General features: G+C 36.5%; 11 protein-coding genes and 1 pseudogene across 12 annotated transcripts in view; 3 read left to right on the top strand and 9 right to left on the bottom strand.

Moving 5' to 3' along the window:
- Positions 1 to 10,832: 10,832 nt before the first annotated feature.
- Positions 10,833 to 11,784, bottom strand: LOC102963499 (olfactory receptor 5D18-like). Its single transcript, XM_015540528.2, is given in 2 exon segments — positions 10,833 to 11,477; positions 11,479 to 11,784. Coding segments are annotated over 2 exon segments (951 nt in total).
- An 8,083-nt stretch (positions 11,785 to 19,867) lies between these two features.
- On the bottom strand, positions 19,868 to 21,218 carry LOC102973043 (olfactory receptor 5D13-like). Its single transcript, XM_042958819.1, has 2 exons — positions 21,199 to 21,218; positions 19,868 to 20,792 (listed from the first exon to the last, which is right to left on the bottom strand). The coding sequence occupies exon 2, from the start codon at positions 20,738 to 20,740 to the stop codon at positions 19,868 to 19,870; it is 873 nt and encodes a 290-aa protein (XP_042814753.1). The 5' UTR covers positions 20,741 to 20,792; positions 21,199 to 21,218.
- Positions 21,219 to 32,504: 11,286 nt separating this feature from the next.
- Positions 32,505 to 33,437, bottom strand: LOC102972768 (olfactory receptor 5D13-like). The gene has a single exon (XM_007088795.2). The coding sequence runs from the start codon at positions 33,363 to 33,365 to the stop codon at positions 32,505 to 32,507; it is 861 nt and encodes a 286-aa protein (XP_007088857.2). The 5' UTR covers positions 33,366 to 33,437.
- A 21,979-nt stretch (positions 33,438 to 55,416) lies between these two features.
- On the top strand, positions 55,417 to 56,355 carry LOC102972496 (olfactory receptor 4P4-like). The gene has a single exon (XM_007088794.2). It carries the CDS (start codon positions 55,417 to 55,419, stop codon positions 56,353 to 56,355), a length of 939 nt encoding a protein of 312 aa, XP_007088856.2.
- A 4,770-nt stretch (positions 56,356 to 61,125) lies between these two features.
- LOC102972204 (olfactory receptor 4P4-like) lies at positions 61,126 to 62,064 on the bottom strand. The gene has a single exon (XM_007088793.1). It carries the CDS (start codon positions 62,062 to 62,064, stop codon positions 61,126 to 61,128), a length of 939 nt encoding a protein of 312 aa, XP_007088855.1.
- A 10,883-nt stretch (positions 62,065 to 72,947) lies between these two features.
- LOC102971907 (olfactory receptor 4P4-like) lies at positions 72,948 to 73,877 on the bottom strand. Its single transcript, XM_007088792.2, has one exon. It carries the CDS (start codon positions 73,875 to 73,877, stop codon positions 72,948 to 72,950), a length of 930 nt encoding a protein of 309 aa, XP_007088854.2.
- Positions 73,878 to 85,548: 11,671 nt separating this feature from the next.
- Positions 85,549 to 86,531, bottom strand: LOC102971623 (olfactory receptor 4P4-like). The gene has a single exon (XM_015540526.2). The coding sequence runs from the start codon at positions 86,529 to 86,531 to the stop codon at positions 85,596 to 85,598; it is 936 nt and encodes a 311-aa protein (XP_015396012.1). The 3' UTR covers positions 85,549 to 85,595.
- Positions 86,532 to 97,355: 10,824 nt separating this feature from the next.
- Positions 97,356 to 98,285, bottom strand: LOC102971328 (olfactory receptor 4P4). Its single transcript, XM_007088790.1, has one exon. The coding sequence runs from the start codon at positions 98,283 to 98,285 to the stop codon at positions 97,356 to 97,358; it is 930 nt and encodes a 309-aa protein (XP_007088852.1).
- An 11,864-nt stretch (positions 98,286 to 110,149) lies between these two features.
- On the top strand, positions 110,150 to 111,323 carry LOC102971031 (annotated as a pseudogene).
- Positions 111,324 to 117,334: 6,011 nt separating this feature from the next.
- On the bottom strand, positions 117,335 to 118,270 carry LOC102970731 (olfactory receptor 4P4-like). The gene has a single exon (XM_007088789.1). The coding sequence runs from the start codon at positions 118,268 to 118,270 to the stop codon at positions 117,335 to 117,337; it is 936 nt and encodes a 311-aa protein (XP_007088851.1).
- A 13,572-nt stretch (positions 118,271 to 131,842) lies between these two features.
- LOC122231099 (olfactory receptor 4P4-like) lies at positions 131,843 to 140,644 on the bottom strand. The gene is made up of 4 exons (XM_042958199.1): positions 140,541 to 140,644; positions 139,177 to 139,375; positions 133,424 to 133,530; positions 131,843 to 132,815 (listed from the first exon to the last, which is right to left on the bottom strand). The coding sequence occupies exon 4, from the start codon at positions 132,770 to 132,772 to the stop codon at positions 131,843 to 131,845; it is 930 nt and encodes a 309-aa protein (XP_042814133.1). The 5' UTR covers positions 132,773 to 132,815; positions 133,424 to 133,530; positions 139,177 to 139,375; positions 140,541 to 140,644.
- The window catches only part of LOC102963214 (olfactory receptor 4C46-like), a 6,166-nt gene continuing 501 nt past the window's right edge, over positions 138,515 to 144,179 (top strand). Inside the window, exons 1-2 of one of the 2 annotated variants that reach the window (XM_015540516.2) lie at positions 138,515 to 138,526; positions 143,763 to 144,179. The exon at positions 143,763 to 144,179 is cut by the window's right edge and continues 501 nt beyond it. In XM_015540516.2, coding sequence (XP_015396002.2) covers positions 138,515 to 138,526; positions 143,763 to 144,179 — 429 coding nt within the window. Of the gene's footprint in view, positions 138,527 to 143,753 lie in introns of those variants that run through there. The other variant, XM_007088768.2, reaches the window with a different exon arrangement.

Here is a 144,179-nt window from a genome sequence, read left to right as displayed (position 1 = left end):
GGCAGATACACTGGAAACATCCACTGTTGTTCAGGCTATTTTAATAAATGAGTTCCCTTCAACATGTGAAACTATTTGCAAATCCCTGGCTTATTAGGGACATTGTTGCTACTACTGTTCTGGCCTTTTGGCACGCTTCTTAGGTCAATACCAAAAAGTTATTCAGAAAAAGACTTGGTATCCCAGCCCTAGCAATTTCAAAGGTTTTGGTGAAAACCAATGGGACCGGATTAGGTTTGTATCCAAACAGAGAACAGGCCTATGGAAATACAAAATCAACAAATACCCCATGATTTTCTGTGTCTTTCCCATTGCTCACTGTTGCTAGTTTCTGTCATACGAAATTTAATTCTCAAAAGCATTCATGCCTCGTGAATGAAAATTAAAAGGTCTCTGACCAGAGAAAGGGGTCCACGTATAATTTTTGGAATAATCTATATGAGCTGGAGCTCCATGTTTTCTTCCTAAATTGAAAGCTACTGAAAAAGAAATGAACTGACCTGACACCAGAAGCTCTTGATTATTTTACTGAGAATTTTTTTTTATGATTAGTGAATCTCAGGCATTTTTCTTCTTAGTAATAAAACATTCTTTACAGTAGCAACAGGCTTGAGGTTTGAAAAAAATGGTAGTATATTTCAATAAGTATAACCAGTCAAAAGGCATTTTATTTCCAGGACCAAAGAAATCTTTGGGAATTCAAAGAAAAAACCAAAAGCTGAATCCACAATCTAAACTCTGCCAAACTCTGGGTCTTATATCTGCCTCCATAACTCTGAAGATATAGATTACAGAGAATTACAATTGGAGTGTTCCTCAGTGCACCACAAATCTTACAGTTAGTTGAAACACCGTCCCTTGGGTCATCGTGGTATATGCATTTTCTCTTAAATCATTAAGGATAATTACATCACCACATCTATTCCACTAATTGCTTTTAAATTTTGAATTATTGAAGTAATATGTATTAACTGAAGAAAACGTCAACTGTTGAGTTTGAAATAAGTAAGGGGAAAAAAGAACAATTGAGAAACAGCTGTTAGGAACTCAACTGCATTTTAAATTCCACAGTAAGTTTGGAGTGGAATACTGCCCCAACGCTACCTTAAGGAAAAAGAAGGTGACCATTATCAGTGAAACAATGCGGATATCATTTACCCCTTTATATGATGTGATGAGAAAGGGTTCACCTTTCTGACACTCTTAATTCCATAATTCCAGCTTAATATGAAAAGAACCATTATGCAAACTCTTATTTGGAAGCATTCTATGGGATACCTAACCAGTATTCCTTAGGGCTGTCAAAGTCAAGAAAAAAAAAAAAAGAGTAAAAAAACTGTCACAGACCTAAGTAGACTGGGGACACACAGCAGCTGCATGCAGTGTGGTATCCTGGATTGGACCTCAGAAAACGAAGAAGGCATTAACGGGAAAAATAAGGAACATATATAAAGTTTAGATTTTAGTGATCATAACATACTAATACTTCTTTTTAAAATTTTCATTTTATTGTGGTAAGAACACTTAATGTGAGATCTACCTTCTTAAGAGGTTTTTAAGTGTGCAACACAGTATCATTGACTACAAATACAATTTTGTACCGCAAATCTCTAGAACGTACTCATCTTTCTTAACTGAAACTTTATAATCACTGATTGGTAACTCCTCTTTTTCCCTTCCCCCAGTCCCCAGCAGCTATCATTCCACTCTTTTATTCTATGAGTTTGATTATTTTAGATAACCTCATATAAGCGGAATTTATTTTTTCTGACTAGCTTATTTCACTTACATAATGTCCTCAAGGTTTATCCAGGTGGTCACATATTGTGGAATTCCCTTTATTTTTAGGGCTGAATTGTCTTCCGTTGTATATTCATACCACATTGTCTTTATCCATTTATCTGTCCATGGACATTTAGGTTGTTTCTGCATCTTGACTATTGCTAATGGTTCTGCAATAGAACACAGAAATGGTAGTAACTCTTTGAAATCTTGATTTCAATTCTTTAGGATAAATAGGATTACTGGATCACACGGTAGTTAAATTTTTAATTTCATGAAGAATCTCTGTAACTATATCCATAGCAGCTGCACCATACTGCATTCCCATCAACAGTGCATATGGGTTCCAATTTCTTCATTATCTTCACCAACACTTGTATACACACACACACACACACACACACACACACACACAGATGTGAGGTGAGTCTTATCATTTTAATTTGTATTTCCCTGATGACTAAGTGACATCGATAATTTTTTTTCATATACCTATTGGCTATTTTTAATACCTATTTTCAATATTTATGAAAAGAAGAAACTCAAGACTTTATAATATAGATTTAGCCATTTATATTTGCAAATTACAACTATAATTTACAAAGCATCTCTGCATATCATCTCAGTTGTTTCTTGAATAAAAATGGGATTGTCATGAGATTCTAATGTCTACCTTGTCAGAGAATGTACTTTCATAAAGATAATTGCATTCTGGATATTAATGATCTGGGAGTTATTGTAAGTACTCCAAGCATGTGTTGCTAATTAGAAATAGAAATTGGACCATTCCCCAGATCATTAACTCTCTGTAGTATTTGAAACTCCCTGTACACAATACATCGCAATGGAAAATTTCTGGAAGTCTAAGCTAATTATAAGTAACAGAACAATCAAAATCTGAAAATAGATTGAAAGTTTATAATTTCATGAAACAAGCTAAGGGTATAAAACATGAACATTGTCAGAAATGGTTGAAGTAATTATTGAAGCAGAAGTGATGTATCATATTACAATTCAAAGAAGGCAATAGCAAGTCCTCTAAAATTATGGAATAAAAGAGTGGGATGAATCTCAATGAAATTTTAGTTCATTTTTTATAGGTTCAGTATAATCTGTATAATCTGTCTCTCAATGCAGCATACTGATATTTGTAATATATTTACAACCTGAAATACATAGATCAAATATGTAAATATTGAAATGAACTAAATACAAATATACTAATATATATTTGTATCTGTATGTCTCTCAATGTGGCATACTGATATTTGTATAATCTGTCTCTCAATGTGGCATACTGATATTTGTAATATAATATATTTACAACCTGAAATACATAGATCAAATATGTAAATATTGAAATGAACTAAATACAAATATACTAATATATATTTGTATCTGTATGTTATCTGTATATGTGGGTATTCATATCTCTGTATATAGGCATCTATCAATTAATCTACAAAAAGAGAAAGATAGAAGCAGATACCTTGGTGATTATAACATTGAGAGACCATGCCAACGTTTTTTTAATCATCAATTTCTGCATTAAAGATATTTATGATAAATTACATGAAATGGTCTTCCTTTAGATAATGCATTTTCCTAATGTGATTCCAAAGATAAGTTTAAAAAAAATCTCCCACATGCTTCTGCCTGTCAACCCATTAGTTTTTCTACCTGAGGTAAACAGTGTTACCTGTTTCTGTTTATTTGTTTGTTTTGAATCATCAAGAAACTGCAGTGCATTTAATATGTTCATATGTACAGAGAAACGTATATGCACTCCTAACATAAATGATGCTGAATTAAGACTACTGTGTGGTTCTTGCTCAGTTTTTCTGGAACATTTTATTTTGGTGATGTAGGTATATATAAAAATGAGCTAACATTTTGAATGGCTACATGGTATGTTCTTTAAAAAAAAAAACACTATCGATGGATAAAGAAGATGTGGTATGTATATACAATGGAGTATTATGTGGCAATCAAAAAGAATCAAATCTTGCCATTTGTAACTATGTGGATGGAACTAGAGGGTATGATGCAAAATGAAATTAGTCAGTCAGAGAAAGAGAAATATCATATGACTTCACTCATATGAGAAATTTAAGATACAAAACAGATGAACATAAGGGAAGGGAAGCAAAAATAATATAAAAACAGGGAGGCGGACAAAGCATAAGAGACTTTTAAATATAGAGAACAAACAGAGGGTTACTGGAAGGCTTGTGGGAGGGGAGATGGGATAAATGGGTAAGGGGCATTAAGGAATCTACTCCTAAAATCACTGTTGCATTATGCTAACTAACTTGGATGTAAATTTTTAAAAATTTAATTAATTAAAAAAAGAATAAAAAAAGAAATGTAAAAAAAAAATATTTGAGGTAATGAGTTTAAATAGAGAAAAAAAAAACTTATCATTTTAGCGGGGTGCCTGGATGGCTCAGTTGGTTGAGCTTCTGACTTTAGCTGAGGTCATAATCTCATGATTCGTGAGTTTGAGCCCAGCAAGGGGCTTGCTTCTGTCAGCTCAGAGCCCGCTTCAGATCTTCTGTCCCCCTTTCTGTCTGCCCCTCCTCCGTTTGCACTCTTTCTCTGGAAAATAAATAAACATTAAAAAAAATACTATCACTTATAAGCCAAACACATATTAATGGGCATTTCAGGTTTTCTAGTCTTTTGCTGTTCTAAATAATACTTTAAAAATATCCGAATGTATACCTCTACTTTGTTTTTCAAAGTATCTCTAGTATAAATTCTCAGAAGCAGTACTGCTGTGTATATTTTCTTAGGATAGCTATTACCAAATTGCTCTCTACCATTTTTCATGCTCACCAGCAATGTGAGAGTCCTTGACTCCCCACACCTTGGTGTGGTGGGACAAAGATGCACAGTACAGATAGATCCCTCTTCAAGGAAAGATATGTTCTCCCAGCTGTGAATTCCAAGATTGACTTCAGCTCTACAGAGCCATCATGCCCATATGACAGATTATGCATGGGTAGGGGACCCCACCCAGTGGATTGACTCTGATATATGATATGTGTGCCAAAACTCCCCATAGGGTAGGCAGGACTTTGGTGGCTGTATCACAATCTAAGTTGTCCCTGAATTCCATTCCGCCTCCTTCCCTTTCCTTCTATTGCTATGTATCCCATGAAAATTGCATGCCAAATTCCGTCGCGACATCTATGTCCGGAGAATTCAGCTACAACTTTGCCAACTCTACATTTTTTTCCCCAAATTCTTTGAGAACATTTTTATTGAAGTAGAACTGTTACAGGTGGGTGGGAGAGACACTGGTCTTTGTCTCATGGAGTCAAGGAATGAATCTCGTGGAAGTGGATAGTGAGCAAAACGATAGAGTTTATGGAGTGAAAGTACAAAGCTCTCAAGAGTGAGAGCGTCTCTACTGGATTGTTGCCAAGGAATCTTCTCTGACTTTTTATTGGGACCTTATCAGGAACAGTTTGTGAGACTCCATTCATGGTGCTTAGCACCTGGCAGGTCTAGAATGCATTTATCCTTTATTTATTTATTTATTTATTTATTTATTTTCAATAAATTTATTTATTTAAATTCAAGTTAGCTAACATACAGTGTAGTATTGGTTTCAGGAGTAGAACCTAGTGATTCATCACTTACACAGAACACCCAGTGCTCATCCCAACAAGTGTCCTCCTTAATGCCTGTTACCCATTTAGCCCATCCTCCCACCCACCTCTCCACCAGCAGCCCCCACTTTGTTCTCTGTATTTAAGAGTCTCTTATGTATTGCCTCCCTCTCTGTTTTTATCTTATTTTTACCTCCTTTCCCCTATGTTCACCTGTTGTGTTTCTTAAATTCCACATGTGAGTGAAATCATATGATATTTGTCTTTCTCTGCCTGACTTATTTCCCTTAGCATAATACACTCTAGTTCCAACCACGTTGTTGCAAATGGCAAGATATCTTTTTTTTTTTTTTTTACCAAACCCAGCTGCAGCTGCAGACAGCCTCCCCAAGGATCCCTTATCTATCCCTGCCCACTGTTAACCCTTTCCCTACTCAGAACTTAAATCCAATGACGTGAAAAATTAAGAGTTCAACTCAATGAATTGTTTAATTAAAAAAACCTTGCATACCTACCAACAAAATCATGATATCAGTTATTATCAAAATATCACTTAGAAGCATCTGCTATGCCTTCCCAGTGAGTAGCCCAAGAGAGCAACTATAGTGACACATTACTGTAAACTAATTTGACTATTCATGAATTTTGTTAATAAAATAATATGATTTATACACTCTGATGTTTGCATTCTTCTTACTTAACATCATGACTGTGAAATCCATAATGTTGTCCTGAGTATCGGTAGGTTTTTTTTTTCATTTCTATACAGTATCCAATTGAATAAACGCAACCAAAAATTATTTATCTTTTTTAAGGATATATAAATCATTTTCACTTGGGGGCAATTGGAAATAGTGTAGTTGTGAACATTCTTGTCCCTGTCTTTGGTGCAAATATATATGCATTTCTGTTGGTTAATACCAAGGACTGGAATTATGGGTTCATACTTCCAAACAGTTTTCAAAAAACCTTTGTTCAACTTTGCAATCAGACTCAGCATTTATGAAAGTTTTATTTAATCCATATTCTTGCTATTTGTTTTAATTTATTTTTAATGTGTGTTTATGAGATTGTTTGCAAATGTTTATTGGGGTTTTTGTACTTTACTGTAAGTAGGAGCTTTTTCTATACAGTTATTACATATATCTCTTACAGATGTTCCGAAGATTTTTTCCATTCTATCCAAGATTGATTTCCTCAGTAGCAGACCTTGAAACAAGATTTGGAAGCAAGTAGTTTGTTTGGAAGATGATCTTAGGAAGCAACAGTAACTAAGTAAGGAAGAGAGACAACCCAAAAATGAACAGGTTATTTGTGTGGATAATTGGGTGTCAGTTCCACTGAGGGCCCCTAGAAGACTGTGTAAAACCTAATTTAGACTTGTTCCCCCCTCAAGGAATGAAGAAGATGGGATCTTTATGTTCTCACTACCATATACTACCACTGGTTGAAAGCTATTCCTGTAGATGTTCACTGTTTGGCACTTTCACACTGGCCTATGTATGGACTGAGGGCACTCCCAGAAACAGGAGAAAAAGAGCCTTCAGATAGAGTCACAGGTATTTTCAGCAGGAAAGCATCTGAAGAAAGAAAAAAGAATTAAAAGGCAAAGACAGAAGAATTTAATAAATAGCAAATATAAAATAGAAGCAATCAACAAATCCAAAATTGGAGAAACCTGATAATATTAAACTCTCATACATCTAAACAAGCAAAAGAGAGAGACAGGGAGAGAAGGCACTAATAACTAATGTCAGTAATGAAAACTGAGCATAACTATAGACCATTTCAACTTTATAAAAAACTTTTATGAAAAAAGTTGTGCCACCAACTTTGAAAACTTGGCGATGATGAGTGGGTGAGCTCCAAGAAAAAGAAAACAATATATGGTTTAAGAAAGTGGTCCAGGTTCATTCCTCCGCATGTTGCTGTCCAGTTTTCCCAGCACCACTTGCTGAAGAGACTGTCTTTTTTCCATTGGATATTCTTTCCTGCTTTGTCAAAGATTAGTTGGCCATACATTTGTGGGTCCATTTCTGGGTCTTCTATTCTGTTCCATTGATCTATGTGTCTGATTTTGTGCCAGTACCATACTGTCTTGATGATTATAGCTTTGCAATACATCCTAAAGTCTGAAATTGAGAGGCCTCCAGCTTTGGTTTTCTTTCTCAACATTACTTTGCTATTTGAGATATTTTCTGGTTTCATACAAATTTTAGGATTATTTGTTCTAGCTCTGTGAAGAATGCTGGTGTTATTTAGATAGGGATTGCATTGAATGTGTAGATTATTTTGGGTAGTAGTATCAACATCTTAACAATATTTGTTCCTCCTATCCATGAGCGTGGAATGTCTTTCCATTTCTTTGTGTCTTCTTCAATTTCTTTGATAAACTTTCTAGAGTTTTCAGGGTACAGATATTCTACCTATTTGGTTAGGTTTATTCCTAGGTATCTTATGGGCACCTGTCGGGATGAGCACTGGGTGTTATATATAAGTGATGAATCACTACATTCTTCTCCTGAAGTCAATTCTACACTGTATGTTAACCAGCTTGAATTTAAATTAAAAACTTAGAAAAAGGAAAAAGAAAACAATGAAACTGACTCAAGAAGCAATTGAGATTATAATTTTCTTATTTTAAAAAGTGCATTAGTAATTAAAACTTTACTATGCAGTTAAAAATTCTCTTATTTTTCAGTGAATTCTATTAAGGAACATTTTTCACTGAATTGAATAAGGAGAAATTCCTACCATTTCATCTAGAGAGGCCAATACAACTTTGATGTACAAAACTGACAAGGACAATGCAATAAAAGAAAATTGCAGAGCAATTATGAACACAGAATTTTAAATTACAGATAAACTATTGACACAAACTGATCCGCTAATAGAAAAAAAATATTCTATTCTATAACTTTTAAATTCATGTTCTCGGGAAAAGATCACTTGAGTTGATATTAGAAAATTCAAAAAATGTAAGTTACCATATGAAAATATTAAAGAAACTCAGATGAAGAAAAAATAGCTTAATGAAATTCCACATCCACTCACAAAAACCCAAAATACACACAAAAACACAGACAAATGAAGCAGATAACTTTGTTAATCTGGAAGCAGGAGGAATATACAAAAAACCTATAGAAAGCGAGATTTTAGGGAAGCCTGGGTGTCTCAGTTGCTTGAGTGTTTGCCTCTTGATTTCAGCTCAGGTCATGATCCCAGGATCTAGGCCTCCATTGGGCTCTGTGGTGAGTGTAGAGCCTGCTTAAGATTCTCTCCTTCTTTCCCTCTCCCTCTCTCCCCTGAGACTCTCTCTTAAATAAATAAATAAATAAATAATAAATAAATAAATAAATCTCATTTAACCTGTAAGAAAAAAAACTAAATTTTCAGGAATGGCTTTACTGGATACCATATCTTATTAGTTATGGATGGTTGTAACTATAAAGCAGAGAAGCATGTAGAAAATTTATATACTGTACATATAGGGACATTTACTTTATGAAAAACCTGGCACTATCGATCAGTGCTAATGGAGTGGTTTTCAATAAATATTGCTGGGAAAATATGCATCCACAAGTTAAAATACAAAATCAGCTGATTCTCATATCACACCAAAATTTAATTCCAGTTTTATCTTAGAAATACATTGAAAAGTCAGTGTAAAAGGAAAATTAAAGTCTACAATCCAAGAGTAAATAGAATATAATATAAAAGACATAATAATGTACTAAATTTAGGACAACTTAACCCATAAAATACGGGAATATCTTCATTATTTTAGAGGAAATAAATATATCTTGAATAGGACCTTGGAAGCACAGTTTGATAAACCCTGTTTGATTAAACATAAGGAAATCTGTGTCCCTCAATACATCGTCGAGAGAGTGGATAGAGAGTGCAGTTTAGGAGAAAATAGTCATGGCAATTTTACCAAAAAAAAGGACTTTTATTTAAAATGCATAATGAACTACATATTTATAATAAAATACAACCCAATAGGAAAATGGACAAAAAAACGAAATAGGCATCTCACAAAGAAAAAAGAACCAAAGGGCTACTAATAACCCTATTAAAAGAAATTCAACCACATTGAAACTATGAGGAACTTAAATTATAACCAAAATGACATACCAATACTCACCTATGAACTTTGAAGACATTAACATGTCTAGTGTGACCATATTAAATGTTGGCAAGAATGGGCAATAATTAGAATCACAAGCGATATAGGAGGAATGTAAATTAGTACACTGACTTTGGAAAATTGATTGGATCTAGTAAAAGAGAAGAAACCAGCTCTCTGTGATCCAGAACTTTCACACATAGGCACATCCCACAGAGTAAGTGTTTGCTTATGTGCAAATGCCTGTGCAAGAACATTCATGGCAGTGTTTCCATAAAAGCCAAGAAGAGGAAATAACTAAAGGCCATTAATAGTATAGATACACCAATGATGGCATATTTATTTTATGGGACATTCTTCAACAAGAAAAAATGAACTACGGTTACAGCTAATAAATTGAAACATTCACTTAAAACAAATGTTGATCCAAAGCAGCCAGACATAATGGAATATATACTCTAAGATTTCATTTATGTGAATTTCAAAAGGAGGGAAAGCTAGCACTTATACTCTCAGACTTATTCTTAGGAGTTGTAGCTAAACTAAAAAGAAGAAGCTTTGAAGACCACAAATTCCACAAAGGAGTTTCCTCCTAGAGGTGTTGGAGAGGCAGTGATGAGAAAGTGCTTATGGAAATTTTGAAAAATGCTGATAATGCTCTGCCTTTACTTTCTTACAGAAAGTAACACATGGGATAATTATTCAGAATTACTTCTCTATGTGTTTGTCATATTTCATGATTCAAGAGGAAGGATGAGAAGGGAAGAATAAGGTGAGAAGGAACAAAGGGAGCAGGGAAGGGCAACATCTTTGCAGGTTCTGAGAGTTAGGATGAAAACCTCTTTGGAGGACCATTATTTGGCACACTACCCTCTGGGGTTGGAACTTGAGAAGAATTTTCATTCTTTCTTTTCTTTTAACCTGTAAACAATTTTTTAAAGCACAGTGAGATTTAATGTCACAGATGTATATGAATGAACTAATTATCTGAATACATTTTCTCCAGTTATTTGAAGAAAAATTAGTAACCCTTAGTGCAACATATAAAAAGTATTTAAAAGTAATTGTGTATGTGTATGTGTATAAAAATCAAAATTAAGGGCGCTTGGGTGGCTCACTCGGTTGAGTGTCCAACTCTTGGTTTTGGCTTAGGTCATGATCCCAGGGTTGTGGGATCGAGTCCCACTTCAGACTCCATGCTAAGCATGGAACTTGCTTAAGATTCTCTCTTTGTCTCCCTCTGCCCCTTTCCACAACTCTCTTTGTCTCTAAAATAAAAAAAAAAGAAAAGAAAAGAATCCAAATTACATTGAGTGAGAAAGCAGTTTGGTATGAATTAACTTTCTGGCTGTGTCTTTCACATCTTTGTTCCTAAGACTGTAAATAAGAGGGTTCAACATGGGGATCATGACAGTAAAAAACACAGTGGCCACTTTGACCAGGAGCCACGAGCTTTTGGAGTTGGGCACACAGTAGAGAAGAAGGATGATCCCATGGAAGATGGTGATGGTGGTCAGGTGGGAGGCACAGGTGGAGAAGGCTTTCTGGAGTCCTCCAGTAGACGGCATCTTGACTATGGTGACAACTATAAAAATATAGGAGGCGAGGATAATCAGGAGGCTACACGCCTCATTGAACGTGGAAATGACTAAACACATCCGCTGACTAAAGGAGGGGTCAGAGCAGGATAAAGAAAGGATGGCAGAATACTCACAGCCAAAGTGATGTATAATGTTGGGACCACAGAAGGACAGTTCCAAAAGAGAGTATGTGAGTGTCAGGGAACATATTCCACCCCATGCATAGGTTCCAGCCACCAAGAGGGCACAGAGTTTCCGAGACATAGCCACTGTGTAGAGCAAGGGGTTGCAAACAGCCACAAACCGGTCATAGGCCATAACCGCTAACATGAACATTTCTGTAATCACAAACGCACAAACAAAAAAAAAATTGCACCATGCATGCTTTGAAGGAGATACTTCTGTCTTCCATGACCAAGATCTCTAGCAGTTTGGGTGTAAATACACTGGAATAACAAATATCCAAAAAGGATAGATGACTGAGGAAAAAGTACATGGGTGTGTGGAGTTTGGGGTTGATCCTTACAACCGCAATGATGCCCAAGTTTCCCACCAGAGTGACTGTGTAGATGGTCAAGAACATGAGGAAGAGGGGTGCCTGGAGGTATGGGTACTCCGAGAAACCCAGGAGGATAAATATAGTCACAGAGCTCTGATTTCCCTCATCCAGTGCCATGGTTCTTGATTTTAAAAAATAAAGGAGAAGAAAAGAGAATTGAGCAGCGGAACTTGAGAAGGAAGAGTAAAAGGAAGTCAGGACAGGTCAATGCGAGCCAGTGAAGGCAATGGGGTCAGTGCGTACACGAGTGCTCTGTTTCACTTTGGAGTCTTACTTGACTTTTTAATTATGTGCAATTAGCTGTATCCTTCAGTACTTTAGTTTCCTCATCTGGAAAATAAGAAAAAAAAATGGGACTAATCAGTAGTATTAAGTTATATAAATAACCTGTAGATGTATATGATCCTTACAACGTTGAATATCCCAGGATAAAATATAATTATATGAGCACAAAGGAGACATATAACAAAATTAAAAAAAAACAAACAAAAAAACCTCTGAGCACATCATAGTACTCATATGATCATGTCAGAAGCCACGTTGGGAAAATTAAACACTTTTAATACATAAAGAAAAACATAACTGTAAATATCTTTGGGGGAAAATGTATCATCAGACCTTCACAATTTTTTTATTGCTATATTGAGTATTTCCCTATTCTAGATATAGCCCATTATCAAGGACTTAAGAGTTTCTTTAAGTGGTCTGGTCAAAAATTCCATGGATGACTATATTCTGTCAATTACATACCCACCATGTGGTCATTTTGAAGGCCCAAACTACTCAATGATTTATAACTGTTTTCTAAGGGAGTATTTTGCATATAGTCTTGAAAATTTCACATCAACCCTCTTCTGTTGGCTATACAGTTTGTAGTGCTTATTGTATTAAAATGAAAAAAATATGCTTATTTATTAGTGATTATAACACACACACACACACACACACACACACACACAAAATACGGTACTGAGAAAGAAGTATCACTTACAACAACAACCAAAAACTTTGTTCTAATGTGGCAAGTCTATCTGTAGTGGTCAATGAAGAATAAAAAAAAATGTGTTAGATTAAGAAATATAAACATTTGGTTTCTGTAAAACAGCAGGAGTTTAAATATTACCAATTCCACAAGGTCAAATCCTAAAGAACGGATTCTAGAAGTGGATGTGGAGAGATAATGAACATGATCCTGCCATCTTGGACACATCTGTGAACCTGCACAACTTTAGCTTTGTCTATAACACACAACAGCTTATCATTAAATCTACCACTAATCCAGGAACAGAGCATTAGCTATGCAGTCACATTCTCCATCACATAGAAGATTGGGTCTACCTGTTGTGAACTTCATATATGTAGTTACGTGTATTGATTTAAACAAAAATCCTCTCTAAATTCAGGAACTTAGATTGCTTTTATTGGGTCACATTCATGCAAGTGAAGAATTCTGAGATACAATCTGCTATTATTGCCAGAAGGCTAGATAAACCCAATACATCATGGTTTAGTTGTAGAGCTTGGTCTAGTTCAAGTGAAAGACTCCCTAAATTGTTAGTCATAGTCTACCTACTAAAGAATAAGTGATCTTTGTGAGGACTTTAAACCAAGATAAGACAAGACTTAGTACAGTTGAAAAGCAAAGAATTTCTGAGTATTTTCATATGTCTTGTGTTCAGACTTCTTTAGTAACACTTCCACTGCCCTTTCCTTACATTAAAGCTCCTGTCCTCACACCTAATGATCTCTCTTCAAACTCGTCAGCGAAACTACCAAAGCAGTAACCGTCATACTCAATTCTATGTTTATCCTAAGTAGTATTCTCCTATCGTATTTTCTAGTGCTTTCAGAGTCCAAATGGATCTTTCTCTCTCTCTGGAGTTCACAGGATTTGAAGCTAATCCTCTCTATAAAGAGACTTTCAAATGTTTGAAGACATTAAGGTAGATCTCTTGCTCTTTTCTTCTCTAGGTAAACAATGTTAGTGTTGGTTTATTGTTTGTGCTTTGTTTTTCCATTTTCTTCCTCACATGGGTTTCTAAATATTTCAGACAACCTAGTCAATATTCTAGGTATAGCATGGACCCCTTTGAGCTGATATTGACACTAAGAACTAAACTAATCTTTTCAGAGATATCATGGAGTGCCAAAAGGCAATGGACTCTGCAATCTGCACTTGCTATATATGTATACATATGTGTATGTGTATATATATGTATGTATATGTATGAGTTCCAAGTTTTTAAATATATAGATATAGATAGATATAGATATAGATATAGATATAGATATAGATATATAGATAGATAGGTATAGATATAGATAGATATAGATATAGATAGATAGATGATAGATAGATAGATAGATAGATAGAGCCTGGGTATTTGTACTCAAATATTTGAACTGTGTTAGGTCAATTTACTGCCCTGCCAAGCTTTGTCCAGGATTTACCAGTAAGCAACAAATCTCAGACGTGTACTTGAAACATTTGTACAAATTTGAGGATTGTGCATTTATTACTAAATTTCATGCACTGTTGACTCCTTACTTCTCTCTTCACCCCTGGTGTGGCCTTTTAGTCTAACTGAATTGTTGCTAATCTCACTACTTCTTGCCTTTACTCGAGCCACTCTGTCCACCCAGAAGGTCTTCAGGTTCCATTCATATCACCAATCACCAGTGCCCACTCCATTCTCATTACTACTTGGGCTATTTGTTAAATTGTTGGTAAATATGCTTTCTCCGCCACTTCTCAAGAGTGCACATGTTGTGTTCAATATGTGTCCCACGTAAACTTTAAGTGAGAGAATTCCAGGATGCCTTAACGACCTAGAGGAGTTCAAGGTCAGGAAAGAATGCCAGGAAGTCTTAAGGAGTTCAAGAGTTAAGAGTTCCAGGTTACTCATAATGAATGTGAGACTTCCTTGCCCATTCCACACCCCTTGTGAGGAACATGCTCCCATTGTAGATTTATTAGTTCACCAATTCTACAGGTACAAAAAAAATGCATAAAGGCAATAATTGTTAAGGTAATGTTGTGGTGATAAGCTTGTCAAACTAAGTAGGGTATTGTTTTTAACTAACTCAGCTTGGTACTGGGAGTATGACTGGGATTGAATAAAGAAGCTATATCTTTGTTCACAGTGCAGAAAAAGGAAAATAAAATATCTCACTTACCTTTTCATATCAGAAACTTTTCTTATAAAATTCTACTATCAACTTTTTTTGAAAATTAGCCCCATTCAGAGAAGGGGCTAATTTGAGTGGGTGGAGAAAAGACAGCCTTACATCATGTTATTTTATAGAGAACGTGAATTTAGGAAACAGATGTTAGTTCAGTTTCAGCCTATGTTGTATATTACATAAGCAACTTTAACAAATTCTTTAATCATATGAGCCTCAATACTCTCATCTACAAAATGTGGATGGTAACACCACGCTAGCTCATTTAATGTTGAGCGCGAACATATTAAATGACGTATGACCTTAAAATATCCAACAAATCCTACACTTGGTTAAGATCTCCACAGATATCGGCTTCCTTCCATGTTAATTTTCTACTGCCATTAATCTCTATGAAAATAGTACGAGTTCCAAGTTTTTAAACGTTCTTGCGGTGCATATTCGGAAAGCTATTTTAAAAAGAATTGTATCTCCTGGACTCTTTTTAATTTGAGATGTTTCACTGAGTCTTGGATTCACAGTCATATCCATTTCTAATCCAGCAACGCAGAATCTTCATTTTCCTTTGCTTTCCTAACCCTGCCTGGTTCTTTCTGTCTCTTCTGCCGTGTCGTATGTGTGACTGTGGGAAAGGCAATCAGGGAAAGGTGAAAAGAGAGAAATAGTCTAAGTGCACCCTCCCTCTTCATTTTTCCTATCACCAACTATCCTCTCACCTGTATATAAGATTTCCAACTGGAGTCCAGTCTGTGAGATTAATTTTTGTTGACTCACACTTAGCCTGGAATGCAATGGTGTAAGCATTTTTGAGAGCATTTTATACTAAGTGAATCAAATCGAAACTTCTGCCCAGATGTCTTTTATATCTCCAGGCACTATATGACCACATCGTCTGCCATGACCATAGTGCTTCATTCACAGTGGGGCCTTAAATCCTTATTGTACAAAAACAAGCATTTGTAACTCTTAATCTTCCACCATTCATCCCTCTGAAATGGCACCTCTACCCTTGTTGTTGTACGTTGTGCCACCATTTCCTGAAGTACCACATAGCCCCTCCAAAAAAACTGCTGGTTAATAGAAATGCCTTTTCTCTTCTTCTATGTTCTTTCCACGTCTATTACCACAATGTATGTGTAGTGCCTGGCACGTTTGCTACATTTATGGGCATGTGTGTGTATGTGCATGTTTGCATGTGCGCCTTAGCTTTTTCCGTGAAGAGTATCACTTCTTTAGGAGAAGACTTGCATTTAACATTTCTTGTCAAACCACACAATGTGTTTAGCTTAGCAATTGGAGACGAACTTTCCAGCTCAGAACAACGGTTCTGGGAATAATGCAAGTAGAATGCAGCCAGTTGAATATACACACAAACCAAGTCGAAATTGCTGTTAGTCAGCTCACATAGGTGGCTCCGGCCAACGACGTGCTGGGTTCCAATGTCCCTCACATCAGAATGAAAAGATAATCCTAGGTTGAATCAACTCACCAAAAGCCAGATTTTCCCGATGCATTTTTATTGACTTCCTTGCTACTATTAATAAGCTGCCTATACTTTCTGTCTCAAAACTGAAAGTTTTGTTTAAATGTTTCAGTTCTTTGATCAGAGTTGATGTTTCTTGCAAAATTTTATTCAATAAAGATCCCAAGAAATGCCACTTTTGCAATTGTCAAGAAATTTTGGAGGGAACATAGAGATGTCCTTCAGGAGTAGATAGACCTGGAAACTATACTCCATGATGGTGTTTGTTTTATTCTAAGTGCCTAACCTTGGGGGCACAGACCTCAGGGAATCCTGACAGTGTGTGCTATGATGAGCTACAAACAAAATAATTAGAGGGAACTTCCTCTTCCTCAGCTTAGACTATAATTTCCTTTAAATCACTGACATGCTGATCTTTACATCTTAAAAAATAATGTGCCTCTGTATAGAGGTTATACTTATTAAAATCATGAAAAATTATAGTCCTATCTATCCCATTGACTCCAGCATACTTATAGCTGCTATGATATGCTTTTTTAGTCTCTTAATTTTGCTTATCTGTTCCTACATGAATTTATATAGAAACACACTTAATATTATACTATGTATATATGTATATACATATACATATATATAATATATATAACACTTAATATTATACTATATATGTATATATACTATGTATATATGCATATACATATGTATATGTATATACATATGTATATGCATGTATATATATATACATGTATATATATGTATATGTGTGTATATATATATATACATATATATATATACACACACACACACATGTATATATATTTTACATTCAACTATTAAGGCTTATTGTTTCTTATATGCTGAACATGCTTGCCTTCAGCTGGGGGCTAGGATATGTTAGTTAATCATCATCTTGGCTATAAAGCCAGCTGTATTCTTTAGTTCAGCCAGAAAGGTCATAGTGCTAATATTTTAAGTCCACCTATGTTATTCCTGTACCTCTAGGAATATTTTCTAGGCCACATATTAGGAAAGAAAGAAAATTTTGTTCAATATGGACCTGTTACGTCACAGGCCTTGGACAGAAAGAAAGTCACATTTATGCCTACTACATCTAAAATTTTAAAGGAAGAGTAGCATATAAATCCATGGGTAGAAAAAAAAAATAGCCCATAGCCATCACGTAACACAACCACTAGTGAATTAATATATTATCTAATGTGTTTAGCTTCACTGTTAGAACGTCTACTTTCAGGTTGAACGTACAACATGAGGCTTTTTGAAAATCACTTTACATTACATTTGTGTAAATAAGCTGCATATGTAAGAGCATTTACCAACATAAAAGAATATCATGTTCTAAAAGGATTTTTCAGCTCTTCACTTTTTCTTGTTTTTATTTTGTTTTCCACTGAGAAACACAAAACTAATTAAATTACCAAACCCCAAGTTACATAACTTCAAAATCAATATTTTAAAATTATATATTCTAGTTTTTAACCTTAGAAACCTTACTGAATATACCATATATTCCATGATAACACGCTCAAGCTTCCTAACTTATTTTTGTGTTCCTAAAAGATCACACACACGCAGAGGCATGCACACAGTGAAAGAACCTGATGGAACATTTACTTAGGGCCCTTGGTTGACAAACAATTAAAAATTAAAGTAAATCCTTTGTTATTGCTATGATAAACAATGAGTGATTATAATTTTGTTATATATCCCTAATTGACACAAGATACCTGATTCCACGTAAAGCATTATGGTAAAGAGCATTTAATTTCCATATGAAAATAAGACTCTAAATAATGGAGAGAAACAAGTAATGTTTAAGTGGTTGAATTAGAGCAACCACACATGAATGTCTCTCTAGTCTTTGCTTATAAACTTTAGTCATGATTAAGACAACAAAGAAAACGTGAGTTATTATATTTAATCCCAGGCATTTGCTTAAAGCAATACAATAACCAGTCAATTATTAGAAAACTTGGCTGAAACCTACCACAGTCGTGGGTTATCTGTTATCTGCCATAAAGTTATCTGGCATTATCAAAGAATACGTTCAATGAGGCAAATGCTTTGGTCAGTCTTCAGTAGATTTTGAGACAGATTCTTTACTTCTCCCTATATATACCCTGTTGACTTATAACTTAACAGTTCCACAAGATGTAGATACTGTTCTCACCCCTTGGCCTTGGGCTTAGCCATGTGATTTGCTTTAACTCCTAACATGTTAACAGGTGAGACCCAAACAGGCACTTATAATATACCTTTGCTTTATGCATACTTTATTGTGACTCAGCTTACAACGTAGACCATTAACCGAATAGTCCAATAAAGATGACCTACCTACAGGCCTGTAGATTGAGGTTAGCTGATCTGGTTAGCTCAGTATTGATGCTCAAGTGACCCAGCTGCTATCAGCCGAGGTACCTTCGTCAATTCACTGGTTCTAAAGGATTGCTATTGTTGCATCCTTCTGGAATTTATGATTGTTTTTCATCAATAAATAATTGATGCCTGAGTAAGATCTGTACATTGTGTCATTATTAATATCCTGATTGTTGTATTATATGATCATAGGGGAAAATCGGTAAAAACTACTTGGGATCTCTCTAAATTATTTCTTACAAACTAAAATGTACCTAGTACTATTACAATAAAATTTTGAATAAATGAAAAAAGTACAACTACATTGACACAAAGAGAAAAACTACAGTGATGGGCATGTATCTCCAAAATGCATATTGGTTTCTTGTGCTACGACATACATAGAAAATATTTTATATTTGCTCATACTGCCAGTTATAATTTACATTGTATTCTGGACCTTTTAAGGGAGATATACTTTTATTTATTTTTATTTTTCAGGGAATTTTCCAGTACCAAGATGATTCTTGTGGAATTAAATATAATTTTTGTTTTTAGAAGCTTAGAGTTTTATGTTGAAAAGCTTTTTAAATGTTTATTTAACTTAAGAGAGAGAGAGACAGCATGAGCAAGGGAGGGGCAGAGAGAGAGGGAGAGAGAGAGAATCCCAAGCAGGTTCCATGATGTCAGCGTAGAGCCTGACATGGGCCTCCATCCCAGGAACCATGAGAACATGACCTGAACTGAAATCAAGAGTCAGATGCTTCACTGACAGAGCCACCCGGGAGCTCCTATGTTGAAGAGCTTTTAAGGTACTGTTTTTATATTAAGAAGTAAACTACCTTGTAATAAGCCATAACTCTTCAGACCATCTCAAAAATCCCACACTTCCATGACTTAAACTGAACTGAAATTTGTCTGAGCAATTACATGATCATGTACACTGACACAGACACTTTTGTATTTCAATTTATGAATCAAACACTTGGTTTAATCTTTTATCCCTAACATCATATGTAATTTTAAAGTTATTTCACTAAACTTTAGAGTGAACAGATTATGGACTGTCAATTACAAGTGTATCATACCCTTATGGACTGATTTTCTATTGGACAAGTCTTACCAGTACTCTAAAAAAAGGACTAATTCATATTTCTGGCTTTACATTTTATCAAAGAATAATTTAACATTAATTAACGTCTTGACTGCCTCTTTCACATCTTTGTTCCTGAGGCTGTAGATCAGTGGGTTCAGCATGGGAATGACCACAGTGTAAAAGACAGAAGCTACTTTGACCATGAGCCATGAACTTTTGGAGTTGGGAACACAATACAGAAACAGTATGGTCCCATGGAAAATTGTAACAGCGGTCAGGTGAGAAGCACACGTGGAGAAGGCCTTGTGGCGCCCCCCAGTGGAAGGCATCTTCATGAAGGTGATAAAAATGGAAACATAGGAGGGAAGAATGATCACCAGGCTGCTTATTTCGTTGAATGTGGCAGAGACTAAAATGACCCTCTGGCTAATGTAAGGATCAGAGCAGGACACAGAGACAATGGCAGCATGCTCACAGACAAAGTTGTTTATGAAGTTAGTTCCACAAAAGGATAAAGTCAACAAAAAGTATGTGTATGTTAAGGAGCAGGCTATACTCCAAGAATACGATGCTCCCACCAACAAGGAACAAAGCTTCTGAGACATGACAACTGTGTACAGAAGAGGGTTACAAACTGCCACAAATCGGTCATATGCCATCACGGCCAACATGAAGGTTTCTGTCACCACGAATATGCACGCAAAGAAAAATTGCATGATGCAGCCTGTGAAGGAGATGGTTCTGTCTTCCACAACCAAGTTTTCTAATAGTTTGGGTGTGACTACTGTAGAGTAACAGAAATCAACCAAAGATAAATGGCTGAGAAAAAAGTACATGGGGGTGTGGAGTTTGGGATTGATCTTGATGATCATGATCATACCCAGATTCCCAAGAACAGTGACTGTGTAGATGGTCAGGAATACCAGGAAAAGTGGCATCTGGAGTTCTGGATATTCTGAGAAGCCCAACAGAATGAAGGTGACTCTACTACTCTGGTTTCTTGATTCCTGTGGACAAAATATAAAAGTTTATCCAGAAAGTAAGTTCCAGAATCTGAAATACATAAGAGAAGAAAAGACAAGTTTAGAGGCTCAATGGGTCTCTTACGAGTGTTGCTGAAAATAGTAGACTTCCTTCCACTGTTACGTTTAAAAAGTGAGTATTGACTTATGTAACAATTACACAGTGAGTAAAAACTTTGTGTGACTGGAATCATCAAAACCAAGGTTAAAACAGGAACATAAAGCACAGACTAGACTTTGCTCTATTTCAGATAATAAAATCAGTATTATCATAGGCAGCTGACTTCATAAGCCACTCTCTTTGCATGAATTTGAGCTTAGTAAAAATACAGTTGAGCTTTGAACAAGGGTTCGAACTGTGCAAGCCCACTTACGTGCTATTTTTTTCCAATAAATATAGTATAGTACTGTAAAAGTACTTTATCTTTCTTACAACTTGTCTTAATAATTCTTTTCTCTAGCTTACCTTATGGAAAGAATACAATATTTAATGCAAAACACACATACATATATACAAGCATAAACCAGGCAACATACAAAATACGTGCTAATCGACTGTGTATGTTATCAGGAAGGCTTCCAGTCAACACTAGGCTATTAATAGTTAAATTTTGGGAAGTCAAGAGGTATATGTAGGTTTTTGATCGCATGGAGGTTGGTGCCTGTCACTTCCATCTTGTTCAAGGGTCATCAGTAGAAGCAAAGAATTACATGACTTTCTTTACTTTCTTACCTGCCTCTCCCCTTAAACTGTGAGAAAATCAATTTCTAACTGGTTTTAAAAAGTTTAAATGCTAGCATTCATGCAAAATGGTCAATTTAAGATTTTCTTGGTTGTCTCATCTCCCTTTCAATGCCCTTGTTACTCCTGGTAATCCGATATTCTCAACACAGCTACAGCTGTGCTGTAGAAGTATCCTAAACTTACATACTTATGTTGAACTAATCTTGAAATTTTTTTAATATTATCCCTCATGTCATATTATATTATTCATCGGGATAGGTTCACAGCAAAATATGTGCTGCATTTCTAGGAAAGACAGTTAAAACGATATTGAACAAAAATCTCTTCTTTCTCCAGTGTGGTAAATTGTGGAAACTAGGTAGGTGGTACACAGTGAAAACTCTCAAAATACTGGACAGTGTGCATAAATCTCATGCTGCAGTGAAAAATGCATTCTGTCGTTTTGAACTAAGTTTAAAGCTTTTCCAAGGACAAGTGTCAGGACAAAGACCCATCTCAAACAACACACGATATTTCTTGAAAATTACTTGCTGCCACGAGGCATTTTCTCAACAGTAAAATGAGAATATTTGTAATATAAAGTTTAAATCACTACAATGGATGTAGATACTTTGGTAATGAATTCAAGGCTACAAGACATGGTGCAATGCATACTTGATATTCAGCTTTCTTATTTAATGAAATTTTGAGTAATGGGTAGGATTCCAAAAACCTTACATTGTTACAAAAATCAGGCCCAAGTATGGACATCTATCAATGGGTGGGCACATACAATATAGAAATTCTTTCCTCCTGAACCCATACAATAGAAATGCTATAGAATTTCATTGGGGCATTTAATCTAAGATGCATAATTATATTTTCCCCATTCTGCTATAGGTTTTCTTAACACACTATTGCTTTCTCTGCTTCCCATGTGTTCGTTCCTATAGGAAAGATATATCTCAAAGACCGATCCCACAGCAAAGCCACTGTGACACTCCCTTAAAAAGTCTTAGCCCTGCAAAGCTAGATTATGGACATATACCCCAGGAGCATTCCTTCACTTTGAAATATTCCGTGCAACACTGTGAGAATAATTTTCCACGATTACTTTAACCTGACAACCAGTGACTTCTAAGACTCCAAATACATTTTAAAAGTGAATGCAGGCAATTTACAATGTTCAGCTGGCTTTTCCAAAACTTCTTGGATCTAGAAATTCAATCTCATTGCCACCTGACACATTTTTCTTCAGTCATGGCGGACTTATGAAGACCTGTTACATGATAGGTGATCATTTGCCCATAGTTTATTTTCCCAATTTATTCCCACTATTGTCATATTTTATTTTACCACCTACTATTAGAGACATTGCTCATTGTTTCTTGCCTTTTTATAAACTCTACTGTTTATAACTGACGAGTGCCATATGCTGTAGTTTATCATTTAAAATAAGGTTATTATTATTTTCTTCTTTGGAGATTGTTTTTTTTTTATTATTGTTATTCTGGATTTGCCAAATGTTTGTTGCCTTGCTGGCTGTAGAGTGACTGCAAAATAAGGAAAACAGGATGAATAACATTTGAAAGAAAGAAGGAATTAGAATACAATACCACAAACCCTTTGCGCACAGAACTAAGTGGTCTGTGGGCACTTTGTCCTACACACGTGCTCGTCTCCTGCAAAGATTACTGGAACTCCATATTTTCCTTCTAAAGTAAAACAAAATCAACTCACTTAAATGCAGAAAGGCTTGCGTGAGTCATTTAGGGAAGAATTCTTCACTTGGATGAATGAACTCCAGGAATGTTCCTGCAAAGTATTTAATTAATAGAAACAGAGCTGAAAGCGAGAATAGTCCACAGTATGTTTCATTAAATGTTTCAGATAGTTACTTGTTTTTTTTCCAATTTATTAAGACAACTCAGAAATAACAGAGATAAGATCACACCTGAAAACTAAATCCGGGCACCAAACTGTGTCACAAATATATGCCAGTAAGACCTTAGGGATGCAGAGACTAGAGAATGTCACTGAGGTACTGCCTTGCAGACTGTAATTCAAGTAATTAGTTGTAACACGTCCCATGTGATATCCTGGTTGTGTATTATTTTCCTGAAGCCCTGAGGTGTTTGCATTATCAACATTAAGCTTAAGGAAAATAAACAAGATTCTATATATCTTTACATTGATGTAAAATACAGAAATGTGTGAGAAAAAGGAGCTCCTGGGTGGCTCAGTCGGTTGAGCATCTGATGTCAGCTCAGGTCATGATCTCATGGTTCGAGCCCCGCATCAGACCCTGTGCTGACAGCTCAGAGCCTGGAGCCTGTTTCAGATTCTGTGTCTCCCTCTCTCTCTGCCCCTCTCCCACTCATGCTCTGTCTCTGTCTCTCTGTCTCAAAAATAAATAAACACTAAACAGATTAAAAAAAATAAATGCATGAGAAAAAAATAACCTGTAAGACAGTAGTCTAGCAGGACACCTGGGTGGCTCGGTCAGTTGAGCACTGACTCTTGATTTCCACCCTGGTCGTCATCCCAAGGTCTTGGGATCGAGCCCCATATTGGTGTCCATGCTGAGCATGGAGCCTGCTTAAGATTCTCTCTCTCCCTCTAGACTTCTCCCCCACTTGCATTCTCTCTCTCTTTCTCTCTCTCTGTCTCTTAAATTAAAAAAAAATAGGTAATAGTCTAGAGATAGTCATTGTAATTCATGTTGAATTTATATTTTCTATTTTCCTATGAAAGTATACTTATGTCCCTGTGTATGGTAATATAGAGCTTTCTAAATAATAAATTACATTGTCTATTTTTAATTAGTTAGTTAGCAATACACTGAAAACTTCCTTTTCTAGTCACACTATGGGTTTTATTAATAGAAGACAATCTGCTTTGGCCTGTCAAATACAGGTACGGTGTCCTCGGATATTTATATTTACTGTTGACTCTGAAATAATTTTGGATTGTAGGTTTCCTAAAATACCAATTTATGGAAAGGATGATATATTCATTAATTTGGTAATTCTATCCAACATGCATGAAAGACACAAATCAAAAATACCAGTAGCCAGATGCAGTAAGAGCATATTTCTTTCTCACTAATGGAAGATTCAAATTGCATTCCTGAATATTAGGCAGTTATGCTCCATATAGTAATTTCGGGGCTCAGGTTTCTTATAACCCCTGGCTCACCTTCAACATGGTGCTTCTGAGGTTATGATTCTCTAAGTATAGAAGAGGCAGTTAAAAACTCTGTAAATACATCCTTCAGAAGCTCAACTTTTATCGAGTCCAATTTATATAATGCATAAGAAAATCAGGGATAAAAGATAGTCAGCAGTCTCTGAAACAATACATCTGAGGATCCACACATAAAAAACGATATAGATCTATGTTCATCAGGGATCTTGATCTGTAATTTTCTTGCAGTGTCTTTGTCTAGCCTCACTATTGGGGTAATAGTGCTGGACTAAATTACTTTGGAAGATTTTCTTCTACTTTTTGGAAGAGTTTTAAAAGGATTGGTGTTAACGCTTTTTAAAATGTTTGGTAGACTCCTCAACAAAAGGGTAGCAAATTGAATCCAACAGCATCCTAAAGGGGTCATATCACATGACTTAGTGATATTTTTCCAGAAATACAAGTGTAGTTCCACATAGGAAAACCAACTAACGTATGTACCACATTAAGAACAAAGCAGTAAAACCACATGATCATCTCAGTTGACACAATTTCAGCAAAGTTTCACAGCACACAGTAAACATGCAAAAATCAGCGGTGTTTCTAGATAGCAGAAATGAGCAATCCTCAATGGAAGTTAAGAAAAACATTCCACTTAAATGACACTCAAAAGAATCAAATACCTAGACATAAATTTAAAAGGAGGTGAAAGACGTGTATACTGTAACTACAAAACATTGCTGAAACAAATTAAAGAATATCTAAATAAATGAAAAGCTACGGTGCATTCATAGGGAAGGAATCCAGAATATGCCCTGCTAAAATATGCATTTTGATATTAAAAAAAATTTTTTTGAGCTGAAGGCAAGCAGAGCAACAAATGCAGGGAAAGCTCTTTGTACCATCCCCTTTTCTGCCAAAAAGCAGAATATAAATTTTCTTTTTACTAGAGACAGACACTTATCAGCCCAAAGAAATCTGCAAACAATCTTACTCCATTACTTTCCTTTTTTTTGTTTGTTTGTTTCAAGTTTTTATTTAAATTCTAGTTAGTTAGCATATAGGGTAATACTGGTTTCCAGAGTAGAATTTAGTGATTCATCACTTGTGATACAACACCCAGTGCCCATCACAAGTGCCCTCCTTAATGCCCATTACCCATTTAGCCCAACCTCCTGCCCACTTCTCCTCCATCAGCTGTCAATTTATTCTCTATTTTTAAGAGTCTCTTCTGGATTGCCTCCCTCTCTCTTTTCTCCCCTTCTCTTGTTCATCTGTTTTGTTTCTTAAGTTCCATATTTGAGTGAAATCATATGGTATTTGTCTTTCTCTGACTGACTTATTTTGCTGAGCATAATACTCTCCATCTCTATCCACATCTTTGCAAATGGCAAGATTTCATTATTTTTTATGGCTGAGTAATATTCCATTGTATGTATATATACCACTTCTTCTTTATCCATTCATCAGTCAATGGGCATTTGGGCTGTTTCCATGATTTGGCTATTGGTGACAAGGTTGCAATAAACATCGGGGTGCATGTGCCCCTTCAAATCAGTATTTTTGTATCCTTTGGGTAAAAAGCTTGTAGTGCAATTGCTGGGCCACAGGGTAGTTCTATTTTTAACTTTTTGAGAAGTTTCCCTACTGTTTTCTAGAATGACTACACCAGTTTGTATTCCCACCAACAGTGGAAGAGGCTTCCCTTTCCTGCACATATTCTCCATGACCTTCCCACAGTTTGCTACCCTTGGAAGCCTACAACTGTTTTCCTTTGTCCTGTCGACTCTCTACACATTCATTGTTCTTTGTTGAAGATGTTATCAAAGCTGCAGTTCTAAGCTGTCTCTGCGTTATTTTATGTTTAAACTTCTCTCATGTGATGTGCACTGCATGCATTAATAAACTTTGTTTCCCTCTTGTTAACCTTTTTTGTTAAAAAGGCCTAGCTGAAAATTTAAGATGAGCAGAGAAGTTTTGTCCCTCCTGCAATAGCGTGGAACACTTAATGTTGTTAAGTTAGCCATAGCATCACAGGTTATATACAGTTTCAGGGCACTCAATCTCTATCAAAATTCCAAAGGTAATTTTGTGGAAATGGAAACTGATTTTTAAATCCATATGGAATTAAAAGGAGTCCAAAAGCTAAGACAATCTTGGAAAAGAACATATGGGGGGAGATTCATGATTCCTGATTTCACAACTTACTCCACAGATACAAGGAATAGAATTAAGAATCCGGAAATAAACCCATATATCCATGAACCATTGATTTTCAACAGTATCCCAAGAACATTCAATGGAGAAAGGAATTTTTTCCATAAATGATGGCAAGGAGAACTGGATATTCACGTGTAAAATAACGAGGTTGGACATCGACTTTGTTTTATTTTATATTTTTAATGTTTTATTTTATATTTGAGAGACAGAGACAGACAGGCAGAGCACGAGCAGAGAGACAGAGACAGAATCTGAAGCAGGCTCCAGGCTCTGAGCTGTCAGCACAGGGCCAATGTGGGGCTTGAACCCACGAGCAGTGAGATCGTGACCTGAGCCAAATTTGGACACTTAACTGACTGAGCCACCCAGCATCCCTGGACATCTACTTTATACCATATACAGTGGTTAACTCAAAATTGAACAAAGACCTAAAGTAATGGCAAAACCTATAGAACGCTTAGAAGAAAACTTAGCTGTAATTTTTATAGCCTTGGATTTGGCAATGAATCCTTAAATACGGGACCAAAAGCACAAATGACAAAAGAAAAAAATAGATAAATTGGACTTAATAAAAATTTAAAATTTGTGTGCATCAAAAAAAAACAACCACACATTATTATTGAAATCAGAGAATAGGAGAAAAGATTTCCAAATCATATATCTGATAATGGAGTAGAATCCACAACATATGTAGAACTCTTACAACAAACACCCAAGAGTCAAGCTTTCCAGTTAGAAAATGTGCAAATGATTTAAATAGGCATTTCTCCCAAGATCTAAAAATGCCCACAAGCACATGAAAAGATCCTCAACGTCTTTAGTGATTAAGAAAATTCAAATCAATACCACAATGACATGCCACTTCTTCACTAGGAGAGCTATAATTTATTTTTGTTTATTTATTTATTTTTATTTTTTAGACAGAGAGAGACAGAGCATGAATGGGGGAGGGTCAGAGAAAGAGGGAGACACAGAATCTGAAACAGGCTCCAGGCTCTGAGCTGTCAGCACAGAGCCTGACGCGGGGCTCGAACTCACGGACCGCGAGATCGTGACCTGAGCTGAAGTCGGACGCTTAACCGACTGAGCCACCCAGGCGCCCCTGGAGAGCTACAATTTAAAAAGGAAAAAAAAATGTACAGTAGCAAACATTGGTGATGATATAGAGTAACTGGAGTTTTGTACATTGTTCTTGGAAGCCCAAAATGGTTCAGGCACTGTGGAAATCAGTTTGGTTATTCCTCACATAAATAGACTATTAGACTCAATGTGTAGTAAAAAAAAAAAAAAAAAAAAAAAAAAAAAAAAAAAAAAATTGGTCTCGCACAAATGCAAGTCCGGCTTTTAGTCTCAGTTTCTTGGAGGTGATCTATTTCTTACCTGATAGGAGGGTCTCTTTATGATCAGTGCCACACCTGATCTTAAGTTGGGGCTGACCACGTTTGTCAATCTTGGCCGATAGTGGTCTTTTGTCTACAGTCAACCTGGAGGCTGAGATCAACCATGTGGACAGTCAATAAATCAACCCTATGTAATAGAACCGTAATAAAAGCTGAACACTGAGGCCTGTGTGATCTTCCCTAATTGCCAATGATCCATGTGTATTGTCGCACGTGGAAGCTGGAATGGTAACATGTCCAAGGACACTGGAAGCTCCTCTTTGGGATCTCTTCTAGATTCTGTTCTGTGTGTTTCTTCCTTCAGATGATTGATCTTATTTTGGTTTATTTGGTTTATCACTGGATAAACAGAGTTTCAGTGAGTTGTTTGAAAACTTTTAGCAAATTAATAAACCTAAGGGTGGTTTTGGGGATTCCTCTAACTTGCAATTTGTGTCAAAAGCGAGTGTAGTCTTGGGTATGGGGCCTTTTAACCTTACAGTTTGGGTAATTCCAAGTACCCAGCAATTCCACTTCTAGGCAAAAACTGAATAGGTGTAGCTGAATACAGTTGATAACAGGCACCCAAACAGACACTTGTGCATAGATGTTTATAATAGCACTATTCACAATCGCCAAAAGGTCAAGCAATCCAAATATCTATCAATAAATGTACTTCAACAGATGTACGAACTGTAATATGCACATATGATGGATGACTGTTCAACCATATAGAGGAATAAAGTACTGATGTATGTTACAATGTGGATGAACCTTGAAAACATGACAAATGAAAGAAGCTAGGCACTCATGAAATATGAAATATATAGAATGGATAAATGCATGATATGAAATATAAGAATGGATAAATACATTATGACAGAGAGCAGAATGGTCACTATCGGGTTCTGGGTGGAGAGGCAGAATGGAGAAAAACTGATTAATGGGTATGACGTTTGCTTTTGAAATGGTGAAAATATTTTGGAACTGGGTAGAGGTGTTGGTTGAATAATACAGTGAATGTTTTAATGGCACTGAATTTTTGACTCTAATATGGTTAATTTTATGAAAATTTTGTTTCAATATAAAGGAAGCCAGCTATCGAAAGGAAATGAACTTTGACCCTATGTTTTCTCTCTGCCTCAAGTGTCTGCAGTAATTAGCTCAAATATGTCTAAGGCAAATAGTCTTTTTTCATCCTAACTAAAATTCTAGTGCTCCAGTCTTACACACTATTGATGCCTTATTGTCCAGAAAGAAGTAAATGAGTTCTTCCTTCTAACAATCTGTCCTTTATATTCCTACTTTACTGAGTATTTTTATCATGAATAGTTGCTTAATTCCATCAAGCATTCTCTACATCTGTTGAGGTAACTATATGTTTCACTACATTATTTTGTCCATGGGACAAATTATAATAATGGACTCAAATTATACATCATTCCTGCATTCCTGGATTAACTCCCTCTTGTATGTGATGTATTTACTTTTTTTATATACCACTAAATTTTATTTGTTCTTTTAAATATTTGTCCATGCATATTTGTGATATGTTGTTCTATAATTTCCTTATCTGGGGATGCTGGCCTACAATGAACTGGAAAGTGTTCCCTTCTTTGCCTGCTGGGATAAATGTATGTAAAGTTGGAATTATATCTTCTCTAATGTGCTATTTACATTGGAGATAAGGCTTTATTTTTTTATTTTTGTAAGGCTTTCCTGGAATTTCAATTATAGCAGTAGGGAAATAAACACCAAATGCAACCAGAAAATCACTCCAGGATTTTGCTTCTATCAGAGGCACAAACTCAGGACTGCTTTCACATCCCTTGTGCTTTGAATGCAACTTTTTTCTTCAAGACTATCCTCAACTTGAATGAACTAAGTAACTAAGCAGTAATATCCAGAAAACAGAGCACTGATGTAGGAGAGCCACAATCCCTTCCTCTAATTGTCCATGTAGCTTTCCTTTTTCTCTTTCAGGTTCCATCTATTTCTAAGATGATGAAGTAGGAAATACCAGATACACAATAAAAATATCACCTATCGCCACTGAAATATTCATATCATAAGCCAAATGTCCAACATTAGTAAATTTCCTGAACTCTTATTTATTACTAAACACAATATGAAAATTAATATGTACATAACGTGGTCAACATTCAACTTATAACAGTTCCTCCACTAAGTGGCTATTACTTCTGTACATTTTTTGTTGTACAAGATGATCTTGTGAATATCTTTACCAAGAGTCTTGCCACGGCCTTCAGAAACCAAACAAAAAATTTGCCTCTATCCAAACTACTAACAAAAAGTTAAAGAAGAGTATAACATACATAGAAATAAATAGCTCATTACTATGACTTTATAGAACCCCCAATGAAATAATATACATTAGTAATCATACACTTATCACTTAAAATGTGCACATTCAGATTAAAATTTTAATTTTGAAATTCTTGGAGAACTTCTGTATTACATTTGTGTGAATAAGTGTCCATTCAAAAGCATTTTCCAGAATAAACCAGTAACCTATTTAAAAAGATTTTGCAGTTATTCAGAGATCTTTCTGTAGAGTTTACTTTTGTCCTGCACGGCACAAATCCAATTAGTTTCAAAATAACATTTTACCTCACATTTATGATATTTTTTAAATGTTAACATCTTAAATCCAAAGTTCTATATCATATGCCACATATAGTTAATTCTATACTGTTTTCGCACACTCCCTAAATACATTTTTTCTATCCTTAAAATATTTGTATTAACATACACACACAGCCTATAAAGGTATTCTACTGGAATTGGTTGAATGCTTTTGATACTTGGTTAATAGAGAATTAAAAGTTAAATAAATCACAAAAGACCATAATTATATATCATGATTTGCTCATATATTGTTACGTATTGCTAAACAATCAGATGAATAGGTTTATAAAGAGCAAAGCTTTATATAAAGGAAATTGGAATATTTTATTTGGAAATAAAAACCTCATGATTTGGGTGAAGCCAGTAATATAGTGTGCAGTTGGATTGAAACTATGCTACTTGGAAATTTACCAAGACGTTACCTCTCCTGGGAGTCATCAATCACAATCTGCAAGCAATAACCAACACAGTCATGTAGTTAAGCCAATCAAATGGTGCACCAATGTATTTAAAAGTTCTGTCAAATTAAGACAGTTATATTATATTTATCTGGAATACAGGAGAAGGATATTTTCCATGAAGTAAGATTTACCATAAACTTCAGGAATATTGAAATTTTGGACCCAGTTCTTCATGACTCCCTGTATGTATGCTCTTTGGCATGAAACTTTTCAGTCTTGCAGCTTAGATATACCTTGGCAACCATCGACTTTGTGCTCAGCTATGTGATTTGCATTGGCTAATAGAATGTTGATAGGCATGATACACAAGGGAACTTGAAGCATCTTTTGTTATATCGCGTTCTTTTTTGTGATTCAGCCGTGAACACTGCAAGAAAATCCTCTAACTAGCCCCGTGGTTCAAAGGGGACCATAGATCCACAGAGCACAGCTACCCAATCACCATGCAGATCTATGAACTGGAAGTAAGTTGTCCAGTTAGACAAGACGATATCAAGTTAACCAAGATGATTTTGCTGATATTAGCAGGGCTATCCAATCAATCAACCAATAAATAATTACCTAATATGACATATGACTAAAATCTTATGTCATTGTGTTTATGCATCAATAGCTAACTCACAACGCAAGATGAGGAGGAATGATAAATTTAGATTTAGCAAAAGCTGTTTCTGAACTATACAGTTATTAATTTTTATTTTCATATTTTGTATACAAAAAGAGAAAATAAAATTTATATTAAATACAATTTTACTAAGCAGTGTTCTGAACTTTAGTGGGGTGGAGATACGCCTTCTTTGTATTTGTAATGTATCAATGTTCCTTGTGTAAAATTGAAGAAATATTACTTTTAAAATTAGTGTGTGAGTGTTGATCAGCTCTTAATTGACTAGACTACATTTGATGTAACCTTCCCCACGATAAACCATTTGTTTTCAGGGTAACTCTATAAACTCAATCTTCAATGACTTAAAAAGGAATCGAAGATTTACGTAGGTCGTCAAATGGTCATGTGTACTAACTCAAAAGTCTTTACGTGACAAGCCACTTTACATTATGTGTCACGATAATTTGGTATTGATTAACTTCTTGACTGTCTCCTTCACATCTTTGTTCCTGAGGCTATAGATCAGTGGGTTCAGCATGGGGATGACCACAGTGTAAAAGACAGAAGCCACCTTGACCATGAGCCATGAACTTTTGGAATTGGGAACACAGTACAGGAAGAGAATGGTCCCATGGAAGATTGTGATAGCGGTCAGGTGGGAAGCACACGTGGAGAAGGCCTTGTGGCGCCCCCCAGTGGAAGGCATCTTCATGACAGTGATAAAAATGGAAACATAGGAGAGCAGAATGATCACCAGGCTGCTTATTTCATTGAATGTGGCAGAGATTAAAATAATCTTCTGGCTCATGTAGGGATCAGAGCAGGACACAGAGATGATGGCGGCATGCTCACAGACAAAGTTATTTATGATATTATTTCCTTTGAAGGATAATTTCAGTAGAAAGTAAGTAAGAGTCAGGGAACACACTATACCCCAGGAGTATGATGCACCCACCAACAAGGAGCAAAGCTTCTGAGACATGACAACTATGTACAGAAGAGGGTTACAAACTGCCACAAATCGATCATATGCCATCACGGCCAACATGAAGGTTTCTGTCACCACGAATACGCACGCAAAGAAGAATTGTATGATGCAGCCTGTGAAGGAGATGGTTCTGTCTTCCACAATCAAGTTTTCTAATAGTTTGGGTGTGACTACTGTAGAGTAACAGAAATCAACCAAAGATAAATGGCTGAGAAAAAAGTACATGGGGGTGTGGAGTTTGGGATTGATCTGGATAATCATGATCATGCCCAGATTTCCCAAAACAGTGACTGTGTAGATGGTCAGGAATACCAGGAACAGGGGCATCTGTAGTTCTGGATATTCTGAAAAGCCCAAGAGAATGAAAGTGACTTCAGCACTCTGGTTTTCTTGGTTCCTGTGGACAAAACAAGAAAATTGACTCAGAAAAGTCAGAAACAAAATCCAGATAAGGAAGGTTAAAATGAGGAAATAAGGAGAAACTTAGTGATTATCCATAAATAGTCTTGTAGAAAATACTTGATTTCAACCTTTATTTTTAAAGTTAGAATTTACTAAAAAAAAAAAAAGAAAGAAAACAAAAGAAAAATGAAGTTAGAATTTGCTAATATCACAATTACAGGGTAAATATGAAATTTGCACAAATAGAATAATAAAAGACGGCAGTCAAGAGAGACAGAACAAAAATAGAATTGCCCCTGATATATTTCGAATGATCAGACCCAGTATCTTCAGAGGCAGGTGACTTCATGAGAAAGACCAGTCTGATTTATTTCATGAATCAGAATTTAGTTAAAATGCTGGTCTTAGGAGCACCTGGGTGGCTCAGTCAGTTGAGCATTCGACTTCGGCTTAGGTCATTATCTCGCAGTTCATGAATTTGAGCCCACGTCAGGCTCTGTGCTGATAGCTCAGAGCCCGGAGCCTGCTTCAGATCCTGTGTCTCCCCCCTCCCCCGCTCCTCTCCCACTTGTGCTCTCTCTCTCTCTCTCTCTAAAATAAATAAATAAACTTTAAAGATGTTTAATAACAAAAAAATGCTTCTCTTGGTAGACACACATATCATAAATTTCTACAATCTCTTCCTGCCTAACCTGTCTATGGGAACTTAGAACTCAAAAGAAAATTAATGATCCAGAGAAATGACCAGATTACATTTTTTTTTACTGTTGTTGCTATAATTATTTTTGAATTCCCTTTCCAGGAAACTTCTTATACTCCGTCACACATTTCTGTCCCCACATTTTAGCTATGTCCTACAGAAAAGTAGCATACTTGGTCAGCCACATTTCCCTAAGTATGGAAAATTGTGAAAATCTATTACCCTTTCTTGGTGCATTGTAATATCAGATATTTCATGACATGTGTGATAGAAATAAACTTATTTACAATATGTGCAGGCTATTTTTTTATGCTGGAAATCTTTCTACCAGATTATCATCAAACTTAGTCTACCTCAAAACCTCCAAAGATGGCCACCTGCTTCCTGAAGTATTACAGTGTGGTTGTTATTTGACCAGGGATCTTTCTTTCTTTCTTTCTTTCTTTCTTTCTTTCTTTTTTTTCTTTTTTTTTTATTGAGTTGATTTCATAAACATAAAGATAATCCTTCCAATACCCTTTTCTCTTAATTTCTTATCTCTTACAAAATCTTTCTCTCCACTTGACCCTTTTCTCATGGCCATGGTCATACTCTCGGGGCCATTATAAGAAGGATAAGCCCTCAAAATACAAATTTCATCCACATTTGTGACATGATTACATCTTACTTTTTAAAAAATCATTTAACATTTATCATCGTCTGTTCCACGGCAAAATAAAATTCATGAAAACAAATTTGGGACACCAGAACCAGAGTGGATACTCAATAACATTTATTGAATAAATAAATATACGAGCATGTGAAAGAGTAAACTCAGGCATATAATACACATGTATTGGGGTAAAAGTTGATAATAATAGTAAAAAAGTTAGGTATGCCTATTAAATCACTACCACACACAATGCACTGAGACACATCTTAAGTCCTACAAAACAAGCAGAAATAGTGAAAATCCTGAACTTCCTGAATTAGCATAAAACAAGGACCTTTGAGGGAAGAAAGGAAGCAATGAATTGTTCTCTTAAATTGTCCTGTGTTCCTCCAAAATGCCTAAACTGCCTTTTTCTGCCAGTGTAATTAGTTACTCTAAAACCCACTTCCTGACCACTTACTGAAATCTACAATAGCACAAGGCACAACAGGGAAGGCCATTCCACATAGAATTCAGTGAAAATTCTATGCCGTATTATCAGCCAAAATGAAATTCTCCGTGCTTTTCATTCAGTTGTTCCGGTTTTATCCTCTAGGACCAGATATAGCACTTAGAAGTATGAAGGAAAGCATATATATAAAGACATCATTCCCATTCCCCTGCACTTTTTCTTCTTCAATTGCTCTTTTAAGAGTCCTTTGATACTTGTGACTTCATCTTCCACCACATTTATTATCATTTCCTGAGTGTATTTTTCAATTTAATATAAAACTCAGTAAGCGCCAATTCCAGAATTGAACACACTTCTCCCAAAATTTGTATTAGTTCCCTCTGTCTGTGGTAGGAAAGCCTGAGCAATTCAGAACTGAGGGGGATAGCATCACCATCAAAAATAAATGTAACTGGAAGACTGTATCTCCCACCCCCTTTCACCCATTTTGTCCCTAGCCTGCCCCGGCACGTCCCTCTGGCAACCATCAGTTTGTTCTCTGTATTCAGAGAGAGTTTTTGTTGAATCTGTTGAATCTGAATCTGTTTTTTGTTGTTGTTGTTGTTGTTAGTTTACTTACTTGGCTTTTTGTTTTGTTTGTTTTGTTTTGTCTTGTTTGGCATGCCACATATGAGTGGCATTGAATGGTATTTATCTTTCTCGGTCTGACTTATTTCATTAGCATGACACTTTCTAGGTCCATTGATGTATGATGTGGTGTGATATTGTACGATATTTTGTGTATGGTGACAGATGGTAATACACTTGTGGTGGGCACAGCACAACATATAGAGATGTTGAATCACTCTGTTGTACACCTGAAATTAAACTAATGCAATATTGTGTGTCAATTTACTCAAATACAAAAATTTGAAGATAACTATGATTTCTGATGTATATTTAGCTCATTCTTACCCACGTATCTTTTCCACACATGTAGCTTTCCACTCCACCTCCCGCACTCCTTATATTTATACCAGCAGCCTTGGGGTCAAAGTTCACAGCCCCCCATTTGGCTCCAGGAAGTGTCCAGCACGTTCAGCTGAATGAGCACATAAGGTGCTATGCACACCCTCTCCCTCCTCTCTAGTGACATCTATCATGCTTTCTCATTGCACCTCTACTATGTACTCGACACCGTAATAGGCATTTAGCAACTGTAAAATTATAAAATATAGGCCTCGTCCTCAAAATTGTTCTTTTTTTCTGAGAATTATTTTGAGGAGTATCACATATCACAAATGATATATTGCAACGTGTAATTCTTATTGTTATTAAAATTCAATTTGTTTATAAAGAGAAAGATGAGAATACTGTGGTGCAATAAAGCTGAAAATAACTTCTTAGTGATGTAGGTCAGTGAATAATAATAAATGTGGTTAGAGATAAAGAACTGAGTTAGTTACTTGAACTGTATATCAGGATGCTTGGATTTACAAATGTGTTTGTCTCCTACAAAGATTATTGGTACACACTATTTTCTTTCTAAACTAAAATACGTAAGAATGGAATCAACTCACCTGAGCACAGAATAATTGGGCTTACTCATTTACTGAAGCTTCTTTGTTGTGATTAATGGGCTCCAGAAAACTTCCTGCTGAGAATTCAAATAAAAAAAAAAAAGTAACAAACCTGAAAAAATAGTCAAAGAAGTCTGCAGTATATTGTAATGAATATTTCAGAGAAATGAATTTTCCTCTAATCTATTAAAAATAAGTTCAGAGATGACAGAGAGAAAGGGAGATCAGAAAGCTGAATCCTAACACTAAACTTATCTTGCATATATTCCACCAAGACCCTAGGGATGTCAACCCTCGAGAATATGATGGAAGTATTGCCTTAGCAGACACAAAGCAATTAAATGAAGTAATGTCCCATGTGATATTTTAGTTGCATATAATTTTTTCTGAAGACTGGGGAATCATTTCATCATGAACTTTAATCCAGTGCTCTTTTAAAAATGTTGAAACAGACCCTACATTTTGTCTTTAAATACCTGTCAAATGCCGCCATGTCAAAAAGAAAAATCAGCTGCTATGCAACAATCCAGAGATAACTACTCTTATTCTTTGTGGTACTTGTGAATTACTCTTTATATAAGGTTATATATTTATCCGTATGTATTGGGGTATGAAATTTATGCAATAAGAATATTAGTTATATTGTTCATTATCCTTTTAAAAATTTAACATTGTATCACAAGCTTCATTTTTATGAAAACCATTGGTTTTCTTAAGCTGAGACAGTTTGCTTTACTCTTCCAAATGTGACCACAATACTGTTCAATGTTTACACTTATTATTGAAATTGAAAAAAAAAAACTATTACTCTATTTTTCAGTTTATAATCTGGGTTTATGGAAAGAGTAATATATCTATTATTTAAGAATCTATCATATCTTAACATATAAACATCTCAATCTCAGTGACTTGTTGTAACAGAACACGTCAGCAAACTTTTCTCATAAAAAGCCATAGCGTTAATAATTTAGGCTTTGTGAGCCATATAGTCCCAAGCCCCACTATTCAGTGTTGTAGCATGAGTACGGTCATAGGCAATACACAACTCAATAGGCATGTCTCTGTTTTAATAAAATTTTATTTTAAAAAAACACAAAAAAATCAGATTTGGTTTGTGGGATGTAGTTTATTAAACCACGCAATAGAAATTTATTACTTGATTGCGTAAGTTCCAAAGTTATTTCCAGATTGGTAGGCAGATATTCTCTGAGTAGTGATAGAGAGACCTAGGCTGCTTCCAAATTGTGGCTTATAATAATGCGATTATTATAATGTAAGTATTGTGAGAGGAACAAGAACTTGAAAAGAAGACACTGCACCTTTCTACATCATCACCGTGCGTAAGGTTTTTCGGTTTTATTTCAGTTTGGTTTGGTTTTTACTTTAAACTTTCGTTGAGTACATTAGGGGTACTCTTCAGAAGCTGAAATAATTAAATAAAGTCCAAGATTTTTACTGATTGGCAAAATCATAATAGGAATTTGAACTTCGGGATGAACTATAATGTTAGAATAGAATTACGGGGACCAGGGGCACCTGGGTGGCTCAGTCGGTTAAGCGTTCAACACTAGCTCTTGGCTCAGGTCATGATCTCATGGTTGGTGAGACTGAGCCCCTCATCAGGCTCTGCTTTGACAGCACAGAGCCTGCTTGGGATTCTCTCTCCCTCTCTCTCTGCCCCTCCTTGGCGCATTCTCTCTCTCTCTCAAAATAAATAAACTTAAAAAAAAAAAAAGAAAGAATTACAGGGACAAGAGAGAAAACCAAAAGCTTTTCAATCAGAAGAGGTAGCCTGAGCCAAGGTAGGAATTTGGATGCTTACGTTTCTATCAATTAGAAATAGAGTTTATGCAGGTAGCATAGCAGATGAGATTGGAGAATCAGAGGGGCCAAATGGTATAAAGAATGCAATTGGAACCACTGTAGGTCATTGAACCTTGTAACAGGGTTCCATGCTGATAGGACAAGAGTGGAATAATGAAGAGCTTGGTTGTAAAAAGGTACAAGCATTGTGAATGAAACCGACGTAGTTCTAATATAATCACAGCATTCAATTTGGCTGCACTAATAGATCATGTAGACAGATACAGGTAACTCCTGTTTTCATTCTAGTTTGGAAGGGAGCAGAATGCTCTTGATGGCATCTCAATACAGGTAGGCTGTCATTTCCAATAATCATTGGTATTTGTATAGGTTTCTACAAAGTCAAGTAGTTAACAGTGATATCTATAAATCTATATCTATATCATCTATACATATATACATACCTATGTATGTGTGTGTGTGTGTGTGTGTGTGTGTATATATATATATATATATATATATATATATATATATCATAAGCCAGTCAGGGGCTTGAAGACATCTGAAATACAGAAGAAAAATAAAAGGGGACTCTGACCAATGATGTTTATATATTTCAAGGCTAAAGTGTAAAAAAAAATAAATAAAAATAAAAGACTGGCTTTGTTTCCTGCGTCTTCAAGACAGAAAATAAATTCCATTAATTTTAAAAACACAGGGAAAACAATTTTAGAACCAAAAAAAAAAATAAGAACTTTCTCTCTATACTGTCCAAAACCAGAATAGCATGAATGATTATTTAGAGTCCTTGGGTTGCTCAATTTCACTAATAGGGTATTAGTAGGGACTATAAATAAATAAACTTTAATGTAAGTAGAATGAAGGGTGTGATTCAAGAGGAAGAATGCAGATAAAACTCCATAACGTTCTTCTGTATTTGTCCTATTCTGTGACTAATCCTCATTTTGGGTAGGAGCTCTCACTAAGATCACTTCATTTTTGGAGTTCTCAAAATACTCTGTTGTTTTTAAATTGTCTTTATGCTTCTCAAAACCCATAACCTATACCTATCTCACAGGTTGGCTTAACTGCCCTTCCAATAAAAGTAACTATTATAATAATTAAATAGACATTTTCTAATCTTGCTTCCTTAAGGATTTGGTTCAATTCAATCTCTATTACTTATTATCTATAAATGAGGGGACTATTCAAAAAAGCACATGTAAGTGTATAAATATGGCATATCATAACAAGTTAGAAATTCAGTTCAAAATAGCCTCCAATATCCATCTATGATATACAGGCATATAGAAAAAAAGTATAAATTATATGCCCGTGACTAATATTCTGTATCTAAGATAAATCTCAATTAATGTAATTACAGGCAGTTTTCTTCATCTTTCCCTGATCTAAGCTGAGTCTCCAGTATGGCATATATTTCAGAAAAGATGAAAGAGTTAAGGTAGACTTGATAATGAATCTCTTAAATCCCAGTCCAGTATTATTTCTTATTACACAAGAATTAATTTTTTAAAAAGTTTATCCTAGTTTGACGTAATGAGAATGAAATGTTGGTTTCAATTACCCCCAACATCGCAGATTTGATTATCATCTATTTGTGTTTTTTCAAAGAAATTACATTGTAATTGGTAGATTTTTTTCATGTGGTCAAAATAGAGTCAGAGTTGTCTTTTTCTTATAAGTGATACAAATAGAATATCCACTAGATGGCAGGGCGATACCAAAATTTGAATCAAGACATTAAAATCCCTGTGTATTATTTGCTTTAAAGAGAGGAACGGAAACCAATAGAAAACACATTCATAGCTTGAATACACCTTGAAGACTATTCATTCCACATACCTTAATTTCAGAGACAAGGGAACAAATATTCAAAGATGGTAAATCGTTTGACCACATTCAAACACTGACTCACCTTTAATTTTATCTTTGTTTTCACATGGATTAATTTTGAGCTAGAAATAATGTGGGTCGGCTTTCGGTCACTTACACAATCACGCAGTTGGAGGAATAAAGAACATTAACAATCCATCGTAATTTATTTGTAATGAGTAAATACACAAATCAAAAGGGGATTAATAATATATAAGGATTTTATTATAAGGATAAAAATCCTTACAAAAATACAAACCTTACTCAAGCCAAAGCTAAATGGTGAAAAAAACATTTATCTATTTACATACACACACCATATCCATATCTATACATATGCATATACATGATGTAAAATATCATATGTATGACATAAAATATAACAAAATGGAAGCAGAACACATTGATTATATTAATAGATGTAATGACAAAGTTAAACCTAACACTGTGCTATCAACATGAGAAACATAAGCAAAAAGATTCAGGAAAGTTAAAATTGAAGAATAAATTAGTGATTTCTAAATTAGTTTAATTTTCTCACAGAAAATATTCTGAAAGATTTGACTCCTTTGAAATTTGTGGTGGTTGGCTTTATGATCCATGAAATACTCAATTGTGGTAAATTTTCTACATGCACAGAAAAACACATATGTTCTGATTTTGTTGATAGTCATATTCTATATAGGTTAAGTAGGTCAAATACATAAATTATGTCACTTAGAGCTTAGACATCATATTGCTTATTTATTCATTAATTGAAAAAAGTATGTTAAAATCTCCCACAATGATGAAGGACTTGTTTATTTCTTCTTATAGCTCTGGATTTTTTCCTTTACTTATTTTGAAGGACTCTGGTTGAATGAATGGACATTTGAATTGTAATCTTTTCTTATTAGGTAAATCCCTGTATCACTGTGAAATAATCCTCTGTCTTTAGTGATTTTATTTTACTTAAAACCTACAATGTCTCATATTATCATAGCTGCATGAGCTTTCTTCAGAGAGACTTTGCTTTGTACATATTTTTACAAAATCTAAAATAGATGAACACATGCATAATTTACCAGAAAATTTACCCAAATATATAACCAACAGAAATATTTATGTTCACCAAACAATATGCAGGATTGTTCAAAATGCCATTATTTATAATACCTGAAAAGTAAGAAATGGAACAAAACAATACTTAGAAAGCCATCAACATCTTTATGTATAAAATTTGGGGCATATTCATACATTAAGTATCATACAGCAAAAAGAGTAGAGGAATTTGCGACAACAAGATGAATAAATGTTATAAACACAATGTTGATCAAAAGCTGCCAGATAACAAAAAAAGAAAACAAATAAAAGAGTTATATTCTGTACAGTTTTACTTATATAAAGTTAAAAACAGAAAATATTGGTATTACAAATTTGAATCTGAATTTTGGTGAAAGGGGGCTAGTAAATGAGAAAAGAGCAAGTATTCTTCTGGGTTTGGTGAACGTCCTGCTTTTGGTCTCTATGCTGGTTACAGATGTGTGTTCATTTTGTTAAAATTGTTGGTGTTATTAGTAGCCTTTTCTATGTGCGTGCTAAAATTGTTACAGAGAGGGAGGGAGGCAAACCCTAAGAGACTCTTAAATACAGAGAACATACTGAGGGTTGCTGGTGGGGTTGTTGGGTAGGGGGATGGAATAAATGGTGATGGGCCTTAAGGAAGGCACTTGCTGGGAGGAGTACTGGATGTCATATGTAAGCGATGAGCCATGGGAATCTACCCCCAAAATCAAGAGCATACTTTACACACTGTATGTTAGCCAATTTGATAATAAATTATATTTAAAAAAACCCAATAAATCCATCTGAAAAAAACAAACAAAAAAAAACCTAAAAAAAAAAAAAGAAAACATTTAAAACTGAATAAAGATATTAAGCATATAAAAAGAAACAATGTGGGGCACCTGGGTGGCTCAGTCGGTTAAGCGTCCGACTTCGGCTCAGGTCATGATCTCGCGGTCCGTGAGTTCGAGCCCCGCGTCGGGCTCTGTGCTGACCGCTCAGAGCCTTGAACCTGTTTCAGATTCTGAGTCTCCCTCTCTCGCTGACCCTCCCCCGTTCATGCTCTGTCTCTCTCTGTCTCAGAAATAAATAAACGTTAAAAAAGAAAAAAAAAAAGAAACAATGTGCCAAAATTGCCGTGGGGAACAAAGGCAAAAGGGAAATGTAGATAAAATTAAATTTCCTTATAACCTGCAGCCCATTGACAAATACTTGAGGCTGGCAGAGGATGGCATTAGGGAAAAACAATCTTAGCTTGACAATAGCCAGGCCTCCAGGATCCCGTGAATCTTCTTTAGCTTACGAAAATCCTTTTGGAAACTTCCCTTGTCTTTATCTCCCCCAACTCTAAAGTATATAAGGAGTCACTCCTCACAACTCCAGCGCAGCTCTTTCTGCCCATGGATCCTGCCCCTGTGCTTTAATAAAACTACTTTTTGCACTGAAGACATCTCAAGAATTGTTTCTTGTCCCTGGGCTCTGACCCCAAACATTTCCACGTCGAAATGATGGCACGTGACAAAGGAGAATGCAGGCCGTGCAGCTTTAACTGTAGTAAAAGTAACAAACACTCAGTTACAAAAGCTAGAATTCACAATGACGTTACAGCAGTTATTAATATAGCTAATGATCAAGCAACAATTTCCATAAAGCAGAAACTAGAAGAGACGAGAAGTAGAGAAAGACTATTAATTCAAGAGAAAAGAAACACAGCAAGCATTTGCTAATGCTACAATCGCAAACTGTACAATCCCAAATATCGCACAGAACTCCAGTTAACAGAGAATATAATTTTTTCAATTGCACCTGAGTGGTTATAAAAACTGAGTATATTTTAGCCCATGAGTAAAACACAATAAATTCAACAATAGGAAGTGCATAAAGAAAATCTGAATATTCCTTGAGGATGGATGAAAGAGTGGAGAATAAAACACAGCCAGGTTTACGTCTGTGCGTTTCGGGGACCACAAGGGAGGAGACCAGTGGTTTTCGGGAAAGTAACACGAGTGTTAACATATAACACTACATCCAACCGTGTCATCTCCACAGTAAGCCAATGGACTAAGCAAGGAAGGAGGGAATATCACAGGGCTGAGATTTACATGATTACCAAATAATGTTTACTGACAAATAAGGTAGTGGTAGAAATCAAAAGGACCTTTCTAGGGGTGCTTGAGGGGTCACTCAATTAAGCCGCTGACTCTTGATTTGAGCTCAGGTCATGATCTCACAGTTTATGCGTTCGAGCCCCATGTGGGGCTCTTTGCTCACAGCACAGAGCCTGCTTCAGATCCTCTGTCCCCGCTTTCTGCCCCTCCCCAACTCATACTTTCTCTATCTCAAAAATAAATAAACATTAAAAAAAATGTTTAGGGGAGCCTGGGTGGCTCAGTCGGTTAAGCATCCGACTCCAGCTCAGCTCATGATCTCACAGTTTGTCGAGTTCGATCCCCGCGTCGGGCTCTGTGCTGCCAGCTTGGAGCCTGGAACCTGCTTCGGATTCTGTGTCTCCTTCTCTCTCTGCCCCTCCTCCACTTGTGCTCTGTCTCTGTCTCTCAAAAATAAATAAATGTAAAAAAAATAAAAAAAAACAATAAAAACATAAACAAAATGGAATGACATCGTTAGTTCTAAATAGGAAAGATTTGGAATATTTGAGTGTGCGTTGCATGGTGGGCTGCAGGAGTCTGTGAAATCTCTCTGGAAATAAGAGGAGTTGAATTGACCGGCAGGACTGAACAGGGCCTGACTGGGAATGGTAAAGGTCCAGTTACGGTACTGCAGAGAGCCCTTCGGGGTTCCAGGAAAAGATACTTAAGTTTAAGCTTACAGACACTGCTAGAGATTTCGGCATACGGGTGTACATAAAGAAAACTGTGTTTAGGGAATAGAAAGTAGCAGACTATGATGGATCCTGCTTCTTTTGGGGAGAAAGACCATTTTGTTCTGATTGCACAATTAACTCAACTGCCCTTCAAGGAGATAAGAGGGACAACCAGCTGAAGCTATTCATTTATTCTGATGTGTTTGGAAGAAAGACAACCAGCCATCAGTAGCCAGCCGCTGACTCCTCCTAAGGGAGGTCAGAATCACAGACAGGTCAGGCCCAGAAGACGCGTCCTTAAAAGATCTGGTTTAACACCCACCCTGCCCCTCCAGTTCACTTAGGGTGAAACTGAATAAAAGGAATGCAGCATATTAAAATCATCCAGTTAAGAAGTAATGCATCCAGATGAAGGAGATAATGTTTTGTTCTGTTTTACAAACAGCCCAGTGTTTTAAGGGATATCTACTGATGCAGTGGTATTATTATCTATGCTGTAAAATGCAGAACGAGTCTTGTAGAATATAGGAGTCATCGCTTCTCAACTTTTTATAGAAATACTTGACAATAAGAGAACTAATACTTTGAAGTGTTCAGGAACATAGATTATAGTTTTTGAGTCATGCACTACACAGATTTTGTATTTCAAAAGGTAAATTAAATGGTAGGTCCTGTCCACCTCTTTTTTTTTTCCATCTTTCTCACGAACTGGATTGGATGCATTCATGTGGTTATAATCTTTAAAACAAGATGTATTTAGCTTGCTTCTCAATAATTCTTCCTTAGCCTATCAATGACGCTTGAAAGTCTATCACTAGAAAAGTATTTCTCTGTCCTGAGGCTTAATGGTTATACCAAAGAGACATTAATAGAGCCAGTTGTTGGGACACCCGGGTGGCTCAGTCCGTTAAGCATCCGACTTCTGCTCAGGTCATGATCTCTAGGTTTGTGGGTTTGAGCCCCGCATCGGTATATACACAAGTCAGTTCCCTTTTCATTTCATTCCTGTGTCACCTGGGTCTGTGAAGTCTATACAAAAACACTCTTCTTCAGATGCTACTGTGAGCTTTCCTGTCAGATGCTTAGAAAGTATAGCCAGTTAAATGTTCATTTCAGGGGACACCTGAGTGGCTCAGTCAGTTGAGTGCCCAACTCTTGATTTAGGCTCAAGTCGTGATCCCAGAGTCATGTGATCAAGTCCTGCATCTGGCTCTGCACTGAGTATGGAGGCTGCTTGGGATTCTTTCTCTCTCCTTCTGCCCCTCTCCCCCACTCACACCTCTTCTCTAAAAACAAAATAAACGTGTTTTTTTTTAAAGTTCATTTTGAAATATATGGTCTCTGGGGGATGAGCCAAGAGCTATAAACTGAAAGAGAAGCAGTTTTTATATCTTCACTTTTATGGGAAAGAAACTCTCAACCCTCAAATTTCTAGGACAAAACCAAACAGACAAGGAGAGAACTGTTGCAAAGCCATTACAATTAAAAAGGGAAAAAAGAAAAATATGCAAATGCGCACACAGACAGAATAGCTGAGAAAAAATGTTCAATAGAATGTGAGGGCTGTGTGTATGTGTATAAGTAATTACATATTAGCCCCTAAAATTCTCTTCTACAGTATCCATCGTGAATACGACCGAACAGTTGTCAAAAGTTAACACAGCTTGTCTTTGGTGCTCGTTTTTTTTTTATTTTTATTTAAAAAAATTTTTTTTAATGTTTATTTATTTTTGAGACAGAGAGGGACAGAGCACGAGCGGGAGAAGGGCAGAGAGAGAGGGAGACACAGAATCCGAAGCAGGCTCCAGGCTCTGAGCTATCAGCACAGAGCCCGACGCTGGGCTCGAACTCACAGACTGTGAGATCATAACCTGAGCCGAAGTCAGATGCTCAACCGACTGAGCCACCCTGGTGCCCCACTGGTGCTGTTTTGGTTTTTTTTCTTCACAGAGTGGACTTATTTTGTTTTCATATTTAGAAACAAAATATATTGATTCATGTGTAAATTGCACATTATTTGACATCCATATTATGAAAACCACTATTCGACTCAGTGAGCCTTCCAGTTAGGGCCAGCTTCAAATCTATGGGATTTATGACAAATGTATTATACCTTGTTGAACTTAAACTTTTTTATTAGCCTGTAAATAGACATGGCATCTTCCAAAGCTATCGGGGGAGCAGCCATTTTGCAACCAGAGGGACAAGTGCTTCACAAAAAACATGGCAGAGCAAGAATCTAGAAAGATTGTGGGTCCCGACTAGATCAGCAACTACATCGTTCAATCAACTATATCGTGGTTTTAAATACGATCTTTGTGCGTATATGCTGTTTTTATTGACTTATTACTACATTAAAAAATACTTGCTTAACTTCCTAACCTGTTTTCTATTAACAGTTGGGAATAGTTCCCAATTAACTGAGGGAAATTTCAACTAATAGAGATCTGGGTTTGGGGTTTTTTGTTTTTGGGTTTTGCCCCTGTTTGAGCACTTATCCTTCTTCAGAAACCTTAGGATTATGTTATCAAAACGAAAACAAAAATATCCTTGGATGTTAATGGAAAACGTAATTACATTTATATATTAATTCAGGAAATGGCTATTTTTATGATATCTCCTGATCTAAATCTTTGAGATCTGATTCTGTCAGTGTTTATTATATGGCTTTACTTAAGGTCATGTGATTTTATTCCTATTGATCCAGAGTTTCTTAGTAAAATATATTTGTAAATAACATTGTTTTCTCATTATTGTGAATAATTTTTCTATTTCTCTATTTTTATTCTTAGAGGAAATACAATCTATTTATTTTGTGTATACATATCTTAGATTTAGCTACCTTACAAATTTTCTTATTAATTCTAGATATTTTTACCATTTTTCCCATTTTCCATTTTTATAGAAGTATAATCTACTCCATTTTATAGATGAATCAAGCTGTCTTGCAGAATTTTAGCATCTATCTCACTAAATTAATAGCAAACAAATTATCTTTAATTCCCAGTTTGGGGCATGCTTCATGAAATCATGCAGCCATTGGTTGCTTTAGAGAAAGTTATGGGTGCCTGGGTGGCTTAGTTGGTTAAGCATCCGACTTCAGCTCAGGTCATGATCTTGCGGTTTGTGGGTTTGAGCCCTGCCTCAGGCTCTGTGCAAAGAGCTCAGAACCTGGAGCCTACTTCAGATTCTGTGTCCCCCCCCCTCTCTCTCTGCCCCTCCCCTGCTAATACTCTGTTTCTCTCTCTCAACAAATAAAAAATAAAAAATAAATAAAGCTATGTATGAGATAAATTGTTTCTGGGCTGAAAGCCTAATATTGTAATTTTATAAAATGCCTTTTTTACGGGTGGAGCATATGGGCATATTTAAAATGTTCTCCAGGAAAATTTCAGCTTGAAAGGAAGAGACTACAGGCTAAATTGGCAAACAAGGAAGGCGTTTTAACAATGTAACACCTGGTAAACTTAGAGTGTTGAAATAAACTTGAAGAAACTGAGAATTTAATCCTATCATCAAGGAGTCTGGGGTGATACAAATGTAGGCTATGTTTACCAGCCTCTGCTGTATTGTAGAGTTTTAAAATATTTTACTATGATGTCAAATCCATTTATTATTTTAAGCCTACAGTAAAGTCTCTCAGAACCAGTAGAACGTGTGATCTTTAAACCCAGGCAGTCTGAGGGGCGTCTGGCTCTTGACTTTGGCTGAGGTCATGATCTCCTGGCTTGTGGGGTCACACCCTGTATCAGGCTCCATGCTGGCAGCACAAAGCCTGCTTGGGATTCTCTCTCTGTCTCTCTCTGTGTCTCTCTCGCTCTCTTCCCATCCATTGCTCATGCTCTGTTTCTCTCTCAAAATAGATAAATAAATTAAAAAAAAAAAAAAAAAAAGGAAAGAAAGAAAGAAAGAAACCCGGCAGTCTGAGTTTAGAGCCTCCCACCTTCTCCCAAACATACACCTGTTTCCTACATAGTGTAGATTATAATTAATATTTCAAAAATAGAAATTGAGACATACTAATACAATTGTAACTCTTTCTTTTATTACTTTCAGAACACAAATAGATTAGAGGAATTTCCCACTGAACGTAACTTTCTTGAAATGAGGAAGAAAACATGAACATTAATATTTGGAGCATGCAGATGTCTTAAAATATTGTTAAAATGTAAAAAAAAAATCTATAAAAATAGATGCATTCATAGACATATGTTGTTTAAAACAATTTCAATAATAATGACAATTTCTATTAAGCTTTCAGGCAGATGGTAAGGAGAAAGTAAATTTTTTGTTAATTTAATCGTGTCTTCACAGTTTTAGAACAGATAGAAAGACAAGACTTTTTAGATGTAAAAAAGATGAGAAAATACAATTGTCTTGTAGAATTACTTCAATGCAAATTCAAGAGACAACCAAGTTGCAGTAGCCAAATAACATAGAAAAGTCAAAGATTTACTGTTTAATAAAGTTTCCATATGTTTAAAAAAAAAGACTAGCAGTTCCCTGTTCTTTGCTTTTGAATATGCTGTTTGTAATCATATATTTGTTTGGTTTATTATCTGCCTCTTTTTTTAGTCTCTAGCCTCCTTAAAGGCAGAGACTGTCTTGTCCACCAATATATGCATTCTTTATACTGAATTTTATCCAACTCACACTTTTTAGATGTAGGTGACAGTAAACATATATGTTTTTTTAATTTATTATGAATATAATTGATTGTCAAATTAGCTTAATTACATACAACACCCAGTGCTCATCCCAACAAGTGCCCTCCTCAATGCTCATCACCTATTTTCCTCTCTCCTCCACCCCCCTTCCCGCCATCAACCCTCAGTTTGTTGTCTGTATTTAAGAGTCTCTTATGGTTTGCCTCTCTCCCTCTCTGTTTGTAACTATTTTTTTTCTCCTTCTCTTCCCCCACAGTCCTCTCTTAAGTTTCTCAAGATCCACATATGAGTGAAACCATATGATATCTGTCCTTCTCTGACTGACTTATTTTACTCAGCATAATACCTTCCAGTTCCATCCACGTTGTTGCAAAAGGCAGGATTTCATTCTTTCTCATTGCCAAGTAGTATTCCATTGTATGTATAAACCACATCTTCTTTATCCATTCATCATTTGATGGACATTTAGGCTCTTTCCATAATATTTTTGAGAGGGTGAAAGCAGGGAGGGACAGAGAGACAGGGACAGAGGATCCTAAGCAGGCTCTGTGCTGACAGTAGTAAACCCCATTTGGGGCTTGAACTCATGAATCATGAGATCATGACCAGAGCCAAAGTTGAACACTCAACCAACCGAGTCGCCCAGGTACCCCGGTGACAGTAAATATTTTTTAAATGAAGAAATTGAGGAAACCATCTTATTTATTATAATATTCTTCTGTGTTTTCAAAAATACACATATGTGAAATTTTAATAATATAATCATATAACAATATAAAAGAATTTAATTTAATAAAGGAGGTTGTCATACAGAAATAAACTTCTAAGCTACATGCACACCAAGCAAGAGAACCCACGGGAGCAGACAAGCTTCATGAAAGAATAGTGGCAAAGGAAAGGAGTCTTTTCCAAGCATCAGTTAGAAATCCCAACACCTTAATAGGCTTGTTTTTCTGGGGAAAAAAAATAACTCTTTAACCTTGGTCTACAGTCTGTACTTTTCATCTGGGTCATAAGGTTCTCTGGTGCTTCTCATTTTAGCTCTCCTATTCCCTCAGTCACCCACTTCTGCCCTGTACTGACATATGAACATTGCATTCGACGTTTCCCTATAGTCCCGTGTCCCACATCTAATCTCAGTGCTTTGGATACTATGCATGAGGGAAATATAATTATTAACTTTGTTACTAGAGAGAAATTTAAGCAATGGTTTATATTTGTGGCAAAGTATACTGATGGGAAACTTGTAAACCCTCAGAGATGTTGAGAGCTATTCTATATAACATGTTTTCTCAAAATTTGCTTTAAATACCAATTCGATGCCTATATCAAATATATATATATATATATAATGTATATATAATATGTGATATACAATATATAAAAATACATTAATATATAAATATCAAAAAGTATATATATACTTAGTATATATGTAAGTTTTTAGAAGGTAAGATGAATGTCAGAGAGACACATTTCTTTTTCAGAAATGAAAAAATAATTTGCAAAGATCTCAAATCTGGCTCAGTTTACAATGGTATCTCTCTTGATATATCACAAGAGTTCCTTCATAAGACTGTATGCCATAAGACTGTATGCAATTAAGATTTATTATTGCAAAGCAACGTTAATTTTTTTTCTCTTCCAATTTTATCTTAGGCGTGAAGCCTCAGCTTACAAGAAATCTGTCTGTTGAGCGAAGCAGCTGGTAAGTTAAATCCAGCTCATAAAGACGCCAGTCATTTTACTTCAAGGGAATACGCCAGTCATTCCGAATGCAATTTGTATCTGATGTTTTTAAGAAATCTTTGCATGGGAAAACTTCCATAACCATTGAAAATACAACCTCTACGATCTGGGGAAAGTTCCGCCTTGTTTTCCATCTATAACACACGGTAGCTATGTGGGCTGAAGATATGCGTGTCGGATGCTCTAGTCATTAGTGCCGCATCCTCAACAGCTATCAAAGTATTTGTGGGTTTATCTGTTTGGCCTCATTTAGAATATCATGAATGTAGTTATTCATTAGCCCTTGATATTCCATAGTCGAGGATAATTGAATACGGAGAGGGGTTTACTGCCTTAGGAGGTCCCTGGACAGAAGTTCAGTAAAGGAGCTGCATATAAAATGATTAAACACTAAAATACCCATATGATTCTAAGACTGAAGAAGCAAAAGTGTATGGCAAAATTTTCAATCAACCTGCTCCATTGTATAATATCTAAGGGATACATTTCTTTTTGTCCAGGTTTAATATAGACATTTTTTTTTGAGGTGAAAGGGGAATTGAACATCCATCTAATTTAGAAAAGGTTGATGAATCCAAAGGAAAGAAAATAGAAGCATTAAATGACTGTAGTGAGCGAGAAGTTGACCTTCAGGTTTCTGGGTTGAAGGTCAGCTGACAAGGTGGGAAAGATTTTGTATTTAATGTTATGAGAATGTTAACCCTGATGTGAGAAACCCCAGCCCTCAGGTAAGAAAAAAAACAGATTGTTTGTGGCAGGGAAAACTATGCTATGTCTTATCTACTTAACCTTCATTTTCCCGTGTTGAAATATGTGCTTTTAATAAGCTATTCACAATTTGCAATAAGAATCATAATCTGACTTATTATTCTTAATTTATATTTATGTCCATTGAAATGACAAAAATGAAAATATTAATGCTAACAATATTCATCAAATATCTAATTTTTACATACCAGGTTCCGTACTAAGCTTTTTACATAAATAAACTCATCAAATCTTTACAATAGACCTCAGAGTTACAGTATTACTCATTTTGTGAATGAAGGAAATGAGGTTACATATTTTTCCCGAGATTTTTCCATGAATTTTGGAGCCAAGTCCTATATCTTATTTTATATAGCTCTAGAACTTAACTTCTTAATTAGTGGGATCTCCTACCACTTGAATATCCTGAGTATCTCCTACGTTTATAACACTACAGGAAGTTGCAAGGAGGAAACGGGAGCAACTAGTATGTTTTTTAACATTGAGCTTCATATGCATTATTTTACTTGACTTTCTCAGTAATTCTGTAAGTTAGGCACTGCAATGTTCATTTTATGGAAGAAGGAAGAAAATGTTCAAGGAAGTGAAGAATCTTGCATTTAAGTATCAGGGCTATGTTAAGAACTAGGGTCCATCTCCAAAGTTTGTTATTCCTAATATTGTGAAGGCAGGGATAGTCTCAGATAACAGTTTCTGATCTGGTCTACTTACATTTTTCTCTAGGGCTTTGATCTTACGTTCAGTCATTGTGGAAGGTGGCTAACAGTTATTAAACGTCTAATACTTTCCAAACACTGCTCTAAGAAATGTCCCACTTATTAACTTTATTATTTCAAAATGTCACCCTATAAGGAGGTATTATTGTTTCTTCAATTTTACAGAGAAGGAAACTGAGGCACAGAAATGGTAGTGAACTTACTAATACTATATTTTCTGTAGTTTCAATTTATCCAATGGAGCAGGGAAGGCATGAGGGAGGCAGACAGATGTCTTCCCCAAACTACTGATGAATCAGGAGTCATACAGTCAAAGTCAGGGGAGCAAAGATTATCTAATCTTCAAAGATTATCTAATCCAACTTCTTTATTGTATGGATGGGAGTCTGATTTGTAGGGAATAAGCAATTAACAGAATGAGGAAAGATCTATTGGTACAGTGCACTTACCAGATAATTACCTGGAATGTGGTATAACTGCTTCTATTTGACAGAATATGAAGAAATCATTTTCTAGAATCATGCCACTTGTGTGGGCAGATTCTCTAAGAAGGTAAGGAAGAAAATGATGGAAGAAAGCAGCTCCATTATTTTAAAGTATTGAGGACGTATTTTGAAATTAAAGGAGCCCACTTTTTTTGTATATTTCCAACTTAGGCAACCGTAATTGATCACCTGAAAAAAGGCAATTCAAATAACTTTTCTGAAACACTGCTTATTTTGAAGGGGTTGATAAGTAGAAAAAAATATGGAGTTATTCAAAGGAAATTTAAATTGATCTTCCTATCATTTCTTTTTTTTTAATTTTTTTAAATGTTTATTCATTATTGAGAGATAGAGAGAAACTGAGCGTGAGCTTGGGAGGGGCAGAGAGAGAGAGGGAGACACAGAATCCAAAGCAGGCCCCAGGCTCCAAGCCGTTGGCACAGAGCCCGACACGGGGCTTGAACTCACAAACCATGAGATCATGACCTGAGCCGAAGTCGGTCATTTAACCGACTGAGCCACCCAGGCGCCCCTCATATCATTTCTTCATCCCATGCTGAGTCACAGTCTTGTGACAACAGTATTTAAAATTGTGTAATGTTTTGGCATTTTCTGAATCCTTATTTCTTTGTCTGACATTGCAAGATCTTTGGTATTATTGACACAGAATTGAAACATTCCTTTTATTTAGCAAATTTGTGGGTGTTATCGTTCAACTAAAAAAAACCTGATAAAAATCAAAACATTTTTGTTTCTCAATAAATTCTGACTTAAGGATAAATAATTTTCAGTGTGACCCTTGGCCTCAGTTTCCTATAAAAATCTAAGTGGGCTTCCAGAATCTAGTGGGCATAATCCTTCAATATTTTAAACTACATTTAAAGGATAAATGGACAGGATAAAAGGATAAATTTACAAATACACTTTCAAATTCATTTACATCATAAACATTAGATGTATAAAATACACTTATTTATAAAATATATCTTTTTCTAAAAATGAATAGAGGTTCATGGTAAAAGTTTTGGGCAATAAAAAAAGTATAAATTGGAAAACTAAAATCTGTGTAGTGTAATTATCATGAAATAGCCATTGTTAATAATTTACTTAAATATTTAAATTAATTTATCTTGGATATAACATAACTTGATATAAACTAAAGAATGTTTGCACTTTGGATATATATTTCTTATAAGGAAGCACCGTTGACTCCTAAGTATTAATTCTAAAGTTAATATTTTTCAACTACATGGCTCTTAATTATTGTTAAGTTTAATTTTTCTTGTAGTAGAATACATCCAATTTAACAGAAAAGCAGAAGATATCAGTGATGTATAAACATGTTTTAATTCATTTAAAAATTACTGACCCAGAGACGTCTGGGTGGCTCAGTTGGTTAAGCATCCAACCCTATTTTGGCTCATGTCCTGATCTCATGGTTCATGAGATTGAGCCCCACATCAGGCTTTGCATTGACAGCATGGAGCTTGCTTGGGATTCTCTCTCTCCCTCTCTCTCTGCCCCTCCCCTGCTCGGGTGCTCTCTCTCTCTCTCTCTCAAAATAAATAAATAAGCATTTAAAAGAATAAAATAAAAATTACTGAACCAACAAGAAAGTTTTAAAAGTAAGGTTGGTTTTCTTATAATCCTGCAAGAGAAAGAAATAGGAAAAGCAGAACGTAGCTACATTATGCTACAAAGAACTCTTAAGTAATACAAAAATTTCATGGAGTAATTTCTATACTTATTTTCTCTTATAAACCCCTCAAAACTACAGGGCAAATTAGAAAAATAACTTCCTCTTTAGTTCTATCATGAATTACTTGATTAGTGGATTAATGGTCATTTCTAGTCCTGTATTGTTATTCCTTTAAGCCTCTAGCAAACTGTGTACTTGCCAGTTGTTTCTTTTTTTTTTTTTTAATTTTTTAAAATGTTTATTCATTTTTGAGAGACAGAGCACAAGGGGAGGGGCAGAGGAAGAGGGAGACCCAGAATCCGAAGCAGACTCCAAGCTCTCAGCTGTCAGCACAGAGCCAGAGGCGGGGCTCAAACTCACAAGCCATGAGATCATGACCTAACCTAAGCTGAAGTAGAACACTTGACCGACTGAGCCACCCAAGCGACCCCAGTTTTTTTTAGTTAGTATCTATTTAACATTATATGCATTGTATAAATCACTCACATGCCCTCCCACCGTTTTTGTGACCTCATTAGAAACCATCTGTTCAAGTAAATTCTCCAGTTTACCTCCTAAAATTATGCATTATGTTTACTTAACATTGATGGAATTAACACGTAACACTATTTACATTAATACGTATACTTTGACTTAGTACTTGAATAAATACTTAACACTATTAGATATCCCGCTTTTATTCTTAGGGAGCATAATTTCCTGTCTTCTCACAAAAGAATGTAAACTACACAAAAACTCGGACTTTGTTTAATTCACCATGCTATCCAAAGTTCTTGGACGAGTATTGGCACTAGATATTTAAAAGGATTTTGTTAAATGAATGAGTGATTTCAGTGGATCTCCAAATGGCTAAGGTCTTAAAATATGCATCAGGCCATTTTAATTGAATATTAGATTTCCATTGTCTCATCAATTATTTGCTTCATTACTTTTGTCCTCTCAGATACCTTTCTGGAGCATCGGATCATGGAAAATAGCAATAATGTTACTGAATTTATTCTCCTGGGACTTTCTAAGAATAAGAAAGTCCAGATCCTCTGCTTTTTATTTTTCTTACTCTGTTACCTCGCTATCTGGTTGGGGAATCTGATTATTATGGCTTCTATCACCTACAGTCAGCTAATTAACCAGCCCATGTACTTCTTCCTTAATTACCTTGCCCTCTCAGACCTCCTCTACACCTCCACTGTGACACCCAAACTAATGACTGACTTACTGACAGGGAATAAGGTCATTTCCTATCATAACTGCATGACACAGCTGTTTACCACACACTTCTTTGGGGGGGTCGAGGTCTGCATCATCACAGGAATGGCCTACGACCGCTATGTGGCCATCTGCAAACCACTCCATTATGCCATCCTCATGAGTAGACAACGATGTAACTCAATTCTCGGAGCATCATGTGCAGGTGGGTTTCTGCATTCCATTGGCCTGTTTCTTCTTGCAATTTTTCTGCCATTCTGTGGCCCCAATGAAATAGATCACTATTTCTGCGATGTATATCCTTTGTTGAAACTGGCCTGCACTGATACACACAAAATTGGTTTCTTAGTCATTGCCAATTCCGGCCTGATGGGACTGGGGATCTTCGTGGTTTTGATGGCCTCCTACTTCATGATATTATGCAATGTGAGAGCATATTCTGCAGAGAACCGCCGCAAGGCACTTTCCACCTGCAGCTCCCACATCACGGTTGTGATCCTGTTTTTTGTACCTGTCATCTTTGTTTACATTCGACCTGCCACAACTTTACCGGAAGATAAAGTGTTCACACTCTTCTACACAATTATTGTCCCCATGCTCAATCCTCTTATCTACACACTTAGAAACACAGAGATGAAAAATGCCATAAGGAAAGTTTGGTGCGGTGCAAGGTTTTGGAAAGGGAAGTCAATGATTTGAAGGCTCGTCATCTTTAAATGTAAATGGGTATCTTCTCATCACACACCCCCTTTCTCTGATTCTTTGCCAATGGAAAAATCAGTCACAACACGCAAAAGGCAAGCCTTAAACAGCAAAACGCCATCAGTGGATTACTCTTTCATATTCCTTTCCGGGTGTGCTTCCCTTGTTTTCTTGCTTTGCTACATTTTAAGTTCCATGAAAGTAAGGGCATATCGTATTTATTTTACTGCTAATTTCCTAGTAGCCAGCAAAGTCTATATCACATATAGGAGCTCAATAAATATTTATTGAATGAATTTATAAATATCTTGTCACATAGCTCTGCTTCTCATCCCTTATAGGAACCACCTTCATGGTTTAATGACCTACTTAGACATTAGATACTTCTGATATGTACCTTCTCTGCTTATTTTTCTACTTCTAAATATTCTGGCTTCATCCAGACAAGACAGGATTCTACCCTGGATCCAATCATCCAGACAAGATACTCCAAAATGTGTATGGGTAGCAAAGATTAGTATGGCTGAATTCAGGCTATTTTAACTGGTTTGACATAAAATATATATAATCAAGGAGTAACCACAACTACTTGTACTGCAGGAAGGAAGAAAATATAAATCTCTCAAAACTAAGGACCTTTTCAAAGTAAAAGATTTTCACTTACTATCTAAATTCAAGTTTAAAATAATCCTAAAATAATATTTCATATAAAATATAGAGCAGGTTTACTGATGGGATAGGTAGGGGATGCTGATAGGAAAAAGAGAGAGAAAGATGATGGATAAATGATAAATAAATGATAGAGTCAGTCAGCAAGTACAAGGGAATGGAATGTTGAAGCAGTTCTCTGATGAAAGTTAATGGAAAGAAGTGTATCTTTGGAGAAGTTGGATTCACTCACCCAACTATGTGGTTTTTTGTTTTGTTTTGTTTTGTTTTGTTTTTTTTAAACAAGACATTCCTCAGTTGTATCTAGTCTGAAAATCCTGACTCTGTCGTCTTCTACTTTTTTTCTTTTCTTTTCTTTTCTTTTCTTTTCTTTTCTTTTCTTTTCTTTTTTCTTTTCTTTTCCTCTTCTTTTCCTTGTCTTTTTCTTTCCTTTCCTTTCCCTTTCTTTTTTTTTTTATTTTTAAGTAGGCTTCAAACCCAGTGTGGAACCCAACACAGGGCTTAAACTCACGACCCTGAGATCAAGACCTGAGCTGAGGCCAAGAGTCCCATGCTTAACTGACTGAGCCACCCAGGCACCCCTTCTACCTTTTCTTTTATACATGACACCATCAAGAGTGAACTCTTGGGCACCTGGGTGGTTGCATCGGTTAAGCATCTGACTTTGGTGCAGGTCACGATCTCAGCTCGGATCACCATCTCATGGTCATGAGTTCTAGCCCTCCATGAGGCTTGCTGCTGTCAACGCAGAACCTGCTATGGATCCTGAATCCTCTGTCCCCCTCTCTGACCCTCCCCCCACTCACACTCTCTCTCAAGAATAAATAAACATAAAAAAAAAAAAAAGAGAAAAAAAAAGTGAAATCTTGATCTGGCTACTGTGAAAATTTCCCTCTTGCTGGCAAGCCTGATAAACTTTGACTGTTGACATCAATTTATACGATAATTTATTTTTATTTTTCTTTTTTTTAAAAATTTTATAATATGTATTTCTTTTTGAGACATAGAGAGAGAGAGAGAGAGAGAGAGAGAGAGAGAAAGAGAGAGGAGACACAGAATCTGAAATAGGCTCAGAGAGAGAGAAAGAGAAGGAGACACAGAATCTGAAATAGGCTCAGAGAGAGAGAAAGAGAGAGAAGGAGATACAGAATCTGAAACAGGTTTCAGGCTCTGAGCTGTCAGCATAGAGCTTGACACAGGGCTCGAGCTCATGGAACCTTGAGATCATGACCAGAGCCAAAGTCGGACTCTTAACTGACTGAGCCACCCAGGCACCCCAAAAGTCTTTTCTTTACCAAACTATGTAATTGCCTCTTTAGGTTCCAGTTTGATGCTTAGAAAACTTTTAACCTCTAAATTTCAGTTTACTCATCTGTAAAATAAAGCCAATAATTAGATAATTAATTCAAAATTAAAGTTTTAGAGCTTTTTTTTTTAATTTTTATTTATTTACTGAGAGAGAGAGACAGACAGAGAGAACTGAAGAGGGCAGAGAGAGAGAGAGAGAGAGAATCCCCAACAGGCTCCACACTGCCAGCGTGGAGCCTGATGTGGGGCTCGAACTCACGAACTGTGAGTTACAGACCTGAGCCAAAATCTAGTCTGACGCTTCACTGACCGGGCCACCAAGGAGCCTCAGTTTTAGAGCTTTTTAAGAAAAAGATCCTCAAAAATAACTTGTGTTGACTGAAATCATGCTTTATTATAATGTTACTTACACATGTATGGACATAAGTCACAAAAATCATTATGCTTATAATTCTAAAATAAAAATTTCAAAGTATAAAATTAACTATTTATGTTAAAATGTTTTAATTTGAATGTTCCACAGAAATTAATTTACAGATGCTAGGGGATAATAACAACAATAAAAATTATTTTGAGCAGTTTCTTTTCTAAGAACAATACTCATATCCTTCCATTTTTATAATTACCTTATGAGGCAGTTACTATTATCTCCATTTTACAGAAGAAGAAAAAGAGGAGGAAAGACTAGCTGTCTTTCCAGGGTCTCTCATGTAGGAAGATATTATTCATTCACATGCTTAATTATGTTGCTAACGTCGTATTTTCTTTTTTATTTTGAGTGTTATAAGACACCACTTGAATCATAATTGTCATCTCTGTTATTATTTTACTTTGTAATACTAGTTACATATAATCAAAAGTAATTTTCATTAGACAATAAATTTAAGAGTTTAAACCAAAATCAAGTGTTAAAAATAAAGCATTTGTTAATAGTTGTCTTACTACTCCAAGAGTTACCTTTAATGAACTCGTATAAACTGACATGTGTCATGATGTAGGCTGCATAAGAATTTCACTAAAGATCCAGTTAGTTTATCAATTGCTCTAGTAACAATTCTCTTAAATTTTTTTTTAATTTTTATTTTTTTATTTTTTAAGTTTATTTATTTTTGGGACAGAGAGAGACAGAGCATGAATGGGGGAGGGTCAGAGAGAGAAGGAGACACAGAATCTGAAACAGGCTCCAGGCTCCGAGCTGTCAGCACAGAGCCCGACGCGGGGCTGGAACTCAGGGACCGCGAGATCATGACCTGAGCCGAAGTCGGCCACTCAACCGACTGAGCCACCCAGGTGCCCCAAAATTTTAATACCTTTACAAACATGCCCTTTCTGAAGACAGCTCTCCAGTCATTTTTTTTTTCAGAGAATTAGAGTTTAGTTTTTATTTTAAATTTACTTATTTAAATTCAAGTTGGTTAACAACCAATCATATCTTTCCATTTGAACTCCCTAAAATTTTTCATTGTACACTGTGCTATGACTTTTTTTTTTTGCTGCTCTACTTATGTATTTGTTTATATATTCAGTCTCTGTTCATTTCCCCCTAAGCTGTGCAATATAATGTTTGTTCCACTTTCATGATGTCCAATGTGTCTGACTTCATTAAATAATTAAGACAAAAACAGTTATTTACTTCAATTATTTGAAGAACTTTTCAATTCTGCAGACATCAATGGATATCCAGAGCTATAGATGCTCTATAGAAATTGGAAATTTATAGTTTTGTTCTGATGGCAATGGAAAAAATAAATTTAAGCATATTCTTAAATTAAATAAATTAAGCATGTTGAAACAAGCAGTTTCAATGCCAGAATTTATATTGGTTTTTACAGTCACATTGGCCCCAAGTAATATTAAGTGGAGATTCTACAATGTAACTGCCACTAGCCTTTCTAAGGCATCCATACATCTCAGACATTTAAAAGTAGCCAAACATCCTACTCTCCTGGTGCAATCTCATTTTATGTCTGCTGTGTCAGCACAAGTATCAGTAGACCCCCATTTTACACTCAAATGAGGCTCAGTTTGGAGAATGAGTTGTATAGCTACCTTATTTATTACCAATACCACGTTTTTATTACAATATAAAGAGGATTTTTATAGCAAGTATTTCTGTAATTATTAAAATGCTGTGATTTTTAAATGATCTAATTAAGTCATTTTAGAAAAACTCTTCGGGTTTTTATACAACCATTATTCCTTACATAAATAATGTTTTTATTCCTTAGACCCTATTTAAATAGTATTTGCTTTTTAAATTGTTGCAATGAATATGGAAACTAAAGAGCTAAGTGGAAAACATGATTCTAAGTTTCTGATGCTCCTTTTTGATGAGAACACAGGGAGGACCGTTTATGTCTGGGCTGATTAATAGGATTGCAGTTTATGTACATCTGAAGATTTCATTCATGAATCCAAAGTATAGGGAGATTAGAAAAGGGGACTTTCAGTTAGCAACTTATGCACAGAATCCAAAGGAAAAATATATCAAAGAAAAGTGTAACGGAACTTCAGCAAGGAAATGAGGACTCAGATTACAAGGGAAAAATAAAAATAAGAAACAATAAAGAAAAAAGAAAGTATTTCAAGGTGAATTATTATATTAATGCAGTCACCCCAATGTCTATGCTTATATTTCCTAGAGCAAAATTCACGGTTTAATGAACTTAAGTAGAGAGAATATCACAGACACCGATGTCTATGCTTATTTTTCTTAGAGCAGAGTTCACGGTTTTTCAAGACAATGAATGTCACGTAAGTAAGATATGTAATGAGGAGGGAAAATGCCTTTCAGATGATTTGCCTTCCAATAAAACATAGTTTCTGGCACCACACTTTTCTCAAGGCAGTCTTCATCTCCACGTTTCTGAATGTGTAAATGAGAGGGTTAAACATGGGGGCAATGATGGTGTAGAAGAGAGCAAACACTTTGTCTTCCGGGAAAGTTGTGGTTGGTCTAATGTAAATGAAGAGAACAGGCACAAAGAACAGAACAACAACTGTGATGTGGGAACTACAAGTGGAAAGTGCTTTGGTGCGGCTCTCTGCAGGGTAAGCCCTGATGGTGTATAAAATCAACAAGTAAGACAGCACCAAGACCACAAAGGTCACCAAGCCCATCATGCCTGAGTTGGCAACCACTAGGATCCCAACTCGGTAGGTGTCTGTGCAGGCCAGTTTCAGCAAAGGATACACATCACAGAAGTAGTGATCTATTTCATTGGGGCCACAGAAAGGTAAATTGATGGTAAGGAGACACTGGAAAAAAGAATGCAGAAATGCCCCGGTACAGCTAGCAGTGACTATGGTATAACACCTCTGCCTATTCATGATGATGGTATAGTGCAGGGGCTTGCAGATGGCCACGTAGCGGTCATAGGCCATCGCTGTGAGGATAAAGATTTCAATCCCCCCAAAGAAATGCATGGCAAAAAGCTGTGCCATACAGCTAGTATAAGAAATCATGTTACTTTCTGCCAGCAAGTCGGTGACTAGCTTGGGTGTCACTGTTGAGGTATAACACAGATCTGAGAGCGCAAGGTTATTAAGGAAGAAATACATGGGTTGGTCAATTAGCGGGCTGCATGTGATAGAAATCATTATGAGCAAGTTTCCCATCCAAATAGCTATGTAACAAAATAAGAATAGTAGAAAGCACAAGTTTTTAATTTTCTTGTTCTGGGAAAGTCCCAACAGAACAAATTCAGTGACGTTGTTCATATTTTCCATGGTCTAATGCAGTTAAGTCTCAACAGGTTTTCCTGAAAAAAAGAAAAATGACAAGTCCTCATAGGAAATATTGACTGAGCATGGTGTGGATTCGAATGAGTGTTGTAAAAATAAATTCATTTATCTCATCAGCTTCCTATAGTACATTTTAAAGTACTTCTAAGCTTTTATGAATAGGCTTAACATATAATTTAACAGATCAGGTTACTTTGTAGAGTGAAAAGGAATAATATTAATGGTCATACTCGCTCATGTCATAAACAAAGATGCACAGACATCTTATGTAGAAGATGCAAAAGGTGAGCTTAGAGGGGATGCATTTCTTTTCCTGGAGTAACTCATCTGCTTGATGGCTTGAAATAGCCAGGCTGGAATCCAAGCAAGTGAGGTGAATTACACAATTGTAAGATAGAATCCTGTCTTTATTTAAAATTCTGGGGTTTTTTTTTTTTTTTGGAAGGGGGTGGGGGGTTGAATCACTAAATTCTATACCTGAAATTAATATTACGTGTATGTTAGCCAGCTGGAATTCCTTAAAACAAACTTGGAAAAATAAATAAATAGAATTCTGGGTTTTTTTATGGTGGAATTTGCATTTTTTAAATACTGCATAAAAATCTTACTATCTTCATTATTGAGCTGTTTGCACACAAGATGAGTAACTCATTTGTCTCACTCTAAGTCCTGACTCTGGGTTGGAACCATTTAATATTTATCAACAGTATAGCCAGCAATAAAGAAAATATGATACCAGCTGAGGAGCAAGTGGCTGTGACATGTCTTTTGACAGAAATAGATGAAAAGAAAAGAATTAAATACTTAATATTGAGAGACACACGCTATGCTAGAGCAATTCAAACAGGCATGAATGGCACTTGCTAGACACATACTGGACTTCAATCATTATTTTTTTTTAATAAATGAAAGATTGCATAAATAAATCATGATTTCACCATTTTTCTTATATTTTTAAGGTGACTGAATTATTTCTTGTAGGAATAATGACGATTCCATAAAAAGTGCATCCCCAGGACCATTTTTCAGGCTATTACATATAGTCTCAGTATTCCTGTAATCAGAAAATATATATAGAAGATATTTTTAAAATAGCTTTAATTTAAATAGTGAATATGCGGGGCGCCTGGGTGGCTCAGTCGGTTAAGCGTCCGACTTCGGCTCAGGTCACGATCTCGCGGTATGTGAGTTCGAGCCCCGCGTCGGGCTCTGTGCTGACTGCTCAGAGCCTGGAGCCCATTTCAGATTCTGTGTCTCCCTCTCTCTCAGACCCTCCCCCGTTCATGCTCTCTCTGTCTCAAAAATAAAAACGTTAAAAAAAATTTTTTTAAACAAAAAAAATAAATAGTGAATATGCTTATTTTCTTTTTTTAAATTCTTTTAAATGTTTATTTACAGAGCATGAGTGGGGGAGGGGAAGAGAGAGAGGGAGACACAGAATCCCAAGCAAGCTCAATGCTCTGAGCTGTCAACACAGAGCCGGATGTGGGGCTGGAACCCATGATCTGTGAGATTACAACCCGAGCTGAAGTTGGACGCTTAACTGACCGAGCCACCCAGATGCCCCTTTCTTGTTTTCTTGTTTTCTTTTGTTTATTTTCAATGAATTTGCCAACGTGCCTCTGTAGTTAAAGCTTACCATTAGTCCTTTCCAAGAATCTAAGCTCATTTTTAATACTTTTCTTCATACAGCCTTGAAGAAAAACATGATTTTCATAAGAAAAAAAATATGAGTAGAAAAATTTCATTAATTAACAAGCAAGATAGTTGGAAACACGGTCTTTCTGTCTCTGTTGCTCTTTCACGTTAACTCAATCTCAAACTGGCAAACTGGGCAAATAATTCAATGACTTCCTGGTTCCCTTGTTTACCCCAGTCGAACATTTCTTTGAGACAGTTCTCCAACGCATCATCAGATACCCAAAGAATTCATAAGCGTGCTGTTTAAATTAGAACTTACATTTCCGGGGCACCTGGGGGGCTCAGTCGGTTAAGCGTCCGACTTCGGCTCAGGTCACGATCTCGCGGGTTCGGGAGTTTGAGCCCCGCGTGGGGCTCTGTACTGACAGCTCAGGGCCTGGAACCTGCTTCAGATCCTGGGTCTCCCTCTCTCTCTACCCCTCCCTCTCTCACACTCTGTCTGTCTCTCTCCTTCAAAAATAAATAAACATTAAAAAAAATTTTAAATAAAAGAACTTACATTTCCAACACCTTCATATTATTTACAATGCCTCCCTTGTTAATATTAAAGTCGCTGAATTTTAGATTTACAACATCCCGATTTCAGGCTTATGTGGCTTAGAGAGAGAACCTTGTATAAGGAGCCGAAGGATTCATTTGGCGCAAACACATAGCACAAGCTATGACCGTAGCTGGGTTTCTTCACTTCCTCCCGGTTCCTCCTTTCTCTCATCTGTTAATTGAAATAGAACTTTCATAAAGTAATCACATAAAATAAAAAAGTCAAAGAAAAGACACTGCCCTTCTCTATACTACATGGAGTTTTTCAAAGTTTCAAATCAATTGCACGAAGTAAGGGTTTCAAGATGGTGCATAGGAAAAGAGAGATGAATACTTTATTTCTTTATGTGACAAATATTTTTTGAGTTCCTACCATGTAGGGTAATGGACTTTAGGAGTAGATGTGGAAGGTCCTGGCCCTCATGGTGATGACGTGTAGAAAAGGAAAATAAATTTCAGGAAGAACATGGAACTCAGCCATTTAAATTTAGCTTTAAATATGGAAACATTACATAAATATTCTCTACTTTTACAAATATGTGCATAATAAATATATGAAATACAAATAAAAAATGAAAACTGGCCCTTCCTAATTGATTCAGTCACGTCATCTTCTTCAATTCTGCAAAAAATTCTATCAAAATCCTGGAGGGTACAACCTACCTGCTTTTGTAGGAAGCATTAGCCTCAACAGACTTATCTCAAATAGAAGCAAGGATATTTTAATCCCAATTTTACATATAGTCAAAGAGCTAGTGTAGGGGCTGAGATACATTTTTTTTAATTTAAACTTGCTTTGCTTTACTAATTTATAGGCCATAAAATCCAACCCTTACCTAGACTCTTTTTCTCTTATCTTAAAATGTAAGAACTATACCAATGTTTTTTAAAGAACTCAAGTTTCTGTCACTAATTGATTCCTTGATTTTGGAGAAAAAAAAAGAACGTATCCTTTTTTTAAAGGATGTAGGGGGTAACAGACTGTGTTTCCTGTCCTTTTTTGCAACTAATAGATACTTTAAGGCACTTGTTGGAGGATATATTTCAGGTTCCCCCTGTCCTTAGTCTTCTCTCCTCTGATAGCAAAGGGTCCTATAACAGCACCCAGGCTAGTCACCTTGTGTGACAGAGATATTCCACCTCTATTTTAATAACTCTTTGTCTCTTTTTAGTTTATTCAATATACCATGCTAAATTAATCTCTAAAATTATGGTTTTCTATGTCATACCCACACTTAAAAACCACTCTTTTGCAAATATTTTACCCCTATATTTATTACTGCATTATTTATAATAGCCAAATTATGGAAGTAACTCAAGTGCCCAACAGTAAATGAATGGATAAAGATGTGATTTTACACACACACACACACGTGTGTGTGTGTGTGTGTGTGTGTGTGCAATGGAATATTACTCAGCCATAAAAAGGAATGTAATCTTGCCATTTGCAACAACATAGAAGGACATAGAATATATAATGTTAAGTGAAATAAGTCAGTCAGAGAAAGGCAAATACCATATGATTTCACTCATCTGTGGAATTTAAGAAACCAAACAAATGAACAAAGAAAAAAGAGACAAAAAAAACCCCCAAAAAACAGAAACCTCAGAATTTTAAACACAGTGAACAAACTGGTGGTGGCCAGAGGAGAGATGGGTGGGGAGATGGGCGAAATGGGCAAAAGGGATTATTTTGATGAGCACTAAAAAATGTATACAACTGCTGGGTCTTTAAACCTGTGGAAATCTTTACCTCATTAAGCCTCCCTGAAATACTTCCATTTATCTCATTATTAAAATTTAAATTTGAACATCCAGGAAATTAATTTTCATTACATAGATTCAAGGCAGTTCATCAGACAGGCAATGACAGTGCCTTGTATTCTTCTTACCCTTGATAATTTAATATTACACTCAGTGGATTCATTTCGGATTTACACAAAACCAGGCTAGAGATCTGGCCATATGGTCTGGAGTAAGGTAATTAACTCGTCTGGCAGTTTTTCCTTCTTTAACATGGGCATTCCTAACATCAATGTTCCATAATTGTGTAGGTTGAATAATCAGGTACAAAGTATGCAACAGGCATTAATTTTTTTTCTCTTTCACATTTTTTTCCCTCAAATCATTATGTATGGATTAGGTACCCAATATATAATGGGGAAAAATAAACAAAAGTACACTAAAATGTTAATAGATAAAAATGTAAGCTATTACAATTTATATCAAATAGATTGCTATTATTAGTAGAGTCCTTCGCAGACGTAAAAGAGAAATAATGACAATATCTAATATTATTTAGTGCTTACCATACTTTACAGGTAGTTCTAAATCTTCCACTTGTATTAATCGTTGATCCTAAGAGGCCCAGTGACCCTTTCATTATCTCTCTTTTGCCAAAAGGAAACCAAGCCTCTTTAAATTTTGGATAAAATATTGATAGCTTCTGAAGACTAATTTTAAGAATATTTTGATTTTTAAAATAAATGATTTTGGATACTGATAATTTGGCTGTCAAGCTCAAATTATTCTTATAATTATTCCAGGGGCATATTACCTTTTTGGTTATTTCTTTCTGTAACCAAGTTGCCTCACTCAGGAAATCAAGGTTGAGCTAACTTTTTGACAACAACTCCAAAGTTTTCTCAGGGATATAGTCACAATCATTCACTGAATTCAGTACTAATGTGACAGAAAGTTGCTATAGAAAATATTTACAAAACTTGAAGAGGGAAACGAGCCTATAAAATCAGCATACTTGTAGATAAAAATTTAATTTATGCTGTATATATAAGCTTTGTAAAATTTGAAAGTCATGTTTCTTTTTAATTATAAAGTGGTTGGAATTTTACTTACCAGGCGATTATCTCATTGGACAAATTTCTTTATCTCTGAGAAAAAGGCGGCATTTGGTGCTTTCAACACGATCAAAATAAATGCTTAATTTTGCTGCTGAAGATTAATGAATTTCATCACACCAGCAGCCCGTGTAAGTCCTGGTTCTGGGACTTCCCTATTTCCCTTATAAAGAGAATCATTTTCTCCTGATTTTTGAAACTAAAAGGAGATAAAATCATCATTGGCATTTATGTTGAAAAATGCTCTTGTGTGTTTTCTACTCAAAAGGTGCCTCTTCATTGGTTTCAGCATTGGACATGTATATATAATGCTGTTTAATTTCCAAGTGTTATTTAAACTAGATTACCTGGGAGATTACAGCCCCAGACTTGCCTCTCATTTTTTTATGGGGTAAGACATTTCCCAAAAGAAAAGTTGGCCAATGGACAGCTGAAAATGGCTTAATTCCTTTTCAGTACTTAAAAAAATAGTTATGCCATGGTTAAGAACTTTTTATACCCTGAGGAATTTGAGCACAAACCAAGAATTCACCTCTATCCAATATTGATAGACGATAAATTATGTGCTTTTTTTGAAACACGTTCTGAGGAAACAGTAGGGAATAATGTAACGTCTTTACAGAGGTTGAACTAGAAAATGCAGAAGAAGCCTAAGGCCAGGATTTGAAGTCTGCCTTAGTGCAGAAGAAATTGATGGAACAGTGGGTGGCAAGGTTCTTGTGTCCTACTGAACATCCCAATGGCCCTACTTCTTCCTCTAGCCTCCGCTTTGGCAACCATTTTCCACATATTTAACTCTGAGAGCAGGTGTAACTTTATAGTACTTTCTCCTACAAATACCACAATGAGGATTTGTGCTAAATAAAACTTAGAAAATGTTCCTCTAAAATAAAAAAGATGTTTTTGTAATCCAGGAAATCAATTAAAAAGGTATATACAATGGAAAGCATGGTCAAAATAGCTAGAAAATGGTGCATAACGAAGTGAAGCTTGAGCTACAGGTCATAGTACCATCGACACCTGCACAACATGGGCTTGAACTATGTGAGTTCATTTATATGCGGATTTTTTTCAATAAATATATTACAATACTATAAGTGTATTTTCTCTTCCTTAGGATTTCCCTAATAACTAGCTGACTTTATTATAATAATATAGTATATGACATATGTAACATGTATAACATACAAAATTATGTGCTAATTGACTGTTCCCGTTATTGGTAAGGCTTCGAGGCAACAGTAGGCTATTAGTAGTTAAGTTTGAGGGGATGTGGGGCCAAAAGTTGTGCACATCCCTAATCCCCACATTATTCAAGGGTCAATTGTAGATTATGCAAAGCGTAACTGGGGACTTTCTGGGTGCAAAATATGAGTAAAGAATTGGGGCAGACTGAATGTGTCTGAAAATGATGCATAGGTTGTGGTCAGGATTGGAGAAGAAAAGTATGCTGACTAATTTAGAAAAAAAGTGAGGAATTTGGTTGTATTGGAGCAGCCATAGTCTGAATAAGACTGAACACCATACAAGCTAGTTATTCCTATCTGTAGAAAAAAATAGTTATTAAGTGGAAGAACATATAAATTAGTAATTTGAGAGAAAACTCTTATAATGCTTCTGCTATTAACAATTTTGACCTTATGTCTGAACAGAACATTTTTCTTATTTTCCATGCAAAAAAAAAAATTAGTGATTTTCCACAAACATCATTGATGTATTGGGATTCACAATGTCTGTGGAGCTTGAAAGGTGTGTGGTGTGAGAAGCACAAAATTATAAGGATTGTGAAATGGCCCGCCTTCTGTTGTTGGTATCAGAAACCTTATATAAAGTATAGAGTAGCTATTACTTCACCTACACAACTTATCAGGATGAGAGGTTTTCTGTCGTAGCTCTGGTCTCCAGAAGACAAAACACAGACCCTGAGGAAAATGAAGGATTCGATCACAAGCACAGCAGGGCGGGCTGTCAAGGGAACAGAAAAGTACAGCCTTTATGGTCTCTTAAGTCAACAACAGAACCCTAAAAAAGGAAAATGAAACTGCAAGCTAAGATAGTGATGTTTGGGGTTGAATCTGAGAATTTTGAGCACCCACATGCCCTGAAACCTCTGTACAAGCAGAATCTGCTTCTTACTCCTTTCCAGAGTAGCAGAGAGTCCCATGGCCTGGGGATTATATAACAACCTCACCTCAGTTATTTCCTGGCGCCATGATGTTTATTTCCTTAAGGTCTCATAGGCTCAAGAAACGTTGAGGAGATTTCCTGTGATTTCATCTCTTTTGTCTCAGTCAGCACATGTAGCTTTATGGGGAGTTGGCTGCAAAGGAAATATATGATTCTCTCTGTTTATGTTTAGTTCTACATGGAAACTTGGCACCAACTGGAATAGAATGTTGTAGCATTAAATCCCCAAATATGAATGTCCCCAAAATGATAGGGGTTAAGGAAGACCTTCTTAGTTGGCAAAAGCTTAGCCAGTTCATCTTGTTGTCTACTTTGTACAGACCAAGAGATAACCAGAGGCATAGATCTGTTCCAATTCATGGCAGTCGTTAATGGTTTTACTGGTGTTTAGAGATTTAGAAAGCATGAGTAGAAGATGTGGATATATGAATGGACAAAATGTGAGTCATACACGTCGGTGTCTACTGCAGAGGAACTTCTCAATGATGGTAGACAAGATTATATGTTTCATGGATCTCAGCCATCCTCTATTCCCAGCTACAAGTTCAAACTCTTTGGTCTAGGTCTAAAGTGGCCATTGTGGCCTAGAAAGCATCCCTACGAATGCTATTGCTAGGGATGAACAATATGAAATTTACCTCATGAAGGTTCATCTGGCTTCTGTGACTACTTTGTAGTTACGACTATGTAAGACAACCCCAAATTCTGTGGTGTAAAATGACCAATTTATTATGCACTTGGACTCTATGGATCAGGAATTTAGACGTAGTGAGGATGGCTTGGCTATGCTCCATGATGTCTTGGGTCTCAGATGACAAAACTCAAAGGTGAGGGGTGCTCACTAGCTAGCAGCTGAAGTCATCTGGGGCCATCTTGACTTACATGTCTGGCAGTTGACACTGGTTCTGAGCCCAGACACCAGACGAGCTGCTGGCCGTAAAATTCCTCATATGGTCTCTCCATATGGACTAATTAGGAAATACTGCTGTGGCCATCTTTAGAAGTTACTGTCTGTCACACCAACATTGAGTGCTCAACATGTACATTCTTCAGGGAGACTACTCAGTTACTCAGTCTTGTCGTAGCAAGTGGATTACACTGAAAACCTTCCAACATGGAAGAAACAGAATTTGTGTTCACATAAATAGACACTTATTCTGGATATGGATTCGTCTTTCTTGCTTATAATGCTTGTACAAGCAGCACAATGCATCGACTTATGGAATGTCTTATTCACCACCACATTATTTCACTTAGGATTGATTCTGATCAAGTAATTTATTTCAGAGTAAAAGGAGCATGGTAGGGGCACCTGAGTGGCTCGGTTGGTTAAGCATCTGACTTTGGCTCAGGTCACGATCTCACAGTCCACGAGTTCAAGCCCCATGTTGGGCTCTGTGCTGACAGCTCAGACCCTGAAGCCTGCTTCAAATTCTGTGTCTCCCTCTCTCTCTGCCCCTCCCCAGTGCGCTCTCTCTCTCTCAAAATAATAAAAATAAGCATTACAAAAATTAAAAAAGAAGCATGGTAGTGGACATATACACAGGAATTCACTGATCCTACTACATACCCTGTTATAGACTGAACTGTGGTTTTGAAAATTCATATGTTGAATCCAAGTAACTCAGAATGTGATTATTTAGAGATAAGGCCTTTAAGGAGGCAATTAAGTTACAATGAGGCCTTTAGGGTGGGCCTTAATCCAATATTACAGGTATCCTTATAAGAGAAAATTTGGACACCCAGAAAAAGTACCAGGAATATCTGTGCACAGAGAGAAGACCATGTGAGGCCACACAGAGAAGGCAGTCATCTACAAGCCAAGGACACAGATCTTTGGAGATACTCAACCTGCCAGCACTTTGACCTTGGACTTCCAGACTCCAGAACTGCCCAAAAATATATTTTTGTTTAAGTCACACAGTCTGTGGCATTTTGCTATGGTAGCCCTAGCAAACAATTCATAACCCATTTCTCTTAAGTAACTGATTAGAAGCAGTGAGTAAGTGGCTTACTGAACAGTGTCAATTCAGAAACAGCACGCTGAAAAGCTGGAGTTCTATATTTAAGGATGTGTTAAGCAATATATGATTTTATTTAATCCATAGTCATGATAAAAACAGTTATAGAATTTTATGGAATAAAAGAAATGTGTATGCAAGGACCTCCTTTATTATTATACTAAAATCATTATAGAATTTTTTTGCTCCCTGTGCCAGCATTTTTCAACTCAGCATGTTTATAGGTTTTACTTATAGAGGTTATGCTTTCATCAGGGAACACAACAATTATTTTATTGAAGTGGAAAGTGAAGTTGTCACTTGGACATTTTGGGCTCCTCCTGCCTCTACGAAACCAAAAGACAAAAAGGGGCTGGCGCGACTGGTATTGATGATAAGGTCAGATTTGTTTATTTGACACAATGGTGCATGGATGACCAATATCTGGAACCCAGGGCATCTCTTAAAAGTTCCATAGCTAATAGTAAAAAGTAATTTAAAAAAAGAAAAAGAAAAATGACAAGATCATTAAAGACACAGAATATCAGGAATGATGATTTGGTTCACATTAGTAGACAAAGAACCCCAATAATAAAGGTCAACCTGAAATTAAGGGAAAGAATGAATAGAAAGGACAAGAAATAAAGGTATAAAAGTTAACTAGAATCTCATTGCCAGTTATCATGAGTTATCTCATGACAGTTGAAGCAATGTAGCAATGTATTGAGTAATTTTACAATCTGTTCTTAGTGTTACAGATTTTCTAGGGAGGATTATAACCTGACCTAGAAAGGAAACTAACATTGGAATTAACTTCGTCCAGAATGTTGAGGATGTTCTGTTTCCTTTTTGGAAGGAAGAGAGTGAGACTACCTTAGCAGCAGCATCTTGTTCATTGAAAATATAAATATAAGCTCCTTTCATAAAGTTCAAATACCATACAAAAGAGTGTTTATGAACGCTGTACAGCTCATGTACCTATTTCCCTCAGCTCAAAAAACTTACTTTTATGCTCTCCTCTGAGATGCCACGAGCAAAATCTACCTATAGTTCTTATCTACCAGGAGTCTTATTAGTTTCTGTCAATAGGAGTACACTTTAGTGACAGTGGAAGTCCAGAGGAGGGAAGAAAAGGCTTCGTTACACGTTCACAATAAACTATCATATTAAGGAGAATTTGGGACAGGTATTTGAGGAGAATGGAGGAAGAATGAATTGAAAAACATAAATGAAAACTGTCCAATCATCAATAATATTGTATTCATTTCGTATGGTGACAGATGGTAATTAGACTTACTCTGGGGATCATTTCAAAATGTATAAAAACATTGAATCACTGTGATGTACACCTGAAATGAATAGGATACTGTATACCAATAATACATAAATAAAAAAAAGAAAAAACATCTTAAAAAATAATAAAATTGTCCAATCAGGAGAAGTCTTGAAAATGCTAAAGTTTCTGAGCTCCAACCTGAGGCTGGCTTTGCAATCACTATATACTCTCTGTATGTCATTTCTTATTAATTCTAGGGTCAGGATGGAGCTCTAAGGTGAAATTCTAGAACTCTTTGCATAGAAGTTACTTCCCTTCCAAGAACAAATGACGAAACCAAATTTTCTTCATGGCATCCCTCATCTCCATGTTTCTCAGCGTGTAGATCAGAGGGTTGAACATGGGGGCAATGATGGTGTAGAAGAGAGCAAACACTTTGTCTTCTGGAAGTGTCGTGGCTGGTCGAATATAAATGAAGAGAACAGGCGCAAAGAACAGAATCACAACTGTGACATGGGAACTACAGGTGGACAGAGCTTTGGCGCGGCTCTCTGCAGGGTAAGCCCTGATGGTGTACAGAATCAGAAAATAGGACGCCATCAAAATCACAAAAGCCAGTAAGGCAATCAGACCTGAATTGACAATTACCAAGACGCCAATTCTGTACGTGTCAGTGCAGGCCAGTTTCAGGAGAGGATACACGTCGCAGAAGTAGTGGTCTATCTCATTGGGGCCACAGAAGGGTAAGAAGATGGCGAGAAGGAACTGGCTGGCAGAGTGTAGAAATGCCCCCGTGCAGCAGGCTGTGATGATTGTGTTGCACCTCTGTCTGCTCATGATGACCGTGTAGTGCAGGGGCCTGCAGATGGCCACATAGCGGTCATAGGCCATCCCCGTGAGGATGAAGATCTCGATGCCTCCGAGAAAGTGGAGGATAAAGAGCTGTGTCATGCAGTTACTGTAGGAAATGGTCTTCCTCTCTGCCAGCAAATCAATCAGAAGTTTGGGTGTCACTGTTGATGTGTAGCTAAGGTCAGAAAGTGAGAGACAATTAAGGAAGAAATACATAGGTTGGTTAATGAGTGGACTGCATGTGATGGAAATCATTATGAGCAGATTGCCCATCCAAATGGCGACGTAGCAAAATGAAAATAATATAAAGCAGAGGATTTCAATGTTCTTGTTTTGAGAGAGTCCCAAGAGAATAAACACGGTGACGTTGTTTCTATTTCCCATGATCCAGTGCAGTAAGAATGCATAACAGCCCCCTGGGAAGACATAACACACAAGTCAGTGTCAGAAACGTGCATGGAGAATATAGATGATGGCACTAATATCATGAAGGGATATTTAATAGATATGATCCCAGCGTTTGGGAAAATAAAATCTAATATGTAAAAATTTTTTTCCGATTAATCTCATGATGACTTCCATAGGTCAGTCTTTCGGGACATTAGGTTCAATCTTGACATTAATAAAAATTAATGCAGTTAATCAGTAAATTTTTTTAAAAAGAAGTGTAAAAATTCTTAGTAGTCGCCAAATGTTTTCCAATTCTAAAGGGCTATACAGCTAAGTCTTTATAAAGGACATATCTCTGGGTCCCTGACAAACTCAGATTTGTCAAAGATGCAAGTATAAGTCATCAAAGTTTTTGTTAAATGATATGGAAGTAAATGTGAAGCTTGACAGTGGTCACTAGTAGAATAAATGCTTCCCCCAAATAGCCTCAGAATGAGGTAGAAAATAAAACTAATGATTCATATATGATACGCATACTTTTACAAAGTGAAAGACAAACAATTCTTGGCAGGAGGCCCCTGAATTGGTTTGAATACTTTTTTTGATGGCTTGTTTATCTTTGTCTTAGTGATTCATGACAGTAAGATGACGGTATTTTATATCAAAAGTACACTTATTTCTATAGGCACGTCAATAAAAATCACATACTTAAATGAACCACAGAATGAAGCAAAGTTAAAACTGAAAAGAAAAGCAGAAGTCAGTTTCACCTTTATGGTTTTGCTCTTGACTCAGTGTATCATAATTTGCAAGTCATTTTCTTCACAGTGGTTTGAATTATAGTACGAATTTGTTTCCCATACCTGTCCCATGCATGCCCTTTGCCAAAGAATCTTGTTGCCACATAACTCAAAGAAAATACTTTTGGGAAGTGTTTATATGGAAAACAAATGGTTGAGACCCAGGCTCCATTACTAATTATACGAGTCTGTGAATTTAGATACCTACCAACTTTTTTTTTTCAACTTAAAGTGTCTCACTTGTAAAAGAAGTAAATCTGCCTGAACTTTGCCACAAAACGGTGGAGAAACTCAATCAAAAAATGGCTCTTGCTTTATTAAGCATAGGAGTTTTCATTGCTGATTTTATTATATTAGTGCTACTGTTACCAAATCAGTAAAGTTGTCAATAATTAAGTCCAATAAATATTACTCCCATGTAGAAAGTGGATTATTTAGAATGGTAAAATAACTTTGAGACCTGTACTAACCAAATCATTTTGTTTTAAATAGGAGTGATTTGGGGGCACGTGGGTGGCTCACTCGGTTGAGCAACCGACTTCAGCTCAGGTCATGATCTCACACTCCCTGAGTTCAAGCCCCACATCAGGCTCTGTGCTGACAGCTCAGAGCCTGGAGCCTGCTTCTGATTCTGTGTCTCCCTCTCTCTCTGTCCCTCCCGCACTCATGCTCTGTCTGTCTCTCTCTGCCTCAGAAATAAATAAACATTAAAAAATTTAAAAAATAAATAAATAGGAGTGATTTTAATTAAAAGTATATAGAAAATACGGAGGTGCCTGGCTGGCTCAGTCAGTAAAGCATGTGACTCTTATTCTTGGGATTGTGAGTTCAAGTTCCATCTTAGGCATAGAAATTATTTAAAAAAATAAAATCTTTTAAAAAAAGGTTTTTAACAAAGTATATAGAAAATACATAGAAGGAATAAGGGTAGTTTCAATCTCAATCTCTTTATCATTCAGCAATTATGCTAAACCTACAAGATTTGATATGTGAAAAGGCATGCAAGTTAGTTGGGGTTGGCCATACTTTCTGCTAACTTACTTGGGGCCTCTGGGCTAATGAAAAAAATGACAGGGGTGCCTGGGTGGCTGAGTCTGATTCTTGATTTTGGCTCAGGTTATGAGCTCACAGTTTGTGGGATCAAGCCCACGAACAGGCTGTCAGCACTGAGTCTGCTTGGGATTCTCTCTCTCCCTCGTCCCCGGCTCATGCTCTCCAAACAAGTCAGTAAGTAAATAAATAAATAAACTTTTAAAAAGGAAAAAAAAGAACATAGAATGGTAACCACATGATCCAATTGTTTTGTGTATAAATTTTGACCTCAAAATGCATCTCTAATACTTATCATCTTTCTTTACATTTTGTGATATAGCTTCTGCTCTAATCTTGTAGCGACAATTTCTCGATTAATTTTTAAATTCTCCCATCACTCTCTTTTAAAGAGATTAAGTTAACTGTGCCACCTACCAATTACAACATTCATTTACAAAAGGGCCTTAAAACAAATGAATTTATTTCTTTGGTACAATTTTAAGATTTACAATTAGCTTACAGAGGGGTGCCTGCATGGCTCAGTTGGGTAAGCATTGGATTTGGGGTCAGTTCGTGATCTCCTGGTTCATGAGTTCAAGCCCCACATTGGACTCTGGGCTGACAGTGCAGAGCCTGCTTGGGATTCTCTCTCTCCCTCTCTCTCCCTGTCCCTCCCCCACTTGCATGCATGCTTTCTCCCTCTCAAAATAAATAAACTTTAAGAAAAAAAAAAGAGCTTAGAAAGAACCATTGAAAAGTAAGTTTTCATGACTCCAATTATGCCATCGTAATGTCTTCTTACATGTAAACAAATATATAATCTTAAAAATAACATTTAAAATATTGGTTCCGCCAATTCTTAAAGTAATTGCTTGTTCGTTTGAATGAACATAAATAAAACCATCATTTTAATCATGTACATAGAAATGAATAACCACCTGAATTGTTTTTCTTCTTCCCCTCTGCCAAAACTACGCAAGAAAATTTTGCTTCAAACATGAAATTAATTCTCTGTAGAAACTAGTTGTTGGATTATGCAGGCAAAATCAATCAATCTGTTTTCACTCGATACAAAATCAATTTTCCAACTACCTAAATTAGGTCTAATCTTCTAACCAAACAATATTGCTAAATATATGGTTCAATTTCCAATTTTCTTTATTTTTGGGTCCATAGGAAGCACTTAATTTCCCTTCCTTTTCTTTCATTTCAATGTTCCCAAACTTGTGTGGTTCACCAAGTATAAATTACCACTTATATTTCTAGCTTCTCAATTTTAGAGTGCAAGAAGATCTCTAGTCTCTCTTTTAATGTTTATTTATTTATTTTGAGAGAGGGGGAGAGTGTGCATGAACAGGAGAGAGGCAGAGAGAGAGAGAGAGAGAGAGAGAGAGAGAATCCCAAGGAGGTTCCATGCTCACCACAGAGCCCAACATGGGACTCGACCCCACGAACCATGACATTATAACCTGAGCTGAAATCAAAAGTCAGTGGTTCAACTGACTGAGCCACCCAGGTTTCCCACTAGTTTCTACTTTTGATTCAGTTATCAATTTTAAGTGTGAACTCTGAACTTCATTCCCCTCAATACTTTCAACTGTCTAAAATGTAGACAAATTATTTGTTCCCTAAATAAATCAGAGAGTTCTGAATTTCAAATTTAAAAATAGATGAATGAGAACTTTGAAAAAAAAAAACACCATCTAAATGAATACGGTAGTAAGCGCAGTTTGACACACGTACAAGAGTAATAACAGCTTCCGGAGATAGAAATTAGTTGAAGCTTTCCTGATAAAGTATACATCGAATATCCAACTAGTATTTAGCAAAACAGAATTTGAAACCAGAGTTTTCTGAATCTAGAGCCTGAGTTCTTACATAAAGGGTATAGAATCAAAGCAACAGAAGAAATGTAATGTTTAAAACCCCCTTTCTCTTATTATTTCATGCAAAACCAAATAACCTCCAAAATCATGGTCCTTAAACCCTTTCAACTATTGTAATTTTGATATGCAGATGACCAAAGAGATGATGAATGAAGCCAAAGTCTCTAAGTCTATACCATACAGAAAATACTCAAACGAAACCATAAACTCCCTCTGTTCCTCTCTCCTGCATATGTAGCCCAATTATCAAGAGGAAGAACGTTATGCTCACGTAAGTGAATAAAATGCACTGAATCTTGTGATGCTCTCATACATGAGGAGTGATGCTAGCCACAAATAGTCCCTTTGTAAGAGCAGTGGTTAGAAAAAAAGAGATTGTAATTTATTCTCTGCTATAGCTCTTCCCTCCCTTTAGGCATTTGTACTCAGGGTCCCCATCCTAAAAAGGATAAATCCAGTCTTGATAATTTATCTGTTTCGGTTAAGATTTTGCATAACCCTTGGGCTGTCTGCTCTTGTTAAAGTTTGGGGAAACCTTGAACATAATGAGGTGAACTTGCTTGGGTTTATATTCTGACTGCCATGAACGAGCCCATGGACCCATTCCGTTATTTTACTATGCTATCAGTAAGTCTAATAGTTCTTATATTACCTTCCAATTTGAGCATTCCCATGTGCCTACCATAAAGTTTTAAACCCTCACAATAATTCTCACAAGGAAATATCACTAACAAACTGGTTTTATTATTAAAAAGGAAGCTGACTCATAGAGAAATTAAATAATTAGCCCAAGACCATACATGCAAATAGTACAGTCAAAATCTGAAATAATATATATCTCACTTTGCAATGCACTTAGCAAAATGTTACGTAGTTACCACGGTTACTGGTACTTAGTGTTTACTCAATAAATATTTGATGTTGTAATTACTTAGAAGATTGTCTCACTGACCCCAATATTTCCATTTTTGCCCTATGCCAAAATAAACCCTATACATTCTTGTTTTTTGTAATCCTAAATTCCTGAAGGATGGGGAGACTGTTTTATATTCTGCCTTGAAATAGTTAAGAAGTGCTGGCACAAATTTAATTTTGAATTTTAGCCGTCTAATCTGTATGATCTTTGGCATGTACTGTTTTTCCTCAGACCATCATACTGCCAATGGATGAGTCCATCGCTGGTGAGTATGTTTACCTCCCAACACTGTTGTGAGAATTAATTGGATAAAATGGGTGAGTCACCCAATACATGGTAGGGACTCAATAAATATTTCTAACTATTTTATCTTTGTTCTGTCTCTTGTCAAATACAAGCTACCATTATTTAACCAATAATCAGTAAATGTTTGTAAATGATTAAAAGAAATAATGGCAATGATTTCAAATGGTCTAAAATAATTGAAATTATTGTCATTACAGTTATTGCAGTCAATAAGGGCGGGCAAGAAAAATAAACAGAGGTAAGGTAAACAGAGACTCAAGTTTTGAGATACTTTCATTTGATTTTTCAGTGACCTGAGGAGGGTATTCAGTTAACATAACGCTTGGGGATATTTGTTGTTGTTGTTAAAGGAGAAAGGAGAAATCAGTTATCATAATAGTGGTTACTGGAGGGGGTGTACTTGTCCTCTGAATTTGAGTTTTATCATTTTCCTTGGTGACCTGTGAATCCGTTTCTTCTAGATCAATACTTTATCAACTTTCCAGCGAGAGTTCTAAGAGTCCTTTTATTTTTTTCATTTGAAATTTGTTATCCACCTAAGCGTCATTTCCCTTTCACTGTCTGCCTGTCTCTTTCGAATGTCATATTGCACTCTCAATGGGCAGCTCTTTGAATTTATCGCTGCCCCAGGCTCAAAACAAATTAGGCTATAAAATTCAGAGAAGATGCCTGTATTTAACTTTAAATGACAGTCTGTTAGCTATAACACGGAGGCAAAAGTAAATTTAGCTGATAGCACACATTCAGGCAGGAAAACAGGAAGGGAGGAGAAGTAATTCACCACACACGTTCCTCCACTTTGCTGTGGTTCCATCCGTACTTCTTCTTTTCAGCGTTTTCTCTTTCCTCCCTGAAATTCTAGTCGTTCGCCTCTGCTATTTCATTTCAGCTTCTTGAATTCACATTTCACTTGGCATAACTCGTTAGCCATTCTCAGGAAAAAACAAAAAAAAAACAAAAACAAAAAAAACCTTGTATCATTTCAGAGACAACTGACACCAATCACTCAAGCAACATTCACACAAACGATGAGAAGTCATATGTTCTGAGTGACAGTCTGAAGTCAAGCGGCATATTTTTTATATTCACAGGGATCAAATCACGGTCTATATTTTCATCTTCTAAATTACTCCTAGAGATGTCCAAGCTCGCATGAATAATACTTAATAGACTATGCATTATAAAACTACATTTCTTTTATTCTACCGCACTGACTTCTTCCTGAGGAGTTTGGATTTACCTTCCCCAAATCATAAGTCCACCATGTAGATTTCCTTTAGATCTGAGTTATCAGACCAAGTGCAGTGAGGATACATATCATCTGGATTATAAACAGCATGCAAGCCACAATTAACATTGCGTGTGATTTAGGAATCTGTCATTAGAAATTCCTCCTGGGCCCTGATGACTGAATTCTCCACACCTGAGGAACTGTGTCAGGAAAACAAACTTGAGGGATTTTTTTCTTCAAGGACCTATCCTTTCTCTAATCTCTGCAAACGGACAGGAGTAAAGGACAGCCCTGGCCTTCACGGTGGCTAATGGTCTTCACCTGTCCTCAAAAACTGTCCTATTGTATTCTCTACGAGAATTACAATGAGTTTTAGTTCATTTCCAAGAGTATAGGTAAATTTCTGGAAAACTTGTAAACTAATAAGGCTTAGTATTATTTTGTATTAGTTTTGGTTTAGAAAATTAAAAAATAATAATTTGAAAAACAAAAGCTGCATTTGAACATGTTTTCATTGTTTCCCAAGTCCTTCTATCATTCCTGCACATCTGTCTTTCCTCCTTTTTCTCTATGTAAAAATTGAGCTGACTTCCAATGTGCTGTGTGAGCAGAATCAATAATGCAAATTCACACTGAGGGTTTGCCGTGTATCATGTCCTAAGTACTCTTGTTTAATTTTCACGAGGACCCTGTGTTCTTATTTTACCCATGAAAAAATCTCTGTAACAGCTAAGATAAATACTTTGCCTGAGGTTGCCAGGCAAGGAGATGCAGATAAAAGTCAAGAGAATAGGTAATTCTGGGGGCAGGGGAGAGAGTGAGGACAGGAAGGCATCTATGGTTGACTCTGGAGATGATGTCATTGTTCTACTCTTTGGTTCATATGGAGATTACAGGGATATTTCTTTTACAGTTCTTTTCCCCAACCCTGGCCCCCACCTCTCTCTCTCTCTGTCTCTCTCTCTCTCTTACAAGTTTCTTTGTATCTTTTATTTCTATGGGAAAAATACATAACAAGACAACCCTAAAACCATATCCAAGGCACTGAAGCTACTCAGGGCAAAGTGCGAATTTGGGTTTGCCCTCAAAGAATTAACTTGAAAACAAGTCTAGGTATTTCATTTTGGTCCAGTCTATTCCCCACCCTCCTAAGGAAACCTGTTTTTTTAACTTTATTGAGGAATCATTGACAAACATAAAGCATACATTGTGATGATTTCATACGCATATGTATTGTGGAATTATTATCAAGACATTATTACCTCATTTCACATAGTTGACCACTGTGTGTGTGTGTGTGTGTGTGTGTGTGTGTGGTAAGAATGTTCAGGATCTACACTCAGCAGCTTTCAAGTATACAAAACCATATTCTTAACTGTACTCACCATTCTGTGGTTACATTCTCAGAACTGATTCTTCTCATAACTGAAATTTCTACCTTTGACCATTGAAACCTGATTTAAGACATTCTGACATTTTATTTAAAGATACTTTCTCCAGTCTAGGTCATGTTTTCACAGTTATTCCTGTTCTCAGCCTAGAACTTCCATCAGATCCCCTCTGGGCTTCCAGTTTCCCCACCAGGCAGCCATATCCAGGGTCTGTTTTGCAACCCCTACCCCTGAATCTTTCTAGCTTTACTTCCTCATCCAAAAAGGACATTTGTTCCTATGGACTCACCATCCTCCAGGGTGAAAATATCCACATGTGTCTTGCTGTACTGGCTTTTTAGAAAATAGCAATTCAAAAAAGTACATTTAGTATCCGTCTAGCCAGATAAAAACACTATCAATATATATCATATGTGTACACATCTACATTTTTTCAAACCACTCTTTCAGGCATCATAGCATCACTAATTCTTGAATTAGGCATAAAGACCAAATAAAACCAGTTTCTCTACTTCTTCTTCCAACAGTAATAACTTACATTCAACTTTTTGGAATATTTTAATATGGCTTTCAATCTTGGCTTTTTGCCTTTTGTTTTTACATAGTTGAACATCCTATGAGTTTTATATCTTCTTATCATGAATTTCTTATTTAACTTTATTAATCAATATTATAGCATTTTCCTCTGTGCATGAAATTCTCAATGGAAAATAGTAGAAAATTTCAGTTTCTTTGGTGATACAATGCATTTAATAAAAATGTTGTATATTGATATCAATGAGAAATATAGTTAAATAATCAATAATACCTTTTTTCTTGCTCACATTGTCAGTGAAAATGGGAATGAAAAGCACCTTGGGGATTGATTTCACTACAGAATCTTAATAGTTAGAGTAGAATTTGAGGGGTCAATGTAACATAAGTAGTCTGTGACTTAAAAATGATGAATGAGCTAATATTAACTCATGAATCACAGGAGGGAGAAGAATATGCTTTCAATAAAGGCTGTTGTGATGTATTAGCACATAGTCTAGCTGGTTTTATCCACAGAACACATTTTGAATAGGTAAAGCTTAGACAGAATCTGGGCAACTCTGAAGGTTAATTAAACAAGCATTTGCTAGCTGCCTATCTTGTATAGTTAAACCTCAATTTTAGCCATTTGGAGAATTCATTATAAATTATGTTTCTCTAAATAACATGTTATCTTCTTGGTGGGTTCCTTTCCTCACGAAACGGAAGAAGAAATCTGCATCAAGACATAGCCATTGAGGGGCGCTTGGGTGGCTCAGTTGGTTAGGTGTTCAACTTCAGCTCAGGTCATGATCTCACCGTCCACGAGTTCAAGCCCCACATCTGGCTCTGTGCTGACAGCTCGGAGCCTGAAGCCTGTTTCAGATTCTGTGTCTCCCTCTCTCTCTCTGCCTCTCCCCGACTCATACTTTGTCTCTCTCTGTCTCTCATTCTCAAAAATGAATGTTAAAAAAAAAAAAAGACACATCCATTGAGTAAGAAAGATGGAAATAGTTATATGACTTCTGTTGTAGATGTTTAAAGTCTTAATTAAAACCTGTTCCATGTATCTTAACCACTAATCTATTTCTCAAATGCAATTTCAATTCATAATTTCATATGCAAGTGACATTAATGACTTTCCTTATCAGTTTTATATTATAAATGAAGAACAGATGATGCATAGATGTTTGTTGATTTGACCAGAGTCATGCCATAAAAAACTTGGTAGACTGCCATGCATTTCAAAGTGTGAGGACTCCTTGTCCTAAATGCTATTAAATGTGGCCCGTGAGGATGAAGGCAAAATATGCCAATTATTTATATTCTGATTTCCCTTTAAGGTTTTTATATTGATTTATCCCTTATGGTGTTCTGAAACTTATCAATAAAGTAAAATATTTGATCAAAAAGAATATGTGGTTAGTAAAATTATGAAGCCCAATTGATATGCAGGTGTCTTTTTATTTTTTGCATAAATGAAAGACAGTAGGACACAGAATAAGGCTTATCCCTCCCTGTCAATCTTTTTCTCTCAAAACCTGTAGACATTGTTACACTCTCTCCTAATACTTGGTAGTAAGTGATGTCGTCTAAGCAAGCACAAGACTCATTGTTTTTTTAATTTTTTTTAACATATATTTATTTTTGAGAGACAGAGAGAGAGTGTGTGAGCAGAGAAGGGGCAGAGAGAGAGGGAGACATAGAATCTGAGGCAGGCTCCAGTCTCTGAGCTGTCAGCACAAAGCCCGATGTGGGCCTCGAACCTATGAACCGTGAGAGCATGACCTGACCCGAAGTCGGGCCCTCCACTGACCGAGCCACCCAGGCGCCCCAAGACTCATTTTTTATTAGTAATTTGTCAAAATTGCAATTTATAGAATTCTTCTCACATATAAATTTGCTACAATTTGCATTTCTTATCATTTTCTCTCCCTATCCTTCCCTTTCATTTTGTATTACTATTGACATCATTTTTTTGAAATTCTATTGCATTTTGTTTTCAAATATAGTTCATGTTTTCAAAAAAATTCCCTTGATAATACTACAGTGTTACCCACCTTCTTGTGAATGTCTATTTTTTTCCAGAAAGATTTTAATTATTTGTATCTTATTGATAGTAAAAAAATATGTTCTTATAATTTTTTTTTCTAATTCTCTTGAGAAATCTTTCTCCTAAATTTGCTTTTCTCAATACCTACAAATAATGTGTTCTATTCATGGACCATGGTAGTAAATCTTTTAACATCACAAATAACTGTATTTTGTTGTTATTATTTCATTTCTCACCTTAAATGGAAACAAAGATATATGCAAGAACTACGCAAATGGAAGATTTATTTAAATTTTTTTTTCAAACGGCTCCATTTTTGTCCATTAGGATGGAAATTGAATTCATCTCTCCTGTCTATATATCAAGACAAGCTGATATGTGCAGTTTATCCCAAATTCAGTCTCTGGTTTTTGGTTTTATGTGTTTATTTTAAGAGAGAGAGAGCATGAGCAGTGGAGGGGCAGAGAGACAGAGAAGGAGAGAGAGGGAAAGAGAGAATTGCAAGCAGAGCCCAACTGCGGGCACAAATTCATGAACTGTGAGATCATGACCTGAGCCGAAATCAGGAGTCCGAGGCTCAACTGACTGAGCCACCCAACCAGCCACCCCCAAAAATGCAGTCCTTTTTTTTTAGTTTTTTAAATATTTATTTATTTTTGAGAGAGAGAGAGAGAGAGAGGGAAGGAATGAGACAGAGTGTGTGTCGGGGAGGGACAGAGAGAGAGGGAGACACAAAATCTGAAGCAGCTCCAGGTTCTGAGCTGTCAGTACAGAGCCTGATGCAGGGCTCAAACTCACAAACCATGAAATCATGACCTGAGCTGAAGTGGAACGCTTAACTGGCTGAGCCACCCAGGCGCCCCCACAAATGCAGTCTTGAAGTCATTCAACTAATTGAGCTTTACTGGGAAGAGAGAAGATCTATTAATTTTCTCATTCTGTCTTTCCACATTCTGAACGTATATGATGTAATAAACACTATAACGGAAATGTAAATTACCACCTGTCCCTTTGTCCCCGCCTATGAAATTTTAAGGCAGATGGGATTGGGAAAAGTTGCTGTAACTCCCCAGAGGACCAGTGTAGCCACGCCTTCTTTGCAACTCTAAAGCAAATTATCTGCCTGAATTTTTTTCATCACATAATTTATTGCAGAGTGTCATCACATGAGATTCGGATGAATATTCTACAGGAAATAAAATTCGATAATTAAAAACATTCTGTTTTAATTTCGGAAAAGCACTTTTAATCTTGTTCATTTCTCCAGAGGGCCAAAATGTTGTCAAATCCCCATGTATCAATTTCATATGCAAATGAATGTTAAAATTCGCCGTCAGCCTCACAGCTCCATAACTGACTACTGGGTATGACTCAGCCTGGAATATGTTTAATATGCAGATGCCCTAAGCCAATCTCAGTTCGGCTGGTAAAATTGTCACCTTGTTCACAATGCTTCGGCTCATCATCTCTGACATTTATAAAGTGAACGATTTGGTTTCGGTGATCTGAACACCAACAGAGCTCTCTGATTCCGAGTCCACTTTTACTCCTGCATAAACTTTTTAGCATATTGAATAGGACAAATCAATTGTGTTTTTCTTCTGAAGATATCATTTGAAACCAAACTTTTCTCATCGCGCTTTTCATCTCTGTATTTCTCAGGGTGTAGATTAAGGGATTGAACATAGGAGCGATGATGGTGTAAAATAGAGCGAATATCTTGTCCTCGGGGAACGTGGTCGGAGGTCGAAGGTAGGCAAAGATTGAAGGTCCAAAAAATAAGACGACCACAGTGATATGAGACCCACAGGTGGAGAGGGCTTTGCGTCTTCCTTCAGCCGACTGATGTCTTAAAGTGAATAATATGACAACATAAGACCCAAACAAGAGAACAAAGGTCACTAAAGCGACCAGACCTGAATTGGCAACCACAAGGACACCAGTGATGTAGGTATCAGTACAAGCAACTTTCAGCAAAGGGAAGATATCACAATAGTAGTGATTGATTTCGTTGGGGCCACAGAAAGGCAACTGGAATATCATAGAAAACTGAGAAAAAGAATGGACGGCCCCACCAGCCCAAGCAGCCAAGACTAGGAGATTGCACCTTGCTCTGTTCATGATAAGCAGGTAGTGGAGAGGTTTGCAGATGGCAGCGTAGCGATCAAAGGCCATGACTGTAAGGATGAAGATTTCAATCATTCCCAAAAAGTGTAAGGAAAAGACCTGTAACATGCAATTACCATAAGAGATGGTTTTTCTGGCCAGCAGCAGATCACCTATCAGTTTGGGTGTCACACAGGAGGTGTAGCAAATGTCCATAAAGGATAAGTGACCGAGGAAATAGTACATTGGCTGGTAAAAAAGGGCACTGCATCGAATGGAGACGAGAATTAAGAGATTTCCCACCAAAATGGAAACATAACAAAACAAGAAGAATACAAAGCAAAAAATTTGTATGTTCTGGTTATAGGAAAGTCCCAAAAGAATGAATTCTGAGATGTTCCTCTGACTTCCCATAAATTGTGTGCTATGCACAGATAACTGAGCATCTGGAAAGAAAAAATTTGAATGAAAACATTGATAATATTAACACAATCATAAATAAATTTCTAATAAAACAAAAGGTTAACTCAACAAATCACAGAAGGTAAATCATAAATCAATATTATTATGTTTTTTTTTCTTGGGAATCAACTGCTTCCGCTATGATTTTTTAATTTTTTCAAATAGTCTGTCATACTGATAGTGTTAAAAGTACATTTGATTAAATTTTGAAAATATCATGATTTAAAAATTACTATTTTCCAAACAGAAGTTCTACTACTGTTATTTATAACATTGAGATAACAGTGGCATTAATTTAATGCATAAAATTTATCTTATTCCTCATTTCCCTTGTGTTCATTACTCACAACAGGCTTTTCATTCCAGGTAACGCTCTTTCCCCAGCATGATATGGAACATTCTCCTGAATTGCCTGAAGACATACAATCAAGGAATGCAGTTGCATTTAAAAACAAAAACAAAAGCACATTTGCCTAAATTGTGCCTTGAGTGATTCGGATTGCAAGTAATATTCTTTGAAATACAAGGGTGGGAATGAAATGGGTAGCACATAACCAAAAGTCAATCTTGCTGGCTATGTTATGACACAAAAATAGTTGAAAACACGGCACAGAGCAGATTTTATCAGTGACATTTTGAAAAAGAATTAGAAAAAATATGTACATCTCTTATTTTGGTTTTAGTGTACATGCATGTTTTAAGGTAAACTCCATTGTCATTAAACTTAATAATGGGCATAAATTAAAAAAAAAGAAAGCACTAATGGAAATGGAGGACTTTGTAGTCTCCCTTTTTTAACAGGAAGATAACAGGTCTTAGCCTCAAAATTGTGCACAAGTTATGCTTCCTTCATAAAAGTTAATGTGTTTCTTATATCTTTGTGTACATTGTTAGAGTTGCAGTTGTAAATCATAACTAACTTAGGAAAATACTATACTGCATTCCTTTATTATTTTTTATGTTTATTTATTTGGAGAGAGGGAGTGTGCAACAGGGACAGACGGAGAAAGAGAGAGAGAGAGTGAGAGAGAGAGAATCCCAAGCAGGATCTGTGCTGTCAGTGCAGGGCCAGACACAGGGCTCGATCTCAGGAACTGCTAGATCATTAACTGAGCCAAAATCAATAGCTGGACGCTTAACCGACCGAGCACCCCTACCTATATTGCATTCCTTCAAGTAAAAATACATAAAATCTGAAACCGAGGTAGTTTTTAAAATAATTACTAAATAATAGGTCTAAATAATTATTACTACATAATTACTACCCAATAATAATTACTAAATAATAATTATTACTAAATAATAAGTCCTGTTATGATAATGACTTAAATCTTAGTATTCATCGAATCCCACCGTGTTCTTTTCAGTGTGGAAAGAACAGATTAAGAAAAACTAAGTGAATGTCCCAAATCAGAGAGCCAATACACTGAAAAATTTACGATCTCATCCCCTAATTCTTGTTCATTTAGTGCAGTTTCCCACAGCAAAGGGGCACGCATCTGAGAAGACAGCAGGGGAGGAAATATCATAATTTTCATCTCATGAGAGGTGACAGACTCCCAGATCGCTGTAAAATATACGATAGTTCTACGAGTGAATGCGTGGTGTAGCACATGTCCTCTTTGAAACCATCAGGCTTTCAATCTGACCACCGCAGCTGTAACTATTCCAATCTGTGTGTTTATGGAAATATCGTCACTCCTTGGGGGCACCAGAATGACAACGGCACCAACGTCCAGAGAGAGAAATTGTAGTAAGAAAAATAAATGGCATGTTTTGAGACCCTCAAAGCATAACACAAAAATGAAGCAAAGGAGACATTACCAAGTAAAACAATAAGTGATCCTACAAAAGCAATATAGACAGGATTCGAACTGATGGAGGAGCACCTGATCGGCTCAGCCGGTTGGGCTCCAACTTTGGCTCAGGTGAATTCCACGGTCCATGAGTTCAAGCCCCACAACGGGCTGGCTGCTGTCAGCCCAGAGCCCGCTTCAGATTCTCTTTCCCCTCTCTCTGCCCTTCCCTTATTGTGCTCTCTCAAAACTAAATAAAACATTTAAGGAATGACGCAGAGGGTAAAGGAACTTAGAGAGCAAACGACTTGTATTCAAGCGTTGCTTATACCTCAGTAAACTTCTGATGCTATTGGTCACCTAAGGCTTTCAGCGGTCACCTGTTTGATATCAAGTGAAATCATGTGAACTGATATGTGGCTACTTTTTTTTTTCTTTGGCTTCAATCTCGATATTTAAGCTTTATATAGAAGCTGACATCTAAATCTAAAACAACCCTTCCAGATCAGAAGAGGCAATAATCATCCAGCATGAATTTAGACTATTGCCACACCTTATTCCCCCAAATTTATGTGTTTTGTACTTTACTATCCATGGTGGAATTTTAACAAGAATAAATGAGACCATTTTGGATTTCCCCATTCACACAAGCAGTTCTCACTTCTGCAGGGCATTGATCCTTTCTAATCTTGGACTTCAACATCTATAACTGTGGTCTAGACACATCACCCAAGGAAAAAATGAGGAATGCATGAGTTTATGAAACATAATCACCAAAGAAAATTGAGACTACATTGCAATTATATACCTTTTCCTTATGTTCTCTGTTCTTTGAGTGAAAGGGTTAAGAATTAAATTGTCCTCCAAATACACATACATCCTGAATCAAATCCCTTGAAATAAACAAAAGCAAAACTGCAACAGAGATTTTAGAAGGACCATCAGAACAAACCTCAATGTGGATAATATTTTGGTGGAAAATAAAATCAGTTGGGTGAAATACTGGTTACCTGGGGGAATTTCTTTACCTGTAGTTTTAAATACGTTGACTGTTTTTCATGTTACCAAAATTAAATGAAAAAGTCAATTTGTGCCTTTTGTAGTATTGTTTCACAGTCCTGTTCACCCCAGGAGTTAAGACCAGCTTTGTAAAACTACATTTCCTACAAGTCAACTGGGGTCTGTATATACTAATTACATACATTTCTACTGATGTGATCAACATGTGTCTTACTACAAACTTACCTTTCCTGATTATGATGAATCTAGAAAACTTAAAGTGATGAGTCATTTGAAAGATAGGAATTTCTTCAAAGGTGGAAGGCTGGAAGGTCACTGGCAACCTAAAAATTTTATTATTTGTAACATGTATTCTTCAAAAGCACAAACTCTATAAGACACAGTAAGAAATAAATATTGCAAAATCTCTTTAGTCTTGCTTAAATTTTGACATACCATGTAAGATTGTATATCCTTAAAACAACACAATAAATGTCAAATAGATCCAGTGAGCCTAAAAGAAGGATTTTAAGAGTGATTACCTGCACATCAGTTGTAGATGGTCTTCAAGGTAGTTTTAAATTACTCAGGAAAATGTCGTGGTCACACATACCCCCCTTCAGTTACAGTTGGTAATGCTTCACTTGCGTTTATGGTTGAAAATATGAAACTAGAAAGCAGTGATTGAAACAAACCTAAGTACATTCTCTAAAAGTATCTACAAGCACTGCTTTCCTTGAATTTCCAGGAGGAAAGTAGCACTGTTTTGCTAAGTGAATGAAGATTTAAATATTGCTGAAAATGATCCTGATTCACACAGAAGCATGTATTCACTCCACGAGTGATCTAGGATTTTAAATGCCAGTAGATCTCCCTGGCACCTGCTCATACGCAGAAGTAAACAAGAACGTTTCAAAATATATGTGCAGTGTGCATATATATATATATATATATGCCCTAGGAGTCACTCACCTTCTTTGAGTGTATGGCTGCAGGAAATTTTCTCTGCAAGAGACATAAACAGAGAGGAGATCATAAGAACTTTTTGACTTTGAAATTTTAAGAAATTGTTTTCCCAGAAGCATTTCTTAAGAAATCCTCAGCAAATAATACTAATCAGCTGCCCTAGGTCATATTCCCTAGGCTCATAGGAATTTTCAGCCTTTATCTTTATTTTCTCTTTTAGCATTAGCCAAGTTCTGGGCACTGTGTCTCTAGAGACTGCTATTGTTATTCGGATCCAAAGTAGATAAAGAAATTCTGCCAGTTCTGATCAATTTCTTCCTCTGAAAAGCAGGATGGAAATTTGGGTAATCCTATGGGAGCACTGGGATTCTTTTGGAGGATGTCCCTATTTCCAGAGAGGAGAAGGCAAAAGAAAAAGAGAGAGAGAGAGAGAGATCCAGAGTCCTAACAAAAGTCATTAACAAAAGCAACATAAGATGCATAATATTCAGTTAACAATTAAGTCAAAGACTGTCACCCCACTATTCCCCTGGACCAGTAGCCACACTCTACAGTAATTAACTGTCATTGCTCCAATGGAAGGTTGGGTTGTGCAAAGAAAAAAAATAGCAAATTAATTAAAACTTAAAACAAATTCCCCGCTCCTATCGGTAGATTGGAAAAGGACCCACCAGGTTTGGTGAAAAGTATTGGAGAGCATAATGAAGTTCGGAACCAACAAAATATGTACACATCTATTCTAATTATTACCAGGCACTTTCCTTTGTGTGGTTACAGGGCTGCAAGGTGTATAGATTCAGGATCATGTGCACTGAAATTCGGGTGGACTCCCTTTTTGCACAAAAAGTCTATATACATATGAGTTCATTTAAGACTTCAGAAAATCAGTATTTTGTAGCATCCCAGCTAGATCAGAACAATTCACTTAGTAAGCTAATCATAACATTTATAAGCATTTTTTTAATTACTATATGTCAATCACTGTTTTAAGAATTTTAAGTGCATTATCTGATTTAATTCTTAAAAAAAATTCATGGTAATTATTGCCTCTATTCCTCAAAGCAAAAAAAAAAAAAGGAATCTTCTAGAGTTTAAATAGTTTGTTCAAGGTAACAGAGGTGGTTTCAAAAATGATAACAATATGTCTGGTGTTCATAACATACATAGACGTCAAGTGTGTAAAAATGTTCCATCAAGGCTGGAAGGAAAGAAATAGAAGGACATTATTGCAAAGCTATCATACTGTACATAAAATGGCATCATAGGAACACTCAATTGATTCAAGAGAAGGAAGACAAAGAAAACAGAGAAGAACAAATAGAATTAATAGAAAGGTATTACAAGATGATAGACTGACACTCAACCTTATCAATAATCGCATTAAATGGAAATAGTCTAAACAGTAAAATTAAAAAGCAGACCTTGTCAGGTAGTATACAAAGACAAAACAAAAATAAAAAACCTCTACAACCTAACTACATTTTGGATACAGAAAATTGTATTTTACATATGAAGTTACAAATAATAGTTTAAAGGTAAAAGGATAGAAAAGATAAATAATGCTAGTGAAAAGAGATGTAAAGGTTTTTTTTTTATTTTATCAAAGATAATTTAAGATTAAAGAATATTACTAAAGATAAAAAAGTTCATGTCATATGGGAAAGGGGTCCAGTGATCAAGGAGTCATAACTACCTAAATGTTTGTGACCCCAATAACAGGGCTTCAAAATTCATAAAACAACAACTTATAGAATCTTAAGGGAAAATAGACAAATTCACAATATAGTTGAATATTTCAGACTCATCTGTCAATAATTAATGGAACAAGTAGAAAATCAGCAAAATATAGTGGATGAGCAAAACCATCAACTGTCTTGACTTTTGTCTACATGAAGTACTTCATGTAACTCTTTCAGAATACATATTCTTGCTAAGTGTACTCAGAACATTTACTATGACACATCATTTTCTGGGTCCTGAAGCAAGTTTCAATAATAAAAGGAGTCTAGTCTTTCAAAGTATGTTTTTTTGATTACAGTGGAATCAAATTAGAAATAGAAAGAAATCTAGGAAATCTCCAAATATCTGGAAATCATATAGCACACTTCCAAGTAACCTCATGGGTCAAGAAGAAATCAAAAGGGAAATTAGGAAGTCCCTTTATATGAATGGGAAAGGAAACAAAATATATCAGAGTTTGTGGGATCCTGTGAATACAGGACGTGGAGAAAAATTTATTGCACTAAATATTTATACTGGAAAAGAAGAAAGGTTTCAAATTAATGTCCTCAGCTGCCAGTTTAAGATTAGAAAAAGAAGAGCAAAGTACACCAGCATGAAAAAAAGGACATAATAAAGATCAAAGTAAACTTCCATGAAAAACAAAAGAAAAACAATTGGGAAAATTGAACACAAAAATCTATTAAAGAAATTTAATAAAGTTGATAAGCCTCTGGCCAGATTGATCAGGAGCACAGAAAAGAAGACACGAATTATCAATATCAAGGATGAGAGAATTGGCATTACTATAAATTTTGCAATATTAAAAGTCTACATAAGAATAGTATAAACTATTTTATGTCTAAAAATTCAGCCACTTAGATGAAAATCTTCAAGATGGGCAAAATATTTGAAAAGACATTTCACCAAAAGACATTACAGCATTTTAGTCATGTCAAAATAAGTGCATGAAAATCTGCTCAACGTCATTAGTTATTTACGAAATGCAAATTAAAGTAGCAACGAAACATCAGTTCACATGTTTCAAAATGGCGAAAATTAAGAAACTTAGTATATGAAGGGCGAAAGAGCAATGAGAACATTCATAAACTTCTTGTGGGGAGGTACGCGGGTATAACCACCTTGAAAAAACAGTTAGTTGGTTTCTTAAAATGTTAAACGTATACCTACAGATGACCAACCATTCCCTACATAAATATTTGCCTAACAGAACTGAAAGCATATGTTCACACAGAAACTTACACATGAATGTTTTCGAGCAGCTTTATTTGTAATAGCCAAATAGTGGAAACAACGCAAGATTGTGGAATTTGCAGAGTGGAATACTACTCAGCAATAAAAAAGGAATCAACGGCTGAGGCATGCAACAGTATGGATTAATCTCCAAATAATTATACAGAAAGAAGCCGGCCAACATAGAATATATACTGTATGATAAATTTGCGCAAAGATCTAGAGGACACAAACTCGTCTATAAAGACACAAAGCACATCGAAAACTTTTCAGAGGGAGGGATACGCTCACCATCTCGATTATGGTGGTGGATTCCCAGGTGTATACTTATGTCACAACTTAATGAGATTGGACATTTTAAATATGTGCTGTCTGTTGTAGGTCAGTGATACTTGAATACAAGTGTTAAAAGTAACCTAGGACTGAGGAAGAGTACCCAAAGAATGAACTTGGAAGAGGAGAACCGTTGCCAGGGTTGGGATTCAGACATGGTTGGAAAAAGTGAGATTGCAGATGTTGCCAGAAAAGCCACTCACCGAGCAAAGTAGGACGTGCTTCTAGAATGCAGTACTGTGCAGGCTTCTGGACTGCTCTGCTTAGCTTGAGTGCAGAGAAGCAGCTAAATGGGGGGCTGCGCGAGGCTTGGAGTGTGCAGTGGTCTTTCACAGAAGAGCCTAGTAAACAAACTTGAATGGCTGTAGGCTGGCTGGTGCTGAGTGGGGAGTGCTCCGATATAGTCAGGCCTTGTGAACCAAGAGGCTCACGGCAAATGTCTGCTTCCGAGGCATCAGGAGGGTCAAGTGCTAATGCGTTTGCCTGCTTTCTCCTTTTCATGATTGTAGTTCCAAATTTCATGCCATATAATATCCTTTGTAAAAGCGCAGGACTATATTTTAATCTATTATGATAATCTTTGTCTTCCTACTAGAGAATTTAGTCCATTGTGTTCATTTTGTCTTATATATTTGGACTACCTTCTTACCATGACTTTTGCTCCTTTTTTTTTCAACTTTTCCCAATATGTCTATTTTTTCCCTCCTTGTTTTTTGTTTTTTTTTTTTTTACTTTTTAATTGGATGGGTCTCCTTTCATTCCCCCAGTGTATTTTTACCTGGCTACCTACTGAACCACTTTCCTACCGGCCTGTCTCTTTCCTGTTATTTTAGCTACATGTAAGAAATCATGGCTGTACATTGATGCTAACAAGTGTCTGAACCTGACATTATCACCACCCCCGCCCCCGTCCTGCTGAATGGTACATGATACTTACAACCCTTTTCTTCTGATCATTTTCTTCCATCTCTTATGTCGTGGGCCAGGATCTTGTCCTCTCTTCTATGTTTTGTCTCATGTTTTAGACAAGATGGCTATTTTAATACAATTTCTAGGTTTATAAATAAGTCTACCATTTCCATCATTATACGTTCCTCTGGGGATCCTCTTTCTTCTCAGACCTCTTCCCTTTTAATGAAAACATCCTTCACAACTTCTTTTAGTGAGTGTAGGTTTGTAGTCAATTCTTGGTTGTTTTTCACTGTTGTTTCATTGAACTGAAATGTCCTCATTTTACTCTTCTTACAAAAATACAGAAGCCAAGGGTGACATTTTTCCTTTAGTGCTTTCATTATGCAATTCCATTATCTTCTGTTTTCTACTCAAAGATTTTGTTTTCTACTCAATGATTTAAATTATTATTAATTGGTAATAGTGTTTTCTATGATTCTTCGTAAGAGCAACTCTTGGGGCGCCTGGGTGGCTCAGTCAGTTAGGCGTCTGACTTTGGCTCAGGTCATGATCTCATGGTTTGTGGGTTTGAGCCCCGCATCGGGCTCTGTGCTGACAGCTCAGAGCCTGGAGCCTGCTTCAGAATCTGTGTCTCCCTCTGTCTCTCTGCCCCTCCCCTGCTCATGCTCTGTCTCTCTGTGTCTCTCAATAATGAATAAATGTTTACAAAATTTTTTAAAAAAAGCAACTCTTTCTCCCTCCTCTGAATATTTTCTAAAGATTATTTTCATCAGTTCTCAAAAATTACTAATACTTGTCTTTTTAAAAATATTTTTGTCTCACTATTACCCAAACACTAGAGTCTGACAAACATAGGTTGCTTTCTCTTACTTCATTCATGATGTCTCCTAAGAGATCTATTTTTTTTCTATCACTCTCCTCTCTAATCCTGTGTTCTGGTAATTTGTTAACATCTGAAATTTTATTTACTGAGTTTTTCTTAAGATATAGCTACTCTGTTTTATCCATCAAGTTTACAATTAAAATATTCTTTTTTTTATTTCCTAAATTATTTTAACACCCTGGACAATTTTGAGAATCCTAATACAATATCATGCTTTTCATATTATTTTTTTATTTTTATATAATAACTATAATCATATTCTATTTGTCTCTGATAACTGCCATAAAAGCTGTCATTGTATGACGTATTCTGCTTAAAGCTGTTTCTCACATTACTTCCTCCTCTATCGGTACTTTTGCTGTGTGATCAGGTACTTTTAAACAAAAATTAAATATTACCTCTCTCATTTTGTTCTGTTCAAGCCTGTTTATTCTAATTATGGCAGAGACAGTAGCCCCTGGAAGATGTTATTTACTATCCTGTGCATTTCTGCACATGTATATGGATGGGTGACAATCCAATGATGGCATGTTATGTAGAGCCTACCTTTCTTATCTGGAACCACTGCCCTTATTTGGAGCCCCCCAAAATATTTTTTTTCACTTTCAGGAGCTAAATAAAGAATGTTGCTAGTCATGCTCATTATGACAAGCAAATTCATATATTCCAGTGAATATCTTACATATTACAATTTCCCAATTGTGACCACTTATGTGTGAATCTTGCTAGCATAACCTAATGCTCTGTTTCTGGGGGTTGTTCTGAGTTATGAATGATCTTCTAAGAGTTTTCTTCTTTCTAAGAGCTGTGTATCTATGATAGACAGGTTGGTTTGTATTAATTAACATATTACATACCCTATTGTGAGGGTCCTAGAAGTGCCAAAAGTTTTACATATTTCTAAGCCATTTATTGCATTTATTCTAGTGGTTTTCTATTGATAATTTTTTTATTTATATAGTTTTATGCCAGTAATGTATTAGGAAAGTATTAACACAAGCATGCAACCACTGCCTTAAAATGTTAAGTCTTAATTACAATATAAAGCTTGTTAAAGAAACAATTAGAGGGTCGGTATTCACCAAAAGAAATGTTCATGAATATTCAAAGCAGCTACTCATAATGATCTTAATGGGAAACTACCCAAATGTCTAGAAACAAGGGAATGGATAAATTAACTGTTACATGCTCATACAATGAAACAGTATATATCAATGAAGACACTCAGAAAATACACAAAACATGACAAATGAATCTCACAAACGTAATGAGCAGACACTAAGAGTGTGATCAGCATCATTATTTTTCCACAAAATGCAAGAGTATGTAAAACCAGTTGATTCAGAGACAAAGATAGCAATTACCTTTGGGAGGTTAGTAATTATGCAGAGAAATGAGGAGGACTTCAGGTGCACTGGTAATTTCTAACCCTTCATCTGGTTACTGATTACCGGATACCGCTCAGTTTGTGGGAATGCATGAACCATACAAAAACAAGAAGTGCAATTTTCTGTATTTAGAGTTGAGTAAAAAGCTGAAAAATGGAAGGTGATATTTTATTCAGCTCTTTAGCATTTTAAGGTGTGAAAACACGCATGCTCCATTTTATCTTTTTTTTTCCGGCACAAGAGCCAAATAGTGCTATAATCTTTCGTCTTTAAAATATCATTAATTTCATATCACATAAACACAATTCTTAATGACTATGTCAAGTGGAAGAACATCTGAATAAGAATGATACTCAATTTGTTGGTGAGCTGTTACCATAGGATCATAAAACGACAGAAGGGTGTGCTTCCTGCTTGCCCACTTATCTCTCCAAGCAGCAAGGCCAGGAGCTGATAACAATGGATCTCATCCAAGTCCTGGGTTTCGAGGAACCATGGCCTGAAAATCCAAAAAGCATCTGCAAAACTACTTTCCTTCCAAGAGTATATGACGACACCACACTTTCTTCATGGCTTTCTTCATCTCTGTGTTTCTCAACGTGTAGATCAGAGGGTTGAACATGGGGGCAATGATGGTATAGAAAAGAGCAAACACTTTGTCTTCTGGAAACGTTGTGGCTGGTCTAATATAGATGAACAGTGCAGGTGCAAAAAACAAAGCCACAACTGTGATGTGAGCACTGCAGGTGGAAAGAGCCTTGCTCCGACTCTCCGCGGAGTAAGCCCTGACACTGCACAGTATAAAAAAGTAAGACAACATCAGCACGACGAAGGTCACCAAAGCAATTAGGCCTGAATTGGCAATGACTAGGAGACCTATGAGGTGTGTATTAGAACAGGCTAGTTTCAGTAAAGGGTACACGTCGCAGAAGTAGTGATCTATCTCATTGGGGCCACAGAAGGGTAAGAAGATGGTGAGAAGGAACTGGCTGGCAGAATGTACAAACCCCCCGGTACAGCAGGCTGTGATGATTGTGTTACACCTCTGTCTGCTCATGATGACCGTGTAGTGCAGGGGCCTGCAGATGGCCACGTAGCGGTCATAGGCCATCCCTGTGAGGATGAAGATCTCGATGCCTCCAAATAAATGTGTGCTAAAGAGTTGTGTCATGCAGCTACTGTAGGAAATGGTCTTCCTCTCTGCCAACAAGTCAGTCATTAGTTTGGGTGTCACGGTGGATGTGTAGCAAAGGTCGGAGAGTGAGAGGTAATTAAGGAAAAAATACATGGGTTGCTCAATTAGCTGACTGCCCATTATGGAAATTATTACAAGTGAGTTTCCTATCCAAATAGCAATGTAGCAAAATAAAAATAATACAAAACAAAGGGTTTCAATGTTCTTGTTTTTGGAAAGTCCCAAGAGAATAAATACAGTGACATTATTGCTTTGATCCATGGTCCAATGTAGATAGCGTCCATGAAATCATCTGAAATATACAATTCATAAGGCCATATTAGAAGTGTCTCGTGGGTAGAATGATAATCATATCCTATTCAAGGAATTTACTAGCTTTAATATGCCTCATTCAAATATGTCAGAGAATAAAAATCAAGTATTCAAAGGGCCGCCTGGGTGGCTCAGTCGGTTAAGTGACTGACACTTGGTTTTGGCTCAAGTCACGCATGATCTCATGGTTTATAAGATCAAGCCCTGCATCCAGCTTCACACTTACACTGTGGAGTAGGCTTGGGATTCTCTCCTTCCCTCTCTGACCCTCCCCCCACCCCCGAAAAATAAATAAATAAATAAATAAATAAATAAATAAATAAATAAATATTTAAAAAATCAAGTATTCCATTAAAATGACTCTCTAAGGAGACTCCACGACCTAATAGCAAATTGTGATCAATGTCTAGCTTAGTCAACATGGTTGCCTGTGATCAATACACAATCAAATCTTAGATGCTCCTGAAAACATGGCACTGACTGTTTAGCAATGTGTGCCACCAAGTATTTTTATAATCTTATGCTCAACCTTGACCAGATATCTTCAAGAGGTCTGCATTTTCATCCTATGTATTTTCAGCCCTAACTTTATACCGTACCTGGCTTCTCTATCAATTCCTATTTAAGTTTCTTCTTCAACCCTTTCTATTACTGAACAAATTAACATGGTCACCCACGCAATGAATAATCCCGCTGTAAGGCAGACAGAATTTTAAAACAAAAACATTAATTTCCATGGTGGAATTTTAAGAACTTGAATGAGTTTAAGAAAAAATTATAGAGAAATAACTTCAGGATGATTCTCCAAATCAGATTATACTGAGATTAGCCAATAAGTTAAAGAGGCTATTTTAATTTGCATAAAGTTATAATACTGAATATATTACTGGCTTGAATCCTTCATTAAACATACTTGAAATATGTTTCTTATCTTTGGTCAAGCATAAAGGCTTTTTAAATAATTTTAAGTCTATAAGTAAAGAAAGGCTTGGAATGTTCTCAAGCAAAGCCATTTCATCAGTCCGTCTGCATTTGTTAGGACTTCGTTAATAATATTACTTAATCTCTATTTGTCTCAGTTCAGAAGGCTACAGCTATGCTTAATTTCCTGACATCAGTTCAACTTCTTCACAGATATACGGCTACTATACTATGATTGCCTGGCACATATTTTAATCTCTTTAAAAATATTATGTGTATAATCGAATCATTCATTGTAATTTGAGGTAAATCCCTGGTTACACGCCTTAATTTAGCCACTAACTTCATATAGGACTTTTGCAAGGCAGTTAATTTCTTTTAAGAAGTTTCTCTTCATTTGAAACCTGGGAAAATACACCCTGCTCTATATAATTCAGACTGGTTCTGAGACTCAGCTTTGATTATAGATGAGAAACATCTTTTAAAAAAATAAAATAGTGCACACATGACAGCATTACTGTATTAAAATTAATGTACACAAAGAAAAATAACTTCGAATTACTCTAGTTTACAGAGGTTAAGGCACTTGTACATAGTAGCACATTAGTATATAGCAAACAAGGGTTTATAACTTGAGTTTTCCAACTCCGGTGCTTGTGTTTCTTAATACCTCACTCTACATCCTTTCAAGGGAGAAATAATGAAGCAACAACATAAATTTAACACGAACCCTGGCTGGCCCAACTCGGAAATTTGCATACATCTCTGAGTGTTCCAGACAAAACCAGGATCTCTCCTGAATGGCTCATGGTCCCATTTTAGCCACTCACATTTAAATGGAAAATGTGTCAATGGAAACACATAACTATAAGATAGGCTCAAGTCTCCATGAAAAACCACACGCCAAATCAGTTCAGGATTCTGGAATAAATAAGCCAACTCTAGAAAGAAACAAATGTACAGCTCACGTGCTTTTGTGGGAAGCCATATATTTCTTATTCTCTCAAGCATGAGTAGCGATATTGCATGCTTAGCTATTGGCCACATAACAAAAATAGTTGGAGAAAAAAATTTGAGTGCATGCCCTAATATGGCCACACCTTGCATTTGGGACCCCATACACTCTTGGATAATAAGTTTCTTAGGAAGAATGAAGGCACTAGCCTCTATTATCCTATGTCTTTTCCAGAAATAAAATTACTTTATTTGTGGTCAATGTCTTACTGACCATCTCCCTAAAGTTATAATAATTGGTTCTTTTGATGTGCAGTCATCCAATAAAAAAGGCAGAATTCGCACATGACTTTGATCTCAGTTTTCTAGAATGTGTCATGCTACCCTCAGTAGACAACCAAGATCTTTCAATTTAGTCTTCTCTTAAACCAAAAAGTTTTAGACTATAGAATTCACAGCAAAGTCTACTTTAAAATTAGCTGCTAATTAATGTTTTCCTAACATAGTAGTTAAAAATATTTTTTTCAAAAGTATTACAGATTTATGCAGAATAATGGTAAAAAATTACTCACCGTTTTTTTTTTTTCTTTGCACTGACTTTGAGCCTGTCCTTTTATATTTTTTTAATGTCCTCTCTTCACTGAAATTGCATTCTTTAACTATTTGAATGACTACCTTTCAAGTTTCTGATTTGGAATTTTAATCAGCTCAGTGAGTGTTACCCATGAGTTTCACTGCCTAATTTCCTTCGATGCACACATAAAAAGTTAGAAAATTCATGCATTTTTTGTAACTACCACCACCTATCATAACTTCGTTTCAAACAAATGATAGGAGGTCACACCTCAGGAAAGAAAAAAGCTTGAAGGCAAGACGAGTACTTAGTTTTCCAAAACTAGTCAAATCCTAGTTTATACAGACCCAGTATTTGTATCACTGCATTATTCCTCAGGGCTTCAGCCTTGGAGCCAATGCTAAACAAAATTTCAAATATTGTTTGTATCCTCCAAGTACCTGTGTTTCCTCCCAAGGTATTGCTTATTTAGTTTGAGTTAATTATTTTATGTCCCCAAGTAATCAATTCACCGGTCATTATCCTCTTAGATCCAAGTTACTACAGCAGATTCACAACCAGATGGCAAATGCTCTGCAAAAAAAGGTACCTCTGCAGCGTGAGATCCTTGGTCCTTGGTGACTGAGATCCTTGGTCCTTAGTGACTGAGATCTGCTGTCGATGCAATTTGACTTTCTTTTACCCTTTGCTATCATCTGGGGGTCAAACTCTAGATCTGGCCGTTATGTTAAGAAATGATACCCTTCCATTCCCATACAGTGTTTTTATCATTCTCTGGGGGAAGAGGATGCATGTATTCTTTAACACGCTTCCCTTTGAGGTAAGTTTTTTAAGGATGTATTGCCATTGAGGTAAATTTCCATTTAAGGTAAATTAATTTCCATTTAGGCAAACCTTAAGGAAACTTACAGACAGAACTTTCTTTCATGTCCTTTGAGGGTTACGAAAGGCTCACCGAAATAATTTGCCAACAGTGGAGATGAGCATTCTATAATTTTGCTCTAGTCTTATGTCATTTTCAATAACCTTTCTTCTGTTTACATTTATATTCAAAACTGATGTTTGATTCTGCTTTGCCCTCTGAGCTCCACTAACCGTAGGAAACACTTAGTAAACATGTGCTTTATGTCAGCCATGAATCACTGGTGGGGTTGAGCTTATTTCGCTTTATAACAACTCTACACAATAAATAATATTACCAACCTCATTTCACATATGAAGGAACTGGGGCATAACAATGTGATAATACATAGGATTCCTGTAAAACAGAGGTGACACAACGAGATAGAGCACGAGCCTGTGGAATGACAGAAATGTTATCTTTTGTCCTAAGAGTTAATGGGTTTATAATCATTTGTTATTTTCTACATTAGTGGTTCTTTGGGGGTCTTATTTATAAAAAGTATAAAAATAGCCAGAGGTCATAGCCTTTGAAAATTGGCACAAGTTGTTAGTATGTTTTGCTTCTGAAATACAAATTACCAAGGGATTCTGGGAATCTCCTCGTCATCAGTCTATTTCCTACAATCCAACTAAACCTTTCTTTTTCCAATCTTTTTCTCTTGTGGTTAGAGGTCTCCCTCAAACTTGATTTAGTATGTTTTTACATCTCCTTCAGACCTCAGAATTTTCTCCATGGGATCCCCTATCCCTCTTCTCTTTTCTTACATACCTTTGCCTTCACTCTCCCGTTCCTTCTAGCTACATACTTGTTTGCTCAAAAAACTCATCTACTCCGTGGATGCTCTTCCCCTTCAAAAAAGAATCTAAGTGTATCTTCCTGGGTCCCTTAAAATACTTTCATATCTATGATGCATTTTGAGCTATTTTGTGTAAACTGTGTCACGGGTGTAAGTTCATTTTCTGTATGTGGACATCCAGTTGTTCTAGCACTGTTTGTTAAAAACACTATCTTTTCTCCACCAAATCACCTTTTTCTTTTCATTCCATTGATCTTTGTGTATATGCTTTTCACCAATACCAGACCATCCACTGATAGCACACTATCTTGATTACTGTAACTTTATAGCAATTCTAAATTAATATGTAATTAATTCTAATAATATGTAATTAATTCTAAATTAATAGTAATATGAGTCCTGCAACATGTGGGGTTTTTTAAAATTATTTTGGCTATTCTAGTCGCTTTGCCTTTTCCTATCAGTTTGAGAATCACCTTGTTGATATTTAAAAAAATAAAAATTGCTAGGATTGACACCTTAACACTACTGCGTCTTCTAGTTATGAATTGTGTATATTCTCCATTTGCTGAGATCTTCTTGATTCCTTTCAATATTGTTTTATAATTTTCTGCATACAGATCTTGAACATATTTCATTAAATTTATATGCAAACAAGTTTTATTATAATTTTAAAAATTTTTATATTTTATTTTTCTATTGTTGGCAATCAATTATGCATGTTGATAGTGTATCCTATGAACTTGCTCACTTATTAGTTTCACGAGATACTTGTAGATTCCTTGAGATTTTAACATAGGCACTTGTGTTGCATAGAAATAAAGACAGTTTTACTTGTTTTTTTTACTTTGTATGACTTTTTTTTTGGTCTAATAAATCAGCTAGAACTTTCAGAACAATGTTGAGTAGTCGGTGGTGAAAAAGGACATTTTTGCCTTGTTCTAGATCACAGAGGAGAATAAGTTAGTCTCTTACCATTAAATATTGTATTAGTTCTTCGTTATCCCTAGATATTTTTTATTTGGCTAATGAAGTTCATTTTGTTCCTAGATTGTCAAGGATTTTAATCACAACAAGATGTTGAATTCTGTTTAAAGCTTTTTCTACATCTCCTGATATGATATCATGGTTCTCTTAATTTGGTCTGTTAATATGATGAATTACATTGATTGTTTTTTAATTGTCAAACAAGGCTTTTATTGCTCGGATGAACCCCCTAGACTGTGGTGTATTGGTTTTTATTGCAGGATCTGATTTACTAATGTTTTGTTAAAGTTTTTCATGTCTGTGTTCAAGAGAAATAATGGTTTTTAATTTTCATTTCTTGTATTCTTTTTCATAAATAGAATCCTGTTGTTATCAAAAATATATTATACATTATATTTGTATTTTTTATTGAAAAAGTTTTTTTTTCAATATGTGAAATTTATTGTCAAATTGGTTTCCATACAACACCCAGTGCTCATCCCAAAAGGTGCCCTCCTCAATACCCATCCCCCACCCTCCTCCCCTCCCCCCCATCAACCCTCATTTTGTTCTCAGTTTTTAAGAGTCTCTTATGCTTTGGCTCTCTCCCACTCTAACCTCTTTTTTTTTCTTTTTTCTTTTTCTGTTTTTCTTTTTCTTTCCTTCCCCTCCCCCATGGAAAAAAGTTTAATGCTGAGTGCTGCTTTCCTATTAACCTGCTACCTCAAGGCATCGTGACACAGTGGAAAGAGCGGAAATGAGCAAGATAGGCAGGTGGATCTGGGTGAAAGCTGAGCTCTGCAACAAACTGTGGGTGATCTTAAGGAAGTCACTTTACTTCTTCAGAGCTCAGCTTTCAACTTTGTAAAGTGGAAATAATTACATATACCTTTTATAGTTACCATTAGGATACAACAAGAAATAAGAATCTCATGCATTACACAGCATGTACCCCTAAAGCAAACCACCAATCACTATTAAGCTACCCATAGTAGGTGTTAACTGATATTATTTTCTTTATTTATTAAAGAAATGACAATTCATTAAGCATTCTATAATGGTATACTTTGTTCTTTCTTTTATTATGCAATGTCTCAAGGTAGTATAGTATCACACTTAAGAATTTGAGCAAACGTGGGGCACCTGGGTGGCTCACTCAGTTAAGCATCAGACTCTTTGATTTTTGGCTCAGGTCATGATCTCACAGTTTGTGAGTTGGGGCCCTTGTCAGGCTCTGTGCTAACAGTGTGGAGCCTGCTTGGGATTTTCTCTCTCCCTCTCTCTCTGCCCTCCCCCCCCCCCGCAAAAATAAATAAATAAGCAAATTTAAAAAACAAAGAGTTCCAGCGAACCAATGATGAGACTTGAGTTTGAATCTTAGCTCCACTGCGTGCTGGTGAGTCCATTTGGACTGAATACCCAGCTTCCCAAACTCAGTCTCCTTACCTTTACAAAAGAGATGAAAAATTCATATAAATTGCCTCACAAAGTACTTCAAAAATATAAGCAATTACATTTACATTTACCTATCAAGAATCCCCTATGACATCTTTTTTTTTTCTGAATTCCTTTGGTTGTAAATATGCCGAATCTCCATCAGTTTATACAAAGGCAACGTCAACACAGAAACACCTGCAGACATCTGCTTTCTGCCTCTTACACTTAACCTTCCCAGCCAAATAAGCCACAATAATATTTATTTATATATATATATGTTTTTCATTATTATTTATTATTATTTTATTATATATATATATATATATATATATATATATATGCCCTCTAAGTCATGCCAGGAAGCTAAAGAAGACATCTGGTTTCAGCAAGGTGCACAGCCATGTCTGAGCTAGTGGCTCTCCACCCTGGGCAAGGTCTGCAAATAGCTCTGTTACTGAAGCTGTAAGATTCTTGCCCATCCCCAGTGAGAATCCCAGTGTAACAGAAATGCCAAAGTAAGCACCATTTGGAAACACTCCTTTGCATCCAGTCAGCCTTTTGCCTGGATTAGCCTCCAACTCGACTACATTTTGAGGAGCCACGTAAGTAAGTTCACAGGAAAGCCGGGCCAGACAGAAAGAACATGATAGAATCAATATTCTTGCAAGGAAGGGTCCCCACTTTGTTATGTCCCTGAAAGACAAGCTTACCTTGTGGTTAACTCAGTATCATTTACAACTTCAGGCTTCAAAATGGGCATGAGAATGTGAGGACGTAAAAGGGACTTGATCAGCTTGATCAGTACGAACAGGAAGCCACAATACCGAGGCAGCCATTTCCGGGGAGAAAAGGAGTCAGTCCCCAGGCAACCAGGGTTCTCCTCATGCTTCTGCCAGACAAAGAAGATGCAAACCTAATTTCAGCCCTGAGTCATGCCCCCAGCCCTGACAGTGTGCAAGCCATTTCCAGATTCTGAGACAGAATATGCAAATGGGGATGGAGAGTCAATAAGAAAACAAAAAATGATTTTCTCATCAAAGGTCAAGAAGGATGAGGGCTTTTTGCCTCCTCTGTTCTTCGCCGGTTCTTCTTCCTCTTCCCTCTCACCAATTCTCTCATTATCGTCTATCCCTGAGTTCCAACTCAAGAGAGGGGCCAAGTCCAGAAATGGATTCTGCCAGGCAGAGAGCATACCTGTTACCTCGCTGGTCTCTCAGCCGCCTCATTTCTCTCCCCACCCGCCCATCCCTTTGGGCTCCTGCTTTAGCCACCACACAGCCTCAACTGTGGCACTTCTCAGCTCAAATGCAGGGAACAGCCTCCCCCTGCCCTCCTAAAACCAGTCATAGTAACATTACTGCACGTGTGCTCAGTACCAAGGACTGCGCAAGGACTTTTCCTTTATTATGCCCAATGCTTCCAAAGACTCTGGGAGGATATTATTATTCTTATTATTGTTATTATCCCCAACGTCATGCAAAATGCACATTAGGTCACATCTGGATTTTCAGCTTTTTTCCCCAGCATTGTTCCTTAAACCCCAACCAAACTGACCTTCTCAACTCTTGCCCATTCAAGCCTGGTAGTTCTTTCCCTTTGGTTCCTGCTTGTGGTTTCCTTCCAGTGGGCATGCTCTCTTATTTCAGACCTATCCTTTTTTAAAGCTGATCTCAAACACACCTCCTGCAGGAGGACTTCTCATTCCTCTTGGCCAAAAAGAGCACGTTCTCTTAATTATCACAGATACTCTTGTACCACCTTTCAGGACCTCCGTTTGATCTTTTGCATCTCTCTCTCTTTCTCCTCTGCTAGACTGCCCATATTTTCAAGACACTGAATATCATGACACTGATGTGTGTGTTTGGCATTAGGCACACAACACACATTTGCTCAAAGAGTGTCACATGGATAAATGCCAACCTTGAGGAGAAAACCTAATCTCTGTAGTGTCTTAGACATCTGCTTCTCTCATTGATTAGCTTACTTTTCCCAATTTACCTTTTCACTCACATGTAAAAACCAACATCAAAGTAAGCCCCCTACAGTATTATATCATTTTTCAAAGTACATCAAGTGATGACTATTTTTTTTTAATTTTTTTAATGTTTATTTATTTTTGAGAGAGATAGTCAGAGACAGAGACAGAGTGCAAGCAGGGGAGGAGGAGAGAGAGAGAGGGAGACACAGCAGGGAATCCGAAGCAGGCTGCAGGCTCCGAGCTGTCAGCACAGAGCCCGATGCGGGGCTCGAAATCACACACCATGAGATCATGACCTGAGTTGAAGTCGGATGCTCAACCGACTGAGCCACCCAGGTGCCCCTAAATGATGACTATTTAATCAAGGTTCTGGTTGGCTCCACAGTAAATGGACCCTGACAAGAAATTAAGGGAGAAATCTATACAGAAAACTTTCTGTGCCTATACAGGTTTTCCAAGATTATCCACATTTTCATCTAGATGAGTTTATACATTAGGAGAAATATGTTAGTATTTTGCTTCATCCTTTTCCCTATCCCTTTCCAAAAGTGGTGACAATAGCCACAAGAAAGAGGTGAAAATGTGGAGATGTAGAAAATAAAAAGATTTGTGAATTGATCTGATTTATTACTGCTACATTTCTATAGCAGTAACCATCTGAATATAAAAAGAAAACCAGGGCACCTGGGTGTCTCAGTGAGGTAAACGTTCAACTCTTGATTTCAGCTCAGGTTGTGATCTCATAATTTGGGGGAGGGAGCCCCACATCAGGCTCTGTGTTGACAAAACAAACTCTGCTTGGGATTCTCTCCCTCCCCCATTCTCTCTCTCTTTCCCCCAAAACGGATAGATAGATAGATAGATAGATAATTTAAAAAAGGAAATCAGTTTTTCAAATATTTCTTATATTAAGAAGTTTGATATTAAGTGGAATGTCCCCTTGGATTTATCTTTTTTTTTAAATTTTATTGTAATTATTTGGAGTTGATATGTAGAATTTAAAACCTGACCAATCTTGCCAAGGTTGTAAGAGAAATCTACTACCAAGTATAAGCAAGGATAGTATTCAAACAGTAGTCTTACCAATTTTATTAAATGTCTTTATTTCCTAGATGCCAAATCTTAAAAAAAGCTCAGGAAACAGAATTAACTTGCTCTTTTCCATAACTTTTGTGAATGTTGGGCTAATTGCTAAACTCTCTAAGCCTCATTTCCTGTATTATAGAATTAGGTAATATCATATAACTCAGAAATACAACGAGGAATACAAGAAATAGTATGAAATACCCCAGTGTCATACGTGGTTCATAACCACACGTGTTAGTTTCCTTTTTATTTATTTTTTATATTTTGAGCGAGAGTCTCTAAAATTGTCACAAGCACATACATAATTAATTGAAAAAAAAAAGGAAAGGGTTTTGTTCTTGAAATGATGGTCATGAAAATATTGTAAGACAATTTATTGGAAGTATGGATGAGATTGGGGAGGAACACAATAGGAAGAGGAAGTCCTCCAGGTTATTTTTAAATACACCAGATTTCAGTTTATATTGGTATTTGCATATAGTGTCCCTTCCAACCTCATCTTGATAAGCAAGACCTTAAAGAAAGGCTTTTCTTGAAATTTTGGTCAAGAAAACATTTCAAATTAAAAAAAAAAATCTTCATTGAAAGAAATAACATTTATTATTTTTTTTAATGTTTGTTTCTGACAGAGAGAGACAGAGACAGACACAAGCAGGGGAGGGGCAGAGAGGGAGGCAGACACAGAATCCCAAGCAGGCTCCAGGCTCCGAGCTGTTAGCACAGAGCCCGACGCGGGGCTCGAACCCATGAACCGCGAGATCATGACCTGAGCCGAAGTCAGATGCTCAATCGACTGAGTCGCTCAACCACCCCAACATTTCAAAGTGATCATTGACTTTGCCAGGACTGAAAAGAATTAGGAATCAATCAGTTACTGACCATATGCTATGTTCTTTTTAAAATCACATCTTCTTCCCATTTCTGCTTCTCTGCTCTATTCCGTGAATGTCCAGCTTAAGGGGCTACAATCATGATCTGGTCCTACACCCAAATGCCAGGTGATACCCATACACAGCCACCCAAGATCTGAGACGCTTACGTTAAAAAGTTGATTTGTGAATATATGAACGATGAAGTTTATCTCTCTCCTTTCACTTACAAATGTATATCCAGAGGCTCTGAGGGCTCTCAGGTTGCCGTTCAGAAATTGGAGGAAGAAAAACAGAAACAGGGATATGTGAGATACTTTCAAATATGAAAGAATATTCACTTCTGTTCATTTGTATTGATCAAGTCCTACATATCACAAATATGCTTGAAATTTCCGGCATATTATTTAAATGCTGTATTTCCTGTTCCTCCTTTAAAGCTGCTATATGTGAGAAGGTATGCAGAGAAGCAGAAGATGTTGGATTTACAAATAATACATTTATAAAAATACGTGTAACAAATACGTGATATATAAACATATGCATCAAAAGGACATTCTTTATAAGATTGGGAGTGGCATGTGAGGTCACATGAATCTTCATGAACCTCCAAGAACAGTCAAATCCTATAAGTTGAGCCATATACGATACAAAACAGGACCCCAGTATTTATTAAATGTATTTAAAATATAAATAAAGAAGGAAATAATAGTATGGGGCCACATAATTTTATAATCACTGAATTGGCAAAATCAATCCGAATCATGTCAAATCTAGCAGGGGGCTATATTTGAAAAGTGCTAGGGGTTCCCCGGGTGGCTCAGTGGGTTAAGCATCTGACGTCAGCTCAGGTCATGCTGTCACAGTCTGTGAGTTGGAGCCTCGTGTCCAGCCCTGTGCTGAAAGCTCAGAGCCTGGAGCCTGCTTTGGTTTGTGTTTCCCTCTTTCTCTGCCCCTTCTCTCCCTTCCTCTCTCTCTCTCTCTCTCTCTCTCTCAAAGTAAATAAACATTGAGGGGTGCTGAGAAAGGTATCACACTAGTAAGATAATTTGGGACTCATAATGCCCATTGAAGTGGTCATTAAAAATTAAAAACAAAATACTGTAGTGACATGGAAAAAAAAACACCCACAAAATGTACCTGATGAGGAATATTTATTTTTGCTGAAAATATCCCACAATCACACACGGTATCATGAACTATTTTGCTTAAAATATTCCATAACATCTCCTAGCACACCGTAAATCAATTTCTTTATTTTTTCACAGACTAATCTTTTCAGACTTCCCCTTCTCACTCATGATCATGCAGCTGAATAATGTTAAATTTTTCTGCTCCAGTTGACAGGGGATCCTGTTAGGAGGAAAACAGTGTTTGTCATTTTCTTGCTTCTTTATTTGGGCATGTTGCTGGGTAACATTCTGATCATTACCACTGTCAAGGCCCCCCGGGGAACTCAGGAGTCCCGTGTGAGTCTTCCTAGCCCACCGATCCTTATCTGACACCTGCTTCTGTACTTCCGTAGCCCCTAGAATGATTGTGGATGCCCTTTCAAAAAAGACCACTATCTCAGTGAGTGCGTGATACAGGTCTTCTCGTTCCATTTCTTTGGCTGCCTGGAGATCTTCATTCTCATCCTCATGGCCGCTGACCGCTATGTGGCCATCTGTAAGCCCCTGCACTACACAACCATCATGAGTCGACGGGTCTGTGCTGTGCTGGTGGCTATGGCCTGGGTGGGGTCCTGTGTACGTTCTTTAGCTCAGATTTTTCTGGCCTTGAGTTTACCCTTCTGTGGTCCCAATGTGATCGATCACTATTTTTGTGACTTGCAGCCATTGATGAGACTCGCCTGTACAGACACTTATGTAATCAACCTACTCTTGGTGTCCAATAGCGGGGCCATTTGTACCCTGAGTTTTGTCATGCTGATGTGCTCCTATGTTAGCATCTTGTATTCTCTGAGAAACCACAGTGCTGAAGGGAGGAGAAAAGCCCTCTCCACCTGTGTCTCCCACATCATTGCGGTCATCTTGTTCTTCAGTCCTTGCATATTTATATACACACGCCCTGCAACCACCTTCCCCATGGATAAGATGATAGCTGTGATTGGAGCGCCTGGGTGGCTCAGTCAGTTAAGGGTCCGACTTCAGCTCAGGTCATGATCTTGCGGCTCACGAGTTCAAGCCCCAGGGTCCGGCCCCGTGATCAGGCCCCACCGTAGGGCTGCAACCAGCAGCATCCGGCTGCCACCGGCTCTGTGCCGACAACTAGGAGCCTGGACCCTGTTTCAGGTTCTGGGTCTCACTCTCTCTCTCTGCCCCTCCCCCACTTGCGCTCTGTCACTCTCTCAAAAATAAACTTAAAACAAAAAAAGATGATAGCTGTGTTTTATACAAATGAGAAATGTTTGCTCAACCCTCTGATTTATATGCTGAAGAATGCAGCAGTGAAAAATACCATGGGAAATTATGGCGCAAGAAGTTGATCTCAGATGGCTAAAAACGAATGGAAGTTTCAAGTATTTCCTCATAGTTTGGGCATACCTAGAAGCCTACAAAGAATATAATATTTTTTCATGTTTATTTACTTATTTTTGAGAGAGAGTGAGCACAAGCATGAGGGGGCAGAGAGAGAGAGAGGGAGACACAGAATGTGAAGCAGGCTCCAGGCTCCGAGGTGTCAGCACAGAGCCCCACACAGGGCTCAAACCCATGAACCGTGAGATCATGACCTGAGCCGAAGTCGGACGTTTAACCGACTGAGCCACCTGGATGCCCCAAGAATATAATCTCATGGTTGAGCTAATATAATCCTGTCCTGGGGGCATGAACACTACTTCTTTCAGGAAAATAAGCAATCTGAATACAGACTGGTTGGTGTTAAGTCGGTTTTACGTAGAGGAATAGATAGCATAAGGTACAAACAGGTATTAAGGTCTACAACTTAGATACCCTTCACCGTTCTGTCTCCACCTGTCTCATCTAAAAATTTGTGGTTTTGATCTAGTGCTTTCCCTGCCCCTCTTCATGTCGACTCCTGGTGTCTTCTGCTCTTCTGTACCACCCTATAGACTCACAACCACAGACTGGCAGGCTTTCCCTCATCCAGTGTCCTTCATCAGGCATTTCCATCTCATCATATCTGACCGTTAACCTTCAATTTAGTTGTTCTTCCTGACTTGACAGAAAGTATCAAGTAATTATTATTCAAGTAATAACTATTACTTGAATATTAATTATTAAATTTAAATTATTAATTTAATAATTTTGAATTATTAATTATTAAATATTAATAATTATTAAAGAAATTATTCAAGTAATAATAGGAGCTTCAAGTTGTAAAGGATAGTATACAATCTAATAATCTCCCTTCCAGTCCTTGGGGTTATATTCTGAAATCTTATGATGTGTTTACCGACATCCTTCTAGAACAGTAACAGGAGTTGGTGAGAAAATTCATGTTTCTGAGGTAGTTCTCTGATACTGGGAAGGCTTTGATGGTTGGGTTTATTATCATAATTGTAACCTCTTGGTAAAATCTACATGATTTCATACTGATTCCACCTAACTTTGAGGGTGTTAAGTTCCCCTTGAATCATACTAATTATAGTAATTTGTTTATAATATTAGTTATTAGGACTGTAGCATAGATGACCGAAATGAAGGACGATTGACATATTTATGTGGCAGAAGGGGAGAGTGCAAGCAATAGACAATAGTGAATTTTAAAATATTAATTATTAAAGCAATACATGAGATAATCCCAAGGAGGATATTTAGGTTTTGAAACAGAAATATTGATATCACAGAAATGAATTATGAATTCCCTTTCTGGAAAAAGAAAAACTGTGGAAATTGTAAAAAAAAAAAAAAAGAAAGAAAAAAGAAAATCAGTGGGTGATAGAGATTCAGGATGAGAGAAAAAAGGGTAAGTCAGTGGAGCACAGGGCATTTTTCAGGAAAGGAAACTGTTTTGGACGGTGGTGGATATATGATATAATGCATAGGTCAAAATCCACAAAACCCAACCACACCAAGAGCAAATCCTAAAGTAAGCTACAGACTTTAGGAAAACAGCATCAATATTGGTTTGTCAGTGGTAACAAATGTACCGCACTAATATGAAATGTTAGGTGATAGAAATTGTGAGGGGGCTGAACTTCTATATGGGAAATCACTGTACTTTTTGTGTAATGTTTCTGCCAACCTAAATCGGTTAAAAAATAAAATCTTCCTGACGCCTGCTTCCGATTCTGTGTCTCCCTCTCTGTCTGCCCCTCCCCTGCTCGCACTTGGTCTCTCTCTCGCAGAAATAAAAGTAAACATTAAAATTTTTTTAATTAAAAAATTAAATCCATGTAAAAACTTATTCATGAGAATATGCCATTACAATGTTTAAGATATTTCATTTAAAATTCTATACAAATGTATCATATAAGTACTTCTTTTAAGTCCATATTGATGCCCTGAAATCCTTGACAGTTTATGCTGATGCGCTGTACAAAGCTCACTCATGAATATAAAATAGCATATTTTCTGCGTGTAACTTTTAAAAAATTGAGATATTCTAAAGTTGCAAGCATGAATTTGAATGCTGTTAACAACTCAAGAAGAATTTGCCCCAAAAGGCTTTAGCTACATTTCACAGGATAGTCTTTAATACCTTTGAGTTTATATGTCAAAAATAGGTCTTTCTCTTTTTTTTTCCATTTATGTTTTCTTTCTTTTTATAACATGCAATTTTTGTCAATATATTCACATCCATAAACATAGAAGTGGATATAATTTTTGTAAATAGTTTAAGCCTCAAATGATAGCAAAATATGCTTGGAATTTACTATTGAAATCTCGAGATGTATCTTAAATTCTGATATGGAATAATTAAAAACTCTACAATTTCAAATCCTCTGGCAGGAGTTTGTGTAATAAAAATGAGTGAGAAAGTGTAGAATCTAAAAGCTCTCATCACAAGAAAATAATGTGCAAACATCTGTGGGGATGGATGTTAGCTAGACTTATTGTGGTGATTATTTTGCAATAAATCATATCATTTTGTTGTACATCTGAAACTAATATAATGCTATACATCATTTATATCTCTATTTAAAAAAAAAAGAAAATGCTCTCAACTTATTAAACATAACATTCACTGTAAGAAGTCCAAAGTGATTTCTATGAAAGTTGTTAGTATTATAGAATACTAAAGCCTCATTAACATGGAATGTGTGTCTAGATTTGTATCAGAAAACGTCATTAACACTAGATCAATATTAATTGCAAATAATAATTTTCACCACTAATCATGTTTTAAAAGAGAAAGTCATGTTATTAAGAAAGCATAATCATGAAAATAAATAACCACCATTTAAAAGAAGCCATTAAAATGAATCTGTTGTTTAATTATCTGAACCATTATTTCATTTTTAGTGACAATTTTATTTGGTCCAACTAAGTAATTAAACATTCTAGAACATGCCTAGAAGAAGAGTTTTAATCTGGCGATAGTTTTATTTCTTTATGAATAAATCCTGAAACCATCTTTCCACTTCCTCTCTGCTGTGACAGTTCTGGTGAATTTTACCTTCCTCATTGTGTTTTCTGTTCTTTATGCCTCTTTATACACTGTCTACAGACTCATTGTACCTCTTGCATTTTATTTACATATTCTGCAAACACTTTCCATTTTATAACCATCTTCTTTTTAATAAAATTCTGTTATCTAGCGTCTTCTCTACAATGATATTTGCTGGGTTTCTTAAGTGGCCTTTAATTAAATCCTATTAAGCACGCAAAAAAGGTCTTTCATAATTTTTTTTCTGGTTTCTGTAGAAAATCTTTTTCAGATGTCTGTTCATTCCAGTTACAACATGATTTGATGTATCTGCCGTTCCATAGTGTATATTTTAATTAATAAAGTGTATATTTTTAAATTTGCTTTAAGTTTCTTTTGAGAGCGAGAGAGAGAGCATACATGTGGGCAGGGGGAGGGGCAGAGAGAGAGGAGAAAGAGAATTTCAAGCAGCTCCACATGCTGTCAGTGCAAAGCAGGAAGTGGGTCTCAGACCCAGGAACCATGAGATCATGACCTGAGCTGAAATCAAGAGTCAGATGCTTAACCGCTGGGCCACCTAACTACCCCAATAAACTTTATCTTTTTTTTTTTTTTACTTTTTTTAAGATCTTTATTTATTTTTGAGAAAGAGAGAGACAGAGACAGAGTGTGAGCAGGGGAGGGGCAGAGAGAGAGGGAGACACAGAATCTGAAACAGGCTCCAGGCTCTGAGCTGTTAGCCCAGAGCCTGATGTGGGGCTCCAACCCACGAACCGCAAGATCATGACCTTGAGCTGAAGTCAGAGGCTTAACCGACTGAACCACCCAGGCGCCCCAACTTTATCTTTTAAAGTTGTTTTAAGTTCACAGCAAAATTGAGCAGAAAGTACAAAGAGTTCCATATACCCCCTGTCCCCACACACAGACAAGCCCTACCACCAGAGTGATACTTTAGTTACAATCAGAAGAATCTGCATTGACACATCGTTATCTCCCTAAATTTATAGTTTCCATTAGACTTCACCCTTGGTGTAGTACATTTTATGTATCCACAACTGTAGTAACATACCTAACAATGCTTTGTGATCCCCCTGCTAACCCTTGGCAAACACTGATGTTCTTGATGTCTCCATTGCTTTGCCTTTTCCAGGATTCCTACAGTTCAAATCATGTAACTATGTAGTCTTTTCAGATTGTCTTCATTCACTTTATAATATATAATTATATTATTCAGTATATAATTATAATATTCAGTATAATAATAATAATTCTCCACATGGATGACAATTTATTTATCTAGTCACCTATGGAAGGGCATCTTGCTTATTTCCAAGGTTTGGCAGTTATGAATAAAACAGCTATAAACATCCATATGCAGCCAAAAATGTGCTTGCAAAATGTACTTTGGTTTGTTTTAGGTGTTAGACTATATCTTAATTTGCCTTTTTCTAGGCTTTTTTTTCTCTTTATAACAGAAAAGGTCTTTGGTTCTGGATCAAATAACTTTCCACTTATCAATTTTAGGCAGGTAGGGGTTAGTCAACACTTACATTTTATTATTCAGTCCCTTAAGTTTTATGGCAAATGTTTTATATTCTAGTCAGTAGGTGGAATAAGAAATAGTTATGTTTGGCCTATCTTAAATTATTGATTCTTGTTCTGTCTTAACTAGATATTTTTGTTATTTTTAATATAAATCAGAAGAACTGATCACCAGGAACCACTTTAAAACAGGTTCTACTATTGATCACTTTGTAACACAGATGATTTCTGGGTGCCACTAGAGGAGAAATAAGTGAATGTTCTATCATAAAGACATTCATGATGAGTTAAAGTCATTATTTTAATTGTAGATTTTAACTTCACTACTGCAGAACATGTATAATTTTGAGGACTGGTGTATAAGCCCAGTTTATTTACTATAATTATCATTAAAATTTTTTTGCCTTTATAATTCACTGACTTAATAGCATTGCCTTATTTGCTTTGGCTCAGTTTTTTTCTGCAGGTGATTCTATCCACACCTCCTTAATACTCCATAAGATTAAGTTTTTAATTAATTCTGGTAAGTGGGAATTCATATTCATTTAGCCATTCCATTAAATTTCTTTCTAATTCTTTTTCTTATGCATTCTATTCATGATAATGATGTTATATAAAATCTATGAAATATTTCTCAGCATTTTTAAATTTTATTTAAATTTTTAATTTTTTTAAATGTTTATTCATTGCTGAGAGACAGAGAGAGAGTGCGAGCAGGGGAGGGGCAGAGAGAGAAGGAGGCACAGAATCCAAAGCAGTTTCCAGGTTTCGAGCTGTCAGCACAGAGCCTGACACAGGCTGTAACCCACAAACTGTGAGATCATGAGCTGAGCCAAAGTCGGATGCTCAACCGATTAAGCCACCCAGGCGCCCCATCTCAGCATTTAAAAAAAAAAATTATTTTGGACCACGTGAGTGGTTCCGTTGGTTAAGCATCTTATTTTGACTCAGGTCATGATTCCACAGTTTGTGAGCTCAAGACCCGCACTGGGCTTTGTGCTGACAGCTCAGAGACTGCTTCGGATTCTATTTCAGTTTCTCTCTCTGTCCCTCCCCCCTACTTGTGCATTCTCTCTCTCTCTCTCTCTCTCTCTCTCTCTCTCTCTCTCTCCATAAATAAATAAATAAACAAAACATTAAAAATAAAAAACAATATATAAAATTTTATTTGAGAGAGAGAGAGCAGGGTGGGGGGGGGGGGGAGGGGCAAGAATCCCAAACAGGCTCCACGCTGTCAATGCTGAGCCTGATGCGGGGCTGAAACTCATGAACTGTGGGTCATGACCTGAGCCAAAACCAAGAGTCAGATGATTAACCGAATCAGCCACCCAGGCTCCACCCAGAAATATTTCTTAGCTTTTCTTGTCACATCAGGCCCTTTTCGTTTATAAAGATGCTTAGCTGTATGTTTCCTCGGATTAATTGTGTGCTTCCTTCGAAAATAATGTTTGACACCAAACTTTTCTCATCGCGCTTTTCATCTCTGTATTTCTCAGGGTGTAGATTAAGGGATTGAACATCGGAGCGATGATGGTGTAAAATAGAGCGAATATCTTGTCCTCGGGGAACGTGGTCGGAGGTCGAAGGTAGGCAAAGATTGAAGGTCCAAAAAATAAGACGACCACAGTGATATGAGACCCACAGGTGGAGAGGGCTTTGTGTCTTCCCTCGGCCGAACGATGTCTTAGACTAAACAATATAATGACATAAGAAACAAATAAGACAACGAAGGTCACTAAAGCGACCAGACCTGAATTGGCAACCACAAGGACACCAGTGATGTAGGTATCAGTACAGGCAACTTTCAACAAAGGCAAGATATCACAAAAATAGTGGTCAATCTCATTAGGTCCACAAAATGGCAACTGGATGGTCATCGATAATTGAGGAAGAGAATGGAGAGCCCCACCAGCCCAAGCAGCCAAGACTAGAAGATTGCATCTTGTCCTGTTCATGATAAGCAGGTAGTGGAGAGGTTTACAGATAGCCACGTAGCGATCAAAGGCCATGACTGTGAGGACAAAGACCTCAGTACTCCCAAAGAAGTGCATAGCAAAGACCTGGAACATGCAATTACCGTAGGAGATCGTTTTTGTCCCCCCTCGTAGGTCAGCAATGAATTTGGGTGTAACACTAGAGGTATAGCAGATGTCCATACAGGATAAGTGGCTGAGGAAATAGTACATGGGTTGGTGGAAAAGAGGGCTGCATCGAATGGAGACGAGGATCAGCAGGTTTCCTGCCAACAGGGCAACATAACAGAATAAGAAGAGCACAAAGCAAAATATTTGTACGTTCTGGTCATACGAAAGTCCTAGAAGAACGAATTCTGAGGTGTTTCTCTGGCTCTCCATATACCTGAGTTTGCTGTATGTGACACTGAAATGAATTAGGTATCTGAAGGAAAGAAAACATAAATTTGTTGGACACAGTATGAACACAATGATATAAAATTTACTAAGTAGCTTGACATGAATATAATATTAATATTAATTATTCTCAATTTATTAAATTAAGCTGTCTTATCATTTTCATTAAGTCTTTTAGTCTATAAAAGTATTGCAGAATAATTCTATAATGGGGATAATGGGAATAATGATGTATTTTTCTCAATCTTACCGGTAATGATTTTTAAATATTTAAATATTTTAAAAATTAAAACCTATTTATCGTTGTTAATTACATTATTATGTAGCAAAGAATTTTAAAAATGAGCTTAAGTCAAAAAATGCTTTGTTGCATGTATTTTAAATGTGTGTTGAAAGTTCCTATTTTTATCATTTTTTGGTCAAATTCCCTGACTTATCTGGCACCGAATCCTCAGGAAATGCCAATATACCAGACCGAATTGCTAAACTTAATTTGTTTAAAGCACACTCTTTTTTTGCTATGTGACCAAACATTGCCAATGGGTCATACTAAACCAATGGAATTGCTGTTATTTTAGAAAGCAAAGAACGGTGAAAAAGTATACAAGAAAACAAGAATGTCAACTCATGGCTGAAAATTGTGGAAAATATTTAGCAATTTCATTCCTTTTTCTATTTACATTTCATGTGTTAAAGACAATTTTAAAAATACAAATACTGTTTGTGATAACAAACATTAAAGATTGGATGAAAATCATTAAATTGCCCAATTATGGGGGTGCCTGGGTGGCTCAGTTGAGTGTCCTTTAGACTCATGTCATGACCCTAGCCCTAGGGTTGTGGGATTGAGCCTTGCATCAGGCTCTGTGCTGAGTGTGGAGCCTGCTAAGTTTCTCTCTTTCTCCCTCTGCCTCTCTCCCTTGTTCTCTCTCTCTCTCTCTCTCAGGAAATAAATAAATAAATAAAATAAGTTGCCCAAGTACATTTGAATGGTGCACACATCATGGCTCTTGTATTTGAATCTTTTGTATCCGATACATAATTTTAAGACATTATTTAATCAGTACAAAATTAGTCAAGAACTGAGACAGAATGGACTTCCAGGAGTCATCTTCCTCACTGATGAGGAATTCTCTGTCCCCAGTGGGTTTGGACAGCTAGTGCACCTTCTACATTTCTCCAGACCTGATATGACAGTCATATCTGAGCCATCAAGTGTCTATTTAAAACAAAACAAAATAAGAGAATGCTTTTGTAGCAAAGTTATATAGAAACCATCAACTCTAGGGACTCTCAAAATCAGTATCTACGCATTTTATAGTTTTGGAGACTATTATATATACACATACATATATACACATATATGTGCAGTATATCTCTACAGATGTAGGTTTAGATACAGATGATATAGATATATATTCTTTTTAAGAAAGAGACATTTAGGAAATGGTCCTTACTGTAGGACAGCAATTCTGTTTTAAATTGTTATTCAAAACTCTAACTTCACAAAAGAGTAATTTTTAGTTTGTTCCTACTTTTTTTGAAAATAATTATCAGTTACAGAGTATTCAGCAGTTCACCTTTCCTAAAGAGCATTGACAAGTTTTAGGAAGGAAGAGTTCATTGACCTAAATCTACTCATGAAAATTGATGTTGATTCTTTGATAATGAAGTGGAAACAATGTGAATTTTTCAGATACATTTATTTACCTGAAATGATTTGATTTAAAAATAATTATTATACAACAAGACTGCAAACAGATTAAAGGCAGAATTCACCTGACCAATCCAAATCTCTGAATTTATATAGAAAAGACTTAGATCAAGAGAATCTAAGCATTTCTCAGGATGTGAAAGTAATACACTGGAGATGTGGGCAGACAGAAATCCTGATTCTCCCTCAATCTGGGGCTAATTTCATGGGGACAACTGAGAGGGACGTGATGGATGTCGTAAAGGGCAGCAGTGAAAAGACCATTTTGAATCCTTATCTGGGGAGAAAAGAATATGCACGATGGGTTAACAGACAGCCAGTCTGTCTTTCTGAGTATTTATGTAGATAAAGATATATGGACTATTTAATATACATGTTTTTGGAATTCTCTCATTTTTAATCATTTTGAAACAATTTCCATTCAGTTTTACCAACATGTAAATTGCTTAAATCAGAATTCTTCTTTGTTTCTAAATCATCATTGGCATTTAATCCACAATAGTTCTTAATATGTATCTCATCCTGTAATCTGATGCAACATTAGACATGGTCGCTGCGGTGAGAATATGTAAAAGGGAAACGTCAGGAGAGGAGAGTTATTGTCATAAAAACATTTTGATCACAGAGATATTAAGGACCCCTCTTGTGTAAAAACTAAAGTTACAGTTGATGAATAAAGAACTTCAGCCAACCATTGTACAAATGGTTAGAATAGTAACTACAGAGAAAGAGGTGGAAACATTGAGGCACCTTCAATAAACTGACCAGGGGGATCCTTGAGAGAATCACTTCATCTCTTTAAACTTCATCTTACTCATTTTACAATTAAGATATCATGACATAATTCAGAATTTTAATGAGGAATAAATGAGGCAATATGAAATAGCCCATGACACGTGTGGTTCAAAACATTCATCTTTCTTTTACAAACTTCCTTCCCTGAGTGATTAGTTTAGAACCACAGAAAGCATCAGGCACACATATGCAACCAAGGCCAGTGGGAAAATTAAAAAAAATCATAACACAGATTTAATAACTGATGAGGTAAACCTCAATTTCAACAATCTGCTAGGGAAAACATTTAGGTTAGTTTAATGGCAGATTGGTCCTCTTAAGGAATGTTTAACCCCAATCCTTAGCCTGATTTTTTTACACTATAAAACTATAGTTAAGGGCATCTGGGTGGCTCAGTCCATTAAGCGTCTGACTTTGGCTCAGGTCATGATCGCACAGTTCCTGGCTTGAGTTCATATTTTCTCTTAGTGTAACAGAATGTAGCATGAACTTACCTTCGTTGACTCGGATGAAACTAGTCTATTCTAGGATGGCAAGTGTTTTGAAATAGAGGAAATTCTTCATTATTGTAGATATTCAAGCATAAGCAAGGCTGTATCTTAACCGCAATATGGAGGATTGTAGACAAGCCCAAGAACGGGGCACAAGGAAATTCACTGCCAACTTGAAAATGTTTTAATTTTTCTTAACTAGAACTTTGCTTATAAATAATGCATAACTAAAACTAACGTATGCTAAACCATTTTTATCGTAACCAAATTATCACACACTGCGAAAGAAGTTATAGTCTTTAAAATGAAATTATATGGAATACGAGCATATAAATAGTTAAGCACATGGTTGGCGGGACCCTAGCAAACTCACATGACATAGGTAACTCCCTAACCATTGGATCTGAGTCGCTGTCAGGTTGGTTTTAGGCTACATTAGGAAGAATTCCACCCCCGATACTCCATCTGCCAAATCATCCCTAGTATCAAAATCTGGAATAAAATGAAGAGAATGATAAGTCAGTAATTTCAATACATCCAGATTAATTCTTTGCAAATATTTTGGAAATCTCAATATGACTTAAACCTTCGACAGGTTTACAACGGACTTTAAACATTTACTGAAACTATCCGTGATGAAGAAATGTATTGCTTTGTCCCAGGAAAGCAGGCGAGGAATTTTGAAGGATGATTTCAGATCTCAATGCTAGCTCACTAAAAAAAAAAAAATCTTTTTAAGTATTTTTTAATTCTTGCAAAAGCTAACAAGAGTGTTTAGGTCCTGAAAATCATCTATTTTATACCTATTCCTGAAGAAAATTTCATTGGGAAAAATAGAATGTAAACCTAAGTGACAGCACAGAAGTTCATAATTCCTTGAAAGCTGTAAATAATTACATTCCCAAAGGCATTTCTAAACAGATTCTGGCCAAGTATTGCTAAACCACTGTCCAGAGTAATGTCCCTGATTCTCCTGGGTGTTTTTCCATCTTTGCACTAGCTTGCCTCAGGCACCATTTCTCTGGAGACCCAAAAAGGCCATAGAGCAGTTCAAGAAACTGTTCTGTATTCATCCAGCTTTCTGAATAATCAGAGGGAAACCAGGGTAGCCTGCAGCAGTATTTGGTTAGCTTCCAGGAAAAATGTGAGACGAAATAGAGCCAAGAGAATCACACGCAAGCATTTGTAGTCCAAGTGCGAGCCATTATCAAGATCTTATGCGAGTAGAATAGACAGATCAATAAAATCAATGACCAACAATATCAGAACTGGTGAAAAACTATTTCTTTTTCTTTTAAGTTTATTTATTTTGAGAGAGAGAGACCACATGCATGAGTGAGCAGGAGAGGGACAGAAAGAGGGAGAGAGAGAATCCCAAGCAGGCTCCCAATGGTCAGCATAGAGCCCAGTGCAGGGCTCAAATTCATGAACTGTGAGATCATGACCTGAGCCGAATTCAAGATTCAGATGCTTAGCTGACTTAGCCATCCAGGCACCCTGCAAAACTATTTCTTGTTCAGGACTAACATTGTTGGAATAGACGGTTGGATGATGGGAGGCAAAAAGAAGGAAAAATAAAACAAGAAATATTTCTTTCCCCATGAAACTTGGAAGGTAGGAGAAAAAGAAAGAAAGAAAGAAAGAAAGAAAGAAAGAAAGAAAGAAAGAAAGAAAGAAAAGAAGAGGGGAGGGGAGGGGAGGAAGGGAAGGGAAGGGAAGGGAAGGGAAGGAAAGGAAAGGAAAGGAAAGGAAAGGAAAGGAAAGGAAAGGAAAGGAAAAAAAAGAAAATTCAGAGGAGGGAAGCATTCAAATACAGCAAAGCATTATTCTTCACCATAGAGTTCTCTCTTCTGTCACTGAGAATTCAGTAGTTGCTTAGACTCCATTTCATCAGCCCATATTGAGTTTAATTAGTCTCTACCTCTCTACCATATACAAATCCGCACCTAAAGTTTTCTCTTGTATTGAAAATGTCAGGAAAAATCAGGTTCCTGGGTGGCTCAGTCAGTTAAGCGTCCGACTTCAGCTCAAGTCATGATCTCACAGTTCATGAGTTTGAACATCAGACTTTCTGCTGTCAGCACAGAGCTGCTTTGGATCCTCTGTCTCCCTCTCTCTCTGCCCCTCCCCAGCTCACTCTCACCCTCTCTCTCTCTCTCAAAATTAAATAAACATAAAAACAAAAACAAAAACAAAAACCAAAAAAGCCTTGGTTGGTTCAACTTACTTTAAATTCATTAAATTATCTAATGCTTCCACTAATGCATATTTTGACATAAGTATTATTACTTCTATTATGCAAATAAGAACACAGAAGATTCTAGCAGTTAAATGTCTAGTTCAAACAGCCAGTCAGCAACAGAAGCAAGAAAATGGATATGTGTAAATGTAACACTTGCTTCCAGGCTTGAAAGTTTAGTATCCTGAGAGATATGAAGATTGTAACTGAAGGGTTTCAGGACAGGTGTCCCAGAGCGTACCCCTTTGACATGTGGATTGTTTCGAGCTGAAAAGAATCAGGCCCAAAGGATTGAAGAGGAGTTTTTTCTTCTCCACTTACTGCCCTGGAGAATTTAGATGGAGGGTCTGGTCTGGTCTATGAAGAGAGCTAACTACAAGGAGTCTATGAAGGAGATAACTACAAGGTCTATGAAGGAGATAACTACAAAGAGTGTGGGGTGGGCTTGGTAAACAAGGGGACTCTGCAGGGCCTCCTGGTTCAAATTCCCCTCGGTGGCCCATTAAATCCCTACCCCCTTCTCCATAGCTTAGGATAGCATATAAACCTATCAGGGACCTCATTTCTTTGGGGTTCCCATACATATGAAATTAAAATTTGTTTTTCTCCTGTTAATTTGTCTCATGTCCATTTAATTGTTAGACCAGCCAGAGAACGGAAAAGGGAAGAAGGGAGAAGTTTTTTATCCCCTATGTAGCGCTCAAGCACAGAGGTTATCAAAGCCAGATGACTTATGGATCGCCCACTCCAACATTAAGCCCCATGTTGACCGAGCTTTACTCAAGCTGGCCTGTATCAGTCCCCAGAGAAGATAGCTGGTCACATCTCCAATGCCCTCCCCTAAGAGACACGTCCAAGGACTCTGGTTGGAGACATATACAGGTGTCCCATTAACATCCTCAAATCTTGAATTCGCCCCCCGGTCATAAATTCGCCCCTGCTGAAAAAGTTTTAATCATGATGAGGTGCATTTTATCTTTATTTAATGCGGACCACACTGTTGACACTTTTTTTGTTTCTGTATTTATTTATAAAAGTTTATTTGTATTTATTTTGAGGCAGTGTGTGCAAGCAAGGAAGGGGCAGAGAGAGAAGGAGGGAGAGAGAATCCCAAGCAGGCTGTGCACTGACAGACATGGGGTTCAAACCCACAAACCGTTAGATCATGACCTGAGCCAAAATCAAGAGTCTGACGCTCCATCGACTCAACCACTCTGGTGTCTCTATTGATGCTATATTAAAAAAATTTTTTTTTCTGGGGCGCCTGGGTGGCTCAGTTGGTTAAGCGTCCGACTTAGGCTCAGATCATGATCTCACGGTTTATGAGTTCAAGCCCCATGTGGGGCTCTGCGTGGACAGCTCGGAGCCTGGAGCTGCTTCAGATTCTGTGTCTCCCTCTCTCTCTGCCCCTCCCCTGCTCCTACTCTGCTCCTCTCTGTCTCTCAAAAATATATAAACATAAATTTTTTTTAAATTATTTTTCTAAGCAAAGATCACAAAGACCTTGCCTCATGTTTTACTCTATTTTATGCATTCACATTCTACGTCTTGGTCTATGATTCATTTGGAAATAAATTTTTACGAGCCGTGATACATGTTTTTTTTTGTGGCATTGTTGCTGTTGGCACATATGAATGTCCAACACTTCACTTCCATTTGTGGTGAAGACTATGTTTTCTCCACGAAATTGCCTACAGACCTCCAATGAGAATTAGCTGACCAGTATGTGGATGTCTATTTCGGACTCTCTGGTCCAGCCCATTGACAGGATTGTCTATCTTCGTGAAAACAACACGCCATTTTGAACACAGCAGCTCTATAATACACCTCGAAATGAGATAGTGTAAATGCTCCAGATTTTCTCTTTTTGCAGTTTTGTGAGTTCATCTTCATTACATTTCTATATACATTTTAGACCACCTTGGAAAAAGAATGAATACATTCCCGGTCACATTTTATATGGGGTTGCTGGAATCTAAAGATCTATTTGGAGATAATTCACATCTAAATGGTATTGAGTCGTCTGGCCCATGAACACAATATTTCTTTCTATTTATTAAGTTCTTCGTACATTCTCAACATAGGTTTTAGTTTTCGGTATGTGTCTTGCCCCTCTCTTGTCACATTCTTCCTTAGGTACATTGTATATTTGAGGCTGTTGGAGAAGGAATTTTAAAAATCCAATTTCTGTTTGGTAGTTTCCAGTACAAACCGTGCAACTGATGTTATATATTGATCTTATATGTCACAACCAGGCTAAGCTCACATTAAAAAGAAAGTCTCTCATGTTGCATTAGAGTGGTGGAACTGACAGTTTTCATCATGAAACAATTGTATATACAGAAAATTCTGAGAAACAGAGCACCTGGGTGGCTCAGTTGGTTAAGCGTCCAACTTCAGCTCAGGTCATGATCTCACAGCATGTGAGTTCGAGCCCCGTGTCAGGCTCTGTGCTAAGAGCTAAAAGCCTGAAGCCTGCTTCGGATTCTGTGTCTCCCTCTCTCTCTGCCCTTCCCCCACTCAAGCTCTGTCTCTCTCTCTCTCTCTTTCTCTCAAAAATTAATAAACATTTTAAAAAATTAAAAAAATTATAAGGAATGTATAGAAAAGCTATCATAATTTAGCAGTATCAGAGAAATGCTGGACAGATGGAATTAGTTTAGATATATTCAATTCTGTTTTACTTTTGTGAAAAATACTTTTATGAAAAGAGTTTGTGGAGAATAAGAATTATTTTTCATTAATGTTAAGTAGAATTCACCACCAACGTTTTCTGGATGGGTGTATGAAGATAATACAATAAATTCAACTACTTTGAGATGCAAATGAACTATTGAGCATATGTATCTTTATTTTTTAAGGACCCTGGGTAGTTTATATCATTTCAAGAATGTTTTCCTTCAATCTAAAGTGTCGAGCTTATTGGCCTTATTATGATCACTGTACCTTTTATTATTCCTTTAAAAACCTGTAGAATATGTTTGGATGTAAATTTTAAAAAATAAAAAATAACATAAAATAAAACAAAAAACCTGGAGAATGTGTACTGATATCACCTCTCTTATTGAAAACAACTATGTGCGCTTCTTGTTTTGTTTCTTAAATTCCACATATGAGTGAAATGATATGATACTTGTCTTTCTCTGACTTATTTCACTTAGTGTAATATTCTAGAGAGAGATAGAGGCAAAATAAGAAATAGACTCTTAACTATAGAGAACAAACTGATGGTTACCAGAGGAGACGTGGGTGGGGTGGGGGGCGGGGGAAATAGGTGGTGGGGATTAAGGAGTGCACTTGTGTTGAGCACTGGCTATTTTATGGAAATGTTGAACCACTCGGCTGTATATCAGAAACTTACATTACACCGTATGTTAGCTAACTGGAACTTGAATAAAAACTTTAAGAAAAACTGTGTGGTAACCACTAAGCATTATATATATATCCCAGGAATTGAGATCCAGGAAACTAACAACAAATTAAATCCAAACAAAATAGAAATCATGATATAATACACTAAGGGAAGAAATCAGTGACATTGCTAAAATTCTAACTAACTCATATGGAGAATAGCAAAAAACTGCTGAAGGTTAGTTCTCTAAAAGAATGAATAAAATTCAGAAAATGCCATCAAGATCAATTAAGAGAAAAGAGAAAGAGAAAACGCAGATTACTAATATGAAGAATGGGACATTGCTGAAAATTAGGGTTAATTTGTACAAAATCTTTGAAATACATGTTGACGATATCTACTCAAGCGAATCATAAGCTACTCTCCAGCAATTCCGCCTCTAGATATTTGTGTAAAATACCATAACACTGCATGACTAGCACCAAGTTATCGTCAGATATAGATGGAACTTCATTAGAAATGGATTCATACCTGGTCTTTGGAAGCAATATATTGCATGAGCATCTAGCTCACATATAAAGCACCAGACCTTGCTTGCCATGCATTTCAAAGAGCCAACAACCAAATTAAGCTCAAGTATGAAAAAATAAATCATACTTGCCATTAAAAGTGAGATTATAGAGCTGTTTCAGAGTCAGAAAACAAGAGCTCTGAGGCCAGACTTCTTACAACATGTGCCCATTTGGATGAGACACATGGGGTAGGAACCTCAGAAAACTGGACAGGGCAGGCATTCTGGACTCTCAAGTGCCTACTAGGCCTGGTGACTATTGCCTGAAACCTCTCCAGTTGGATTCAGAGGTGAATTCAAGTATAACTTGCTTATTTGGATAGATTGAAGGAAGAGCTTACAGAAAGCACATTTGCACAAGGACTAAGAAGCAGCTTGACAAAGAATTAGAAACAAAGAAGGAGCTCTCAAGACAGTATTAAAACAGTAATAAAACTTTTTCATTTGGAAAAAAGAAATATATTTATGTAAAACACGTAGTGTAAAAGGTATGGTCAAATCACTATACACGTTATCTCATAAATTTACCATAGAGTTTAAAATATTGGTGGGGGGAGAGCTAAATAATATTACTGAAAGTAAAACATTGTAGATAAAGCATCTGACGAGCATAATATGCTAACAGTGCTTGAGAATCCAAACAGAAAATGTTGCACGTGCATGAAGAGACCAATGGCCGACCTTGAGGATATTTAGTAAATGGAGAAGACCACTCAAAAGGCTCCCAAGGTGTTTCCTCCCTTCTAGGAAAAAATTAAAGTCAGGGTACCCTCTTGTTCCTCAGAAAACAAGTTCCAGTCAAGACTATAGTTACCCTCACAGAGAAAATCCCCGACGTTGCCACCTGTCTTCAGCTGGAGAGACAACCAAGAATCATCGGTGTTTCTTTTACTAACTTAATGATTAAGAATAGAACTTTTGCTGCTGTTAATAGGCTGGCAAGGAGCACAGGTTTTAAAACTTGAAACTTCAAACTCGGAAAGTCTGGAGACAACCTCTTACCAGTAACACGGTTCATCACCTCTAAACAAAGTACGTAAATTCTAAAATCCTAAAACGAGAGCAATAATGACAATCGCTTATAGGATATTTACTATATCCCAGGAGTTAAGCTAGGAATGTCATGTCAATTACATTCAAAATCACACAGTTACCCTGTCCTACCCAAGTCTTGCTAATTGATACCTTAAATTCCGGCCACCACAATGCACCTGGCACATCACATCCCCTCAGAGTCACCTGCATGTGAGAACTTATTCTAATATTTGAGGCTCTAATATATGAACTGGACAGAAATGTGAAGGCCCAAAGCCAAACACAGACTTTCCATGCTCCTCTGACACCTTTAGCTGCTAGACCAGTTGTTATTGTGGTGGCTGCAATTCAGATTGTGGTTCATTGGACAGTAAAAAATATCAGAACTTGAAGTAAAATATGACTATTTCATACACTTTCAGATGCAACAGCTCGTCTAAGAAATATTTATGGTAAAATCCAAATTCTCTGGAAAAGTTGATGATTTGGGTACAGAGTAAAGGATGAAGGATTTGAAATTGATGACTTTGATATATTTATTTTATGTGACGCCATGATCATGAGGGTCTCTCTGGTGTTGACAAGAATACTAGAAGAGTCTAGAAGTATCTAAATCAGCCCTCACAATGGATGCCTGAAGACAAATATGTGGTTGAGAAGGGATGAAGGATTAGGAGAGAGTGCTGGGATGGGAAATCACATAAAACTATGTCACCCGCAGCTAGATGGGGCCACCAGTCTTTCTCTTAGGCCTCTTGCAAGATATCAAGCTTCTTCCAGCCTGGTGTTTTCTGATAACACTGAGGCTTAAAGAAAGAGCCCATGTAACATAAGTGTTTCCTAACTGATTAGAGATATTCCTTTAATTAAAGATGAATTTTTAAATTAGCAATAAATTCCTTTGTAGATGGATAGAGTCTACCTCACAAGTTGATTAGTAATTTAATTTGCTGTGGTTTGTTTTTTCGGATTTTTATATAATATCATCAGATTTTGCCAATGATATCTTGTGGACCTTTGGAAAAAGAGAAGAAAATATGATAGTAAAAGATTTTTTGTTTTGTTTTGTTGCATAGCATGCTTTCTGATGGGGTAGGAAATTCCCTGACCTGTCCTCAAGAATTTCCAAACAATACATGCACAGACACAATCATCATACACTCACATGCACAGATGTATGCACACACAGGCACGTGACATTTGTATACTAAAAAGAAATTCCAAAACCCCTTTGGACAGATTCTACATTAAACCATCGACTTGTCAAAGCTCATTTCCTACGGAAGGGACAGAAGTTTTTCCCATCATATTCCAGAGGCTTGCATGGCTCCAGGAGGAAAAAAAAAATACTAGTTACATCTGTGAAAGTTTCTAAGAGTTCAAGAATCAAAAGAGTGGTGCCAGCCACTAAGCCAATCACTATTACCTTCATGATTTCCCTTGGATTTTGCTTTGGCTCTGGGGTAGGAATATCTGAATCAAGCAAACTTTGTGTGGAAGCATTGTGATCATTCTGCTGAGAAAAGACAAGTCTCTGGGCAGTGAGAGATGGCCAGACAAATACGAATGGAAGCACAGAGCTGAGATTGGGTTATGTCATTCAATGGACAAAGAGGTAAACAATAATTAGGAGAGAAGTCCTCCTTCATGCATAAAATAAATAAGTAAAAATATTCTAGGGGCACGTGGGTATCTCTCTTAAGTGCCCAACTCCTGATTTCGGCTCAGGTCATGCTCTCACGGTTTGTGGGTTCAAACCCTGAATCAGGCTCCACGCTATCAGCTTGGGATTCCTTTTCTCTCTGCCCCTTGCCTTCTCTCATTCTCTCTGTCTCTCCCTCTTTCTCAAAAATAAAAAAATAAACTTTAAAAAATACAAAAAATAAATACGTAAAAATATTTTAAAGTTCTGGTAGTCTGCTGAATTTCGTTATATCCCTAATAGGTACATGGCACTATATGTTAAATCTTAAGGCTTTTTGATACTATTTATTTTGTTATTAATGCATGATTGTTCATGACACAAGGAGAAGCTCTAGATATGTAAGAACAATACTTGCAATCAAATAAAAAAAAGATATTACCTTGAATTTACTTCAATTCAATTACTTTGTTTACCATTTTAATTTGTGCCAAGTTTATTGTTAGAAAAAAAGAAAAGGGTGCCTGTGTGGTTGAGCATTCAACTCTTGATTTCGGCTCAGATCATACCAAGGTCATGGGATCGAGTCCTGTGATGGGCTTTGTGCTGAGCATGAAGCCTACTTAAGAGTGTCTCTCTCTCTCTCTGTCTGTGCCCCTCTCCCCTACTCACACACTATCTCACACACTCTCTCTCTCTCTCTCTCAAATTAAAAAAAGCAAAGAAAAAAGGAAGATAAAAAACTAAAGATATACCACATACTCTTCCTGCTCAAACTAGAAAAAAACGCAGTCCCCACGAAGAAGCCACTAGTATAGGACATAGGATTATTTGAAACAGAGAAAACATACTGCTGAATAGGAACAAAAGAACAGGGCAGAAATCTGGTCTGTTGGATCTGCAAAATCTTCCCGAATGAGAAAACATTAAATATGTGAATTATACGCAAGACATGGACCTTCGAGCATGGGGGTGGGGAATTCTGAGCAGAAGAAGAGCTGAAATACAGCCATAGAGCTGATAGATTCCAGAGTATGTTTGGAGAATATAGATGGACCCAGTGTAGGCGGATGAAAGCATCCGAGCAAAGGGACATACAGGAGGAAAGGTAGGGAAAGAGGGAAGTGCATAACTTGAGTTTTCATTACACCTTATGCCAGGCTAAAGCTTGCTTCACATGTGTTGGTCTAAACGATATTACACCTTCATGAGGTATAATATCACCCCATTTCATAGACACTTTGAAAATGCGACTTAAATAATTAAAGCAAATTGCCAAGAGACAGTATGTCACCCATTTCTCCTTGACCCAAAGCCTGTCATTGTAACGTCGTACTTTCTCCCAATGTTGTGACCTCTGATATTAGTAAGTCAGACCAGGTCCAATTTGGGAAGATTTATGATAAACAAGTGAGAAGGTTGGATTTTATTCCAAGGAATATAAGATTCCCTATATATATTTTTGGAGCTAGCAGTGATAAGATCAGAGATGTGCTGTAGAAGGGCATCTCTTAAATTCCTCAAATCAAGTGCTCACGTCTGGAACTAATTGGACAGACTGCAATGTGGAATTACAGTGACTTGTGTCTTTGGCTCATATGATGTCAGAAATCATTCAGCCCAGCTCCCTCAAAGAAACCTTATACAGCTTCTATAACATCTCAAATGATAAATTCTCTGGGCACACAGGATTGAAAACATAATGAATATGACATGATTTACTTGCATTCTGAATGGGCCATTTTAGACCACACTTTCTGCATGGCGGTTTTCATCTCCGTGTTTCTCAGGGTATAGATGAGAGGATTCAGCATGGGGGCAATCACCGTGTAAAACACGGAGATTTCCTTATCCTTGTTCTCACTCCCTGCAGGTAAAACGTAAGTATAGATACAGGGCACAAAGAATAAAACCACCACCATTATGTGAGAGCTGCAGGTGGAGAGTGCTTTGCGTCGCCCTGCGGAGGAGCGGATCCTAAGATTATATAATATGAGTATGTAAGAAGCCAACAGGACAGGAAAAACGACAACCACCACCATCCCTGAATTAGCAATCGCTAAGATACTAACAACACGAATGTCTCTGCACACCAGTTTCAAAAGAGGCTTCACATCACATATGTAGTGATCTATCTGATTAGGACCACAGAAAGGTAAGTTGAGTACCATGAGCAACAGAGCAATGGAGTGCCAAAAACCCACGGCCCAGGCCGTGAAGATCAACATGTTACACCTCTGCCGGTTCATGACGACCGTGTAGTGCAGGGGCTTGACAATGGCAACATAGCGGTCAAAAGCCATGGCCACCAAGATGAATATCTCCACACCCGCCAGCAAGTGGGCAGCGAAGAGCTGGGTCAGACAGTTGTTATAGGAGATGTTTTTTCTTGTGGCGCCTAAGTCCCTGAGTAGCCTGGGGACCACGGTGGAGGTGTAGCAGAGATCCATGAGGGAAAGGTGACAGAGAAAGTAGTACATCGGCTGTTCGATTAGATGGCTGCAGGTGATTGTGAGCAAGATGATGAAGTTGCCTATTAAGACAGCCAAGTAACAGAGCAGGAACCAGAAAAAGAACAGGAGCTCCATTTGCTTATTTCCCCACAGACCCATGAAAACAAATTCTGTGACATTGTTCCGATTATCCATGAGGTTGAGGTGAGTCCAGGGACACAATAGAAATTTAATTCATCTGAAATGATACAGAACATACGACACGTTTAGAGTCCTTTTTGCTTTTTTGGAGGATATTTACACTGAAAAATATGTAGGTCACAAAGGAACTATTGCATTTAATCTTTCAAATCCCTCTGGTTTGATGCCATTATTATATTTCAAATGATACTTAATGAGAGCATACTTTATGCTGGGAGGTTTTACAAACATTTTGCATGCATTTAATTCATAATATCCAAATAGTTACTATTCTGATACTCATTTGACAAGTGGGGGAACAAAAATGGGTGGGTTTGGATAATAATACCAATTCTTTCAGATATAAGTAGCAACCTAAGATATGATCCTATATCTGATGCTAAGTTGTATGCTCTTGAGAGCTATGCTGCATTATCCACTGACCAAATGGACTTCCGTCCATTTTCCACCTCCTTAAATAGTATGTTGTTTTTTCATCTCTAGCATTAACACACAAATAACTGTAAGTAATCCCCTCCCCTTCTCTATGCCATATATAATAATTTATAAAATCCCAACCTAACACCACATTCTGTGCATTGAGTGGAATTAATATTCTTCACATGAAAGCAAAATCAAGGTTCTTAATTGTAGCAGATAAATAACCTGAATTCATTGATAACAAATCCAGTGACTCTCCTTCTTGGCAGTTTGGTCAAGAGTCAGGACATGGAGATGCAGAAAATAGGTATTTGGAAACACTATTTGGGCATCTGAAAACAGGAACAGGGGTTCTTGTTATATAAAAGCTTTCCCTGTTTCCTAATCATTCTAAATACACATTTTAGAGGTTGCTGTTAACATGTTAGAAACACTGAGGACAGGTAGTTGTTGTCTGGTACATATTGAAGAATCCAGTGTGATTAAAGAATATCCTGCATATTTAGCGATGCGTTTAGAACAGTGCAACCACTTAGACGCAGTAGACCCAGGAGCAGAGTGTGAATATGTGGAGACATCACCTTTTACCCATAACCAAGCGTCCTCCGCAGCAAAATCATGATTTGCCTAAAAGACTATTGATGTCTCGGAATTACTTTAACGGTACCAACGGCGGAACAATATGATGTAGTGGACAGATCGCTCATCTAATGATCATGAAGGTGAGCATCCAGGCTCCCGTGTCTTGTTAACTATTTTTTGTTCACACTGAGCAATCCATTCTCCCTGATCCTCGCCCTTCAGCTGGTACGTGGAACTAAAACTTCTGGATCCAAGAGCAAAAGGAAGTCCATTTAAGAATATACAATAGAAGGCCTTATCATTCTAACTTGTCAGGTCCACAGAAGAGTACCCCCAACAATGTTTGAAGAGGAACAAATGGTTATGTAAGAAGATACGTACCAGCATTTTCATCAGCTGATTGCCTTTACCTGTGGATTTTGTATCTGCCACAACGGGACGCATTGAAGAACTTATATTAGACATACATTGAGGTTAAGGAAAAAACATTCTGTTGGTGTAAGTCTGTTCTGATTTCCACATAGAGCTTAGCAAAGTACTTTTATGTATAAATTGAGAATATCCAAGATGAATGTTTGTTTACATGGAAGAATATGATCAGTTAAAGGACATATAGAAATCCCAGAGTAGGTTTTCGTTAAAGTTGTAGAATAAGAACTAGAGAATCAAAACCGTAGAAAATGCAACTTTTGGTTTAGAATGTTTGCCGACATTGGCATAAGCCTCAACATCTAACAGATGGTCCAGTGCTTCTCAACCTACAATGCTTAAATATCAATTGTAAAAATAGAGATCAGTATAGAAAAAGATCCTTCCAAGCAGCTCCCATAAACTCTGTGCCGGGAATCTTCTGGGGAAAAAAAAAAACGAATTCACAAAATCTCCCTGTGCCTCTCTCTTTCCTTTCCCTTCCCATTTTCTCTCTCCTTCTCACTCTCAAAATATCAACTATACTCACCCTTAGTGTACTCACCCTTCTTCTTGTGATGATAGGAGATGAGAAAATGCCTACACGATGAGGGGAAGTGAGGTGGATGAGATAGGCACAGGGAAGTAGGGTTAGGCTACTATTGACCTTCTCACAGTACATCAGATGGAGATCATCTGCCTCCAGACCGTGGTTGACAGAGGTCACCGAAACCATGGAACATGAACCATGGGTAAAGGGGACTGCTGTATTATTGCCCCTGTTTTGCAAATAAGGGAACTTGCATCCAAGGTTACATAAATCCTAAGGGGGAGATCTCCATCTAAACCATTTCTGTATGATTTGGAAGCTTATGCTTCTTTTCATCTGTGCTTAGATGTCTTCTCCTAAGTGAAAATAAAGGCTTAAAACCCTCATCAGTTGCACTCCAGCATTTTCCTGAATGCCCTCTCAAAATTGCCACCAAGAAGGGGAGCCTGGGTCGCTCAGTCAGTTAAGCATCTGCCTCTTGATTTCAGCTCAAATCAGTATCTCCCAGTTTGTGAGTTCGAGTCCTGTGTCGGGCTCTGTGCTAACAGTGAGGAGCCTGCTCGGGATTCTCTCTGTCCCCCAAACGTCTCAAAATAAATAAATAAACTTTGAAAAACACCAATGAAATTACAGAAGAAATTAAAAATTTTAATTATAACATCAAATTTTGTATTAAATGAAGACTTGTGGAAATCATAATGATTTCATCTTTATCTATATATTATATGTATTTTTATATATAATATTGTATATAAATGTGAAGGTGAACCTTCTGGCGGTTCCCTTTACTCTCTGTGTCTGTGTTATATTACAGCAGACATGGAGCATCTCCAACTCTCCTGTGAATCTTCCATCCAAAGAGCCTTTCACGAAAACATTGTTGGGAATACCTTGAGTCAAAGCATGAGAGGGTCCTGAGGGGAAATCTCCCACAGGCATTTTACAGAAGCCGATGTGTGTGTGATTATAATTTAAAAAATACAGCCCATGTTATTATAGCGGTCATATAGACGACCTTGAGGCTTACTTCATTTATCTCTAGTAATTCAATACTTCTGAATGTTGTAATACTGATGTAATACGGGCATCTATTTTTCTCTCCCCCTTCTCCTAGAATAATTTCATCAAAGCCTGGAGATATGTATCACATACACATATAGATTTTATATTGTTCATATCATCTAATGAGGTAAATATGCAAAGAGAGTATAGAAGAGTAGTAATATTTTACTCATCAACATGGAATCATTGCCATTAGCGTGAAGAGTTTGAAATTATCCTCAATGGTTAATTACACCCATTGGAAACTTAGAAGTCATGCGCATTGTTTTGTGTTACCAGGTATCATCTAATATTAGGGTACCAGTTAGGATTTGGAAAGTGCCACAATGCATCGTTAGTTATTTTCCTTATTTTAGTTTATTTTTGTTTTACTTTGAGTAAATCCGGTTTAATAAATTGAAGCCCTTAGTTCACGCTAGGTCCATCGAAGGTCTAATTTTATTTTATTTTTTCTGCATTGCTCATTTCCACGTCTGCTTGCCACTTCTGTGCCCCCACTGCACTCAATCATACTCAACTCCATGAGCCCCAGGACCTTGCACATTCCTTGTGACTTTCCTCTAATTGTCCACGTCTTAAAAATAACTTCTCGCAACACTCCTTAAATAATGGTAGTTGCCTCTGTCTTCTGGCTGCAGACCCTGCTTCATGCATGCACTTAATAATGTAGCCTCTAAATGCACACAACAAGGTTAGAGAAATCCACATGAGGAAAAATATGAATCCACCTTCACAGTGGAAGATGGCAATGTTCCTTTTTCAATTATTGGTGAGGAGAGAAGGCAGGAAGTTCAGAGGGTCTAAAAGATCTGAACAACAGAACTTAAAATATATAGAAATGTATGTAAAATTACACATCTAGCAAGGAGTATATATTTTTGCATGCTTAGATAGAATATGCATAAAATTGGTTATTAGATTATTTTTAAAAGTCTCACCATATTGTAAAGAAGGAAACAATACAAAGTTCTGAGCACAATAAAAAGTATAAGTAGGTCTAGATTTAGATATAGGTGGTTCCGAATATAAACACACACACATATATACTATTAGGAAATTACATCTATATTCTGCAAAATAGCTAACGAGTTAAGAAATAAATAATATTGGAAAATTAAAAACCTACCTAGACTTAAACTATAAGGAACCTACTACCTGTCCAGGTTTATAGGATGCAGGGATAGTGGTGCTTTTGAAGAAAATTATAACCTTAACATTTTCATTAGAAACAAAGAAAATCTGAAAAGGATGCTATCTTTAGAAGACCGGAGCACATAAAAAAGTTATAAGGCAAATGCCATATTATTTCACTCATGTGTGGAATTTAAGAAACACAACAGATAAACATACGGGAAGGGGGGAAGAGAAGAGAGGGAAACAAACCACATACCCTTAATGATAGAGAATAAACTAAGAGTTGGTAGAGGGAGGTGGGTGCGAGAGAGGCTGGATGGGTGATGGGTATTAAAAAGGGCTCTTGCTGTGATGAGCACTGGGTGTTGCACGGAAGTGATGAACCACTGAATTCTATTCCTGAAACCAATATTGTACTGTATGTTAACTAAATAAAATATAAATATAAGAAATTTTTAAAATGTAATAAGAAAAAACATAAGGCAAATCATAGTAGAAATTAAAAGGAAACACAAAATACAAAAGAAAGAGCAACAGATTTTAATGTGGGATCTTGGAAAAAGCCTTTCAAAATAGTTCAGCTTTTATCAATATGGATCAGTATAAAATAAAAAAAGATAAATATATAATGTTAATGAAGGATAACATAACTACTGATAAAACTGGAGATGAAAAATATAAAATATTATCAACAACTAAATGCCAATAATGTTGAAGGCATACACAAACAAACAAAGATGTTTCTACAAAAAATTATACCCAAACTAACTTCAGAGGAATAACAAAAGATGGCTAGTCTATAACTAGTAAAGAACAGAATTCATTAAAATTAATCCCATAAAAGAAATACCCGTCACAAATGGATTTACAACATTTTATCAAAATAGATTACTCCACTCTTTTACAGAGTTTCTCATAGATGAGTAAAAATCAAACTTTCATCCATTCATTGTGAAGGACTAGGTTTCAAGGAAATACAATTGTTCACTGGTGCCTTTCCTCCTGAAATTAAGACTGTAATAGTGTTAACAAAATATTAAATTACTTTCACTGTGTATAAAAATTAACATTCCTTTACCAAGTATTATCCATTCTATAATACGTTTATTATTAGAAATTTGATAAATATATCCACAAAATTGGAAATTAAAAGTGAAAAACCAAATAGTCATTTCAACAGATGCAGAAAAAGTACATAATAAACTTATATGTTTATCATATAAATGTTTACCAGTATTAAATTCAAAAGTATATTAATGATATAAAGGAATTTTCTTGACGCTAAAAATAATGGTTCTTAAAAGCTCTACTGAAAACATTATCCTAAAGGGATTAAGTTAGATACATTCTGCCTACATCAAGAATGAGACAAAATGATGGGGCGCCTGGGTGGCTCAGCCAGTTAAGCATCGGATTCTTGGTTTCTGCTCAGGTCATGATCTCACAGTTCGTGAGTTCTAGCCCCACACTATGTTGGCAGCGCGGGGCCTGCTTGGGATCCTCTCTCTCCCTCTCTGTCTGCCTCTCCCCTTCTTGTGCTCTCTGTCTCACAATAAACAAATAAGTGTAGAAAAAAACGAATGAGACAAAATGTTCATTTCTATCGTGATTTCTATTCAACACTATTATGCAGCGCAGTAAGACAGAAATCTGATATGCAGGTAATGGGAAGGAGGAAATAAAGTTGATATTACTTGCAGATGACATGATCATTCACATGCAAAATCCAAAAATTTTATAGATATGATTAGAAATAGCAGAGATGCATAGTGCCAACCATAAGATTAATATACAATATTCAAATACATGTCTATTTGCCATCAATAAACAATAAGACATGTAATTAAAATAGACATGATTTACACTTGTCTTAGATAATGAAATATCAAGCAACTAAGATTTTCTTTAATTTGTTGTGTAGTATTCTGTTGTTTGGCTATGTCACAATTTGCTCGTTCATCTACTAGTAAATTTTGAGATTATTTACAATTTTGGGCTATTACAAATAGCCCAAGTTAGAGTCTTTGTATGCACATACGTTTTTGTTGTTCTTGCATAAATACCAGCGGAATGTCTGGGCCACATGTTAGGTGTCTGTTTAGCTATTTAAATCACTGCCTAGGATTTCCCAAAGTTTAGGAACTATTAAACCTATTTAAAAGCTACCACAACCAGTGGAATGATTCATGAAGAAAGAAGCTGATACGCTTTGGGAAGAAAACATTGTGGAATTTTAACTTACTCAGCATTTCCCACTTCGCAGCTCAGTTGCAGCCATGGGGATGATGGCCCACCTTCCTCCTGTGGCTTTGCTGGTGCCACAACTTGACCTCGAAAACTTGGGATGGTATGTTTTGCACTTTTGGGGGCGCCCTGAAGAATTGGCTCACTAGCTTGATTTTGTTTCATCTACCTTAGAGACTTCTAGAGGCTGGAAAGGCCTGCAGGACAGATTTTACCAAAAGCATTTGAGAAAATGTACTGGCTACAACTGCCTGAGGCAAAGTATAAAATAAGGAAAGCAGTAAATCGACTGAAAAATTTAGGAAGAATAAGGTTTGGAAAGTAGATACATGTGAGAATAAAGGCCATGAGAATCACCTATGTATATACCAGGGAATCTAGAAAACCATCCGTAGATGCTCAGGGCTGGATGGGGGCTGAGAAATGTTCAAGAAGACACTAAAATATTCACCACTCATGAAAGCAAGAAGTGAAGGCTAAGGCAGAGTTTTAAACAGCCTGGCAAAGTACAGGCATACTTCAGGTATTGTTGACTCAAGTCCAGATCACTGCAATAAAGTGAATATCGCAACAAAGTGAGTCAGTGGCTATTTTGCTTTCCCAGTGCACATAAACATAAATTCAAGAATTGCTATAAAGCTCCATGATCAATACTGTTTGGTATTGATGAAAAGGTAAACATTGAGACCTTGAAACCAATAGAATGCCCAGAAGTAGGCCTAATTATGTGACTTTTTACAAAGTGTCAAGTAATAAAATGGGGAAAGTATAAGCTTTTCCACAAATTATACTGGATCAATTGTATATCCACATGAGAAAAAAAATTAATCTTAACCACAATCTCACCTCATACCATGCACAAAAATTAACTCAAAATGACACACAGACCTACATGTCAAAGTTAAATACCCATAGTTAAATCCATAGAAATTCCAGAAGAAACCATTTTGACCTAAGCAGTACACCAATATTTATTAGATACAAAATAATAGACATTAATCATTAGAAAAAAATTAAAAATTAGTATTCATCAAACTTTTAAAACTGCTGCTATTCAAGTAACACCATTTTTTAAATGAACAATCTATGGACTAGGAGAAAATTTTGTATATATACATAACATATGTATGACAAAGGCCTGAACTATATATGAAGAACAATTGTCACAGTGATGAGGAAACCAGAACCGTTATTTTTGAATTATGCAAAGGACTTGAACAAAATTGCACAAAACAAGGGTTACAAATGGTCAATAACATGAAAAAAAATCTCATCATTAGCCATCAGGAAAAGAAAATTAAAACCACAGCCATACATCAGCACACGTCTCCTAGAATGACTCCAAGGAAAAACTAACAGTACCAAGTGACAAAGATGCGGAGCATCTAGGACTCTCCACTCGTGTTCTGCTGTCTCGCCACAATTTCAATGCTGCCTAGTATTCTGTACTGACCAGACCATAAATCCCTAAGATAATTCATTGGGAGCCTTGTAGAGTTTTTATTCACTTCCGTAGCTTCCTGATGCATGTGAAAACCAGCTTTTGGAGTCTTGACTTTAAAGTGGCTGCATGATCTTATGCCCTCATCGATCTAGCTCTCGAGCAATCCTTAGCAGGTTCCAAAAAAGTTTTATTATTGCCAAGTAGACAGAAGTTCTCTATGCGATGTGAGTCAATGGATTAATTACATCACAAGCCCCCACACTGGAATTATGGCATTTTTCCATTCACAGGACATGTAGCTTTCTTAGACACCAAGTTTCACATAGAGAAGGGAACTCTCACATTGCTAGGTTCCAAGTACAAGGAATGCAATTCCCTATTCAAAATTGGATATTTGTCAAACATGTCTCTTTAACATGGCTTTAACACAAAGCCTTTCCATCTGAGGAGATAATTAATTCCTGGGAGAGACAGTAGCAGCTACAAGACAAGGTCCTCGAACCTTTATGGAAACCTCTTTAAATATCCATGCAGTGCAAGTTGAAAATGGTTTCTGTTGGTCACATTTTCCAGAACAAGATTCATTATGGTTGGAATGACCCATTTGAATGTGTTTCCTCCATACTTCTTGACTCTTGCCTATGGGACCAAAGCCATCTGTAGATCTTTTCTCCAAAGTGTTTCAAAAGAATCCATTCTAAATTCAAATCCCAGGTCTTCTGTAAAAACTTTTTGAGGCTTTGGGCTAGAAGGGAAGCTTTTGACTTATAAAAACACTTCATTAAAAACTGATAATTTGATATGGGATTATTTGAAGAGTCTCTTTCCAAGCGTGTCATATCTTTCATATTGAAAGTTACTTATCTAGAGAAGGTTACTTTGAAGATGGGATTATTTCCAAAACTCTCCAAACATCAGGAAGATCTATGTCTGTAAGGTAAGTGTTCAATATTGCTGATGTGTCTTAAAGATTGTTAATTCCCACATGTATTAAACATTGTTTCAGTCTCTTCAAACATACTAATGGAGTATTTTATCCTCATCCCATTTCTTCAAAAGATAGTTGGTAAATATCATTAACCTAAATTGACAGATGAAGACTTTGAACTTCATGGAATTTAAGCCAATTGTAGAACCCAGCTCTCTGTCACCAGACCACTTACAATTGCAATGAGGTATCTAGTTTAATCATCTAGATTAATCATGAGAGAGAAACAAATATAAATATACTTCTCACATAGAAAAGACTGAAGTATGAATACAAATGACATATATCATCAGCCATTTAGTCCAAGCATGAGTGGAGAATTCTTCTTGGTAACAAAGGCTATGGATAATGGAGTCTGTATGCCTTCTTTAAAAGTAAAATTGGCGTTGATTTTTCCTGAATGCTTGAATAATTAAATTATTGCATAATTATCACTCAACATGTCAACCATTCCATTATCCTAGATGCATAAACGTTGAAAAATAGATGAGAGCCCTCTGTGTGTGCAACACTGTGGTAATCTGCTCAAATATATTTCCATAATCAATTCTCATAAAAATCTGTAAGATGGATATTACTAATCTTGCTTTACAGGTGAGGAAACAAAGATGTGACGTGCTAGAAATATAGTCCAGATCAAAGAAGATGCAAGTAGAAGAATCCGGATTCTAATCTGGTCTTTTTGATTTTCAAACCAAAACACTTAACCACATGGCAATCCTTTTCAACATTTTGCAGGTGTTTTGCTTTGGAAGTGGAGTATAGTAGGGAGAACTAGGTCTGAGGGAGAAGTCCAGATAAAAAGATTTTTCAGTGAATGTAATACCACATTTGATAATAGGGAATTTAAACATGTCAGTGTGTGTGTGTGTGTGTGTGTGTGTGTGTGTGTGTGTCTACTAATGAAACCATTTTATATACCCTTGCCTCCAAAGTAGTAATAAAGCAATTATAATTATTGTGGTCATATAAAGAGGAAATTACTAGTTCAATGTTGTTAATTATAAGAAAATAGGGCACGGGTAAGAATTTTAAGGAAAAAATTAACAAATATAATCTGAACTAATCTTGGCTCTGTCCTTAATTAGAATATTGATATTGGCAGGATCTTTAACTTCTCTATGTTTCTATTACATAATGTATAAGACAAGTATTTAAAAAATAGCAGTAATTATCTTACAAGGTTGTAGTGGGGATTATATCAACAGATGTCTACAAAATATTTAGATCCACTAAACATTTAATTTTAGTTACTACTACTGTTATTATTACCATCAACATAAGTCTCTGGGACGGTTTCCTCATCGCAAAATGTATGAGATAATACCAGCCACACAGGATGCTACCAATATTAAGTAGGATCATATGTACAGAGCACTTGTTACAATGCCACGAACATAGAAATCAGTTATTGAGGTATATAAAAATTGTTAGCAATTGTAACGTTATTGTATTTAGACAACAAGCATTATGAATTATATTTATAGCAGATTTGGTATACTCTCTTTACATACCCACCACCAATGCCCTGTTCCTCCTATGTCAACTGTTATAAATAATCTCCTAACTGGGCTTTCTGTCTCTGGCTTCTGTCTCTGGCTTCTGTCTCCTTACTGAACCTCACCCCACTTCATCCAAGGCACAGTAAGATCTTTACTAAAATCATATCCCTCATTCCCCCTTCCTCAAATTCCTCTTCATTTTTCCACTTGTATTTTCAATTTGTGCCAATGGTTCCCCATTTCCTAAGAGTAAAGGGAAAGCTCCTTAACTTTGCATTCATAGACTTTACATCATGTTCCATCTCCCTTTTCTTACTTAGCTGCCACTATGTGTATGATGCACTATTTTCTGTTAGGCTTTGTCCTCTCAGGTGATTATGTGCACAAATATGGTCTTCTACCTATTTGTTTACAAAAGTTTCTCATGTCTATATGCAACAGAATCTTCACCCCGGAGATAATGTAAGTAATCTCCAAGAACTCACAACTTATTTTCTATCTCAACAAACCTCATGATAATTCATGACTAAGTAGAATCTAGGAATTTATTATTTACTACATGAAGAAGCTTAAATAATTCAAGGTTGCATTAATCACAAAGGATTTTTTTCAGGTAATGTAATGAAACATAATATGAAAAAATGGAGAAGAACAATGTGACAGAGTTTGTTCTACTGGGGCTCACAGAGAATCCAAAGATGCAGAAAGTCATATTTGTTGTGTTTTTGGCCATCTACATCATCTCTATGGTAGGAAACGTGCTCACTCTGGTCACTATCACTGCCAGCCCATTATTGGGGTCCCCCATGTACTTTTTCTTGGCCTATCTCTCCTTCATTGATGCCTGCTATTCCTCGGTCAATAACCCCAAATTGATCGTAGATTCACTCCGTGAAAAGAAGACCACCCTATTCAATGCATGTATGACCCAAATCTTTGGGGAACACTTCTTTGGAGGTGCTGATGTCATCCTGCTTACGGTGATGGCCTATGACCGCTATGTGGCCATCTGCAAGCCATTGCACTACATGACCATCATGAATCAACGGGTATGTGGCCTGCTAATG

The sequence above is a fragment of the Panthera tigris genome, chromosome D1, assembly GCF_018350195.1.
Source record: "Panthera tigris isolate Pti1 chromosome D1, P.tigris_Pti1_mat1.1, whole genome shotgun sequence".
Classification (NCBI taxonomy): Eukaryota; Metazoa; Chordata; class Mammalia; order Carnivora; family Felidae; genus Panthera; species Panthera tigris.
This window is presented reverse-complemented; position numbering and strand designations above follow the sequence as displayed.

Coding starts and splice junctions, on each gene's coding strand:
- LOC102972768 (XM_007088795.2), bottom strand. CDS start 33,365: ATGCCCCTGTTCCTGGTATTCCTGACCATCTACACAGTCACTGTTTTG.
- LOC102970731 (XM_007088789.1), bottom strand. CDS start 118,270: ATGGAGAGCCAGAGAAACACCTCAGAATTCGTTCTTCTAGGACTTTCG.
- LOC122231099 (XM_042958199.1), bottom strand. CDS start 132,772: ATGGATAATCGGAACAATGTCACAGAATTTGTTTTCATGGGTCTGTGG.
- LOC102973043 (XM_042958819.1), bottom strand. CDS start 20,740: ATGCCACTTTTCCTGGTATTCCTGACCATCTACACAGTCACTGTTCTT.
- LOC102971328 (XM_007088790.1), bottom strand. CDS start 98,285: ATGGATCAAAGCAATAATGTCACTGTATTTATTCTCTTGGGACTTTCC.
- LOC102971907 (XM_007088792.2), bottom strand. CDS start 73,877: ATGGGAAATAGAAACAACGTCACCGTGTTTATTCTCTTGGGACTCTCT.
- LOC102971623 (XM_015540526.2), bottom strand. CDS start 86,531: ATGGGAAGTCAGAGGAACATCTCAGAATTCATTCTTTTGGGACTTTCC.
- LOC102972204 (XM_007088793.1), bottom strand. CDS start 62,064: ATGGAAAATATGAACAACGTCACTGAATTTGTTCTGTTGGGACTTTCC.
- LOC102972496 (XM_007088794.2), top strand. CDS start 55,417: ATGGAAAATAGCAATAATGTTACTGAATTTATTCTCCTGGGACTTTCT.